This window comes from Aquarana catesbeiana, linkage group LG04 (genome assembly GCF_042186555.1).
Source record: "Aquarana catesbeiana isolate 2022-GZ linkage group LG04, ASM4218655v1, whole genome shotgun sequence".
Lineage (NCBI taxonomy): Eukaryota > Metazoa > Chordata > Amphibia > Anura > Ranidae > Aquarana > Aquarana catesbeiana.
This window is the reverse complement of record NC_133327.1, coordinates 151,016,724-151,160,902: the sequence shown is the minus strand read 5'-3', so window position 1 is coordinate 151,160,902 and position 144,179 is coordinate 151,016,724. Positions and strand designations below refer to the sequence as shown.

The window sequence follows — 144,179 nt, the reverse complement described above, 5'->3', positions numbered from 1 at the left end:
ATGCTTCAGCCAATTGAGGACCATATTCAGGTAACACAATGCCTGATAAGTATGGACATCTTGAAACACAAGCCTGCCACAGAGTTTTGGTAGTCAGAGGATTGAGTGAGGAAGTCTGAGAGAAAATAATCCAGGGTGAGCATCTAGTTCCTGGACAGAGATGCCGGCTCAGAGCTGATGCAGTTATGTAAAATGTAGTGCTTGTGCCGTTCTCAACTGTGATCATAAATTTCAGACAAGATCAGCCTGTGCTACAGTCTCTCATCTTGTGAGAGGAAGTAAACTCTGCAATATTTTTCGTGTTTTTTTTAAATAATGTCAATCTACAAAGTATTAACAATTATTGCACAGGTTAATGGTAGTAAAAATGATTATAACATACTATTTTAAATTTTTATAATTTAATCGTCTTCCTGGAATCGGCTGTGCCATCTTTAGCAACGATTTCCATCTTACCTCATTTCAGCAGCCGAAATCTCAGGCATGCACGGTCAAAGCCTCTTTCTCGATCTTGCCCATATGGAGGTCTATGAGAAGCCCTGGTTCACTGCCTCTGTGTGACATCTCACGGTCACAAAGGGAGAACTAGGAAGCAGGAGAGTGAAAGGACAGCATTGAGAATCTTCCTAGCTGTGCTGCTGTCAGAGGAACTAAAAGACGGCATGATATGGATGAGGAAACGGCACATAGCGTGCCGTGAATCAAATGACAGACAGCGCATGCGCCAGTGACATAATGAAACACAGGGGGACGGATTACAACAAGATTACACAAGTAAGGAGAGTGTCTCAGGCAGCAATGCATAGTGTTATTAATGTGGATTACAATGTGCAAAGGTTTTACTGGAGAGTTTACTTCCTCTTTAATGCATTGTCTGTATTAAAGTAATGGTTATTTAAAAAAATACATAAAAAAATACCGAAGGTTTACAAACATATCATACTTACCTCCACTGTGCAGTTCGTTTTGCACAGTGTGGCCCCGAACCTTGTCTTCTGGGGTCCCCCAGCGGCTCCTCCTTGCATCGTATAACCCCCTGGGAGAAGCACTCTCCCGGGAGGTTATCTTGTGGGCACACTCCCGAGTCCAGCATTTGCGTCCATAGACACAGAATAACGGACTCGGCCCCCACGTCATTTTGACTGACAGCAGCGGAAGCCAATGGCTGCGCTGCTATCAATCTATCCAATCAAGAGCCGAGAACCCCGGGCAGAGAGGAAGAGCGTGTCTCCACCGAGGGAATTACAAGGCTCAGGTGAGTAAAATGGGGGGGGCTAGGGGGACGGTAAGTTTTTTCACTTTAATGCATAGGGTGCATTTCCCATCCTGCTCCAGGAACAAAATCGAGAATGTGACATCTGCCCACCTCAGGAAAACAGAGGAAGCTTTGTATTCATTCATAGAATATCACCATGAATGGCTGAGCAGCGCTCAGCCCGACTCGATTTTGTTCCAGGAGTGGGATGGGAAGTTCACAACTGCTGCGTCTGTTAGTGAAGTAAATAGTTTGTTTAGTTTAGCTTGGTCCAAACTATTTAATGCTCACTAAAACCTGGAGTTCTGCTTTAGGAGTACTTAAAGCGAAACTTTACTCATTTGATAACTTTACAACAATTGATAAAAAAAAAGAATGCTCTTTAGCAAGGAACATGCATTCCACATTCGTAATTATGCTACCAAAATTACTGTGTGCTGTAAATTGCCTCCAGCATTGTTCTTGTTTTTTCATGCTGGAGGCTGACATTTTGTTGAAGCCCAGGGCCCTGAGCAAAAGTTGAAGCAGAATTAAACCCGCCTATTTTTTTAAGCCAAGGAAGCTGCCACCTTTTGATCTGCAGCTGCCATGGTGTTACACATACAATCAGTTATGACACTTGATGTCATTTGATAGTTTGACAGTTTGGTTGAGAACACAAGCAAATGTGACAGTTAGCATTCCTGGCATGCCAGGAATGCAACCGTTTTTTAAACTGTTAAATCGTTTGGTTTAGTTCCGCTTTAATCTTCAGACTGTCAGCAGAGCCCCCTCTACAAATTCGGCACAGTGCCTAAAAATAGGAAGCAATTGAGCATGAGCAAAGCAGGGCGAGACCATGTATTACTGGGTTATAAAAAGTATAGGCAATTATTTTTAACCACTTCAGCCCCGGAAGAATTGGCTGCTCAATGATCAGGCCATTTTTTTGCGATACGGCACTGCGTCAGTTTAACTGACAATTGTGCAGTCGTGCAACGCTGTACCCAAACAAAATTGACGTCCTTTTTTTCCCACAAATAGAGCTTCCTTTTGGTGGTATTTGATCATCTCTGCGGCTTTTATTTTTTGTGCTATAAACAAAAAAAAGAGCATCAATTTTGAAAAAAACCCACAATATTTTGTACTTTTTGCTGTAATAAATAGCCCCAATTTTTTTTTTTAAAAAAGCAAATTTTTTCCTCAGTTTAGGCCAATATGTATTCTACTACATATTCTTGGTAATAAAAATCACAAAAAGTGTATATTGATTGGTTTGTGCAAAAGTTGTAGCGTCTACAAAATAGGGGATAGATTTATGGCATTTTTATTATTATTTTTTTTTTTTTACTGGTAATGGCGGCAATCTGTGATTTTTATCGAGACTGCGACATTATGGTGGACACAGTTTTGGGACGATTGACAATTATACAGCGATCAGTGCTATAAAAATGCACTGATTACTGTATAAATATCACTGACAGGGAAGGAGTTAACACTAGGGGGCGATCAAGGGGTTAACTGTGTTCCCTATGTGTGTGTTCTAACTGTGGGGGATGGGACTGATGATAAGAGATGAGAGATCGTGGTTCCCAGCTTGTAGGAACTCATGATCTCTCTCCTCTCCTCACAGAACTGGGATGTGTGCGTTTACACACACGTCTCTGTTTCCCCTCTCGTGCCCACGACCGCTGATCATGAGAGGTGCCACACCTGCTGTCCCGCTTAAATGGGCCGACGTATAGCTACGGCGGTTCATGGGATTGTGCCGACCTGCCACAGTATAATGATGGCGGCTGGTCGGCGAATGGTTAATGTCTTACATAGGTATAACTGCAAAAAGGGCCAGCCTTAAGTGATCTAGCAAGACTTATTTTTCTGACTAAAGCTCCACTTTAAGGGCAACTTCTGGTCAAAAACTGATTGAACAAGGGCCAGAAGGAAAGGTACAAAAGTAGGAATCAGATTCAGAAACCCCTCTATCCTATAATAGCTGGGTTTTTACAGCCATGCCATTAAAGCCAGAGACTGAGAAGCAGGATGGACTAGAGGGCCTTGAGGCTTGCAGATGTGCTCTGTTGGGAAGAGGGCAGGGAACATCTGCAACAATAAGTCCGAGTATGCCTGGATACCAGGTTCACCTGTGCCAGTTTTGTGCATTTTACTCTCTTGCTCTATTTTCTTGAGCAGGATTTGCTGCACAAGGGTGTGGCAAGGGGCATGTACCCAGGGCCGCTGTTAGAAATCATGGGGGCCCCCATACAGCCTACCTGACGGGGCCCCCCTTGGCCCCACCGAGCTGAAACATGTAACATGTTCCAAAAGGTGAACCTTTAATAACCATTATTCTAAACGTTTTACACTATTATAAAAACAGCAGAAATGTCTTATTTTAGAACTTTTTGACAACTAATTAGCAGGGATGAGCTCAGGCATGTCCGGACCATAGTCTGAACCCACCTTATCTATACCACCAGGAAGCTTTACAGCATCCCACCAATCATAACTGGATCTGAATGGGAGAGATGTCATGCTGTGTACACACGGTCGGACTTGCTAACGGGATAACCTCCGTAGGCATTTTCGACGGAAAAATTTAGCAAATGTTCTATATCTAAGTCCGTCGGAAATTCCGACAGAAAAAGTCCGATGGGGCATACACATGGTCGGAATATCCGACCAAAAACTCCCATCGGACCTTTTCTGTCAGAAATTCCGACCGTGTGTAGGGGCATTAGTGTTTTGACATCTGTGCCTGTTCAGTTTTGTGTCCGCATACACCACAGACTTGTGTCCATTTACATCAGGCTACCCCTGATCTGTCACATTTTAGGTCTGGAAAAATAGAAAAGAATGTTCTTTTCCATTTTTTTTTTTTGACCTGAATAGACACGGAGGTAGGTGGATCTAAATGCACAAGTCAATTCATATCTGGACTCCTGTAGACCTACATGGAGCTTTCAATCAGGTCTGCATGAAAAACCTGATAGGCAGACCTAATTGCAAAGCTTGGATGAAAAATTCTCAAAGGGAAGTGGTTTTGGGCTGGTAAAAATGCAGCTTGGCAGTGTGTTTTTTACTGTCCCTTCCCCCAACAAAGGTGTAAAGTAGCATCTCACTATGTGCTCATGGTCATCATCATTATGATGATCAGAGCACAGCAGGTGCTGTATGGCTCTGTCAGTGTTTCATGGCTGTGTGGGTGCTGACTTTGTTATGGCTGTACTGTGTTATATGGCTGCAATGTGTGTTAGAGACTATATTAAGAAAGTCAGCACCCAACGTGTTACACTGACAGAGCCATACAGCACCTGCTGAGCTCTGATCATCATAATGATGCTGTCCATGAGCACACAATGGAGAGTCTAGGGACTGCACCTTAGCCTGGGTGATCATGTGTCAGTGTGTGTGCAGGGGACCGCTTGCCTGTGGACTGGCGGTGGGATTACTCTTGCTGCGCTGTCTCAGCCTCAGTGAACAGTCTCTCCCTCAGGCTGCAGCACGGCACTTACTGAGAGAAGGGAGCCACATTACAATTGAATCCATCCGTCGGGGAAAGCATACAGTGAGTGGCCGGAACTTTAGTTTGTTACAACGTGCACTGGTGGAGAGCAGGGATTGTCTGCCTGCGCCCAAATATGGAGAAAAAGTCCCTCTTATGCTCTCACCTACTGGGCCCCTTTGTTAACCTGATGGGGCCCAGGAAGGTAATATATACCTTGCTAATCAAGTAAGTGCAGGTTAATAAAGTTATTTAGCAAATACATTTTTTTTAGCTAGAAATAAACTACAAAGTTGCCCGCCCCCCTGCTGACCGGGCCCGGTACAACAGGGCTCCAGTGTTGCAGCTATACACACAGCTTTCTCCTCCACGTCCAAGCTGAACCTTTCTTGCCTTAATGTAAATGTGGATTATTTGTTGCAATAAATGTTATGTTTTCTTTCATTCCTGCAGTTTGGCTACTTTGTGTTTTCTGCATGTTGCTGAGGATCCTTCCCTGATCTGATGTGCCTGAGCTGTGGAATTTTTATTCTTCTTGTCATCGCCTTCATCAATCCACCTGTCCTCCGCTTGGTTCATCCATCTGCACCATCACACATCACCCTACATGACTGACTGCTACAGGAGCACATTGCTTTGATCGACTGACACACTAAGAGCTGCCATATGAGCACCACCCCTCGGAAAAAAGTACTGTGAACTATATATCATATCAGTACATTTTTCTTTATGCGGATCTTCCTAGTCCTTTTATCAACCATGTCCTTTTCGGCCTCTACATATCTAGACTGAAGCGCATTCCTATATACATATAACAATCCAGGTTAGTTTAATGCTTAATCTGGAGGCTAGGGTACCACGCCTGAGATATGGACCACAGAAATTGCTGTAAGATTCTGTCAAAGAGATGATCATGTTTGCTTCAAGGCAACCAGTCTCCTTGTGCCTTCTTCATGGTTGATGTCCATCTAAACCTACTCGTCCATGCAACTCTACCCTCTCCACAGGTTGGCTCCATTGCTCCTCCATCAATAGAGTGAGCCAGTATTTCTCAACTCCAGCCCTCAAGGCACCCTAACAGGTCATGTTTTCAGGATTTCCCTCAGATGAAACGGCTGTGGGAAATACCAAGGCAGTGAAACTGATCAAATCACCTGTGCAAAATAACGGAAAGCCTGCAAACATGACCTGTGGGGGCGCCTTGAGGACTGGAGTTGAGAAACACTGGAGTGAGCATTTCAGAAGGGGAGGCTTGGATGTAGTGATATCTTTCCAGCGTTGGGGAAGGGAGGACTTCCCCCAATTGTTGGAAAGGAGCAAATCGAGAGAAGGAACCTGCTTTTTCCAGGTCAATAAGTTTTGTCGGATAGTTCTTGAATGGAACTGGGTGAATTGTACTCTCATGGGGAATCTCAATTCTCAAGCACGTACACTTAGAAAAATAACTTTTTCTAGGAGATAGATCCCTGCTTGGAATGTGTCTGGAACCAGACCCACGTATTCCAGGCAAAGGGAAAACTAGAGAGCAGGTTTGTTGAACTTGATCACCCAGTCAAAGGCCTGGAGCATCTGCATTTTCCGATAGCTGGAAGGGAGAGAAGTCCATCAGAAAATGATCAGCCAGATAAGTACATACAGTAAGCAATAAGCAAAACGGCCCTTAGGAACACCTGATATAAAAAATCCTCCCAGGTGAGGATCTGGGGATAGGGATTTACATATACAGTGAGGGGGGAAAAAGGTATTTGATCTGCTGATTTTGTACATTTGCCCACTGACAAAGAAAACAATCAGTCTATAAATTTTAAAGGTAGGTTTATTTTTTAACAATGAGAGACAGAACAAAAAAAATCCAGAAAAACGCATTTCAAAAAAGTTATAAATTGATTTGCATTTTAATGAGTGGAATGAGTATTTGACCCCTTCGCAAAACTAGATTTAGTACTTGGTGACAAAACTCTTGTTGGCAATCAGAGAAGTCATATGTTTCTTGTAGTTGGCCACCAGGTTTGCACGCATCTCAGGAGGGAGATGTGACGTTGAGGCTGATGTTTGGCAACTCAAACCTTCAGCTCCCTCCACACATTTTCTATGGGATTAAGGTCTGGAGACCAGCTAGGCCACTCCAGGACCTTAATGTGCTTCTTCTTGAGCCACTCCTTTGTTGCCTTGGCCATGTGCTTTGCATCATTGTCATGCTGGCAAACCCATCCACGACCCATTTTCAATGCCCTGGCTGAGAGAAGGAGGTTCTCACCTATGATTTGATGGTACATGGCCCCACTCATCTTCCCTTTGATGCGGTGAAGTTGTCCTGTCCCCTTAGCAGAAAAACACCCCCAAAGCATGATGGTTCCACCTCCATGTTTGATGGTAGGGATGGTGTTCTTGGGGTCATAGGATGCATTCCTCCTCCTCTAAACACGACGAGTTGAGTTGATGCCAAAGAGCTCAATTTTGGTCTCATCTGCCAACAATACTTTCACCCAGTTCCCCTCTGAATCATTCGGATGTTAATTAGCAAACTTCAGACAAGCCTGTACATGTGCTTTCTTGAGTAGGGGGACCTTGCGGGCGCTCCAGGATTTCAGTTCTTCACGGTGTAGTGTGTTACCAATTGTTTTCTTGGTGACTATATTCCCAGCTGCCTTATTTGCAAATAATCACACCAACTGTTGTCACCCTCCCACCAAGCTGCTTGACAATGGTCTTGCAGCCCATTCCAGCCTTGTGTAGGTCTACAATCTTTTCTCTGACATCCTTGGACAGCTCTTTGGTCTTGGCCATGGTGGAAAAATTGTAATCTGAAATGATTGATTCTGTGGACAGGTGTCTTTTAGATGGGTAACAAGCTGAAATTAGGAGCTACTCCCTTTAAGAGAGTGCTCCTAATCTCAGCTCGTTACCTATATAGAGAAGACATCTGGGAGCCAAAAATCTTGCCTATTGATGTGGGAGCAAATACTTATTTCACTCATTAAAATGCAAATCAAATTTACAACTTTTTTGAAATGCGTTTTTCTGGATATTTTTGTTATAGTACTCTCACTAATAAAATAAACCTACCATTAAAATTATAGACTGATCATTTTTTTTGTCGGTGAGTAAACATACAAAATCAGCAGGGGATCAAAGACTTTTTTCCCTCTTCACTGTATTCAGAGTAGGCAACTCCAGTGTCAGGATTTTCTTATAGTGGCAAAGACCAGGATTTCGGGATCCCATTTGTTGAGAAACAAGAATAGGAAAAGAGGCGGTGTGTTTTTACTAAGGCTGTAATCTGTTCCAGGAAATGTGACACAGATGCAGAGAATTTTGCCTTAATCAAATAGGCTGCTTGTTGCATGCCTGAAATACAGCTAAAAATGGATGCAGAGACTGGGCTTAGATTTGGTTCTTGCAAAGGATTCATTGTCACTCTGATGCTGTGTGGGCTTACAGCAAAGCAAATGTTTGCCTGCAAATGCAGTGACTGTCTTTTGCCTAATCTCTGCCAAAGCTGCTGTTGAGGTTATTTCCCAGTGGGGCTCTCACGGAATAAGGTGCAGAGGATAGGGTTAGGAGAACGCAGTAACCCAGGTGTAGACAAACCATTTTGTAACAAATTCTTGTAGCAGGAAGAAGCGGCAGAGTACCTTATTAGGGCGATCAGTGGTATAACGTAACACCTTATCATCCACCCAAGACTGAAAGCTCTGAATGGTTGAATTGTATTGTTAAGTTTACAAAGTTTGCACGGTGAGGTGAACACAATCCCAATATATATCTGTTTTTACAGTAATAGCCAGAGATACAGGATAACCCTGTCTCAAATATCCATGACACTTCCACATTCACAGTGGGAATACTTTCAAAAGAGTCTTTAAGGAATGGGTTCCATAGTGATGAACCATGGACCTGCACCTGTATCACAACCTGTGGCTAATTCACTGCCATTATATCAAGTGCCAAGGTGATAGACCATGCAGGATCCAGTGCCTGAAGCAACATTAGAGACTGTCTCTACAGCGTGGGGTCTGGGTATGGTTCCCAAGGTTTTACAGAGGTTGCACCAATCCAGACACACTGCTTCTGTGCTGGCATTAGAAAACATTGAGGACTTTACTGAAGAATTGGAAAATAAAATAATTCGGAGAAATTATAAACGAGCTCCCAAGCAAAGGGTGGTTTTCTCCATGAAGCAGAAAATCTCCATCTCCTACAAACGCTAGCACAAAACTGAAGACTCATGGAGTTGATTAGGGTTATAGGGGAGGCCCCCAGAATGCGTGTCCTCTAAATCTTTGACAGCGTCCAATCACCCGAAGGTACACTGCCATTACCTATGGTGTATGCATGCTCTACCTGTGCCCTGTACTGTACAATTAAATGCGTGGTTCCTTTTTTGCAAAAAACAGTCCTTTTTTTCTCAGCCATACATGATTTTTCCAGCTCTACCAACCCTGCTGGTAAGGCAAAGAACACAAACTATAAGCTTAAAGTGATACTAAAGGTTTGTTTCTTCTAAATTCTTTTTTTTTTCTAAATATGTTCCTTTAAGGTAGTGTACTGTTGGTTCACTTACCTTTTCCTTTGTAAATGCTTTTTTCTGTGTGTGAATTTTCAACTTCCTGTTCCTCCTCTAGAAGCTTGCCCCCATCATCCAAGCTGTTCTGGCTGGGGATTAGTCCCCTCCCTTGGGACTACATCCCTGCGGGGATACGCTGCGTGCATTCACAGGCACGGGAAGCACAGGAACCTTCCTGTAAAGCCGTGACGTTGCTGCAGGGAGCACGCTCGAAAACCCGGAAGTTGAGGAGAACATACAGAGAGGAAAGGAGGAAGTGCTGATAAAGCCTATTTATCTAACAGGTAAATAAAACATTTCGGCAGAAATAACAGCTAGATTCATGATCTATATAGCATATAGATCAGATATTGCCAAAAATGTTTTTAGCTTTACAACCCCTTTAATGACTTACGTCCTTAGACTCTAAAATGATAAAAAAATTGTCCAGAATAGTTTAAACACAATTACTAACCAATGGTAGTAGAATAAAAAGAATATGCGAGCAGTACAGGACATTCTGATCTTACAACCATACCTATATTAAGGTTATGATCCTGTTAACAGACCACCTTTTCATAATCTTTTACATGACAGCAATCAGATCTCAGCTCAGTTTTGGTTTCATGCATGAAAATTTATTTGCCAAAGCTATAAACACCATAGAAATGTGCCCTTGCAGTGTTCATCCTATTCTCCTGTGGAAGTCAAATTAGTAATAAGGGTAACTTTGGTGTTAAATAATCTGAAGAGCTGAGCTTTAGCCACTTCAAGGTCAAACATATTTTCTAAAATTTTTTTGGAGGTTTATTTGGATTACTTATTCATGCTGAATGTCTCCAATCACTGTTAGAAATTTAGTCAAGTGTGAACAAGCCCTAACCCTTAACAAACGCTCCTATAACATTAGTATGGGCGTTAAATGAGCTATAGTATGGGCATTAGACTGGCATTTTACAAGCGTTAATGACGAGTTAAAAATGCTTCCCAAACACCCTATGAGCAGTTTTTAAGCATTTGATAAGTGTTAAAACTGCTCCACAAATGCCTATTTCATTACAGTAAATGAATTAATCTTAACGCCCCGCAACCACACCGCAGCTGCCTGCCAGAGCATTTGCGAAGTGTTACCATAGACTTGAATGGAAGTAGCTGAAAGGCTTCAAAAGCCTCCTGACTCGACATGAGCCTTCAATATTGACGATAACGCTTCATGTAATGCCTCTCAAATGTCTGCTTTTAATGCCAGTGTGAACTTAGCATTATTTGGACAATTGTTATTCTGTAATGGTACACTTAATCAAGTCATGTTAACTTTGAAGGCCATATTTATGCATTTGCGCTGAACATGCTTCAACTACTCATGGTATACTTGCTCTTGAAACAAATCACAAGCTCCTACCGAGTAAGTGATAGGTCAGTGTCTTATGCATTGGTTTTTCTGGACAAGTGACCAGTGCATCAAATGTCCTCTTATTAACAGGTAAAATGTTACTCAGTTGTGAATATACTGTGCATGCCTGACCCCCACAAATTGTGCGATTGCTTGCAACTCTTAAGTATCCAAGTGTGTTCCCTTATGGACCCCATGAATCAAATGAAAGGATCACCGTGCCCCTACCAGACATTGTATGTGTTTTGGGAAAGAGCTACAAATAACATTTACAACTATACACGTAAAAGGTCAAAAACCCTAAAAGAAAATCAATGCTAATGGAGGAAAAAGTTCATTTTATAACATCTATATCTAGTGGTAGCATTTAACAAACATAAAATATGCAGCACTGTAATGATAATAAACGCTAGTTACATAAACAAAAAAAAAAGTATTAAAAAGTTCTTCTGTGTTAAACAAAAAAAGTCCAATGTTCCCACTCAGTAAGTGTAAAAAAAGGTGTCCGACCACTATAAGGATTGAAGACTTACCAGAATTTGTGGCTACACAATTAAGTGCAGCAAACACGCTTTGATAATGCCACTCATGTGGAGTATGATGAATCCTCTCCTTTGCTCCTCATTTCAAACTCCAGATAGGCAGGAAAAAAACAAAAACGAATATGGTGTAATATTGTTACCACTCTGATAAATTACACCCAGGTGAGTAACACTCCATGCATAAATATAAGTGCAACTGATGATCACCATCCTCCACCAGCTTTCACCCCAATGCAGTGCGCACTCACCGAACAAGAGATCATAAGAAACATCAAAAGGTGAAAACGGGAATGTGCAAAGGTTTTAGTACAAGGATTTCCACACGGACCTCGGCTGTGGTGGTGTTATATGCGAGTCTAGCGGCATGATATATTGTTTTTATGCAATTTTACCTGTTCATTGTATGTCCTTTTAATAAATACTACACTATGAGGCATATCTTTTGTTTATGGCCTTTGGTATTTTGAGACGGATAAATAGAGCTGTGAAGTGTGAAGTGAGATAATATGAGAGGAAATCCTTGTAATGAAACCTGTGGACATTCCCGTTTTCACCTTTGATGCTTCTTACATTCTTTTGTTCGGTGAGTGTGCACTGCATTGGGGTGAAAGCTGGTGATCTGCAGTTGCACTTATATTTATGCATGGAGTGTTATTCACCTGGGTGTAATTTATCAGAGTGGTAAAAATATTATGCCATATTCGGATTTGCTGGAAAAAGAAAAAAAAAAAAACTGGGTTCCAGAGATAAGGATCAAAGGAGAGGATTCATCATATTCCACATGAGTGGCATTATTAAAGCATGTTTGCTGCACTTAATTGTGTAGCCACAAATTCTGGTAAGCCTTCAATCCTTATGGTGGTCGGACACAATTCTTTTGCACTTACCGAGTGGGAACATTGGACTTTTTTGTTTAACACAGAAGGACTTAATATTTTTTTTTTATGTTTATGTAACTAGTGTTTATAATCATTACAGCACTGCATATTTTATGTTTATTGCTTTAGAGGATTAGATATATTGCTTTTTTTGCTAGCAGGTGTTATTTAATTTTATTTATCTGGGGGGCGTGGCCAGCGCGGCATGTGAACAGACGTCTTGTCACAGAGCTCCCGTTGTCATCCTGAATCGATCCAGTTTCCGGCACTGTATACCGCCTGATTGCCGCTGGACTGCCCTGGGAAAGCATCTATACACCCCGCTGATGTCGCACAGAGGGTATGATGACCAGAGGACAGAGAGGAGACAGCTCACGGATGGATTCCCAAAATGGCGCCGCTCCACCGTCTGCACAGAAGCGCGGTGCAGATAAGGTAAAGGAGGGGGCGAATAAACAGCTGAAATGCCCCAGAGATGGCTCCGCTGATCACCCTAAGGATATGAGGTACTATGCCCACAAAATGACCGAGAAATCGGGCCTGACCGCAGCGCAGCCTCTGGATGATTACACTGCACCTAGTGATACGGAGGAGGAGGAGGGAGAAAAGGGAGCCTGAGGAACCCGATGAGGAGGGGGGTGAACAGCCCACACTGGCTGCTATTTTAAAGGCAGTGAATAAATGTACAGCCTCTGTAAATAACCTGCAAGCACACTTTGGAGGCTTGAAGGAAGAGGTCAGTCTGCTCAGGCAAGATATCCCAAAAATCCGAGAACGGACCACTGCAGCAGAAAGTAGAATAAGTGAAATTGAAGATAAACTTCCTATAATGATCATAGAATCCCAGTCCACCTCACGTTTAGCGAGAGCCACTGATACACGTGCTGAGGACTTCGAAAATCGTCTCAGACGAAATAACGTGCGCATAGTGGGGTTGCCTGAGAAGGTGGAGGGACGTGACCCCACGCAGTTCATAGAACAATGGATGATTGACATTTTTGGCAAGGAGGCTTTTACCCATTTATATGCTGTAGAACAGGCCCACAGAGTACCCACAAGGCCTCTCCCACCAGGAAGCCCCCCTCGCCCGATGCTGCCCGCCTCCTAAATTTTCAGGACAGAGAGATTATCTTGAGGCTAGCCAGAGAGAAGAGGAACATCCAGTACAATGGCACAAGGATCTAATTTTACCCCGATTTCTCAGCCGAAGTCCTGAAGAGTCGTTCACGGTTCTCTGAGATTAAAAAACGCCTACAGAAGATACAAGCCTCCTATGCGATGCTATATCCTGCAAAACTCAGAATTACTCTGAGGGGTCAAGCGCATTTTTTTGAACATCCTGCTGAGGCCTCAGACTGGCTGGATGCCAACAAAGATGCGCTCCGTCAAGCTCGGAGACCTGAAGCGGAGATAGATTGACACGGCTGACACCAGTTCAGTGCTCTCCCTTATCCCCCCCCTCGGCTGAGGGCAGTGCCAGAAACTTACACTGATTTTTTCCTTTTTTTTTTTTACAACACGAGTTCGGAAATGTGATGGATCCGGGTAATGTACTTATTACTATTTACCAGGAAATATGCTATAGATGTTTAGGACCCTACCGGGGTCGGAGGGACCTGTTGTCCCACAAAGTTTTAATGTATCCTGGATTACAAAGAATATATGCTCTTCTGTGTGTTGAGTCCATACGGGCAGACGGCCTACATCAGAAGAGGCATTTATACTTGGTTAATGCACCATTGTGCGTTTTAAGATACTCCTTTATGCAAGTTTGTTCCAGAGCAGTCAGAATATGTCACCGGACAAGTGGAGCTGCGGCTTCTTTTCTCTCTTTTTGGTTGATTCACCAATTGACAATACCTTTCAGATATGACTGGAGAGTCCCTTCCCCCTGGCTATATGGGAGTAAGAGGGGCAAGAATTGGCTTTCCCCTGTAGACATTTACTGGATACTCAATGATGACAGTGAATGTGCTGTCATGGAACATTAGGGGGTTGCAAGACCCTCTGAAACGGTGCATGGTATCGTCTCTGCTAAGGAAATGCCTGCCAGCTATCTGTGCCTTGTAAGAGAATCACCTTACGGTGGACTCTGTCATGTCTCAATTTTAGATGGGTGGGCAAGGCATATCACTCCACTCATACCTCGTACTCTAGAGGTGTGAGTGTGCTGATACATAGCTCCATAGATTATGAGGAATTAGGCTCCAAGATTGATGAGGATGGGAGATATGTCTTTCTTCTATGCAAATTGTTTACTTTTAAATGTATACTAGCCTTTGTCTATGTACCCCCCCGTAATAAATCAGATATTGAGGGCACTAGTTGTATACCAAGTGAAGCATCCGGAGGTACCATTGTATGCCTTTGGAGACTTCAATAATTATACGGATCAGTTATTGGACAAACATCCACCTGTAGTGGGCGGGAGGGGGGTGAACCAGACAGCCCTTCAGAAACTTATTGAGGAAGTGGGGTGGAAAGACCCGTGGAGGGCAAAAAATCCAGGAGTGAAGCAGTTCTCTTGCTTTTCCAAAAATTACTCAGCACTGTCCAGGATAGATTTATGTTTATGTTCATATGTAGCTGAAAGATACATTTCGGAGGTGACCTATGCTCTCAGGAGTGTATCGGATCATTCCCTGCTGATTGTGACCCTAGAGGTACGCCCTCCTTCCACGATGGCCAAGGCCCCGTGGAAAATGAATGCATTCTAGTTAAATCTCTTCCCTTCCCATGAGCAAATAGAATCTCATATTACAAACATTTGGCGCATTAACACTGCCGATGAAACGGTGGCCACGACCTGGGAAGCCTTTAAGGCGGTCCTACGGGGCCTCTTCATTACTGAAATTCAAGCTATTAAAAGAAAGACAAATGCTCAGAGGGAGGGAATAGAACGTATGGCGGAGGAATTGGAGGTTAAATTCATTGCAGATCCAACCCAAAATAATGAGGCGTGGCTCTTGGCGCAAGATGCGCTGTACCGGACCATGGCATCCGCAGCAGAAAGATTCTTTCATAAAGCGGCATTCTATGAGGAGGGTGAGCACACTGGACGCCTGTTAGCAACTATTGCCCACTCCCATCAAACTTCCCCCTCTATTGGGGCACTACGTACACAGCTGGGTGGACTAACCAACTCCCCAGACCAAATTTTGTCAGAGCTGGTGAGTTTTTACTCTTCTTTATATGAATCCAAGCAAACATACTTGTCAGATTCTTTAACTGAATATTTGGACACTGTCCAATTTCCCAGCTTAACAGTGGAAGCTAAGGCAGAGCTTGATGCCCCCCTAACTGTTGAAGAATTGCAGTTGGAGACCAGTTTGTTCCCCTATTCTAAAGCCCTGGGAGACGATGGACTCCCCATTGAGGTATATAAACAATATGACGAGCTTATACTTCCACACCTGTTGAAGGTGTTTAATGCAGCGAGAGAGAGACTGGTAACCTCCCTCAGTCAATGACCAGAGCGAGCATAGAGTCCCACCCAATAAGGACCCACTTGACCCGGGATCGTACCGACCTATCTCTCTTCTGCAAAATGATGTAAAAATTCTAGCCAAGGTACTAGTGGTCCGAATGAATAAAGTCAACTCTACCATAATACACTCGGATCAATCCAGGTTTATGCCCCAAAAGTCGACTGCGATAAATCTTCGCAGACTTTTTCTCAATATCCAATCCCGTGCAGACAATAGGGGAGATCGAGCACTGCTATCATTAGATGCCCACAAGGCGTTCGATAGCGTCAAGTAGGAACTGCTATCATTAGATGCCCACAAGGCGTTCGATAGCGTCAAGTAGTATCTATGGGCGGTGATGAGGAAGTTTGGAATTGGAGACAGGTTCATTGCATGGGTACAGCTCCTTTATTCGCCCCCAATAGCAGCTATTAGGGAGGGGGGGGGGGGGAGATCTCGTCACCCTTTAACTTACACAGAGGCACGAGACAAGGGTGCCCCTTGTCTCCCCTCCTATTCGCTATGGCTATTGAGCCCCTGGCTGCTTTAATACGTGCCACTTCCTCAATACAAGGGGTTTCGATATGGGGATCTTCAGGAGAAGATTATGTACGCCAATGACACCATGCTGCTACTTGGTGATACATCCACTTCACTGTCAGAAGCGATGAAGGTCATTGGCCAGTTTGGGAGGTACTCTGGTCTAGTTATTAATTGGACCAAGCCCTCCCTCCTGCTATTGGACCGTGTATCACCCCCCTCCCAACAGACCATGCAAGATATCCCGATCTTGACATCCCTTAGGTATCTAGACATACAAGTTACAGCCCGTCCATTGGACTACGTTAATCTAAACCTAACCCCTTTGATCAATCGATGTCGCGATCGAGTCAAAGTGTGGAGTAAGCTGAAACTATCCCAAGCTAGGGAGGATAAATCTAATAAAGATGATCCTTATGCCACAACTACTTTATGTGCTTCACAACTCCCCAATAGTCATTACTTTTAAAAAGTTCAGAATCATTAATTCGATTTTCCGGTCATTCATATGGCTCTCGAAACCCCCTAGAATTAAACTTGAGCAGCTACAGCATTCCAAAGACAATGGTGGTTTGGCGCTGCCTAATCCCTGGGTATACTACTTAGCCTCCCAATTGCAGCCCATTGCTAGGGTTATACGGCCCAGACAGGAACTAGAACTGAACCTGTTGGACTACTACTACTCAGTTTTACGACCAAGAGAGAGATTGTGGATGGTTTAGAGGCCCTACAGTATAATAAATCCAATAAACTCTTCCCAACTTATGCCCTTATGCAGAAGATCTGGAATAAAGTCAGGATGCTCCAGAGGGTGAATTGGTTCACTAAATAGTCCTATTTGGGAGAATAACCATTATCCGGAAATAGCGAAATTACCATATGGTCTGAAATGGAAACAATACGGGGTGTCACACATGGTACACATATTTAGAGATGGCAAATTGAGATCCTTCTTGGAGCTTAAAGAGGGCTTTCAATTGCCGGTTTTGATGTATTTTTACTATAGACAAATTAAACATGCCCAGAGGGGTGCAGACATTTGGACCCTGGAGTCTACATCAATTTTTAATTACTTGTTTGAAGTAACTACTTATAAAGGTTTTATATCAGACTGCTATACAATGCTCTTGAATCTCTTCCCAGGAGACACACCTTTGAAGGTTATGTCCCAATGGGAACAAGAGGTTGGGACGTTTGAAGAAGAGCAATGGGAGGATGCCTTGCAGGCGGTCTTCCTGTGCTCGTTAAATGTTGCCCAAAGACAATCCCAGCTCTTTATACTCTCTAGAGTACACTACACGCCTGCTAGATTAGCCCGTATGGGAGTATGCACAGACTTCACCTGCACCAGATGTTGCAGAGATCACGGAGATCTCATCCATCTCCTATGGCGATGTCCTAAACTGCACTTCTATTGGAACAATGTGATTGACACTGTTAATAGGGTTTTCCAGGTCCTGATACCTTTAGACCCTAAACCTTGCTTGCTGGGGATATTAGATGGCCTCTTGATGGGAGATATCCTTAAGCAAGCTATTGGACAAGCTTTGTTCCAGGCTCGTATGTTAATTCTCAGGCATTGGAAATCCAAGGACCCGCCCACAGTGCAGGAATGGATTACACAAATGGGGATCACTAGCGCCAGTAGATTTGGTGTATGACCGCTTATTTAAAAAGCTCATAGATGTCAAATTGTTTTCAATGGATATAAAGGGAGAGATGCCTGAATGTTGTGGATGAATGGTGGAGCTGGAGGAAGGTAATTTTGGTTAATCAAGTCTTGTAATGTTCTTGGAATTTGACGAGAGTAAGAGATGTAATGCACTGATCGTTTCTTTTATGTGTGCTATATTCTGTACTTTATGTGAACTGTCTATGCTCTGGAACTGGTTGATATAATGTCTTTTAACCACTTGCCGACGCCTCTCACAGATATACTGCAGCAGAATGGCACGGGGAGGCAAAGTAACATATGGGTACGTTACTTGCCTCCCACGGGCGGGGGGTCCGATCGGACCCCCCCCCCCCGGTGCCCGAGGCAGTCGGCTTCTGTCCCCGAGCGTTCAGAGGTGAGGGGGAGGCCATCCATTCGTGGCCACCCCCTCGCGATCGCTCCCAGCCAATGAGAAATCTTCCTCTGCTGCTGTATAGTAAACAGCGGCAGAGGAAGTAATGTCATCGCTCCTCGGCTCGATATTTTCCATTCCGGTGCCGAGGAGAGAAGACATCTGAGTGAGTGCACCAACACAACACACACAGTAAAACACACCAGGCACACTTTACACCCCCCATCACCCTACCCCCCTGACACTGGACACGAAGCAGTTTTTTTTTTTTTTTGATTACTGCATTGGTGTCAGTTTGTGACAGTTAGAAGTGGTAGGGCAGTTAGTATTAGCCCCCTTTAGGTCTAGGGTACCCCCCTAACCCAATAAAGTTTTAACCCTATGATCACCCCCCATCACCAGTGTCACTAAGCGATCGTTTTTCTGATCGCTGTATTAGTGTCACTGGTGACGCTAGGTAGGGAGGTAAATATATAGGTTCACCGTCAGCGTTTTATAGCGTCAGGGACCCCCATATACTACCTAATGAAGGTTTTAACCCCTTGATTGCCCCCTAGTTAACCCTTTCACCAGTGATCACTGTATAACTGTTACAGGTGACGCTGGTTAGTTTACTTTTTATAGTGTCAAGGCACCCGCCGTTTATTACCCAATAAAGGTTTAGCCCCCTGATCACCCGGCGGTGATATAACTTAGGTTTTAGGGTCAGATAGGGTCTGCGTCGCCCCAGGCAGCGTCAGGTTGGCGCCAGTACCGCTAACACCCACGCACACAGCATACACCTCCCTTACTGGTATAGTATCTGAACAGATCAATATCTGATCCGATCAGATCTATACTAGCGCCCCCAGCAGTTTAGGGTTCCCAAAAACGCAGTGTTAGCGGGATCAGCCCAGATACCCGCTAGCACCTGCGTTTTGCCCCTCCGCCCAGCCCAGTCCACCCAAGTGCAGTATCGATCACTGTCACTTACAAAACACTAAACACACATAACTGTAGCGTTCGCAGAGTCAGGCCTGATCCCTGCGATCGCTAACAGTTTTTTTGGTAGCATTTTGGTGAACTGGCAAGCACCAGCCCCAGGCAGGGTCAGGTTAGTGCCACTAGCGCTAACACCAACGCACCGTACACCTCCCTTAGTGGTATAGTATCTGAACGAATCAATATCTGATCCGATCAGAACAATACTAGCGTCCCCAGCAGTTTAGGGTTCCCAAAAATGCAGTGTTAGCGGGATCAGCCCTGATACCTGCTAGCACCTGCGTTTTGCCCCTCCGCCCAGCCCAGCCCAGCCCACCAAAGTGCAGTATCGATCAATCACTGTCACTTACAAAACACTAAACACAACTGCAGCGTTCGCAGAGTCAGGCCTGATCCCTGCGATCACTAACAGTTTTTTTGGTAGCGTTCTGGTGAACTGGCAAGCACCAGCGGCCTAGTACACCCCGGTCGTAGTCAAACCAGCACTGCAGTAACACTTGGTGATGTGGCGAGTCCCATAAGTGCAGTTCAAGCTGGTGAGGTGGCAAGCACAAGTAGTGTCCCGCTGTCACCAAGAAGAAGACAAACACAGACCCGCCGTGCCCATAATGCCCTTCCTGCTGCATTCGCCAATCCTAATTGGGAACCCACCACTTCTGCAGCACCCGTACTTCCCCCATTCACATCCCCAACCAAATGCAGTCGGCTGCATGAGAGGCATTTTCTTTATGTCCTCCCGAGTACCCCTACCCAACGACCCCCCCAAAAAAAAGATGTTGTGTCTGCAGCAAGCGCGGATATAGGCGTGACACCCGCTATTATTGTCCCTCCTGTCCTGACAATCCTGGTCTTTGCATTGGTGAATGTTTTGAACGCTACCATACACTAGTTGAGTATTAGCGTAGGGTACAGCACTGCACAGACTAGGCACACATTCACAGGGTCTCCCAAGATGCCATCGCATTTTGAGAGACCCAAACCTGGAAACGGTTACAGTTATAAAAGTTACAGTTACAAAAAAAAGTGTAAAAAAAAAATATATATATATAAAAAAAAAAAAAAAAATAGTTGTCGTTTTATTGTTCTGCTCTTTTTTACTGTATTCTATTCTGCAATGTTTTATTATTAGGTTTTATCATGTTTGCTTTTCAGGTATGCAATTTTTTATACTTTACTGTTTACTGTGTTTTATTGTTAACCATTTTTTTGTCTTCAGGTACGCCATTCAGCTGTAGCTCGAATTTATTTATCTTGGCAGCAACAGCGTTTGCTCCCACGATATATAAAGCCATGACTCCAGTGGAGGTGATATATGCCGAAGCATGGGGGCAGCAGGGGCGGAGGAGCAATTTGCTCCTAACTTTTGGGGCAGATGCCCCCATGCTTCGGCATATATAAATGGTGCATGTATGCCCATCATTAGAAGTGGGTGGATGAAGGGAGGTATTCTAATGGTGGGCATACCCACTGATCAATCTCTTTTTTTCGTTCAGCCCACAGGCTGCATGAAAAAAAAAAAAAGATTACAATATATTCCCAACAAGGACCAGCAACGTACTGGTATGTTGCTGGACTTTGAGTGGTTATACCAGAATGATGCCTGCAGGTTTAGGTATCCTCTTGGTATCATTCTTTTCAGCCATCGGTCGGCTTTCATGTAAAAGCAATCCTAGCCGAATATATGCCGAAGCATGGGGGCAGCAGGGGCAGAGGAGCAGTCTAGCCTCTAGACTGCTTTTACAAGCAGTGGGAGGGAATGCCCCCCCCCCCCCCCCCCACAGTCTTCCATGTTTTTCTCTGGCTCTCCTGTCCCAACAGGGAACCTGAGAATGCAGCCGGTGATTTAGCCATCTGACCATAGAGCTGATCAGAGACCAGAGTGGCTTCAAACATCTCTATGGCCTAAGAAACCGGAAGCTACGAGCATTTCATGACTTAGATTTCACCGGATGTAAACAGCGCCATTGGGAATTTGGCATTTTATCACACCGATCTTGGTGTGGTCAGATGCTTTGAGGGCAGAGGAGAGATCTAGGGTCTAATAGACCCCAATTTTTTCAAAAAAGAGTACCTGTCACTACCTATTGCTATCATAGGGGATATTTACATTCCCTGAGATAACAATAAAAATGATAAAAAAAAAAATGAAAGGAACAGTTTAAAAATAAGATAAAAAAGCAAACAAATAAGAAAAAAGCACCCGTCCCTCCCCGCTCTTTCGCAAAGGCGAACGCAAGCGTCGGTCTGGCGTCAAATGTAAACAGCAATTGCAGCATGCATATGAGGTATCACCGCAAAGGTCAGATCGAGTGCAGTAATTTTAGCAGTAGACTTCCTCTGTAAATCTAAAGTGGTAACCTGTAAAGGCTTTTAAAAATGTATTTAGTTTGTCGCCACTGCATATTTGTGCGCAATTTTAAAGCATGTCATGTTTGGTATCCATGTACTCGGCCTAAGATCATCTTTTTTATTTCATCAAACATTTGGGCACTATAGTGTGTTTTAGTGCATTAAAATTTAAAAAAGTGTGTTTTTTCCCCAAAAAATGCGTTTGAAAAATCGCTGCGCAAATACTGTGTGAAAAAAAAATGAAACACCCACCATTTTAATCTATAGGGCATTTGCTTTAAAAAATATATATAAATGTTCGGGGGTTCAAAGTAATTTTCTTGCAAAAGAAATAATTTATTCATGTAAACAAAAAGTGTCAAAGGGCTTTGTCTTCAAGTGGTTAGAAGAGTGGGTGATGTGTGACATAAGCTTCTAAATGTTGTGCATAAAATGCCAGGACAGTTCAAAACCCCCCCAAATGACCCCATTTTGGAAAGTAGACACCCCAAGCTATTTGATGAGAGGCATGTCGAGTCCATGGAATATTTTATATTGTGACAAGTTGCGGGAAAAAGACAATTTTTTTTTTTTTTTTTTGCACTAAATGATATATTGCTCAAACATGCCATGGGAATATGTGAAATTACACCCCAAAATACATTCTGTTGCTTCTCCTGAATACGGGGATACCACATGTGTGAAACTTTTTGGGAGCCTAGCCGCGTACGGGACCCCAAAAACCAAGCACCGCCTTAAGGCTTTCTAAGGGCGCAAATTTTTGATTTCACTCTTCACTGCCTATCACAGTTTCGGAGGCCATGGAATGCCCAGGTGGCACAAACCCCCCCCCCCAAATTACCCTATTTTGGAAAGTAGACACCCCAAGCTATTTGCTGAGAGGTATAGTGAGTATTTTGCAGACCTCACTTTTCGGGGCCCCGTACGCGGCAAGGCTCCCATAAAGTCCCACACATGTGGTATCCCCAAACTCAGGAGAAGCAGCTAAATTTATTTTGGGGTGCAATTCCACATATGCCCATGGCCTGTGTGAGCAATATATCATTTAGTGACAACTTTTTGTAATTTTTTTTTTTTTTTGTCATTATTCAATCACTTGGGACAAAAAAAAAATAATATTCAATGGGCTCAACATGCCTCTCAGCAATTTCCTTGGGGTGTCTACTTTCCAAAATGGGGGAATTTGGGGGGGGGGTTGTACTGCCCTGCCATTTTAGCACCTCAAGAAATTACATAGGCAGTCAAACTAAAAGCTGTGTAAATTCCAGAAAATGTACCCTAGTTTGTAGACGCTATAACTTTTGCGCAAACCAATAAATATACGCTTATTGACATTTTTTTTTACCAAAGACATGTGGCCGAATACATTTTGGCCTAAATGTATGACTAAAATTGAGTTTATTGGATTTTTTTTTATAACAAAAAGTAGAAAATATCATTTTTTTTTTCAAAATTTTTGGTCTTTTTCCATTTATAGCGCAAAAAATAAAAACCGCAGAGGTGATCAAATATCATCAAAAGAAAGCTCTATTTGTGGGAAGAAAAGGACGCAAATTTTGTTTGGGTACAGCATTGCATGACCACGCAATTAGCAGTTAAAGCGACGCAGTGCCAAATTGTAAAAAGTGCTCTGGTCAGGAAGGGGGTAAATCCTTCCGGGGCTGAAGTGGTTAAATAAAACCCTTTTGTTTGAGAAAAAAAAAAAAAAAAAGAAAAAATTTATTTTTCTGTTTAGCGCTCACTTTATTTTTGGAGTATCATTTAACATAATCTGTGTTGCAGATAACATAATCTGTGTTGCAAAACATCACTCTCTGCTTAGCCTTTACAGTATGCCATAAATCTGCTCACATTCTTAACACTTTTATATATTTATGCACAAATATCTGGATTTATGGCCAAAAAAAAAGAAAAAAAAAAAGAATCCAATATAATAGTGTAGGTACCTGCAATGAGCACTTAGCAATGAGCAAAACAATCCTCAGACGCTTATATGCAAGATTCCTCGTAGGTGGGGATTTGGGGAAAAGGAATTTACATATCACAATAAGGAGTAGGAAATGCTGGTGCCAGGACTTATGCTCTAGCATTAATTGAGACACAAAAAGTATATCTTCAGTGTTGAAGATCCAAGCACAAAAAAGTGAACAAGCAAACAAGGCATAAAGCTTACATAAGCACGTACTAGTATTAGGCAGACTTTAAGGTCTCCATGGCACTGTGTATTGTGGAAAGCTCCTAGAATTCTCATGAGGACAGTTTTGAAATGATTAGGTACTAGCAACTCATGGTGCCTGCATTTGACACCTTTTACGGTTTTCTTTTTCTGCATAAAAGGGTCTTCTACAAAAAAACAATTTATGAAAATGATGCACTCTGTATCCAGTGACCCATATTTTAAATCTATAAAATGTCAGCCCACACAAAACAGATTAATATCTGCTCTTTACAGTGAAACCGTCCAGGTACATTAATGTATTCAGAAAAAAACTTCCAAGTTACTGGCACCATGTTGTGCCTTGATAATTCTGTTGCAATTTTGCCCTACCTGGAAGCCAAGGGTCAGAGGAACATTCTGCCCAACCTGAAGCTAATGCCTAGTACACACGTTTTTTTTTTCTTCTTTCATTCAATCCAGTGATCTAAACAAATAATAAAATTAAAAAACAAAAAAAAAAAACAAAAAAAAAAACCTGAGGAGCTCGCTGTACCAACTATCCAATGTTAGTACAGTCTCCCTGCCAGAACACACCGGTCAGTGCTCACAGCCATTGGCTTCCAGCGCTGATTAGATGTTGATCGACTGCTGGTTTTCCAGCATGTTTGTTCGGCTGGCTTCTGTCAGACAGGCTGGTGTACATACAGGCTGAAATGCTGGCCGGTTTCTGTTGAACCGACTGATTTTACGCTAGTGTGTACCAGGCTTAACCTCTGCCATATACGAATACAATGTGGGAGAATCTAAATGTCACTAAGGATCTGGCATTGACCTGCTAACAGCAATGGGTTAGCTAGACATCAGACACAAGTCAACACTCTCTATATATTGTGTGTGCAGGGTTCAGAAGAACAGAAATAAGTTGGAGGGTTATCAGAATAACATGTAGGCACCACAAGGTGCCTCTATCTTGAAAGTATTTTAAGAAAATACAAATAGACCTGACAGATTCACCTTTAACTGAGAACTACAGTCACAGCATACACTTTCATTGTATAACATCAGCATTGTAATAGTAATACAAACAATAGTTATTATTTGACAACCCAATATAAGCTTACTTGAAAAAACTTTCCACAACTTCATGGATTTCCTCTGCATACTTTACTGCTTCTCTTCTGCTGTATACTTTTAAATTCAAAGGACAACATAAGCCATGGTACCTTGCTACATGCAAGCAGTGATTCCTGTACCGATTCCACCTCTGAAACTCTTTTTCCCAGCTCCTCTATACCTCAGAAGGCAGGCTCTGTGATATGTGTGACACAGCAGTGCCGACTTACAGGGCACAATGAGTATATGACACAGAATTCAAGGAAGTAAACATGTGAGGATCTTCACAAAGTAGGTTAACAAACTTAAAGATCATTCACATTAATAGGAGTAAAAATAATTGAAATACAATGTGGAAAAATAATTTGACTTTATGACCATTCTTTAAGCATACTGCCATGATATAGCTGAAAGCAGCCCAACAGCTGCATGTAAGTATATATTCAATGTGAAATCGGTCATTCATTTCCTGGACTTTGGAAAAATTAACAAATAATAGTATACAACATTAAAAATCACAATTTCTACACTCAGATCCAAATAGCTCATGCTGATTGCCAGCAGAAGCATCTTTTCTCTGAGCAAGGCCCAAGCAAGTTAATAATCATTTCAGATTTTATTTGAAACCTAACGCAAATTCTGTAAAGCTACAAAAATGAGGGCAAGGAAACAAGTTCACGTTTTAAAAACAAACAAGGATAGGGGAGGCAGAGAAAAAAAAATGATGTTTACTACCGCCAGCAGATCATATACAGACAGTGGTGGAGAAATTCCTAGCACGAACAGTTCATTTGGTGGAAATACATAGTCACGGTGGACAGGGCTTTCTTTGTACAATATAAAACAGTGACAAGTTCTACAGATGCAGTTACTTACATGCATTCACAGAAAATGTAGGAATGCTGCCTTATTGGGTTTTTGATACTTTTACTGTTTTTTTTTCCTGTTTTTTTTTTTTTCTCTCAAACGTCTCAGGCACAAAGAAAAAAAAAAAAAAAAAAGCAATTTAAATGACATCTTCATTAAAAAAAAAAAAAAAATAAAAATAAAAGGTGGTGGTAAGAAGTCCTGTCAGTGTTTACTTTTCTTTGACTTTTTGTGAGATCTGTGTGGGGATCGGGACTGGGATCTGGACTTTTTCATAGATTTTTTAGGTGACCTTGATCGTGACCGTCGAGATCTTTTAGGCGTTCGAGATCCAGATGGTGACCTGAAACACAGTGTTTGTGCTTGTATGAGACATTTGTGTGTAGAAACGTGCATATTGATAACATGGTTAAATTCTCAAAAGACAACAAAATATCTTCAATTTACCTTTAAAAAACAATCAATCAATCAGTCATGAAGAAAGGGTATGCAAGAACCCGAATACACATATGCTTGTTAAAGATGTATACTTCCCCCCCTTACTACCTTTTTCTTGCACTGGCAACTCAGTGTGTACAATCTTGGCATGCAGTGGGTGCAAAGATTAACTTTGATGTACGTACAATAGGAGTCAAGTTGTTTTGGCCCAGCCAATCAAGACGGCTGCAGACTCTGATCCCAAAACAAGACCAGAAGATGAAAGTATGGGCGATGAGGGGGAGCATAGGAATTGCATTGCTGGAGGAGGGAACTTCCAAGGGTAAAGTTAACATAATGTCTGAATATGCTGAGCATACTTGCACAATGTGGCGAAAGCTCCTAAAGGCCCCAAAAGCTTAATTTTTCATTCTTAAATTTAATTTAGTTCTGCTTTATATCTGACCTTAAAGTGGTTGTAAAGGCAGATGGTTTTTTTTTTATCTTAATGCATTCTGTGCGCATGTGTTCAGTCAGCACAGTACACAGGCACTGTACCAGAATGTAAATTGAGTGGCACATGTGCTGTTCAGTGTACATTTTAACCACTTGCCAACCAGCCGTTATTATACCGCGGCAAGGTGGCACGATCCCACAAATCGCTGTAGGTGCACGTTGGTTCGGGAACTCGCTTTTGTGAGCAAGCGGTCGCTCCCATTGGCCATCAGGGGAGCCAATCAGCGGTTCTGGGGGACTATGTCCACAGGCCACCCGCGATCGTTCCCTGCAGTGACAGAACAGGGATCTTTTTTTTTTGGAAATGTTTTATAGCAGAAAGTAAAACAATTTGGGTTTTTTTTTCCCAAAAAATTGTTGCTTTTTTTGGTTTATAGCGCAAAATAATTAGAAAAAAAAAAAAAAACGCAGAGGTGATCAAATACCACCAAAAGAAAGCTCTATTTGTGGGAAAAAAAAAAAAGAGGACATCATTTTTGTCAGTTAAAGCGACACAGCGCCATATCAAAAAAAAAAAAAAAAAAAAAAAAAAATGACGTGGCATGGGTAAATCCTTCCGAGGCTGAACTGCATGCAGGTTTATTTTATTGCTGAATACACACTGCTAAATAAAGGTGGCCTGTTTTTTAATTTTACACTTTAGTTCTGCTTTAACCACTTGAATACTAGGCTTTTTTTGACACTTTGTTTTCAAAAGTCTGTATTGTTTGCTAGGAAATTACTTTGAACCCTCAAATAATATATATATATTTTTTTAACGTCACACAGTATTTGCACAGCGTTTTTTTTAAACACAATTTTTTGGCAAAAATACACTAACCACTTCAGCCGCGGAAGATTTTAACCCCTTCCTGACCAGACCACTTTGCGCGGTCGTGAGCCGTTTCAAGCAAACAAAATTTATGTCCTTTTTTTTCCCCACAAATAGAGCTTTCTTTCGGTGGTATTTGATCACCTCTGCGTTTTTTTATTTATTTTTTGCGCTATAAACAAATAAAAGAGCGACAATTTTGAAGAAAAAAAAAAAACGTAATTTTTTTTACTTTTTGCTATAATAAATATCCCCCAAAAATATATATAAATTTTTTTTCCCTCAGTTTAGGCCGATATGTATTCTTCTATATATTTTTGGAAAAATAAAATTGCAAGCGTATATTGATTGGTTTGCGCAAAAGTTACAGTGTCTACAAAATAGGGGATAGATTTATGGCATTTTTATTATTCTTTTTTTTTTTTTAGTAATGGCGGCGACCTGTGATTTTTATCGTGACTACGACATTATGTCGGACACTTTTGACATTATTTTGGGACCATTGTTACTTATACAGCGATCAGTGCTATAAAAATGCACTGATTACTGTGTAAATGACACTGGCAGGGAAGGGGTTAACCACTAGGGAGCGAAGAAGGGGTTACGTGTGTCCTAGGGAGTGATTCTAACTGTGGTGGGGGGGTGGGCTACCACTGAAATGACAGCAATCACTGCTCCCGATGAGCAGTGATCTCTGTCATGTCACAAGACAGAACGGGGAAATGGCTTGTTTACATAGGCACTTCCCTGTTCTGCAGCTCCGTGACATGGTCGCGGGTAGACCGGCGGACATAGAGTCTGCCGGTCCTGCAGGCACGGTCACGCTGTATGTGGCAGGCGCGCGCCTGCTATCCCCGCGTCTTAAAGGGAACGTACAGGTACACCCATTTGCCCACCGCTGCCATTGTGCCGACGTATATCGGTGCGCAGCGGTCGGCTAGTGGTTAATTAGATTTAATGTAAAAACAAAAAAAAAAAACATATATAACCCGTTTGCTGAAATATATAAGATGATGTTATGCCGAGTAAACAGATACCCAACATGTCAAGCTTTAAAACTGCGCATGCTCATGGAAAAGCAACAAACTACGATACTTAAAAATCTCCATAGGCGAAAAATACAATATCACAATATGGGAAAGTTTTCCCCCAGTGGGTTTTTTCCGCAGCAAAATTACAATCGTTAGAAGATCGTTTAGAAAAGTTTTTTATTGAAAAAATAGCATTTTTTCAATAAAAAAAAACTTTTATAAACCATTTTCTAATGATTGCAATTTTGCTGCGGAAAAACCCCACTGGGGGAGACTTTGCCATATTGTGACCCATTTGGGTCGGCAGCAATTGTATCACTCATATTCATGTGTCTTTCCCATGCTACAAAATCATCACTTTTTATTTAATTCCCAAGAAAAGTAAACATCCCTTGTGATAGAAATAAAGCATGACAGGTCCTCTTTATGAAGACATCTGGGGTTTATGATCTCATGCTTACCAGTTAAAAAACAAAAAAAACAAAAGGAAGTATTTATATCTGCTCTAGCCGTGACGAAAATGCCTGTCGCTTCCAGTCTCCTAGACAATAGAGGTGATCGGAGACGATCCGGTCCTCAAAACCTCTATTGTAAGCCAATGAAACTGCTGGATTGGGTTCCTGACTCCCACGTCGGGGTGGGAGAGTCTGGGAGGCACCAGAGGGTGGCAGGACAGGGGGGACCCCTTTCCACAGTCAGTATAAGCAATCCAGTGGCTTATTAGCCGCTTATGTGAGCAGTTAACGAGGCAACTGCCAAACGTCACAATGACCTCTAGCTGCTGTCATTTTTTTTTTGGGGGGGGGTTGGAGGGGGAGCTTCCTCCCAGGGCGCCGGAAGCAAGTTCACCTCTCCCCCTCCCTCTCAGCAATCGTCTGGGACACGTCACAGGTCCCAGATGATTGCCCGGCCAGTAACAGTGCGCCACACAGGTCGTGCGTGCCCAGTTTGCAGCCACAGCCGGGCGCCCACAGTGACAATGCCGGTGCTGTAGAGAAGAGGGGGCGAGCGGGGCTTCGTTCCCCCCACATCGGTGGACAGGTAAGTGTCCGATTATTAAAAGTCAGCAGCTGCAGTATTTGTAGCTGCTGACTTAAATTTTTTTTTTTTTAAGCGGAACTCCGCTTTAAAGTACAAGTCCACCCTAAAACTAAAATCCCTGCATCTACAGACATCCAATCTAACACTAACCTATCAAAATCTGTATACATATGTTTTATGAAGCCGATCTGACCTGATCTCCAGCGGCGGAAGCTCTGCAGAGGACATAGCCGACAACGGCTGTGAGATGAATGGGGAGTGACGTCATCCACTTACTATGGGGCCTTCGTTGTCAGGTGTGTCCTCTGCAACGGCCTAAACAGCGAAGCCGCAGCTGACAGCCCAGCATGGGATCGGGTCAGATCGGCTTCAAAAAACTATATGTATATCGAATTTTTCTTTACAGGGCTAGATAGGTTAGCGTTAGATCGTGGAGGTCTGTAGATGCAGGGATTTTAGGGTTAGGGTGGACTTCTACTTTAAGCTAAATTCCTGCTTTTTGAAAAATGCTGCCTTCGCCTAACAAGCTGCATATTAGTTCTAAGGCTGAAATTTCAGATTCTGAACAGGTTCCTTACCACATTTTCAGTAGGAATGTGGCAGTCTTCATAAAAAAAAAAAAAAAAAAAAAAAAAGAAGGATTTAGCCTGGTAACAGACTGCTTTTTAAGAAGTATTCAGATTAGAATTAGAAGCCACACCACAAGCGAGGTGCCAGGCTCTTCACACAAATATATTTTTACACATTTTCCCTGCAACTGTGATTATGCCAGAATGTCATTGTTATAGTGCAAACTAACTGAACAAAATGTCACACCCTTAATGAAGATAGAAGAAATTGTCTTTCCTTTTTCGGTTTGCATTTGCAAAAATAAGTTGCAAAAAGAAATGTATGCGAAAATAATTTATTTAAAATTTTAAATGGCATGGATGAATTTACAGCTCACCTTTTAGACTTCTTAGCGGCATCTCTGGGAGAGTCTTTATGAGAGGATCGTGATCTGGAGGTGTCCTTGTGTGACCTCTCAGATCGTTCTGATTTTGGTGAAGGAGATTTGCCTCGCTTACTACTGCTACTGCGTGATGGACTGGGGGAACCACTGTGACGTTTTTTCCTGGAGGAATGTGAACAAATGAATGATAAATCTAGTATCAGGAACCACTTTATTTATAAAGACATTTTAGAAGCCTTAAAAACGACTCCCATCCAATTACTGCTTAAACATGTGCCAATTAACTCAAAACGTGCCTCTCATAGTAATAAACATAGCTGAACTAAAGTGCAAAAGGCAAGTTAAAAGTAAAGATTATAATTTTGCCGAAATCCTTAGGAGAAAGGCTAATAGTGGATTCACAGAAAAAACACAAATGTAATAAAGCAATCCAGTGTAATAAAGTGAAACATGCTGAGATAAAACATAACTGATGTGTATGGACAAATCTGTAAGCCCCTTGGCAGAAATCAGGTCAAGTTTTTTTTTTTTAATCAAAAGCCTCTCTCCTTCCCTATATTTTAGCTATTTGACAAGTGAGCTCTAATAAAATGACATAGCTTTTTGACAGGGAAGGTTGGGCCCCATACACGTTGCAGTAACTATGGGCCCGAAGTAGATATCCTGTATCCTTGGATTATACTATGCTGGCATTTCTCTCTGCTGCTGGCCACGTGAAAAGGATTCCCAGTTCAAGCCTGACCTTCGAGATTTCACAAGTGCAAATTTAAAAGCATTTTTATGCATACCATAAGTTACAACCTCAATTCCAAAAAAGTTAGGACACTGTGTAAAATTTACATAACAAAATATAACGATCTGCAAATCTCATAAACCTTATTGTATTCACAATAGAAAACATATCAAATGCTTAAACTGAGAAAATGCACCAAGAAGAAAATAGGAAAAATTTTAAATTGATGGCAGCAACAAGTCTCAAAAAAGTTGGGGCAGGGCCATGTTTACCACAGTGTATCGTCCCCTCTTCTTGAACAAAACTCTGTAAACATCTGGGAACTGAGGAGACCAGTTGCTGGAGTTTTGGGAGAGAAAGATTTTCCCATTTTTGCGCAATATATGATTCTAACTGCTCAACAGTCCTGGGTCGTCGTAGTTTTCATGTCAAGATGCGCCAAATATTTTCAATTAGTTAAAGGTCTGGACTGCAGGCAGGCCAATTAGAGTTCCGCCTAAAAAAATAAAAATAAATTAATAGTCAGCAGCTACAAATACTGCAGCTGCTGACTTTTAAAATAAGGACATATACCTGTCCAGGGCACCCGCGATGTCCTCTCCCGACCCTCAGCTCCAGGTGGAGGTGCTGGCATAGCTATTAAGGGAATCAGGAAGTGCACTACTGCACATACGCGAGTCGCGCTGAGCATTCTGAGTGGTCCTTGCTGTCTTCTGGGACCTGTGTCTCTCCCAGAAGACGGGGGGGGGGGGCGGGGGGCAGAGGATGGGCTGGACATGGCGTAGATTGCCGTGGATACTGTGGCGATCTTTCGCCGGAAGTGGGAGCAATTACCCTATTAGACAGGTATCTTCTCCTTCCCCCTGAGAGGTGCCAAATTTGACACCGGGGGGGGGGATCCGGACAGCGGAAGTTCAATTTTTGGGTGGAACTCCGCTTTAAGCACCCAGACCCTTCTACTATGAAGCCATGCCGATTTCATAGAAGCAGTATGTGGTTTAGCATTGTCCTGCTGAAATATTGCCTTCCCTTCCCTGAAAAAGACGCTGTCTGGACGCTGCTTTAAAACCTCAATATATCTTTCAGCATTGAGGGTGCCTTTCCAGATGTGCAACATGCCCATTCCATCGGCACTAATTCGCCCCATACCATCAGAGATGTAGGCTTTTGAACTGAGTGCTTATAACAAGCTGGAAGGTCTCTCTCCTCTTTAGTCTGGAGGATGCGGAGCCCATGGTTGCCAAAAAGAATGTCAAAATTTCAGTTTATCTGACCATTTAAAACGAGCTTTGGTTCAAAGAAGATGGTGGGCGTTTCTGGATCATGTTCAGATATGGCTTCTACTTTGCATGTTAGAGCTTTACCTTGCATCTTTGGAAGGCACGGTGAACTGTGTTCACAGGCAGTGATTTTTGGAAGTATTTCTGAGCTCATGCAGTGATGTCGATCACAGAATCATGCTCGGTTTTATTGTAATGCCGCCTGAGGCCTTGAAGATCAAAAGGCATCCAATATTGCGCTTTGGCCTTGTCCCTTGCACACAGGGAATTCTCCAGATTCTCTGAATATTTTGATGAAAGAATGTATTGTAGGTGATGACATATTTAAAGACTTTGCAAGTGCACGTTAAGGAATATTGCAACTTTTCACGGACTGGTGAACCTCTGGTCATCTGTACACCTGAGACACTCTGTCACTCCATGATGCTCTTTTTTTATCCCCAGTCCTGTTACGGACATGTTGCCAATTAACTTCATTAGTTGAAAAATGTCCTTCCAGCTCTTCCTTGCTAGTACCACTTACTTTGCCAGCTTTTTGTTGCTCTGTTCCAACTTTTCTGACACGTGTTGCGTCACCAATTTCAAAATTTACCTAATTTTTTTTTTAAATTGTACATTTCTCAGACTAGGTTTTCTAATTTCTACTGTGAACAAAATATAGGTTTATGAGATTTGCAAATCATTGCATTCTGTTTTTATGTAGATTTTACACACTGTCCCAACTTTTCTGGAATTGGGGGTTGTGCTACACTATGGAATGGTGTTTAGTTAACAGTTATATAATGCTGACTAGTCTTGCCAACCTCATTAAATCTGAAGTCCATAAGAGTTAATTATTTTTTACATTTTTGGACTTTGAGAAAGATTTTACAGGTAACTCAAAAATCCTAATTTCTTCACTGTACATCACAGGACAAAGGAATTCGTAATCATGACTACTTGGGGTGTGTTATAAAGTACTGAACATGAGGGTTGGACATAACAGGTACAGGGCCAACATGCCCAAAAGAGAACAGAGGGTAAATTCCACTACAAAGCCACCTGTAAGATCTTCCACCCAAAACTTGCATCTGAAAAAGGTATGACCATCTACTTGGTAAAACTTCAACAGAAGCTTGATGCTGAATAGCCCAGGGAGCTTTGAAACCCCTAGTGGAAAGGGCTTTTCCTAGGAAAGGAGGAGCCTTGTCCTTGTTACTACAGACCTAAAAAATGAGCTGACAAATCCATCTAGAAATAGATGCAGCCTGACCCTTACGAGGAACTTCAGACAGAACAAAGGGGAACCAGACTATCGAAATTAAGTTGTAGTCTTTGGATAAACTCGAAGATCTCCAACATCCAATCAGTGAAGCACCTTTTTTTTCGGATGGTGGATTTGTTAGCTGAAGGACCAGGAAAGGTTCCCTGCAGGGAAGAGCAGTCAACTCAGACTCTGTGGGGGCTGATCTACTAAAACCTGGGGAGTGCAAAATCTGGTGCAGCTGTGAATGCTAGCCAATCAGGTTCTAATTTCAGCTTGTTCAATTAAGCTTTGACAATAGAACCTGAAAGCCGATTGGCTTATATGCAGAGCTGCACCTGATTTTGTATTCTCCAGTTTTAGTAAATCAACTCCTCCTGTGAGTCAAGATAATGGCCAACAAAAAGACCATCTTGCATGTAAGAAACCACAAGGTAAGCAGTCTGCAAAAAAAAGACAACCAAGTTAAGGTCCCACGGAGACAAGGGGGGGGCCATGTAGGTGAAACAATCCTTGTGATAATCCGAGTGACACCCTGCACAAGGCTTTTAACAATGAAGGAGATAAGTTAGGTCTCTAAAAACAAAACAGCCAAGGCCAATATCAAGTGTCATCCCTTGATGGTGCTTAATGCCAAAGTACATCTCCACATCAGACTGGAGAAAGTTAACATGTGACTCACTACATACAGTTCAGGATGAAATGTGGGAGTCTTACACCAGGCAAAAAAGGCCATCCATGTAGGGTGGTACACCTTCCTGCAGGCTGACTGCCTCAACTTGAGGAGTGTAGGAAATACAGGATCAGAAACGTGCCTATCCCTATTCCAGAGGTGACCTGGAATCAGTTACACTAATTCAGTAACTACTGAGGTTTGTCCTATAAGAACAGGATCATAGGGGGGTGTGGCCAGACGTTGACCGAGATGGACGTGTGATCTCCTCGCTCCTCACGGACCCGCTCTGAAACCGCGATTTCTGGGGACACAGCTCCATTCTGATGGGCAGAAACAAGCCAGGCAAAACACCAAGGCAAGGGGGTACCTCCGGACGCTCTTATTCACGGGGTCCCCCGATCCAGTCTTACTTCCCTCCGCTCCCGGACTCCGCCATGCAGGAGGAAGACAACATGGTGCAGCAGCGCGCCTCACAGCCGCCTTCTCTCTCACACTCGGCGGCCTGGGGGGTGAATCAGGCAGCTGCGGAAGCTCTCACTACCACAACTCCCGGAGTCATGATGACCCGCAGCCGGCCTGCTACCAGAACCTGAGCTCCATCGACGCTGGGAGGCCCTCCTTCATCCCCGCATGGAGACATTCCGCCGCCATCTTGTGGCCTACATACCGAGCGGCAAGTGGCTCCACTGGTGAGTTCCCCTCTGATCCCCCCGCTCTCGGGCCACCCCAGTTGCGATCAAGACTCTTTATCCCTGCGGGGAACCCATCCTGCCTTTCAACACTGGGGATTACCTCCTATACCTCACCAGGGCCGCTCACAATCTCTGCTGCGGCGGCCGGCCTCCACCAACCACATTAACCCCATCCTTAGCCCCAGGCTCTCCAAAGCCACAGAGGCCTCTCCAATCCCGCAAAGGCAGCACCATGGGCCTCACTGGAGACCCCCCCGCCCCCATCTGAGCCCGGCTCCGCCATTGCAAATGGATGACCAAAGAGAGTGGTTTGAACCCTGGGCCCCCTCCTCACAACCTCAGATCCACCACCAACCCCTACCTAAGATACCCTCCATCCTTACAGCAGATGAACTAATCTCCTGGAGGGAACAACTCCACTCATTGCCCACGAAAGCAGACTTTAAATTGCTGATCTCTGAGGTCAAAGAAGCGTGCCGCAGTGAAATTAAAACCCTGCAGGCGGATTTTCGCCAGCTAGCTACACAGGTGGAAGACCTAGATGAAAACTTACAAGCTACTAAACTCACGGTCCATAGAATTCAGTCACATCAAACAGACGATCGATATATGCTCCGTGACATGCAGTGCCACCTAGAAGATCTAGACAATCGTAATTGTCGCAACAATATTAGGATCCGGGGGCTCCCAGAATCTTCTGGTCCAGAGGACCTTCATTCGATCCTCCAAACGATTTTCAACAACTTGCTGGGAGTCCCTACCTCCACCCACATTGAAATGGGCAGAGCTCACAGAGCCTTGCAGCCCAAAGATCAAGCGTCTAAACCCAGAGATATAATTTGCAGAGCGCACTCATTTGCGTTAAAAGATGATATCATGCGCAAGGCCCGGGCGATTAAACCTTGTAGACAGCACCCCCATTCAACTCTTTCCTGATCTTTCGTGGATCACCCTGCAGAAGCGCCAGCTTCTCCAACCACTCCTCCACTCTCTCCAAGAGAACATCATCACCTACCGATGGGGTTTTCCATTCAGCCTCACAGCCACGCATGCCGGGAAGACAGCGACGCTTCGAGTCCCTGAGGACCTTTGTTTCTTTTGTGAAACTCTCACTGTCTCTACCCCTGATCTCCCAGATTGGGACATCATTCCCCCCTCCATCAACTGGATGGCAAAAAGTGCCTGCGAAGCGAAGAAGACCACCCCCGGACACTCATCGGATGAGTCCCAAACACCGGCCGACTTGATCAGTACCATCAGCCCTCACTGACTTACCTATTTTTGTTCCTCCCTGAATAGGCAAACTCGTTTCTGAAGTGATGTAGTGGCTATACACAGGTTGCCATAGTTAGCTTTTGTTTGTATGTTAGCTGCAATCACCGGGATCTTGCCTCTGGATGGCCACGACCCTCCAATGGGAGCCGACTACTGTCCCTCCTGGACATTGAGTCCTCCGGAGTCTTGTCCGCCAAATTGAGGTACTGACCTCTCTGAAGTCGGGTCTCGACCTGGACGACCGTAAACATATGGCTTGTTGCCTGCCTGGTTTTGCCTACAAGTTCAGATAGTTTGTTTCTCTATAACAGCTAGTATTGTCCCCTAGCTACTGTTTAAACAATTAATTGATATGTTTCTTAGCGGTCCTGGATCATAGGTACTGATTGGACCTCTTTCCGACACTACCCCCCTAGCTCAATCAGTGATTTAACAGTCCCCCCTTGATTACTACTTACCGCCCTCGATCTGGATAGACGATGGGGGTAACATGGGACTTTAGGTTTGTAAGTAGATTTCTACTTGAAATATGTTTAGTTTATTTTATTTACGTGTCTTTTTTTTTCCCTCCTCCTCCCTCCATGCCTCGTCTCTCCTGGGCTCCCGAGTTGCTGTCTGGATGGAGGAACTCGTCTATGGTCTCGAAACACAACTTCCTGGAACTGCAGGCCAGATAAGTACACCACAGCTCGACACATGCTTCTTTACCGTTTGTCGCCAGTACTCCAAACCGCAAAATGATACAGATATATTCACATAATGTAAATGGCCTCAACTCCAACTTTAAGCGCCAATTAGCACTACGAAGCTTCAAAGACTCTGGCGCAGAGGTCATTTTTATACAAGAAACACACTTTAACAAAACGGGCACCCTAGCATTTACGTTGCGTTTATTCCCTGTGGGCTATTTGGCCTCTAATACTAAAAAGAGAGCAGGGGTGGCAATTTTAATTAAAAAAGGATCTCCATTTACCCCCACCTCCTCCTACTCTGACCCACAGGGTCATTTTCTGATCCTTAGTGGCAAGTGGCAACAATCGGACATAACCTTTTGCAACATCTATGCACCGAATGTTAATCAGATGGCCTTTGTAACTAAGGTATATAATCGCCTCTTCCGCACCAAGCACTCTTTCTTGGTCGTTGGTGGAGATTTTAATCTCCCATTCTCCCCTACTTCGGATAGAACATCTCTCATCAAACAAATCTCCCCAACACGCCTTTCCAAACAATCCACACAATTCCGACAGGTCACCCGCAAATTTGCTTTGTTCGACGCATGGAACACCCGACAGATCGTCAATATTCCCACTATTCCCATCCGTTTCACACCCATGCTCGTCTAGATTACTTTTTTGTCAACGCCCCCTCTCTACGTGCGCTTACTGCAGTAAGTATCCTGCCTATGTCATGGTCTGACCATGCGCCAATCACTATGACACTAAAGCTGCACCCCTCTAAAGTCAAACAGTGCCATTGGCGGCTGAACGACTTCCTCCTGAAAGATCTTGCATACAGGATGGACATGGAAAAGACTTTAAAGTTATATTTTGTAGAAAACAATACCCCAGAGGTCTCGGTGGGAACCCTTTGGGAAGCACATAAAGCGGTCATAAGGGGATAGAGTATTGCAATCTCCACGGCTTGGAAGAAAAACGCCAAGTTGTTGAGACAACAGACAACACAACGCTTACAGGAGCTAGAATCTAGGCTTCCAACTTCGTCCTCTATCCGCTTATTGAGAGAAATTACCGACTTAGAGCTATACTTAAAAGTATAGACATAGGCAGAGTAGAGAAGGCTCTACTGAGATTGCACCAACTATATTACGATAAAGGCAATAAGGCCCATACCCTATTGTCACGTAAACTTTGAGAAAGTACACATACATCAGCCCCTCAAGCTATCCGAGACACAACTGGCACCCTTCAATTCCATCCGGACGCCATTGCACAACTCCTTAAGAATTACTACTCAGATCTTTATAACAACCCGTCCATACCGCATCTACCTATCCAGGGCACATTTAAGGATCAGGTACAGTCCTACCTTGCCACCAGCAGGGTATCCACTCTACCAGTAGAAGCCCTACATTCCCTCAACTCCCCCATCACCGACGAAGAAATTTTGGACACTCTGAAACACCTCCCAAATAATAAGGCCCCGGGCCCTGATGGCCACCCATACGAGTATTACAAATCATTTTTACCTACCCTGCTACCGCGCATGGTTCGTTTGTTTAACGGATTTATGGGTACGGAAGAAATACCTAGAGACATGCAGGCATCACATCTTACACTTATACCCAAACCAGATAAGGACCACACGTTGTGTGGTAACTATAGGCCCATAGCCTTATTAAACTCAGACCTGAAAATATTTACGAAAATACTGTCCCTTCGATTAAATGAGATCCTTCCCTCCCTGATCCATAAAGATCAGGTTGGCTTTGTCCCGGGTCGTCAAGCAGGAGACAATACTAGGAGAGCCATCAACTTAATAGATATCATTAATAGACAAAAGAATGAAGCGCTTTTGCTTAGTTTAGATGCTGAGAAAGCCTTCGACAGGCTCAGCTGGTCTTTTATGTTCTCCACCCTTGAACACCTGGGCTTTCGGGGGCCGTTCCTCAAGGCGATTAAGCACCTATATGCAACCCCAACTGTCTCCATCAAAACGCCCTTTGCGGCCACCACTACTTTTCCTATTTCAAATGGAACAAGGCAGGGTTGCCCGCTCTCCCCACTGCTCTTCGCCTTGTGCATCAAACCCCTGGCAGCCCAGATCCGACAGGATCCTAATGTTAAGGGCGTACAGGTTAGAGGTCGGGAATTTAAAATCTCACTATTTGCGGACGATGTCCTCCTGACCCTGACACAGCCACACACTACTCTTCCTAACCTCCATAAACTACTACAGGACTATGGATCCCTGTCGGGCTACAAGGTTAACCCGACTAAGTCGGAGGCCCTCCCGCTTAATCTATCCCCAGCGAAGGTGCATCACCTATTGGAAAACTTTTCTTATGCATGGAAATTTCAGTCCATTAAATATCTAGATAAATACCTCGATATGAATCTCTATATAACGCAAACTTTGGGCCTTTGTTTGCATCCATTCGATCCCTCTTGACCAAATGGAGACATTATCCGATGTCTTGGTTTGGTCGTAGTGCGTCGATCAAAATTAACATATTGCCTAAACTCCTGTATTGTTTCATGACTCTCCCAGTACCCATCCCAGTGCCCCATTTCACAAAACTCCAAAATTACCTTTTAAATTTTACATGGAACTACAAGCAGCACCGAATTTCTCGGTCGGTGATGTTTGCTTCCAGAGGGGAGGGGGGATTGGCCTTTCCACACCTTCAACGCTATTACTATGCTGCACAACTGAGAGCTGTAGCTTCTTGGGTTACCCTGCCGGCCTATAATCTCTGGACTCAGCTGGAAAAGATATGGCTAGCGCCTATCCACCCGAATAATTTACTGTGGAATGCCAACGCCAATGTCTCCTCCTCGGACCTATTGCACACTATGCATCTCTTACGCAATGTCTGGAGGCGGCTAAACCAGAGCACCCCTCTACAATCTGAGGCCTCTCTAGTTACAGCCTTCCTCTATAACCCTAAACTACCTGACAGCCTAACCTCTCAGATGATCTTCCCATGGCTGCAAAAACAACTCTTCCATTATGGACACTTGGTGGACCCAGTGTCTCGAACACTGCTATCCTTTGATAAACTTAGGCATTACGCACTTACCATCTCCCCTACCCTCCAATTCTCTAAGCCATCCCCTTTTGAATGCTTAGTCCGGTCAGGCCCCACGCAGAAAGGTCTGACCTCGGACATATATAAAATCATAAACTCCTATGACATGCTCACTAGGGGGGAACATAAATACATGTGTAGATGGGAGGAGCAACTCGGGGAAGAATTGACGCCTGAACAATGGGCTATTGTATGGTTGATGGCCAGCTAAGAGCTCTATATGCACACTTTACAAAGAAAACTCTTACAAGGTACTTTTTCAATGGTATCTTACCCGCTCACGCCTGCAGGCCATATACCCGTCGGCCTCGGACCGTTGCTGGAGGTGCCGCCGAGATCGGGGCACATTGTACCACATATATTGGAGCTGTCCCTCCCTCCAACCTTACTGGCGAGCGGTTCGGGACCTCCTCCAGCGATTGATCGAGGTAGATATCCCCCTCTCTCCTAAATTTTTCATACTGGGCCTCCCCCGTCATACTCCCTAGACTAACCAAAAAGCTAGCAATGCAAATATTTACAGCAGCCAGATGCCTAATTTCCTTACACTGGAAAGGCAGGAACCCCCCGTCACTATCTGATTTGTATACCAGAATTAAGGACGTAGAGATCATGGAATCCATGACAGCCAGACTCACAGACAGGATAGGCACACAGCTACATGGGAACCATGGCACAGGAAGCTAGAACTTCCTCCGTAATCCCATGAGACCTTCCTCACCTTGGAAAATGGCACGCGCTTGGGGCCCCGGAGAGATGAGCCCTAAAAGTATGGACTTCTTCCTTTCTCTGTCTACCTCTATTTCCCCATTTTTCTTTTTTCCCCTTTCTCTTATACTTCTTCTTTGACAGAAATGGACCAAGCAATTTTCAATAGTCATTCCAGTTCTCTTTGGTCTACTTTCCCCTGTTTCTAGAGAAGTTTGTTACGAACGCTATGCTTTTAACATTTCTTTTTTCATGATTTTATTGTTATAAATTTGCTTTCTGTTGTCTTATTACATGCAATGTCACTTTCAATCATTGTATTGTATACTTGGAAGCTTAATAAAAATTGTCAATGGTAAAAAAAAAAAAAAAAAAAAAAAAAAAAAAAAAACAACAACAGGATTATAGCTGAAGAGCTCTGGAGTGACGTGGAGCATAGCAGACAAAATAAAAAGACGCCTATGTTCAACCCCAGCACCTTCACACAAGCTTGAACCAAGGAACTTTTTAAACAACCTCAGGGACTCTGGGCTTGAAGAAATGTGAATTTATTCTGCGGAAGCAGAAACTTCACCTGAGCTGTGTGAAGTAGTAAGCCTAAGTACTCAAGGCGTTAGAACCAAGGCCAGCTTCTAAAAGTTCAGCACTCAGCTGAACCTCATTAGGACCAGACATTTAACATCTGTTTCTAGCCAATTGTACCCGACAATAGGGTCCCCCAGAACAGGAAAACCCCAGGTTCTCAACCCCAGAACAGAAGCCAACAGCTTGGTAAACACACTGAGGGCTGTGGACTGGCTGGGAGACTATACCACAAATGGAAAGTGGTGCTTCTCCATTGCGAATTACAGAAGTTGCTGGTATGGCTCGAAAACCGGGGTGTATAGGTAAGCATCCTTGATCCACTAATACAAGAAAGTCATCCTGATGAAGCAAAGCAATTACTGATCACAATTACTGATCGGATGGACTCAAATTTTTGTACCTTCAAGAACTTGTTCAGGTTGGAATAAAATCAACGAGACCGTTCTTTTTCTGATAAAGGTGCAATGATCCCTTAAGAAATCATTATTTCTGGGGGCTCTAAGAAAACTGCTCTTTTTTGGAAATATGAAGATACCTTTGTGTGCATAAAGCCAGGAGGGGGCAACAAGCAGTGAAAAACCCGCTTGTAGCTACTGGATACCATGCTGCCGACCCAGTCTTCTGTGAATTCCTAAGTCCAGGTGTCCATGAAGGCCAATGGAGTGCCCCTTCACTCATTGGTCTTCAGAAGTGGAGAGCTTGGCGGTTCAGTTCTTACAGAACTAGTAGGTTGGGCTTTTGCTTAGGAACCAAGGCTTTTGCTAAGCAACCGAGGCTAGTTACTTACAAATAGGAACTCTTCTTGGATACAAAGGAGTGACCAGTCTCCTGACCTGTCACTTTCTCCTTCGTTAGGGGTAAGAGTGTGCTTTTTTTCCCCCACAGTCACCTTCTGGATGAAGGATGGAGGTTGGCCAAGACCGCCATAGTTTACGGGTTTGTGAATGTGAGAAACATATTGTTTATTGTGTATTTTTTCGATATTGCTGTGCACTGAGATCTCCATTTTTGTAAGGCAATTTGCAAAAGTGAACACTATAAAACTTGAGGGTTGGTTGTTTAGCAGTTTTTGCATTTTTTTTTGTTAAATCAAAGTGACAGGATGCAAGCTGGACATACAGTTGTGCTCATAAGTTTACATACCCTGGCAGAATTTATTATTTCTTGGTCATTTTTCAGAGAATATGAATGATAACACAATGATAACACAAAAAACATCTTTCACGCATGGTTAGTTATTATCAATAAACAGTTTTTACATTTTTTAAATCATAATGACAACAGAAACTACCCAAATGACCCTGATCAAAAGTTTACATACCCTGGTGATTTTGGCCTGATAACATGCACACAAGTTGACACAAAATGGTTTGAATGGCTATTAAAAAGGTAACCTTCCTCACCTGTGATTCGTGTGTGTGTGTGTGTGTGTGTGTGTGTAAAAAAGGTCAATGAGTTTCTGCACTTCTGACAGACCCTTGCATCTTTCATCCAGTGCTGCACTGATGTTTCTGAATTCTGAGTCATGGGGAAAGCAAAAGAATTGTCAAAGGATGTGCGGGAAAAGGTAGTTGAACTGTATAAAACAGGAAAGGGATATAAAAAGATATCCAAGGAATTGAGAATGCCAATCAGCAGTGTTCAAACTCTGATCAAGAAGTTGAAAACGAGGGGTTCTGTTGAAAACAAAACACAGTCAGGTAGACCAACTAAAATTTTGGCTACAACTGCCAGGAAAATTGTTCGGGATGCAAAGAAAAACCCACAAATAACTTCAGGTGAAATACAGGACTCTCTGAAAACATCTGGTGTGGCTGTTTCAAGATGCACAATAAGGAGGCACTTGAAGAAAGATGGGCGCATGGTCGAGTCGCCAGAAGAAAGCCATTACTAAGCAAAAATTGATGGCAAGATGAAAGCAGTATTTTATCAAAAAATACTGAAGGAACATTTGCATTCATCAGCCAGGAAGCTGCGCATGGGACGTACTTGGACATTTCAACATGACCATGATCCAAAACACAAGGCCAAGTCGACCTGTCATTGGCTACAGCAGAATAAAAGTGAAGGTTCTGGAGTGGCCATCTCAGTCTCCTGACCTCAAGATCATTGAGACACTTTGGGGAGATCTCAAACGTGCAGTTCATGCAAGACAGCCCAAGAATTTACAGGAACTGGAGGCTTTTTGCCAAGAGGATTGGGCAGCTTTACCATCTGAGAAGATAAAGAGCCTCATTCACAAATACCACAAAAGACTTCAAGCTGTCATTGATGTTAAATGGGGGCAACGCACGGTATGAAGAACTGGGGTATGTAAACTTTTGATCAGGGTCATTTGGGTAGTTTCTGTTGTCATTATGATTTAAAAAGAGTAAACACAGTTGACTGATAATAAATGGCTTCAGCCAAACCATGAGTGAAAAAAAAGTTTTTGTGTTATCATTCATAGTCTCTGAAAAATGGGCAATAAATAATAAATTCTGCCAGGGTATGTAAACTTATGAGCACAACTGTAAGTTGTAATAAATAAGTTGACCAGCCGCACGTAATTCATTGCTGTGTTCAACAACAGGGAACAGGCAAACCCAGAAACTGACTGAGTGTTTTGTTTCAAAAGTGTCTTGTATCATATTGCTCAGAGACAACAAACACTTCTGAAACAGAAAAGCTTTTGTAAAGTCAAGGTAGCAGTGTCGACATGCAAAAAGGATTAACAAGCAAATATAGGCAAATTATCATTAGACATGGCAATAAAATACAGCTTCACTTTTGTTTGTTCTACCAGGAAGACTAAATTTAAAGTTTTAATGCACAATAAATTGGTAACATGAGGGAACTGCACTGATAAGAGCTACTTAAAAAGTCTGATTTTTTTTTTTTTTTAAACATCCTTACTAAGATTATGCAGATGAGATTTTAGATATCTGAAAAAGGAGTGCTCAAGATAAACCAAAAGGCTCCATGTACTGACCTCTCTTTTCTTGTTGGTGTGGACTCGTCTTTGTCTTTTTTGTCTTTTGTTCGATATTCAAACTTTTCCTTATCTTTCTTATCTCTGTCTCTTTCCCTCTCCATCTCTTTTTCTCTTTCCTGAAAAAAAACGATACCGGTAATGACCATTACTGAAAACATACTACCACCTAGTGGTTTCAAAGGTAACATCTTTATCATTAACGCATATGCCAAGACAAAAAAAAAGGAAAAAAAAAAAAACATGCAGTAAATCTCTGCAATACATGAACGTTTCCCAAAGTTTTTTCCCTTTAAAGACCCTGCAAGTACAGAAAATGGATGAATGAACAAGGGAAGCTAAATGGGAGACACCCTGTATACAAGTCTTGGTGCATAGAGCCAGAGACTGTTGGCCTCGCACCTCAACTATCAAGAGCCAGGTTTCTGCCATTTATGTGTTGTTTAAAACACTGGTCTAGGCACACAGCTCCAGGAAGGAGAGGATAGACATTGCAAAAAGTAACGTTCCTAGCTGTTAGCATTGCCAGAACCACCGATTCAGAGATGCCTTGTCTCTTAAAACCTCAGCTTCAACAGCCATGCCACTGAAGCCAGAGACTGAAGTAGGATGGTAAATTACTCCTCAAGACAAAAAAAATCCAGACAATGTGCAAGAGCTCACGGAGCATCTACCAAGAGTCATACCAGGTTAGCATAATACAATGACTGTGCCAGTCTGGAGAAATGAGAATTACCAGAATGCCCTCAATCTTGATTCTGTCAAGCAGATGAGGAAGGCATTTCAGGAGATGAAAGAAACAGATCAAGGTGAAAGGATCCCACTGAGTTACCAGAGCATTCACTATATCTGCTATAGGATTTCTGTATCTAGAGATACACCTGTTCCGTTTGTTATTGAACCTTTGGGGCCAGGAGGCCGACATCCAGCATCCCCAACCATCACCTACGCTGTGATGCGACCGGAAGTGGGATATTTGTCAAAACTAGGTACACGCTTGCTACAACCCCCCCCCCCCCCCCCCCCTCTTAGAATCTGGTGCAACTGTGCATGGTAGCCAATCAGCTTCCAACTGCAGCTTGTTCAATTAAGCTTTGATAATAAAACCTGGAAGCTGATTGGTTTCTATGCAGAGCTGCATCAAAGTTTGCACTCTCCAGTTTTAGTAAATCCCCCCCCCCCCCCCTCCAATGAGTCTGTCAAACATACAGGTTAAATTTCCAACTGATAATTAAATGTATCACCAATAAAACAGTGAGAAACAACTGATAGTGAAGTTCTGCCGGCACAGCACTAACAAGGTTCACCGTGGCAAACATAGCTGTCCAGCCCACTCATAAAGGAGAACATTTAACTGATATAAAGCAGGTATTATCCCAGTTTGGCTGTAAATGTGGAATATTAAATCTTATCTACTCGGTTAAAGCCAAGGCAGCTTTATTTACTGACCTCTCGGACGAGATCACCAGACATCTCCGAACCCTCATCTTCTTTATTTTACTAGCAGCTACAATTGCCATAGCACGAGCATGGAAGAACCCCATAGTTAATCTTACACTTGTCAAAAATAAAATTTTGGATTATTAACCACTTATGGACTGGGCCTATTTTTCAAACTTGTTGTTTACAAGTTAAAATCAGTTTGTTTTTTTTTTTTGCTACAAAATTACTTAGAACCCCCAAACATTATTTTTTTCCTAACACCCTGGAGAATAAAATGGTGGTTGTTGAAATACTTTTTGTCACATTATATTTGCACAACGGTCTTACGAGCTCACGTTTTTTTGGAAAAAAATCACTTTTTTGAATTAAAAAATAAAACCGTAAAGTTAGCCCAATTTTTTTTAATATTGTGAAAGATGATGTTATGCTGAGTAAATTGATACCCAACATGTCACGATTTAAAGTTGCGCCCGCTCATGGAATGGCAACAAACTTTTACTGTTAAAAATCTCCAAATGCAACGTTTAAAAAATTCTACAGGTTGGCATGTTTTGAGTTACAGGTCTAGGGCTAGAATTATTGCTCTCGCTCTAATGATCACGGCGATACCTCACATGTTTGAACACAGTTTTCATATGCAGGCGCTACTCACGTAAGCGTTTGCTTCTGCACGCAAGCTTGGCGGGGCGTCTTTAAATTTTTTTTTTCTTATTTATTTAACCTTTTATTTTTACACTGTTCTTTTAAAAAAATTTGTGTCACTTTTATTCCTATTTCAAGGAATGTAAACATCCTTTGCAATAGAAAAAAGTATGACAGGACCTCTTAAATATGAGATCTGGGGTCAAAAAGACCTCAAATCTCATATTTACACTAAAATGCAAAAAATAAAATAAATAATTTAAATGTCATTTGAAAAAAAAAAAAAAAAAAAAAAAAAAAAAAAGTTGCTTTAAGAGCTATGGGCGGAAGTGAAATTTTGACGTCGCTTCCGCCCTGCAATGGTATGGAGACGGGTGGGGGCCATGCTCCCCTCACTCATTACCATACAAAGCAGGGAGAAGGACCCGATCGCCTCCGCCGGCGGCTCCGGTAAGCGGCAGAGGGCACCAGAGAGCGGTGGGAGGGGGGGGGCCCTCTCCTGATGCCGATAAAAGCAATCTTGCAGTGAATCCGCCGCAGAGACCACTTTTATCTGAAAGCGGACCGCCCGCTGAAGAGGATACCAGGGTTCTGGTAGCTAGCTGCTACCAGAACAACGATAACCCTCTTCAAACAGCTGACGTATAACGATGGCGGGCGGTCTGGAAGTGGTTAATGAAAAATGGAGGAGTATTCTAAGGGACAAACAAGCCAGATTTAAGAAAGTATTGAATTCCCTGAATTAGACCTTCAGACTCCTTAGTGGTGGGATCGGGGGTCTGGGATGACAGGACCCACTTTTGCCTTCCCTGCCACCACTTCTTTTTTTTCCTTCTCTGTCTTCAAGTCTCCCCTTCTCTTCTCTTATTTTTTGCTTTGTTTTTTAATATGGATGCTAATGAGGAGACCACGGTGTCACTTTCATACAAACCTATAATGGGATGTAAGGCATAGTACGTTGTGGTAAAGGAAACATTTACTACGGTGCCCTATTTTTCAGGAGAGCTGGGAAAATACCTGCGTTGTTCTTTAATAGCATGCATTTGTGTAGTTCTGGGCTTATTCTGTTTGATGAACTTGGGCATTTCTAAATACTGAGCTTTACACCATTAGAAAATGATTGTTTCATTTGAAAAAAAATCTGCCTGCCAGAAGTGGTTCTTCTACTGTTTTTATCTCCTTTCACTGAGACGGGTGGGCCCATCGTTTGGTTCGAGGGTGCACCCACCCTTTTATACTTGTATGCTACCGTTTGTATTTTTGCATTTCAAATTTCTTTGAATTAAAACTATTGAAAAGAAGCCATAAAAAAAATATTCCAACAGTACAATCATTAAAAAAGGCCATGGTATTGCAGCAACACTGAAATCATCCAGATTGTTATTTAATACTAGGTAATTCATTCTAGTGAGGAAAGTCCTAAGAAAGTGCTGACCTGACAGACATTTGCATAACACAGCTTTTCTATCTAGATGAATCAATTGGCCACTGTGGAAAAGGACTTCGGTTTCACACAGGTGATCAGAAAAATCATGACTTTTGTAAGTTGAAAGACACAAGAGACCCTAAAGCCAGGTGGTTATCTGATAAGGAAGAGACTACAGGCTAGCATTTGTTACTGACACACTACACCTCAATACTATTCCTTGAATATTTTACTTAACTACTAATCTGATGCACTTATCAATCTGAGGGCTTGACTTGAGTTCATTTGGGCATTCTCCCTGGGTAAAGTAATATGTGGCAGAGATTGGTGATGTTCAGGTATCTGTACTGACCATAAGCTTCTCTACTCAGGTTTCTGACTTAACGTTGCAGTAAAGAATAAATATCAAAGTGCAGATCAGTGTAACCAAAATGACCTTTACACCTCCCTAATTTGGTGAACAAATACCTAACGTGAGAACCAGTTACATTATTTACCAGGAACAAAAGTCACTTCCAAAACACAACACTTCTGTCTAAATGGTAGCGATCTTTAGAAAACTAAAAAAGAAAGATGGGTGGTGACTTCCCAATGTAGCCTGTAAGCAGAAATGGGCCCTAAGGCAAATAGGAGATGAAAAACTTAAATATGTAAAAACCGTACCCTTTGCAGAAGCTTGTCTCGATAGTGTTCAACTTGTTCCTGAATACTCTGTCCTGACTTCTTCGGCCTTTTTCCAGATTCAATTTCATCTTGAAACTTCATTACTTTCAGCTAAAGAGGAAAATGTAAGCAATGAACATAAAAAGTAGAACTATTAACAATTTTTCTATTCGTTAAAAGGTGTCATTGAAATGGTAAACTATCAAATCACATTGCCCCTCCCCTTGCCTTTGGCAGAGCATGTGAAAATAACCTCAGATTAGCTATTAGATACCTGGCATGTGCTTTGCCCCTGTTAAAATTACATTGTATTCCAGTAATGTGCAATCACCCAATTCATGCCCAATCTCTTGATCTATTATTCTATTCGTAAACAGAGATGGAGCAAAACACAAGGCAATAAAAAAAATAGAGTAATAGCAGATCTGAGGTCTAGTAATTAGCACTTGCTTTTGGTGGGGGAAAGGGAGGTGATGTGGCATATTAGTAAATGCCTTAAAACTGTCCTCTCTCCCACTTTCAACACCTATGCTAATCTAAGAAAGATGTATACACTTGCCTATATTCAGCCCACTCCAGTCTGGTCAAATAATCTCTGTAAGCCAGCATTGGTAGCAAGGGAGGAGAAAGCACTTAAAGTAGAACCATAGGCAAAACGTTTTTTTGTCATTTTTGGATAGAACAAGGGAGGGCTACAACCCCGGTCACATTTTTTTCCCACCATCTGTGTCTGATGGCGGAGATTTACCTTCACTTCCGGTCCCAAAGCCAAACAGGAAGTGAGAGGAAATCTCTGCAAAATTAAGGAAATTTCTTTTGGACCCCCAGGTCTCCACAACAAGTGTCTCCATTGGAATATTTCCCCTCTACTACTTTTCTGGGGACAACCCAAAATTTGGGGTTTTCTTTTACTTCCAATGATAATGGTAAACAGGACAAATTGAGAGGTTGAATCTCCACGGGCACAGACAGCAATAAAAACTGACAGGGGTTCTAATCTCCTTCCATTCTATCCAAAACTAGAAAAAAAGTTTTGTCTATAGTTATTCTTTAACCATTTAAGAACCGAGCCTCTTTGTTGTTTACAAATTAAAAAGAAGAAGTTTTTTGCTAGAAAATTACTTAGAACCCCCAAACATTATACTTTTTTTTTCTAACACCCTAGAGAATAAAATGGCCGTCGTTGCAATACTTTCTGTCAGACCGTATTTGAGCAGCGGTCTTAAAAGCGCACTTTTTTGGAAAAAATACACTTTTCTGAATTAAAATATAAGAAAACAGTATTTTTTTTATATTGTGAAAGAATGTTAGACCGAGTAATTTGATACCCAACATGTCACGCTTCAAAATTGCGCCCGCTCGTGGAATAGCGACTAGCTTTTACCCTTACAAATCTCCATAGGCAACATTTTAAAAAATTCTACAGGTTGCATGTTTTGAGTTACAGAGGAGGTCTACGGCTAGAATTATTGCTCTCGCTCTACCGATCGCGGCGATGCCTCACGCATGTGGTTTGAACACCGTTTTCATATGTGGGCGATACTCAGGTCTAGGGCTAGAATTATTGCTCACGCGTGTGGTTTGAACACCGTTTTCATATGTGGGCGCTACTCAGGTATGCGTTTGTTTCTGCACACGAGCTCGGTGGGACGAGGCATGTTTAAAAAATTTTTTTTTTCCTATTTTACCTTTTATTTATTATTTTTACACTGTTCTTTAAAAAAAAAAAAAAAAAAAAAAATTGTGTCACTTTTATTCCTATTACAAGGAATGTAAACATCCCTTGTAATAGAAAAAAAAGCATGACAGGGCCTCTTAAAAATTACATCTGGGGTCAAAAAGACCTCAGATCTCATTTACACTAAAATGCAATTAAAAAAAAAAAAATTGTCATTTGAAAAAACAAAAAAAGGCCCTTTAAAAGCTATGGGCGAAAGTGATGTTTTGACGTCGCTTCCGCCCTGTAATGTTATGGAGATGGGTGGGGGCCATCTTCCCCTCACTTGTCTCCATACCACACACGGAAGAGGACCCAATCGCCTCCGGTAAGCGGCAGAGGGCACCGGAGAGCGATGGGAGGGGGCCCTCTGTCGGAAACCGGACTGCCCGCTGAAGAAGAGATTACCGGGGTTATGGCAGGCAGATACCCCTCTTCAAACACCCGACTTATATAGGCGTGCGGCGGTCCGGAAGTGGTTAACAACTGGTAAAGCCTTGAGCGGTGATGTCACCCATAGGCTTCGATGGCCCATCTGTTGTCTGCGATCCCGTGTCTCTGCAGCAGGGACACTGGGTGACAGAGGGGAGCCAGATGGACTAGAGTGACCTGAAAGTATACACAGCTCTCTACAAAAGTTACTTAGTATAGGTGTTAGGAGGGGCGGGACAGTTTAAGATTAGTTAGGAAAATAGCAGGAATTCCATTTTAACTGTTCGTTCTTACACCTGCTTTTTTACAGCATGCTGTAACATTTAAAACAAACATTTTGTTTTACAAATAATCATTTAGTGCACATCACACCCCAAGGATTTCTAAAGCAGTTTGAGCTGCTTGTAGCTCTAAAATGTTTTCTGCTCACATAGCAGCCCTCCACACCTAATTTCCTCTCCCCCTCCTCCACCTAGTGCTTTCTACTGGCTAAAGAAAAATGCCTGAAGCTGTAAAACGCTTTAAAAAAAATGACCAAAAACGCCAGTAAAATCGCTACGCTCAGGAGTGGATGGAGCCTAAAAGAAGCACAACAGCCTGTTTTTCTCTCTGCCTTGACTCATTCCCTTGTGGGTTCATTTCAGCTTGAGCTACCAATTTCTGTAAACAACCTGCTTCCTTCAGCGAACCTGAGGAGAATATTCGGATGATGGGGAAACCGCCCCGCTGCTGTAGACCCTCTCCTCAGGGCCCACTAACAGGCCAGGTTTTATGTATTACCTTGGGGAGATGCAGACTGCAATCGCTGAGCAGCAAATGATATTACCTGTGATGTATTTCAGTTATCTTGAAAACCTGGCCTGTTAGTGGGCCCTGAGGACAGGGTTGATGACCACTGCTTTAGACCATGGGTTATATGTAGGAGGTGCATCAAAATTTCGTCCCCCAAAACATAGCAGTGTTTAAAGTGACAAAATATATAAATACAGCGCTCACAAACAGAGACCCATAATAGGTGACAAAAACATATAGTCCATATAAAAAAAGTGTTTCACAACTAAATACAGTCCATAAAAAAAAAGGTGCTTCACAACTAATGTGCGAAATCGCGGGGAATCGCAGGGAATCGCAGGGAATGCGCTCACAAACAGAGACCCATAGTAGGTGACAAAAACATTGCTTGCCCATTAAACATAGTAGGCGTAAAACTGATGTAGAAAGGGGACTCAAATCTTTAGAAAGAAATAAACAGATTGTGATCAGAAGTGGTGACAAAGGAGGGGGTTTGGTCATTCTTAACAAATCTGATTATTTAGCTGATCTCAATAAACTTGTCTATGATGCCGAAACCTATGAAAAATTGCGGGGTAACCCCACTAACAAATTTAAAGCCAAACTCAAACACTTGGTAAAAAATGCCCAGGACGAGGGTACTGTTACTAAGAAAGAGGCTAGGTACTTAGTATCTGATGCTCCGAGAGTACCAGTAATTTACCAATTGCCCAAAATGTATAAGAATCTGTCTAAACCACCCAGGAGACCCACTGTGAGTGGGGTGGATTGTTTGCCAGAATTGGTGAATACCTTGACAGTTTTCTACAGCCGTTGGCACAGAGCTGTCCAGCCTATATGAAGGAAAGCAAGGATCTTATGCAATTATTGCAGGGGATTGAGGTCAGTGATGAGCATCTTCTGGCCAGTATTGATGTCAACTCCCTATACACCAACATCCAACAGAAACATGCCATTGAGGCGGTAGTATGGGCTTTGAATAACACCAAAATGAAAAATAAACAAAAAGATTTCTTGGTACATTTCTTGGTACATGCCTTAGATCTAGTCATGAGTCACAATTTCTTCTGGCATGACAAACAGTTTTTCAAACAAAAAAGTGGCCATGGGGGCCAAGCAAGCCCCCTCAGCGGCAAATATTTTTATGGGTCACTGGGAAAAAGATGCCATTTTTGGTGGCAATTTACCCCAGCTCAAGTTTTAAAAGTGTTATATCAATGACATTTTCACTGTTTGGGCAGGATCAAGAGAGTCGTTCTTACAATTTTTGTCAAAAATTGGTGAGAACAGATTTGGCATTTCTTTCGCAGCAGTTTCTGACAATCTGAATATTAACTTCCTTGACCTTATTTTCAAGGATAATCATCAATTGTCCACCAAGACCTGTCACCATCCTCGATGGCTAAGTTCCATTCCCAAGAGCCAATTCATGAGAGTTAGGTGCAATTGCGCCAGGACTGAAGATTTTGATTCACAGTCGAGGGTCCTTTTTGATAGATTCATGGAAAAGGGTTATACCCAACGAGAGCTGAATAAAACCTTGCTCTCAGTAAGGAATATGAACAGAGATGATCTTTTTCAAGAAAACAGAGATAAATGATAGAGATTTTGGAATCGCTTTCATGACAGGTTTTACCGGCAATATAGACAAGTAGAAAAAATTATTCGCAAACATTGGCATTTATTGTTGAAGGACAATGATCTTGCTAAATCCCTACCTGATAAACCATTGTTTATCTACACGAAACCTACGGTTGAAGTTGGCATCTAATGTGGTTGATCCCCCCAAGACGACGGTCACCTTTTTGGACAAAGCTGTTTTTTCAGCTGTGGGAAGTGTGTAATGTGTAGAACATCTAAACAGAGTAAGGAAGACATTTGAGCTCAAATCCCACTCCTCTGGTGAGTCCTTTAAGATCAATAAGTGCATCACATGTGGGACCACCCATGTCACGTACCTCCTGTCCTTTCGGACTACAGTACGTGGGTAGGACCACCAGAGCTTTGGGGGTTCGTTTACGTGAACATGTCAACTGGATAAAAAAAAGGGTTTCAAACACCACAGCTTGTCTAACCACTTATTTATTTATTTCAGGTACTTATATAGCGCCGTCAATTTACGCAGCACTTTACATATATATTGTACATTCACATCAGTCCCTACCCTCAAGGAGCTTACAATCTAAGGTCCCTAACTCACATTCATACATACTAGGGACAATTTACACAGGATCCAATGAACCTACCAGCATGTCTTTGGAGTGTTGGAGGAAACCGGAGTATCCGGAGGAAACCCACGCAGGCACAGGGAGAACATGCAAATTCCAGGCAGGTAGTGTCGTTCAGGTTATTCCATGGTAGGGATCCCAGTAGTCTCACTTTTTGTGGCATTGATCGAGTTGAAGCCCATTGGAGAGGGGGCAATCTCAAGAGAGTCATATCTCGCAATGAAACTCAGTGGATTCATCGTTTGAGGACGATGAACCCTATGGGGTTGAACATTGAACTAGATCTTAATTGTTTCCTGTCCAGTTTTTAATTATATTTATTGGTCCGGTCAGGCTTTTATTCTATTTTTCATTTTTTTCTTCTTTTCTCATTTCCATTTTTTCTTTTTATTTTCATTTATTTTTTCTCTCATTTTTATTTCCATATTTATATTTATTTTTATGTTTAATTTTTATTTTATTATTTTCATTTGTATTTTATTTTCATTCTTTATTCTTCTGTGGTTTTTATTAGCATATTAAAGCATTGGAATGTTTATATGTTTTTTATTTGTTCCCACGACACCGCAACTGATATCTAATTATGTTGAGGTTTATCCAACCAATGTCATGGCGGTTTAGTCCCTCTTATGGAGTGTTCTCTATCCATGGGGGCGACATGTTTTCCTAACCAACAAATTGGCTACTGTATCTATCTGACTGGTGGAGGAAGGGGTGTGTACTTCTCTCTCTTTTGTGATTTAAGGAAGTCAGTTCCAATCTGAAGTTAGGTCCTTTGATGACGCTCTGTGGGAGGGCGAAATGCATTGACGTGACTCACTTCCGGCACTGACATCGCTTCCGATCCCGTAAGAACGCCCCCAATGGTGTTTGCTGCATCTTCTTACAATTTCAATGCCTTTTTTTAACTTACTTTTGTTAGTATACCTTTTTAGCGCAATAAATTTGCTTTCTTAGCATACTTCACTATTGGTCCCCCTTTTTTTCTTCCTTTTTGGGTACCTGTTTTGTATGGCTGAGCATTTACGTTGAAGGATCGTTTATCTCATTAGTGAACCTGCCATCCTGTGTCGTTCTCTGGATTCCTAAACACTTGGTCCCCATGTGACAAAAGAAAAGAAAAGGAAAAAAAAAGTGGAGGGGGCTACCAAGAATACAATAGCCAAGGCAGACCTGTGACTGCCAGGGGATCAAAGAGAAGGTGGTTCCTTTATTACAGAGGACCTTTTTGGGGAGTAACCACCTTGAACACAAGTGGAGGGCTCTGCATGGGCAAGAGCACCTGAAAAAGGCCCCTGAAGGACACAGGTGTTCACAGCAGGTGACAAAGAGCAACTTCTCATAAAGAGTGCACAGGTAATGCAAGTAAAGTGTTAGGAAAATGATGTACAAGGCAGAACTAGGACCTGCCAGGTATGAATGACAAGGTACTTGGCAATTTCAAAGAACCTGCAGGGTGAGGAACAGGAACAAGTTCTGGAATGGGGTTCCTTATCATACTAGATATGAACTACCAAACAGATTGCAGAGTATGGAGCAATCTGCATGCCACCAGGAAAGATGGGCACTCCACTTAGAGATTGGAATGTGCCTTACTGGTGAATATGAGGAAATGAAAGATGCTGGGATATCTAGATCAAACTTCTTGCAGAGCAGTCATACAGCTAGAAGAGGATAATTCAAAAGGGGGGTTGATTGCAGATAGTAGGGTAGAAACCCACCTCCGTAACTGCCTCAATGTATTCATTAAGGGATTTTAAAGAGGAACTCCCCTTTAAAGGGCGTAGGCAAAAGGCACCTTTCTCGGAGCAGAGTCAGCAAAAAAAGTTTTAAGCCATAAAAGTCTGCTCAGATGCACAGGACTTAAGGGCATTCTGGATATTTGATAAATCACTTTCTTCATGGTGGCTACGTAGAATATTAGGCCTGAGGGCAAAAGATGTCATCTTGCAGAAAAGGTAAAAATTGGAGTCTCCAAAGCCTATCAGCTAAATTCTTAAAGAAGGGAATGCCTTCAACAGAAACAGTAGATTGCTTATTTAGTACAAGAATGGACAGGTCCACAATGGGAACAGCCCATTTCTATCCAAACTCCTCTTCTATTTGTTATAAGCCAGCAAAGGAAAGAACAACCTTTTTGGACCAGTCATTATATAAATTCTACTTTGCTTAAACTCATAAATAGGAAAAAGCTGACTAGGAATTGCCTTCTTTTATGTCCTTATTGTTTTTTTGTGGAGGCTGTGCAGAACTGGGTGTGTCTAGCCAGAGACTAGTATGCCCTACCTCAATCAATGAGTCCACCAAAACCAGTACAGTGCATTCAGAAAGTATTCACGGGGCTTCACTTTTTTTCACATTTTGCTATGTTACAGCCTTATTCCAAAATGGATTAAATGAATAATTTCCTTTAAATTCTACAAACAATACCCCATAATGTCAACGTGAAAGAAGTTTGTTTGAAATCTATGCAAATTTATTAAAAAAAAAAAAAAAAAAAAAAAAAAAAAAAACATTTATATATGTACAGCCTTTGTCATGACACTCAAAATTCAGTTTAGGTGCATCCTGTTTCCACTGATCATCCTTGAGATGTTTCTACAACAACTTGATTGGAGTAAATTTAGTTGATTAGACATGATTTGGAACACACCTGTCTATATAAGGTCCCACAGTTAACAGTGCATGTCAGAGCAAGCCATGAAGTCCAAGGAATTGTCTGTAGACCTCAGACAGGATTGTATCGAGGCACAGATCTGGGAAAGGGTACAGAAAAATTTCTGCAGCATTGAAGGTCCCAGTAAGCACAGTGGCCTTCATCATCCATAAATGGAAGAAGTTTGGAACCACCAGGACGACTCAGAGTGGGCCGCTCAGCCAAACTGAGCAATCAGGGGAGAGGGGCCTTAGTCAGGGAGGTGACCATAACCCAATTGGTCACTCTGACAGATCTCTAGCATTTCACTGTGGAGAGAGGAGAACCTTCCAGAAGAACCACCATCCTTGCAGCACTCCCCCAATTGGGCCTTTATGGTAGAAAGGCCAGATGGAAGCCACTCCTCAGTAAAAGGCACATGACAGCCCCACCTGGAGTTTGCCAGAAGGCACCTGAAGGACTCTCAGACCATGAGAAACAAAATTCTCTAGTCTGATGAAACAAAGGTTGAACGCTTTGGCCTGAATATCTGGTGGATACCAGGCACCGCTCATTACCTGGCCAATATCATCCGTACAATGAAGCATGGTGGTGGCAGCATCATGCCAGTGGCAGGAACTGTGAGACTAGTCAGAATCGAGGGAAAGATGAATGCAGCAATGTACAGAGACATCCTTGCTAAAAACCTGCTCCAGAGCGCTCTGGACCTCAGACTGGGGGCGAAGGTTCATCTTCCAACAGGACAACAAACCTAAGCACACAGCCAAGATAACAAAGGAGTGGCTACGGGACAACTCTGTGAATGTCCTTGAGTGGCCCAGCCAGAGCCCAGACTTGAACCAGATTGAACATCTCTGGAGAGATCTGAAAATGGCTGTGCACCGACTCTCCCCATCCAACCTGATGGAGCTTGAGAGGTCCTGCAAAGAAGAATGAGAGAAACTGTCCAAAAATAGGTGTGCCAAACTTGTAGCATCATACTCAAAAAGACTTGAGGCTGTACTTGCTGCCAAACGTGCTTCAACAAAGTATTGAGCACAGGCTGAGAATACTTATGTACATGTGATTTTTTGCATTTTTTTTCTTAATACATTTGTAAAGATTTCAAACAAACTTCTTTCAAGTCGTCATTATGGGGTATTGTTTATAGAATTGAGGGAAATAATGAATTGAATCCATTTTGGAATAAGGCTGTAACATAACAAAAAGTGGAAAAAGTGAAGCGCTGTGAATACTTTCTGGATGCACTGTATATGGAAACACCGTCATTGCGAGTTCTGTTCAGGGTCCCCTGAAGGGGTCTTCAATGTCTGGATGCCATAGAAATGGACTCTAGCCCCGGACTTCTATTGCACCTCGCAACTAATTCGATCATTGCACCATGTGCCAAGGTTACATTGCATAGTGTGAGACCATCCAAGCAAATAACTTTCCACTTCTAAGTCTTCATTTGCGTAAGCAATAATTGGGCCCACACAGGGTGCCCAAGCATGTGTGGGATGATCCTTAAAAAGAAGTTGAAAAAAATCTATTGGTGCTGGGAGTAATGGTGTCTGCAGTAGAAATCTACTTACGGCTTATGCCATCAACTATATTTTAAAGCTGTTATCTAATTTTTTTTAAATGACTACACAGGTCTACGAAAAGCCAGCTAAATATCACACAATGGTCAGACATGGTGACACGTTCCAATTGCACACTCATGTTGTTTGAGCACTTTCCAAATATCAACAAAGTGTGCACATATCATTGCTTGGGAAAACATTCTACCGTCTAAAGAATGTCCCCACTACTAGGTTATCCTGAAACAGAAAAGCTTTCGTACAGTCAACAGTGCCTATACATGCAAATAGAATTTACATGGCAAATACAGGGGAATGCTTAGTACAGAGTGCAATAAAATGCAAACTTGTCAGAGAGGCAAGAAAAATAAATATTGCGTGACTTGAGTTTGGAATACCAAGCAAGCAACAAATGAGCATTTATAGAAAAGAGAGAGAAACACATAGGCTGCGGCTTATGTTAACCCCTTGCTACCGACTGTAAACATATATGCAGCCTCACGGAATTGGGTCTTTTTCTGCGAGGCCGCATACATGTGCTTGTGCTGAGAGCACGCTGCACAGTGCACTCCCAGGACAGAGACTGGGCCTCTCACCGAGAGGCTCTGAAAAAGAAGGCCAGTCCTTCAAAACGCTTCAGCCTAAGGGGTCTCATCCAGGACCCCCCAACTCCCAGGTTCTGTGACTCGAGCAACCAATGAGAGATGGCCACACATGTGGCCCAACAAACGTGTTTTTAACTTACGTTTGTGAGTAGACATCTTTATTTTATTCACATCTTTTAATAAACCTGTTGGATAATGCACTAGGCCAGTGCACCCTCTTATCTTTTTCTCTTACTGAGAGATCTGGGTCTAGTACTAACAATATGCAACAGGAAGGCCCAGTTCTTGAGCACCTGATCACTGTGATAGCCTCTAATTGGCTATCACAGTGATCAGTCACTGTACAGCCCCCCCCCCCCCTGTATGTTCTTCCTTGCTAGAGAAGAAAAATGAAAACAAAGGTGTATATTAAAGAAAAAACTAAAAATGCACACCACTGTTTCTAGGTCCTACTACAGGTACAAACATACCCATATTGTCAGGAGCAGGACCATTTGTTTTGGGTCGTACTTCGGTAGTAAAATATGGTAATAGCAAGAAAAATACATCTAAATGAAAAGAAAATATTTTATTTTTTCATTTTGGGCCTAAAAAGAACAGGCGATATACCGATTACTATTTATCAAAGCATATGAAAGCCAAATTGGTCCTGAAAAAAAACAAAACAAAACAAAAAAAAAAGGGATAATCCACCAGGATACACTAGGTAGTTGCGATGATATGTACACTTTTACTAACGCATGTCAAAGTTGCAAAATTGTGTTCCAGCATTAGAATTTGTTTTACCCTCCGTCATGAAAGGGCTCAAGTATTTCAGAAAATTACATGCGTCTCACAGCACAGGTTTCCTTAACTGTGTGATAAAGTCAGTGCTAAGATGGATTTTCACTAAAAGAAGCGCATTACTAATGCTGGCCTTATTACATAATCTGTAGCAAGCCACTTATTAACAATGACAATAAAAAGGCGGATTATGAATTACCTGTAATAGAGAAAGCTCGGAAGCGAGGATACTTGTGGCTACACACTTATATAGCAGGAGTATGCTAGCTCCATCTATAAGACTCCTTTCACACTGGGGCAGTTTTCAGGCTCTTTAGCGCTAGAAAAAGCTTCTGCAAAGCACCTGAAAACCACCTCCCATTCATTCCAGTGTGTCTTTTTCACACTGGGGCAGTGCGCTTGCGAAATGTTCTGAAAGGTCCTGCAAGCAGCATCTTTGGGGCGGGTTGGGAGCACTGTATTTAGCGCTCCCAAAACGCCCTTCCCATTGGAATGAATGGGCAAGCGCTTTGAAAGCAGCGAAAAACGGGAGTTTTTAACCCTTTTTTGGGTTAAAAGCTCCCCGCTAGCGGCCGAAAAGCTGCTAAAACGAGCAGCGCTTTAGCGCTAACGGCCGATGCTTTCAATGTAAAAGGGGTCTAAAAGGTAATTTATAATCAATTCATATTGTCAATATTGGCATCCTAAACTCTTTTTTTACACACATTTGACAAGCATTTTTCATTATTCATCCCAACACAGATTGGTCTTTTAATCTGTTCCATCCCATTAACAGTGATTTTAAAGCCCTCCTTTTTTCTTTAATTAAAATAATAAATGTCATACTTTCCTGCTCTGTGCAATGGCTTTGCACAAAGCAGCCCCTAACCTCCTCTTCTTGGGTCACCCACCGGAGTTCCTGGCTTCTCCTGCCTGCTCCCATAGAAAGACGCTTTCTATGGGGGTACTTGTGTAGGCTCGCTTCCAAGCCTCGCTGTCTGCATCTATTGACAAATACAGCGGGGCTTGGCCCCACCCTCCCCTGCTCCCTCGTCATAGGATTTGATTGACAGGAGTGGAAGCCAATGGCCAATGCTGCTATCAATCTGCCCAATGAGGAGGGACAGAATCAGGAGAGCCGTTGCCCTCGTACACTTTGCTGGATTGAGATCGGGAGTCAGGTAAATAAGGGGGGGGGGTCCTCTCTACCAGAAGGATTTTTACCTTAATGCATGGAATGCATTAAGGTAAAAAAGAAAACGTAAACATTTAGAACCACTTTAAGCCTTGATAATTTCTAAGATATGCTTAATTTTGAGGTTGTCTTACCTTCTACCAAAAATCAAGGCCTATACAAACTTATCTGCTGGCTTAAGAATGTTTTGCTACAAAGTTTTAAACAAATATGTATGCAATGCAGCTTAAAAGAGGAGCTCCAGAGTCCCACAAAAAAATTAAAGGTCAGCAGCTATAAATACTGTAGCTGCTGACTTAATATAAGAACACTTACCTGTCCAGGGATCCAGCGATGTTGGCACCCAAGCCGATTCTTCCATCGGCTTTGGGTGCAGGCGCCGAACATGTTCATATATTGCTGTGATGATCTGAGCCGGAAGTGGGAGCAGGTACTTGTCAAAACCAGGTAGCCGCCGCCCCAAAAAAGTGCTAAATGTGACAGTGCAAATAAGTGGAGCTCCACTTTAAAGCTTAGCCGCTTTCATTAGTCTTATGCCAATTATTTTTACTCCATGTGATTTGCTTCAGTTCAAAGCACTTTTTTATGCCTAATATACTTTGATTTTAGTGTTTAAAGTTAAGATATTTTTTAAATGTATCTGAGTGTGTGTGATATATACACATATACAGACAACTTTTTTTTTATTTGGTAGTATTAATGAAGTGGGAAGTGTGTTAACCCCTGTAACATGTTGGCAGTTATATGTGATCATTAAAGTGATTTGACTCATTCACCTCTATTACTTTTTATGTTTAGGATCTTTAGGAAATAGTGTTGTAGGAAAAGCTGGTCCATGACAGATTAGTGTCAATATGAGTAAAAGAGCAAAACTGAAGTAGAAGCTGCCATTTTTACCAACCTCAATTTCTCTAAGTTTGGCACGTTTTTCTTCACTCATTTCAGAATATTTAAATGATTTAGAATCCGACATATCATCTCTAATTGGGTTGGAGTAGTAATGTTGATCCTCTGATTTAGAACTCTGTGTATCCTCTTCATCATCACTCTCCTCCTCTTGACTATAATGAAACAAACATATGCGTGATTATAAAGGTTTAGAAAGACTTGTCATGATACAAAATATTGATGCTGACAAGTTTAGGTAGGAACAAGGTCCTGAGCTGGCACACCTATTCCTAGTTTACCACGTTTTTAATCTGTAACCTTGAACAAGCATGTGCACCACTTAATTCTTGCTCAGGCTAAAGCCCTGTACACACGGGCTGAATGACAGGAAACAACTGCTGGTTAAAAATTCTGGTTAAAAATATAAAAAAATAATGGCCAACATTCAGCCCATGTGTATGTCGGACATGCATGCTGGAAAACCTGCAGCCGGCCAACTCCCGATCAGTGCCAATGGCCGAGGGGGGGGGGGGGTGGGGGCACCGGAACACAACATCTCAGCGGGGGAGATTGCTGAACTAACCTTGCATACAGTACAGCTGCTCCAAACCGGAACTGTCAGCCCACTGGATTGCACAGAAAGAACTGTAGTGTGTACCTGGCTTTAGTAATTCACCAAGTACAAAAGCAATAATGAGGATTTAACATAGGAAAAGCCATAGGGCGTACACCGTTAAAAACCACAATGACAGCTTCCATAACATGTTTAGGGGTTTAAGCACGGTCCCCAAGGCCTGTTGGAGCTTTGACCACACATGCCGCAGTATTAGAAGAAAGCTGCACGGCGTCAATTGTTTTTTCAAGCAGGTCTCCCCATATGGTGACCTAAGGCCAGTTACATTACACTAGCTACTGTGCCTGCAATCCCGCCATTTTAGTGTGCTTGGGCTGGGCACTCCACCTTTGCTTCAAGAGAGCACAAACACTGGGATTGCACGCACAGTAGCTAGATTCCCTGTGTGCAAAGGACCTAAGAGTGAAGTTTTTCTCACCAGTGGTGATGTTTTATGACATGACACAACAGACTTATTTACAGGCTGTACAAACAGTTTTGCCAACACTTTTCTGTACAAAAGATTAAAAAAATATTTATGCAACGGTGCCAGATAAATCAAATCGACGCCCTTAATAATTAGAATCATGCATGTGTATAACAATTATTCTACTATCAGAAGATGAATTGCGAGGTAATTTATTTATTTTTTTAAAATAAATCTACAGCTACAGCTAAATCAACAGATTGACTTTTCTGGCAGTTTCTTTACATACAGTCGTGCTCGCAAGTTTACATACCCTGGCAGAATTTATGATTTCTTGGCCATTTTTCAGAGAATATGAATGATAACACAAAAACATTTCTTTCACTCATGGTTAGTGTTTGGCTGAAGCCATTATCAACTGTGTTTACTCTTTTTAAATCATAATCACAGAAACTACCCAAATTAGCCTGATCAAAAGTGTACATACCCTGGTGATTTTGGCCTGATAACATGCACACAAGTTGACACAAAGGGGTTTGAATGGCTATTAAAAGTAACCATCCTCACCTGTGATCTGTTTGCTTGTAATTAGTGTGTGTGTATAAAAGGTTGATGAGTTTCTGGACTCCCGACAGACCCTTGCATCTTTCATCCAGTGTTGCACTGACGTTTCTGGATTCTGAGTCATGGGGAAAGCAAAAGGATTGTCAAAGGATCTGCGGGAAAAGGTAGTTGAACTGTATAAAACAGGAAAGGGATATAAAAAGATATCCAAGGAATTGAGAATGCCAATCAGCAGTGTTCAAACCCTAATCAAGAAGTGGAAAATTAGGGTTTCTGTTGAAACCAAACCACGGTCAGGTAGACCAACTAAGATTTCAGCCACAACTGCCAGGAAAATTGCTCAGGATGCAAAGAAAAACTCACAAATAACATTAGGTGAAGTACAGGACTCTCTGAAAACGTGGTGTGGCTGTTTCAAGATGCACAATAAGGAGGCACTTAAAGAAAGATGAGCTGTATGATCGAGTCGCCAGAAGAAAGTCATTACTATGCAAATGCCAAAGTATCCCACTTACAATACGCCAAACAGCACAGAGACAAGCCTCAAACCTTCTGGAACAAAGACATTTGGAGTGATGAGACCAAAATTTAGCTTTTTGGCCACAAGCATAAACGCTATATTTGAAGAGGAGTCAACAAGGCCTATGATGAAAGGTACACCATTCCTACTGTGAAACACGGAGGTGGATCGCTGATGTTTTGGGGATGTGTGAGCTACAAAGGCACAGGAAATTTGGTAAAAAATGATGGCAAGATGAATGCAATATTTTATCAAAAAATACTGGAGGAACATTTGCATTCATCAGCCAGGAAGCTGCGCATGGGACGTACTTGGACATTCCAACATGACAATGATCCAAAACACAAGGCCAAGTCGACCCGTCATTGGCTACAGCAGAATAAAGTGAAGGTTCTGGAGTGGCCATCTCAGTCTCCTGACCTCAATATCACGGAGACACTCCTTGGGAGATCTCAAACATACAGTTCATGCAACACGGTCCAAGAATTTACAGGAACTGGAGGCTTTTTGCCAAGAGGAATGGGCAGCTTTACCATCTGGGAAGAAAAAGAGCCTCGTCCACAAATACCACAAAAGACTTTAAGCTCTCATTGATGTTAAAAGGGGCAATAAACGGCATTAAGAACTGGGGTATGTAAACTTTTGAACAGGGTCGTTTGGGTAGTTTCTGTTGCCATTATGATTTAAAAAGAGTAAACACAGTTGATTGATAATAAATGGCTTCAGTCAAACACTAACCACGAGTGAAAGAAACGTTTGTGTTATCATTCATATTCTCTGAAAAATGGCCAAGAAATCATAAATTCTGCCAAGGTATGTAAACTTATGAGCACAACTGTACATTCTTTGGCAAGTTCTTAATCACACAAATGGTACTAGCAACAAATCAAACAGATTTCCACTGATGCTTAGCAAGACCAAATCTATGGAACTTTTGTTGGTGTACAGTTAAGTAACTACAATAAGCCCTCTTTACATACTTTTGATTTTCTTCCTCATCAGACTCTTCATGCTGGTCAAACAATTCCCACTTGGATGTGGTGACCGCTAAAATAAAGCAAAAATAAATTTTATTTGGCAACATAACTTGCATTCCCACATTTTTTTTTTTTTAGTCATTAAGTTATCCCATACTTCCGATACATTGAGAATCATTCAATGCTCATATGTAAAAGTGTTGGTTACTCCCCTTCATGGCAGTGTAGAGGATTTCCTTAGCAGTAATTACCTTGCGACTCCAGCTCTGCTTCATCTACAGCCTCCCATTTAGATGGTGCTACTTTAAAAATGGGCTCATTCTTTTTAGAATCTTCAGAAATGTCCACTTTCAATAAAAAAGAAAAAAAAAAAAGATAGGTTTTATGCAGCAATCAGACTCCTGACATACAATAAGTTTGATTTTGAAGTAGTATTATAAAAATTCTCTCTTACGTGGAACTCCATCCAGATCATCATCAAGAGCTTTTATAGGCACGCCATCCAAGTCATCAAGTGGAGCTATATCAAGTGGAATTCCATCCACATCTTCCAGTGGAGCCCCATCTAACTCTTCTTCAATTGGAGCACCATCCAAATCATCTATTACCTCCTATGAGCACAAGAGAATTGTCTGCTATTGTCTTGCATTATGGACAAAGCAAAGACTTGTGTAGAATTTTGATATTTAGCTTATATTTTACTATTGTGATGCTTACAAGGACCTGCAAGCATATACACACACACATTAAAACAGGGTACTTTTTATGGGAATAGAAGCAGTATTTGAGCCAATCTTTAGCCTTCCACCAGGATTTGTTTACAATTTCAAACTGGTGTGGGCAAACCCATGATCACCCAGTCTAAACTAAGAAAGTCCAGTGAATTTTTATACAAAAATCTAAATTTATCTGCAAGCGATCATTATTAATATGCACTTACCTCAGTATCCTTCTCATCAATATTTACAAGACCAAGGAAAATATTTTGCAGTTTGATTAAAAAGGGTTCAGGATAAATAGTCCAGTCTTCCCAGGCCCGGAAGCAGGCCATAACACGTTGCTGCATAAAAAGAATATAGTATATTTCTTTATTCAGTCTCCAACATTTCCTGCAATGAGCCAGGAATCATATAATAATACCAACAATGTTCACATTAAGACTTAGGAGAATATGTAAATGCTAAAGTTTTAGTTCCACCTGAACTGGAACATTAAGGGTAGATTAACATCTATGTGGGTGCAGGAGTGCATGTAAATCGCTCAACTAAAATGTGATGTCCATATACCCAGTAAAGTGACTGGCCTCAGGTGATACAATGATGAAACAAATTCTCCTATATAAGTCGTACCTGTCTATCTGCAGCCCTTTCTTCTATACAGCCATTCAAAGCCCATAATTTTAAAGGCTGTCTGAGAGTTCAGAAAAAAAGGAGGCTGAGAGCTGAAGTTACACTGCAGAGCTCAGGGAGGAGAGCTCTGAGAGCTGAGGGGTGGGAAGGGAAGGGAAGGGACACCCCCCCCACCCCCGGAAACACCCCCCCCAATGACACAAACAGAGCTGAGGCTGACAATGATCCCTCCCCTGCCATCATTTTTCTCTTGTTGTCAGGAATACCTGTCAAAAGTGATTCATGGTGATAGAGGAACGAGGCAGCAGACAGAACTGACACTTGGTGCTCTTAATTGAGACACTATAGAGGGATATGCTTTGCTCATATTTAATTTCTGAGGTTTACAACCACTTTAAGACACACTAGGGTGCCAATATTTGTTAATGGACCACCAACGCATTGCAAACTGCAACGTGTTTTCCTGTGTTGGGAAACGCATAGCACTATGCAGTTGTCCTGTTGCTGTGATTTTGGAAAAAAGGTACAGGGTCCTTTTGTCCAGATTTTCCCGCAGGTACAGTAGACCAGTCAAATGACTGGGCTGCTGTGCCAGCGCAAACACAGCTGCAGGAAAATCGACATAGTGTGAATCTAGCCTAAGTACTAGAACAGTACTCCAAACTTCCATCTTTAAAGAGACCCTGTCACCAACATAAAATTGTAGGTAAAAAGCACAGAAAATCATGTATTATAAAATGCTTATTTGCAGGGTTTTGCTTACCCAATCATTTATTCACTGAAACATGCCTTTGATCTTTATATGGAATTTGAGCACCCCAGGTGGTGTCAATTCCCTAGCACCACCCTCCCCCCTACTACCACGCCATAGCCCTCTCTATGTCTGGAACTAATGACTGTCTGTAATGGATGGGCTCCTCTGCCAGGTGAGAGATTCTATGTGTGTTCTGCTTTTAACCCACTTATTTGAAAATACTGAATTTTCATGCTGACCGTAAAAAAACGTACATATACGTCGGCAAAATGGCACTACTGCGCAGGATCATGTACCTAGTACAGGATCTAGTGGATCCCGCACTTCTGGGTAGGGTGAATGCAGGTGCGCCGCCAGCAGCCCACACCTGCTGTGTATAATCCCCGCTGATCGGCGAGTTCTGCGGACTCTGTGTCTGCCGGCACCCACTGATCCTTTGGTACTGAGAGAGAACAGCAGTCTGCCTATATAAACAACAAAGATCGCCGTTCTGTCAGTAGGGAAGGCATGCAAAGCAGGAACACTGATCTTTGCCTTCTTCCATTAAAAGCACCTCCCACACTACACATAATCACTAGCTAGGCACACAGTTAACCCTTTGATCGCCCCTGTTAACCCCTTCCCAGCCAGTGTCATTACTACAGTGACAGTGCATATTTTTTAACACTGATCACTGTATAAGTGTCACTGGTCCCCAAAAAGTGTCAAAAGTGTCAGGATGTCCAATGCATTATCGCAGTCCCGCTATAAGTCGCTGATCACCGCCATTACTAGTTTAAAAAAAAAAAAAAAAGAAAGAAATATCCCATAGCTTGTAGACACTACAACTTTTGAACAAACCAACCAAAAATATGTAGCAGAACACATATTGGCCTAAATTGATGAAGAAATTTGTTTTTATTTATTTCAATGTATTGTTTTTGGTATAAGTATTTGGTACAGATCCAACAGTCTGTACAGAGTAAGCCAAATACATGGATCAACAATAAGGCAAACTGGTATCCAATAGAAATTATAAAACAATCAGTGAAGATGTGACATTGTGTACTGATTTCTTATTCTTCTTATTGTACCGAGATACGCTCCAGCAACAAAGTGTTGATAACAAAAGTCACATCATACATATGGGACGAGACATCCAAGATGGAGACGAAAAAGAGGAGGAAAAGGGAGTGGGGGAATGTAGAAAGAGAAAGAAGTAGTAAAAAAGGACACACCAGGTTATTAAGAAAGGTGACAAAGTCACATCACGGAAGGAAATTTGATGTTTTCAATTTTTTAATATGTTTTATAGCAGAAAGTAAATAATAGTTTTTTTGTTCAAAATTGTCTTTTTTTTATGTTTATAGCGCAAAAAGAAAAAAAAAAAATAAAAGAAAAAACGCAGAGGTGATCAAATACCACCAAAAGAAAGCTCTATTTGTGGGAAAAAAAAGGACATCAATTTTAGCAGCATTTTTTTTTTTTTTTTTAAAACAAAACAAAACTCCAAGTACAAAGCTAAACACACATACATTATGTCACCAAAAGTATTGGGACGCCTGCCTTTACACGCACATGAAATATAATGCCATTGTGCACTGGTCCAAATCATTTGGTGGAGGGGGGATTATGATGTGGGGTTGTTTTTCAGGGGTTGGCTTGGCCCCTTAGTTCCAGTGAAGGGAACACTTAAGGTGTCAGCATACAAAGACATTTTGGACAATTTCATGGTCCCAACTTTGTGAGAACAGTTTGGGGATGGCCCCTTCCTGTTCCAACATGACTGCACACCAATGCACAAAGCAAGGTCCATAAAGACATGAATAAGCGGGTTTGGGGTGGAGGAATTTAACTGGCCTGCACAGAGTCCTGATGTCAACTCCATAGAACACCTTTGGGAAGAATTTGAGCGGAGACTACGAGCCAGGCCTTCTTGCCCAACATCAGTACCTGACCTCACAAATGCGCTTCTGGAAGAATGGTCAAACATTCCCATAGACACACTCCTAAACCTTGTGGACGGCCTTTCCAGAAGAGTTGAAGCTGTTATAGCTGCAAAGGGTGGGGCAACTTAATATTGAACCCTACGGACTAAGACGCCATTAAAGTTCATGTGCGTGTAAAGGCAGGCGTCCCAATACTTTTGGTAATATAGTGCATCTATGAAGTTCCTAAACTGCCAATGAATTTGTAATTCTGGTAAACCAGTCTTATGATCTAGAAACCACTGCCAGACAGCACAACCAGGTCAAACTTCCCTGTCCTCTATGAAGTCTGCATTACAGCTGAAAGTACACCCTGGCCTGGGCCCCCCCCCCTTGCCCCCTTTTGAACAGTGATAAGTGGTACAATGATGAGTTATAATAATCATATTCAGAGAAAACGCAGTGCTGCTCCTCTATTTCTCAGTCCGAGTGCTGATGTAAAGATAAATTCTGGTGTTTTTGCCAACTTACTGTATATTCAAAAAACACACAGTATGACTTTAATGAAACTAAAAATAGATTAAAATGTTTTTAGTTTCCGTGTAAAATTTAATAACCAACTTGATGAGCTTTTGGAATATGACGAATGTTTGTAAATAATATTTAAAAACAAATCTGCATTTCCGTGACAAGAAATGATCATGTTACACAAGTGAACACACAAAGTTCTTACAAGAGTTAACACAGATAAAGTTCACAACTGACCTTAAAATTTTCTGACTGCAAATGTCCTTGTATGGCTCTGTAGGCAGCATTCAGATCAGCAAAGACTTGGCCTAATTTAGTTTCAAAGCTAATGAGGTAAACAGAGATGTTAATTTATTTCACATGTCTAGGACAGATACACCACATCAAAAATGGTTAAGGATACGGATTACACATTTATTTGATAAATCAATACGGTTTTAAAGTAGAATACTTCCATCTTTTGCTTTTACCTATAGGCAAGCCTGTAATAAGGCTTACCTATATAGTGTAAATATCTCCTAAACATGCGCTGTTTAGGAGATATTTACATTACATGCAGCCAGTGACATAACTAGTGCATGCACTCTGAAGAAACGGCCACCCGTACCATTCCTTTAGAGCCCTGTGCCGTGAACGGCTGCACGTGACACCATTGTGGCTCCCGCCAGTCAGACAGCCTGCAAACCCGGAAGCAAGACGGGTGAAGATGGGAGCCCCAGCAACACTGACTTCTCGGCACGGGAGGGCTTTGTTTTAAGGTAAGTTCACCATAATGTGCTAATATGCGATGCATACTAGCACATTATGGCTTTACCTTGCAGGTTCTGAAAAAAAAAAACAATTAAATTAAGCTGATCTCTTAAATTATAACCAAAGGCAATTTTTTTGTGTGTTTTTTTTGTTTTAGTTTAACAGTGGAAAGGGATTAGAACACATAAGTTTTTCTATTGCTGTCTTTGTCCCTTTTAGGGAGATTCACCCTCTCTATCTGTCCTGTCCCAAATTTTGGGTTGTCTCCAGAACAGAAATAGGAGGGGAAATCTTCCAATTGGGACACTAGTTCTGGTGACAACCAGGAATTCCTTAACTTGAGGGTATTTCTCCTCACTTACTGTTTTGGCTATTTGCCTTTAGTTGTACTTTAAGGCCCCTTTCATACTAGTGCGACTTGTCCTGCAACTTGGGAATGCAAAGTCACATGACAAGTCACCCCCTATGATTTCCAATGATAACCATTCATATATGTGCGACTTCAAGTCGTGCCGACTTCAAAGCAGTCCCTGTACTACTTTGGACCTACTTTATTTCAGGTACTTATATAGCGCTGTCAATTTATGCAGTGCTTTACATATACATTGTACATTCACATCAGTCCCTACCCTCAAGGAGCTTACAATCTAAGGTCCCTAACACACATTTATACATACTAGGGACAATTTAGGATCCGATTAACCTACCAGCAAGTCTTTCATGCGAGTTGAGGTTTATAGACCTCAGGTTTACACAGGCATTCCCTGAAATCACGGTAAAATCGTGGCAGTGTTAAAAAGAGCCTAAAGTGGTAACCCAAAAAAAAAAAAAAAAACACTAAGCCCCTCTCTTTTATGCAGGCATCCTACGCTGTGTAAGTGTTTGTGGAAAACGAAGCCTCTAAATACCTCTTTCAGGTCTGTTCTGGCCGGTGACGTGATCTCCGGCCACTCTCCTCCCCAAGGGTAGCCTAAGGGCTACAGTGGGAGGGGCTGAGGGGACAAGCACAGCGGTCATGTGACGTCAGAGGGGATCTCGGCACCGTTCCTGCTGTAGCACTTATATGGGAGTAGGAGAGCGACCGGAGGTCACATGACCAGCCAGAACAGATCTGAAAAAGGGTATTTAGAGGCACTGTTTTCTACAAACACTTACACAGTGTAGGAAGCCTGCATAAGAGATATGGCAGTGATATTTTTTCTTAGTTTACAACAACTTTAAGGCAAAAAGCAAAGCACAGTGTTGCACAGCAGTCAATTAGAATACATCTTAGATAGATCTGATTTAAAGGACAACAGAACCCCCAGCACCTGACTGAAGGCCACCAGCTCAAAATACTTATATATTTTTTGATCCAGTGATTTTTTGCTGTGTAGCTCTGACCACAGCTGCACAGCTTTTCCAGTGAAAATGCTCCGATGAATACTTACAGGTAAGCCATACTCTGCAGGACTGCCAGCGACAAACATGGGTAGGACTTACCCCTAAGAACGAAAGGGGCTGAGGTATTCCACGTGTGTTAGGAGGAAGACCTGGCGGGGACATTTTCACTGGAAAAGTTGTGATTTGCTGGACAGGGCCACACAGCAAAGATTGCTGGATTATGGAGGACAGTAAGTATTTGAAAAGGTAGGTTTCACTTCGATGCGTGGGTAAATTGATTAAAAGACAACTAAAGAGAAAGGTGCAGTTGTTTTTTGGTTAAAATCTTATTACCATAAACTACTGTGTACATAAGTACCTCTCTCTGCACTGCTGTATTTAACAGCATGTTGCAGTAGGGCAGGCTATAACTATTCACTAAATTAGTTGGCATGAGTGTGCTGTGGTTGTGACTCAGACACTGAACATCCTGGTGTGGCCAACTCATCAGTAGACAGATCAGCACAATAACCGATTAACACAAGATCTCTCTACTGTTTAGAAGCACCTTCAATGCCACAATGTGCAATGGCATCATTATGCACCTACAACCAATTAAATACCTGTAAACCACGTTACAAATACGTTTATTGCTAAACACAAACATTCTCATGTGAATAAACACACATTACATTTTTAAAACCACTCTTTAAAAAGGATAAGTTCACGTTTACAAAAAAAATAAAAAAAATAAATGTATATTTTTTGCAGGTAAAAAAAATATGCATTTATTATGTGTTTGTTAGGGACATGTAAAGCATTGCACCCACGAACAGTAAATTGTGGGTGTAATGCCATGGTCCTGCAGGCAGTCTGTCTGCCCACACCTTAGACACGAGCAGGCAGTTACACTCTAACAGGAAGCTCAAAGAACTACCTAAAGCACTCAACAGCTTCCTGGTAGTTCATTAAGAACTACAACCCGACAGCCGTAAAGGCTATGAATGAATGATGCGGCCGTCCCCTACAACACCACCAACCCTCTACTTGCTGTCAAAACAGGGGATCAGGGGAGTGTGGGGGCCGGTTCATTTGAATATGGGTGTAACATGTTACAAAAGGTGAACTTGTTCTTTAAAGCAACACATAACAATGAGACTCACAATTTTCTGTAGTATGATGCATTGGCAACTTTAGCAGATGAGTTATACAAGACATCAGACACCAGGTAAAGTCTGGCAATCTATAGGAAAAAAAGAAACAATCATGAAACTAATAATTTGGTAAATAACACATAAAATTCCAGTAAAATGGCAGACAACAAAAATTTGAGACGAGCTTGGACGAACTCCAAACTCTTCTCTATCTGAACTATTGCTTTCTTTCTTTTTTTATTATTTTTGAAAATTATCTGTGGGCCAAGCCATTCCCTACCCACAGCTCATGTAAACAAAGAAGCAGGCTGGAATGACCCAGCCTGCAGCACACTACAATAAAAACAAAAAAACAAACTTGGAGTTTAGCTAGAGTAGAGTTATGAAGGACACCCAAGCTCATCTCTAATATCAAATAGCAACATTTTCTCAACTGACTATGGATAATTCAAAAGCTTACACAAGCAAAAAGTGGAAAAAAAGGCCATAATAATAAATAATTTCACTACCCTGTCTGACAAAAAAAGTTTGAATAGTGGGGTTGGGTTTTAAGGCAGTCAATAGATAAACATGCATAAGCAATAAACATGGCAATACCTTTTTAGGGAGGGGGGTTTTCAAGATAGACAAAGACTCTGCTATGCAGTCTACAATCTCTTCTGCTGCTTCGGCATGGTTAAGACAGAACATCATGGCATCACCAATGTCATTTTTCCGTGGAGTTAATCCTCGTAACACCTCCTCTAATTTGTCTCTTTGTCTAAAACAGAAACTGATGTCAAAAGTACTAGACAAAATGTAAAAGTGATGGATAAAACAAAAAAATAACTCTAATAAAAGTAAAATGTGTACTAGGGTTGTCCCGATACCACTTTTTTAGGACCGAGTACAAGTACCGATACTTTTTTTCAAGTACTCGCCGATGCCGATTACCGATACTTTTTTTTTAATGTCACGTGACAGTTTTTTTTTTGCTATTTTTTTTTTTTTGGGGGGGGGGGGGGGTGAACGTTGTATGTGTGTGTGGTTTTTTTTTTGTTTTCTTTTACAATTTTTATTTTTTACAATAATATTTTTTTATTATTTATTGTTTTTTTTTTTTTTTTTAAATCAGCCCTGTTGGGGGGCTTTGGTGAGATATCAGGGGTCTTAACAGACCTCTGATATCTCCCCCTTGAAACAGAGAAAGAGACAGAGGATAGAGATTCCCCAGTCCCTTTCTCTGCAGCATCAGCTGCACTGAGAATGAATGGAGAGATGACAGCGGCTTCTCTCCATTCATAAACTGACACATCGTAATCACAGGAGATTACAATGTTTCAGTTATGTGAATGGACAGAGTCAGCTGACTCTATCCATACACAAAGGAAGGAGGGGGAGGACGGAGGAACTGAGGGGGAGAACGGAGGGAACAGATGAGAGAGGAATGCAGGGGACAGATAAGGATAGAGGAACGGAGGGGGAGAGATAAGGAGAGAGGAACGGAGGGGGAGTACGGAGGGGACAGATAAGGATAGAGGAATGCAGGGGACAGCGGAGAGGCACAGAGGAACGGAGGGGGCACGGAGGAGGATGCAGTGACAGTCAGCTGTGAGCGATCACCGCTGTATGTCACTAAAGCTGGTGAAAGCCGCTGGGGGAGAATCCTGTAACTCCCCCACGCGCCGATCACAGCTGTCCTCCAGGTATCGGGGGAAGCATCGGGAGCATTTGCCCGAGTACAAGTACTTGGGCAAATGCTCGGTATCGGTGCCGATACCGATACTAGTATCGGTATCGGGACAACCCTAATGTGTACCATCCAACAATATGCACTTAAAGTGGAACTTTACCCATAACAAAAATAATGTTCTTTAACAAGAATTATGCCATCAATATTAGTGTGTGCTGTAAACTGCCCCCAGCATTGTTACTGTTTCTTTTTGACGAAGGCTGCCATTTTGCTCCCCCTGAACAACAGTAAATCATTTTAAGGCTGTCAGCAGATCGGCCTCTACAAATTTGGCAGTGCCTAAAAATAGCAAGTAACTGAGCATGTGCAGAGTAGTGTATTACTAGATTTTAAACAGTATAGGCACTTGTTTTTAATGTTTTACATAGCTCTACCTGCAAAAGGGGCCAGCCTGAAGTGATCTAGCAGGGCTTAATTGTCTGATTAAAGTTCCACTTTAACAGGATTAGTCACTGGAGTTCTGACTGGCTGGGATGGCAACAAACGATAAGCTGAATATGATCATTTACTTTAGAGTGCAACTACAATACATCTAATAATCATATCTGATGATTGCTTATAAGTTTCTTTACAAAGACAAGCTATTGAGAATGAGCAGTTACAGACTTAAAGCGGTATTTGTTTTTTTGGCATACAGCATTAAACACATTAGTTATGAGTAATGGTGTGTATCCCGATAACTGCAGGCAGTGACTTCTGGTAGAGATATTCTGTTCAGTGCCTTTTTAGCGGTTGTTGGATAGTGCCCTGAGCGGTTATTTTCTAGCACTGTGTGAGTAAACAGCAGCCACTGCTACTGAGAGAAGTTGCACTGCTTAAAAGCCCCCATCTGTCTTTTCCGCCATTCACAAAACTCATATTACTATTCTTATATAATGAATCACCTTCTGGGGGTGAAGAAGCAGCTGAATGACAGGATCTTCACTGCTCATTCACAGAACACATTTTGGAAGATTAGCGATATTAACAACATGAATGACAGAGAACTTCTCAATAGCAAATGCTACTAACTTTCACAGAAGTAGGAAGACTGCCACTCAGGGCAATAATCTGGTGGCTTCAAAGCAGGCAATGAAAAGGTTACCCAAAGTAGCCTGATGCATGTAATGGGATGCACACCATTACACATAACTAATTTGTTTGATGCTTTATTCCAAAAATAAAATAAATACATAAAGAATTGCAATATCAACTTATTGTGAAATTTAGTATTTACACCTGATAATAAAGATTTTATAGTAAGAACAACTGTGTAACTGGCCAAACTTCAGACCTTCATATGACTGGAGCAATCAGAAAAAAAAAAGAAATAGTACAGTAGTGAACATAAGCTTTTTAAAAACATTAAAACTGGGTTATATGCAGCTACCTTCAGGTGACTGGACACTGGCAAAAAGAAAGGCTGTAGTAGGCCCCCCTATATAATCCCTCCCACTACCACGCTAGAATCAGTTTTGTAGCAAACAATAGGGAGATCATAACAGAGGGGTGGGTTCTGGTCTAGAACTGTATGCCAGGAAACAGATTTCACTGGTGAGTCAATCCTATTTTCCTAAAAGTACAGCACACAAGCTTCTTTAAATCAGTACGACTGGGATGTCCAAAAGCAGTCAAAATGAGGGGTGGGGGAACAGAGTAAACAATGCCAACAGGCCCACATAAAAAAAACAACAGGTCATGGAGGGCTTGACAGACTCAGGAGGGCAGCTTGTAGCACCTTGTGCCCAAAACTGGCATCAGAGAAGGTGTGAATATTCACCCGGTGGAACTCAAACATATTAACATAACAGAAGGTGGCAGTTTAATTACGAGAACAGATGCCGGATGCTGAAAAGCTCATAAAGCAGATCTGGTAGAATGTACTTTAACAGGGAAGGTAGGAACCTTATCCTTCAGACAATGGTCCTTAACGATAACTTGTCTGAACCACCTAGCAATGGTGGAGTGAGAACCCTCAGGAAGCACAAAAAATAGGAAATGTGATTTCCTACAATTGGCAGCAGCTGACAGGCAACCCCCTACTGCACGCACAATTAGTAGGCCTATTAGATAACACTACTCCAAGCATCCATATCCTCTGAGTTGTCCCAGGAGAGCATCCTTGCTCAATGCACCCTTTATCAGAGGCATGACTAGCTGCACACCGATGATGTCAAGAATTAAAAATCAACTTTGTTGTGATCAAACATGCCAAGCATCCACCCTTGAAGCCATTACAATGCGGCCCATCATTACTCTCACTATGTGCACCACTTCCAGACAGAGGGATTCCCATAGCTGCTTCAAGGTAGGAAATAAGGAGGGAAGGACAATATCCTGATTAAAGTGGATGTAAATACTCACATATGCCCAGTGAAGTGTACAGCCTCAGATGATAGACAAGGATAAAACAAATCTTCCTACATAAGTTTTACATGTATATCTGCTGTCTTCAGCTTTATATACCATTTATAAAGTGCACACCCTATTAGAATTTTTTTTCTTCCCGATTCACCTGTGGGTGTGGATTTTTGCCATACACTGAGACAGCTTATTGAAGGAAAGGCACACACCCCCTCTCCATCCACATAGGCAGAAAAAGGAACAAACAATGCAGAGCTGTGCTGTGAATAGACCAGCAGAATAGACAGAAGAACAGAGCAGCAGAAAGCCATGGGATTTAGGGCTTTGAAGAGAGATAAGTAAACACTACTGATATATGTGCCCAGGTCAAATTTCATGAATGGGTAAAACACCAAGAAAGGCTCCTTACAAGGTAAAGGGATACTAAACACACACTGTTTAAAAGAGAAGTATGGGTTTTGTTTTTTATAATCATACTTACCTAGGTGGATGGAGCATCAGACCAATGCTGCAGCTGTCCCCCGGGGTGTCTGCACTGTGTACCGAGCCACCGAATACCGCCAATGGCTCAGTTACCTCACCTCCCCGTGTGGAGAGATGCTGCCTGTCAGTCAGCATCTCTCCTGCTCTGATCCTCCACACTCATTGGAGCGCTGAGCTGTGGAGGGGAGGAGAGTGGCCATCTCAGCGGCTCGCTGAGACAGCCATTAATCAAGGCAGCTGGCAGATCCAGACTTGGGAAGTAGGGATGACGCGCTGCCTTGACTGATGGCAGTGATGTCAGCAGAGAGTGGACTACAGAAGGCTCTTAGCTCAAACTGGGCCACAGGAGTGCAAAACTAATTGCACTCCTGTGACCTAGAGGAGAAGCCCAGCCTAAAAAGCTCAGGCTGGACTTCTCCTTTAATTTACATTATCACTTCTATTTCTGTATACTGATGATGGCACTGTAATTATTTTCATTAAAAAAAAAAAAAATCTAAATACCTTTTTCCTAATCGATATACAGCTGTCAGATGACCCAGCTCTTTCCCAGCCTGTCTGCAGGGAAACATAAGCAGGAGGAGCTTCTAGTCCTCTGCTGCTGGTCACATGTTAAAAAACAAACACAAAAATAAAACTAAAAAAAAAAAAAAAACACACAGCCTCTTCTAGGTCTACCCTGTGTGAACAAAAAATGTCCCATGGCGGTAACTCCTGACCTGCAGTGAAGGAGGAGGGGGAATGCTTTGGTGCAGATTCTTCCATCAGTTTGGATACAGTATCCCAAGGCTCTGCCACTGATCGTGAGAGTGGAGTACCAATTACCTGAATGCAGGTAACTTCAGAATACTTTCAAGACAACTGTGTCCGGCATTGTACAATCAGGAAAACAGATTTCTAGGAAATTAGCTTTTAAATATCTTAAGCAGAATTTAGAGATTAATCCGACATTTGAAGCAATATATTAGATACCTACTCTTCTTTAAGGGATCCCTTCTTGATGGGCTCTTCAATAAAAGGCTCGGGTTCCTGTTCTTCAGCCATTCCGTGCAGATAAGGATTTAATGGTGGTGGTCTCCAGAAAGAACCATTTTTAAACATTCGGAAATCTTCTGTCCTCCATTTTGTAGGAGAATCTCCCTAAGTGACAAGGTACAAAGGATAACGTTTAATTTGTATAAAACTACAAAACACACACACACAGTGTGAGAAAGTATATACTGAGGTATTATTCACCTGTAGTATTGAGTAAAGCTTCCATCTGTAATACACGTGGGCAGGGGTCTGGTTTTCAAACAAGAATCTAGAAAAGTGAAAGGAAAAAACTTGCACAATTAACTTACAGCATTGGAAAAAGTATGCACCAGTGTTAACAGATACACAGAAATCTGCAACAGTGCATCCCTAGCCATAAAGCTCTGGAAGCGCTATACTGCAATTACCAACCAAGCTTCATCAAAAATATATGGTAGCCCAATGTATCATTCAAAAAAAGCATAGACCAGCAAAATCTTGCTTTTAGTTGTCCACACACTATACAGATGTATTGTTTGAGTAACATTTATATGCACATGGCATAAATGCATCCTACTGGCTATGGCACCGATTACACACTATTGAGGTTTAAATGCTGGCCCTGTGAATTACTAATTTAAGTGCTGGAGGCTAGATCAATAACATATGTTCTAAGGTTGGCAGGCGGTTATGGACAGAGGTGGGGCTTGTATATTTCAGACATCAAGCAGCAGGCAGGTTGGGGATTAGGCTGTTTGTAGTCCCTAAAACAATGTGGTGGGCTCATGGGCTGGCTTAAGTCATAGGAGATAGCAAAAGGAGAACAGCAGTGATGACAGCAGCAATGGCATTGTTCATATCTACACTTCAGCTGGAATTCAGCCATCAGGCTGCATGAACACTGTACACTTTTATGTATGTTGAGGTTCCACAAATGTGCAGTTAACACTGAAATTTACCACCCTGGATGCAATTGTTCTCTATATTTTTTTTAGGTTACTGAATACAGCGCAACATCATGGCTCCACAATCAGTTGTTTGAATGAGCCCATATGTATATTGCCGAGTACATAACTAGACGTGGTATGCATCTCTACACAGCTTTTTTTTCATGCTAGTGTAGATGATCCCTATATGATAGGGAGGGCACACCAGTATCGTGCAATAGTTCATTGGAAATTAAAGAATTGGTATGACAAATGCTTGACACCTTAGAAATAAACTGGAAATTGTGTGGCAAATAACGTGTCTTTTTCATTATGTGTAATTGGGTACTACATTTACCAGGAAACTTAATGCACCATCATTTTTACCTGAACATAGGATTGTTGATTTCTCGGTTCATGATCATAGCTTCAAACATTGGCCCTTCACGCACCACAAATTCGATCATGCGATGAATCAGAGCGAGTAAATTCCTACAACGACAGTAGAGTTAAAGGAAAATGTATTCAGACCCTACATACTAATTGCATCCCATCTACCAACTATAGTATAGAGGCTGCTGCTACATAACAGCTCTATTAGAAGATGCATTGTAGCTGCCCAACTGTTTTGTGTATTAGTAATACATAGCAGCCCTTTACCTGATAAGGGCTAAAACCTCTGAAATGCAGAAAAAGGACTATTTGGCTATCAGGTAAGAAAAGAAAGAGTGGCATAAAAAGCCAAGTGTCATGTTACATTAAGCTAGTAGGGCAGCAGCATGTAATAAATGTTATACTACAATAATTAAAAAAAAACATATATATAAAAAAGAATAAAACAGTCTGAAGAATTCTCTCAGGTTTATAAGAATATTGGGATTCCAAACGAAAGATAGTAAAAGGTAAGGCACAAAGAAAACCCTTTTGTCATCATTCAGGAAAGGCTATTAGGGCAGCAAAGAACACTGTCCGCATAGCATAAGACCCCTTTCACACTGGGGCGTTTTTCAGGTGCTTTTGGGCTAAAAACAGCGCCTGTAAAATGCCTCCCCTGCAGCCCCTGTGTGAGAGCCCGAGTGCTTTCACACAGGGGTGGTGCGCTTGCAGAACATTTGAAAAAGTCTTGCAAGCAGCATCCTTGGGGCGGTGGAGGAGCGGCGTATACACTGCTCCCCCACCGCCCCTGTCCATTGAAATGAATGGGCACCACTGCTGAAGCACCTGAAAAGCGATTCGGGCGCTATTAACCCTTTCCTCGGAGGTTAAAAGTGCCTCGCTAGCGGCCGAATAGTGCTGCTAAAACTAGCGGCACTTTACCGCTAATGCGCGACCCCCCCCAAGCATGAAAGGGGTCTTACCGCTATTCACGTAACTCATTTTGCAAAACTTACAAATAAGTGTGATTTCAAAAGAAACATGACAATAAGGGCTGTTTGATGACAAAAAGGACACTGGCTCAAATCACAACCATTGTGCTTTAAAAAAAGGGCACATCCAACAAGCTTGAAAACATTTAAAAAATAAAGAAACAGAGAAAAGAATTAAACTATGACTCCTACCTAAACACATACATATACACACACAGTTGTGCTCATAAGTTTACATACTCTTTCAGAATTTATGATGATTTCTTGGCCATTTTTCAGAGAATATGAATGAGAACACAAAAACTTTTCTTTCACTCATGGTTAGTGTTGGCTGAAGCCATTTATTATCAGCTAACTGTGTTTACTCTTTTTAAATCATAATGGCAATAGAAGCTACCCAAATTACCCTGATCAAAAGTTTACATACCCCAGTTCTTAATACCGTGTATTGCCCCCTTTAACATCAATGACAGCTTGAAGTCTCTTGTGGTATTTGTGGATGAGATTCTATCTTTTCAGATGGTAAAGCTGCCCATTCCTCTTAGCAAAAAGCCTTCAGTTCCTGTAAATTCTTGGGCTGTCTTGCACGAACTGCACGTTTAACCACTTCCCGCCCAAGGTACCTCATATGACGTCCTTGAATTTGTGCGGGTATATCTGAATGATGCCTGCAGCTACAGCATCATTCAGATATCGTCTTTTTCAGCCGGCGATTCCCTACACCATAGGAAGAATGGTAGCCGCTTGATTGTTCTTACGGGCGGTGAGAGGGGACGCCCACCCCCCGGTGCTTCTGACTCACCGCTTGCATCGATGAGTCTGAGAACGTATCCTCCCGCCCAGACTCACCATCTGGTCGCCGGAGTCTCTATGATCGTTCAGAGGCCGGGCGTGATGTTCTGATGTCACACCCGGCCTCTGCATTCAAACAAATGGCGCCGCCTCTGGCTGGGAAGCCGAGGTCGTTTTTTTTTTTTTTTTATTTCAGGCTTCTCAGCCTAGAGGTGAGATGTGGGGTCCTTATTGACCCCACATCTCACTATAAAGAGGACCGATCATGCCATATTCCTATTACAAGGGATGTTTACATTACTTGTAAAAGGAATAAAAGTAAAGTAAAAAAAAAAAAAACAAAAAAAAAAAAAAACATTTTGATCAGTGTCAAAAAGGTAAAGCGCCCCTGTCCCATGAGCTCGCACGCAGAAGCGAACGCATGCATAAGTCCGCCCACATATGTAAACGGTGTTCAAACCATACATGAGCTATTGCCGCAAACGTTAGAGCGAGAGCAATAATTCTAGCCCTACACCTCCTCTGTAACTCAAAACATGTAACCAGTAAAAGAATGTAAAACGTCGCCTATGGGGATTTTAAGTACCGAAATTTGGCGCCATTTCATGAGCATGTGCAATTTTTGAAGCATAACATGTTGGGTATCTATTTACGCGGCGTAACTTCATCTTTCACATTGTATAAAAAAATTAGGCTAACTTTTTTATTTTTAAAGCATAAAAACTTTTTTTCCCAAAAAAAACATGTTGAAAAATTGCTGCACAAATACCGTGCGAGATAAAAAGTTGCAACGACCGCCATTGTATTCTCTAGGGTCTTTACTAAAAAAAAAAAAATATATATATATTGTTTGGGGGTTCTATGTAATTTTCTAGCAAAAAAAAAAAAAAAATTATGAATTTTTACATGTAGGAGTGAAATGTCATAACTGGCCTGGATGGCAAGTGGTTAAGATCTCCCCAGAGTGGCTCAAAGATATTGAGGTCAGGAACTGAGATGGCCACTCCAGAACCTTCATTTTATTCTGCTGTAGCCAATGGCAGGTCGACTTGGCCTTGTGTTTTGGATCATTGTCATGCTGGAATGTTTAAGTAAGTCCCAATGCGCAGCTTCCTGGCTGACGAATGCAAATGTTCCTCCAGTATTTTTTGATAACACAGTAGGATGCTGTACCTTTCATCATAGAGCCTTGTTGACTCCTCTCCAAATGTAGCGTTTATGGTTGTGGACAAAAAGCTCAATTTTGGTCACATCACTCCAAATGACTTTGTGCCAAAAGGTTTGAGGCTTGTCTCTGTGCTGTTTGACATATTGTAAGCCATATACTTTGTGGCATTTGCGTAGTAATGGATTTCTTCTGTCGACTCGACCATGCAGCCCCGTCTTTCTTCAAGTGTCTCCTTATTGTGCATCTTGAAACAGCCACACCACGTTTTCAGAGAGTCCTGTATTTCACCTGAAGTTATTTGTGGTTTTTTCTTTGCATTCCGAACAATTTTCATGGAAGTTGTGGCTGAAATTTTAGTTGGTCTACCTGACCGTGGTTTGGTTTCAACAGAATCCCTCATTTTTCACTTCTTGATTAGTTTGAACACTGTTGATTGGCATTCCTTGGATATCTTTTTATATCCCTTTAGTGTTTTATACAGTTCAACTACCTTTTCCCGCAGTTCTTTTGACAATTTTTTTTTAACTCAGAATCCAGAAAAGTCAGTACAGCACTGGATGAAAGATGCAAGGGTCTGTCAGGAGTCCAGAGACTCATTGACCGTTTATACACACACACGAATTACAAGCAAACAGATCACAGGTGAGGATGGTTACCTTTAATAGCCATTCAAACCCACTTTGTGTCAACTTGTGTGCTTGTTTATCAGGCCAAAATCACCAGGGTGTGTAAACTTTTTATCAGGGTCATTTGGGTAGTTTCTGTTGTCATTATGATTTAAAAAGAGTAAACACAGTTGATTGATAATAAATGGCTTCAGCCAAACACTATGAGTGAAAGAAATGTTTTTGTGTTTATCATTCATATTCTCTGAAAAATGGCCAAGAAATCAAATTGTGCCAGGGTATGTAAACTTTTGAGCACAACTGTATATAAAAACAAAACAGTGTAACCAAATTAGGGCAGGTAATGCCAATTATATTACATATAAAACTAAGTTAAGAATAAGAAAGGAACAAAGAAAAAAAAAACTAATCCCAACTATGAAAAGCATGAGACCTATGGTGTGTTGGTGCACAATTAAATCTGGGTAATTTCCAGTGGAGCACCAATACAACAAAAATAGCCATTTTTGGTATATTAACAGCATATACTACCCTGCAACCGCAGTAATATCTTTGATGAAATTACTCTATTAATGGGCAACTACCTTTGTAAAGTGAAAAACCTCCTAGGGCAAAATAGTGTAGTACTTGAAGATTAATTGTGGAACTACAGTTTGACCTATAATCATGTTACGTTCTTTAATTATAACACAACCACATTTATTGGAGTCGATCGTACCAATGTCTGGTCAAAATACTTTCCCAATCCATCCCTTGATGTTTTCCTGGTCCCCCGCTGCCGCAGACTGTTCAGCTGTGGTGTTGCTCACCAAGGCCAATGTCAAAGGTCAATGGGAATTTGAAATTTGATTCTTCTTGGGTTGTATTTTCTTGTCTTGAAAGTAAGACTGTGCTTTCCTGAGCAAGAGTTTATAGGACACCCTCCCTAGCCAGAAGACAACTAAAGGGTTAATCCAAGCCAAAACTACTACTTCAATTTCTAGCTCTGTGCCCCCACACAGTGGTAAGGCAGCTCCTGCCGAATGCAAAACTTCACCTTTTCTCCTTTTTTTTTTTAAATTATTAAAATAAATTGAAAGGAAAAAAAAAAAAAAAAAAAACAGGCAGCAAGACACTGCAACACACTTAAAGCTGGGAAGACCTGGAAACTTCACTTATAATATTAAAGGGCTGGTGTGTGGTTGAGCCAGCATCAATCTAGAGCTGAAATATGAGTGCTGTTCACATTCAAATCACTCAATTATAGATGTAATAAAAGCTCAAGTGGAATAAAAGTAAATGCTGCTTTATGCTCTTTTCATGCGACCCTTTAAAAAAAAAAAAACAACAAAAAAAAAATCCAAAGACCTTATCTAACTGGATCAGCAACAATATTGTGTCTATAGGAACACCCCAAGACATCCAGCCACTGTAAGGGGTAAGGAAGATAAGGAACATTACCTAACCTACTAGCCCGTACACATGAGAATATCAGACGGGGAAAAAAACGCATTCGGAACAATCGTCTGATAATCTGATCATTCGTTACACAGCTTATCGAGAGCTGATCACGACAGTTCATGTGAAAACATCCGAAAGAGACAAGCATAAAAATTGTACAAGAACAGAACGAATGATTTTCATGTAATTGGTACAGTATTTGTACTAAAAAAAAAATCGTGTAACCAAGACCACGCATGCTCCGACACAAAAGAATACATTACATAATTTCTATTCAAAGTTGTATTCTGTTGTTCAAGAATTTTCATAACTTTAGTAGCCTGCTGGTTTTTGATATGAGACTTGCAAAGAAAAAAAAAAAAAAAAAGGACAATCATTTGCTGGATATTCTCATTGTATGTATTAGGCTTAACATGATTGCTGTTGATCCCCTGCTGATCAGCTGATGCCAACAAAATGTTCACTCTTCTTTCGCACCTTCTCCTGTCCACAGAAGACACTCGACTGGTTGATTTGTATGTGCATGCTCAACTGGACTCTGGTGTCTGAAAGCAGCTTTATAAAACCATTCAGACAGGAGCCCTTCCAGTCTTTTCTATTAGTTTCCTAAATGTATATTAATGTATAATCCTGCTAACAGATTTTTGACAGGTCAGATGCTAGCTTAACCATGTATTGTGCATTTAAATGAACAGGAAAAAAAAAAGAAAAAAAAACAAACAAAAAAAAAACTGTTGCTCAGTGAAGCTCCAATCACCTCCCTCAAGACCATCAACCAATCATTTGTATTTCTGAAGGGGATATTTTCTAAAATCACATGAGTAATAATAAAGAAAAAAAAATGTACCTTTCTGTTGGGATAACCACTTTGACTATGGCTTGCGACAGAGTCTGTATATGAAGTCACATCAGATAATAAACATAGAATATGTGAGTATTGTTAACAAGTAACAAGCAAAAGAAATTATACATATCATTAAACACTAGACATCTAGTACATGTTTATGCAGGCACTTCTTGAAAAGCATAAACAACTAACAAGATACAATGAATGTGCCCACAGAGTGGGTGATAATTGAAATGTCCTGATATATATTGCACATTAAAAACATCAAAAATAGGTACTACACTGGAAATTGTAAAGGCAAATACAGCTATCGGGGGCCACTAACTGTACACTCCTGTATTTCTGAACATAAACAATACTCTTAGCTGAACTACGCTTTCAATAACATATCAGAAACAACGGCTATTACAATATATACATACAGGGCTTTGTTAAAATAGAGGCACTTTGGAAAAATAGTTTAATATAAAACAAAAAGGCCAGGCTCTAGTTTAAAAGTAAATGTTGATATTTGCAGAACAGACCCGGAGGGTCTAAATTGAACTTACATTTTTTGTACAAAAATTGTACAATTTATCCCCCCCCCCCCCCCCCCCCCCCCCCCCCAATTTCATGATACGCTTTTATTCAGTCCGATCAATGCAAAACAGAAGCCATGCTATAGGAGAGGTATTATGTACTCTGTCATGCAGGATGTAGAAGTTTCTAGAATAATGAGAAGTTCTACCAGCTGGATACCTGTGGCTGGAATACCAAGTCTGTGCAAAGAGCTGTGGCCTCTCAGCAATGAGTTACCTGTGTCCCTTATGGCCTTTCCTATAAATAAGGCTGCATTCACAACTGAGTTCACAGGCAATTTGGAGCATTTTTTAATTTTATTTTATGTAAAGGGTTTGTGTTTTTATTAGGCACATTCACACTCGAGTGTTTTTTTTCAGCTAATGGAAAGCTACTGGGTTACTAGGAGGAGATGTTTGTTCAAATATCAAAATGCTTGACTTATGGTGTTTTTCAGGTGTATCCATTGAAGTTTATGGGGTCCAAAACACCCCATCCTGCTTTGAAATAGCTCATACACATTTCCAAGCTTCAGGTGTGACATGTGATCAGGCACAAGGTGTTTTGGATGTTGAGCATTTTGGAGCTTTGACCCTCAAACTACAAAATGCTCAGATGTGAATCAGGCAAAACCAAATGACTGCGTAAAATTCAGCCCCCCACAACATTGAAGATATAGGGGGTTTCCCCTTCGCATGTCACAATATGGGGGGACCTCTGTTGTCATGATGTGGTAAGAGCAGCTCTACATATATGTATGTAATGTGAGATGTCAATGAGACAGAGCAAGTAGGTATAACATACAATGTTCAGGGTGTCAGGCCAAAGACTGCATAATTAAGTGTTACTAAACCCAGAACCCTGCATTCACTATATCTGGTCTCCCACGGTACATGGAGATGCAATTATTTTAGTAAATATAAACTGAAAAATACCCTCTCTCATCAGCAGTATATAGCAGCCTTGTGACTTCTATCAGTTACTAGAAAAGTTTGTAGGAGTTTTCATTCTCCCTGACCCTCCGTCTGGACAGTGCCAATTGGCCCTGTGCTGATCACATGCACTCTTCCTAAGAAAAAAAACTCTAGCAATAAACATCAAACTGAGCATGTGCAGCCCATCTCCTGGCTCTGTAAATTTTAGGTTATTTTTTGGAGACAGTGGAGGAAGCAGAGGATATGTGCACACAAGATCAAACAACCTTTTTACACAATGCAGAGGTTTAACCCCTTAGGTTCCAAAGTGAGTATAACAAGTATGTTTTACTGCATATACAGACTGATTTTACTGTTGTGGCTTGCACTGTTCTCCCGCTGCAAAGACAGGAGGTAAAAGCCTTTAAGGTTAATGCAATCCATCGTGTTTTACTCCTGACATGCATCGTGACAATATTAAGACCACAAGAAATGATTTGCATTTATTGTTGCTTTTCCCATGCACTCTGTGGAGTTTTAGTCCTCAAAACACATATATTTGAAGCCTTAATAAACACATCTCAAACATGTCCCAAATGCAAGCTATTGTTCCCTTAGAATAAATGTACAGCCAAAGCTTTTTTATTTAGTTATGGATAGTGTGGGGAAAGCTTAAAGTGGATGTAAACCCGATTCATGAAATTTGAGCTGGGCACATATATCTGCAGTGTTTTATCTCTCTTCAAAGCACTATATCCTGTAGCTGTCTCCTGCTCCGTTCTCCTGTTATCAGCTTGAGAACTTCTGACAAGTTCTCGGTCACATATGATAAAATCACCCAGAGTTTTCTGTTGCGGAGGATGCTATAAATAGATTAGCAGCGTGTGGAATGATTCAAGGACCAGCTCTGAAAGTCTCTACCTCTGGGGAAAAGGGGTGTGTGCACCTTTCCTCCAATCAGCTGTCTTGGCTGTTTGCCCAGGCTTCACTACAGTGCTAACCAGGAAGAGAAAATCTAACAGTATATAAAGATGAAGACAGCAGATATACATGTAAAACTTATGTAAGGAGATGTGTTTCACCTCTATGCATTATCTGAGGCTGTTCACTTCACTGGGTATATGTGAGAGTTTACATCCACTTTAAGGCTAGGTTCACACGGTTGCAGGTGTGGGAATCACAGCTGTTCCTGCACCCGCAACCAAAACGCACTGCCATTCATTCTTAATGGCACCCCCATGCATTTAAACCCACAGACTGTTTGCGGGTACCACAGGGAAATTGCATGGTGCAAAAGCAGCATTTTCTGCGGGAAAACGCAGGTGCAGCATATTCAAATGAATGGGTTGCCGTGTAAACACAGGGCACAAACCTGTAACAGTGTGAACCTAGCCCAAAACGCCAAATCAGTTTAATTTTTGCTGCCCTTTTCACACTGGAGAGATTTCTCCTCACTTCCTCCTCTAGAGGGGCAAAATGAAGTGAGAGAAAATCTCTACAAAGTGGGGGGTATTACCCTCAGACAGTTGGCATTAGAACACCTTTTTGTTCTGGTGACAACTGCAAAATTTCAGATTTCCCATCACTTTTTAAGGACAAATAGAGGGTGTGAATCTATTTAGCAGGAACAGACGGCAATAAAAATTTGGCAGGGTTTCTACCTATCCATAGCGAAAAAAAAAAAAAACACTACTGACGTATGTTTTTTTCATTCATTTCAATGGCCAGAATAAAGAATATTCCAATTACTCTTTAAAAAAAAAAAAAAAAACTAATATCCGGACAATGAAATAAACGTCTTGATGTGCCGAAATGCATTTGCAAAAACATGCTTGGGTGCATTTTTAAAGCTGCTTTCTCCTGCCAGGGGAAAAGCATTTATAAAAGCTCCAGTGTGCATGAGGTCTAAGCGCCCAAAAGCATGTTACAACTGGCTTCCTTCTAAGCCCAACATTTGTATAAAATTGATTTTAACAGCTCCATTGTCTAAAACAATATTCTGCTTTTTCATTAATAAGATAGACTTGTGCAAACAAAAAGTGTACCAAAATAATCAAGGATGGATTTTGCATAATGTTATATTATTTTAAAGACGAAGTTTTATATAGTTTTATTTTCTGAAGAAATTCTATAACAAAAAGTTAGAACTCAAGTTTAACCAAGCCCTGTATATACAAGTTCTATACGCAAACCATGAACTTCCTAGAATCACATACCTGTAACCCAGTCGGCTAAACAATAACTAAATCACATGACTTGTCCAATGCAATAAATGTCACACCTTTATTTTTATATTACTAATCCTGGAATGAACATCAAACTAACCTTTATGGGTTATGTGATCCATGTAGTAATGTTTAGAACTGTGTGTATAAATATATATATATACGGGGCAGAGAAAATCCTTTATTATCTGTATGTAGAATGTATCCAGCACCACTGGCTATGAGGAGAAAACATTGTTATGTTTCATTAATTACCTTCTCAAACTCCTCCTTATTTTTGGGTGGTGGTAACATGGGAGAATTGGGGTTCTTGAGGCGCTCTCTCGGCTGGGCGTTAAAAGGCAGACCAGATGGTGGAGGTGGTAGAGTGTGCTCCATCATAGATGGGGGAATATATATAGGGTGTGGAGGGATAGGCACAGCTTTTCCCCAACCCAGCTTCATTTCAAAAGACATAACCATTTTTCCTGAAATCAGATTAGCGAAATTATAAATAAATAACTAGCATTCCATAACCTCCCTCCCCCCCACCGATTAATAAAAATACATTAACAGAACAGTATGGCAAGAGGTACCAAGATAGAGTATTGCTCAAGGGGTCTGCAAGGGGTTTGCCTACTGCCTATCTCAGACATGGGTCCTCATGAGGAAGATAATGCTGTCCCAGCTCAGAACTTATAATGCACAGGTTCTTCGGGCCCACTGTCTGACAGCTTTAGGTTCTTCCCTTTTGATCTGGAGCCAATCAACATGGTCTCCAATCATGCAATTACCATAACAGCAAAATTATGCAGACCACATACAGGTTTAATAAAACTTCTCCAGTCAAGATGCCATTGCAGCATAAAGAGGGCAGTGTCTATTTAATACTGTAACTGCTAGCTATAATTACAGTAATGAAAAAAAGTAACGCTGTACAAAAGACAAAAAACACTGTATTTATTAAAGTGGTAGCAAACCTCTTTTTTAAAACCTGTACCTACAGGTAAGCCTACTATAATAAGGCTTACCTGTAGATACAGTAAATATATCCTAAACTTGCAGGAAATATTCACACTGCATGCAGCCAGTGATATCACCGGCGAATGCGCTCCGAAAGGACAGCATGTGCTGGAGTGACGTCATTGTGGATGAGCCAGACGGCCGGAGCACGCAAACCCAGAAGGAAGACCGGGTGAAGATAGAAGCCCTGTCAGCGGTGACAGGGAATTGCTGGAGGGCTTCGTTCTAAGGTAAGCGTTTCATAATGTGTTACTATGCGATTAGTACTTTATTCATTGACTTATATTTATTTTATACACCATAAGCGTGGGAATATGTGTGAATGTGTGCAAAGCATGGGAATATGTGTGAATGTGTGCAAAGCATGGGAATATGTGTGAATGTGTGCAATACGCGCGTGTGTGTGTGTGTGTGTGTGTGTGTGTGTGTGTATATATATATATATATGTATATATATATATATATATATATATATATATATATATATATATATATATATATATATATATATATATATATAAACACATACACACACAGTGGGGACGGAAAGTATTCAGACCCCCTTAAATTTTTCACTCTTTATATTATATTGCAGCCATTTGCTAAAATCATTTAAGTTCATTTTTTTCCTCATTAATGTACACACAGCACCCCGTATTGACAGAAAAATACAGAATTGTTGACATTTTTGCAGATTTATTAAAAAAAGAAAAACTGAAATATCACATGGTCCTATGTATTCAGACCCTTTGCTGTGACACTCATATTAAATCCAGGTGCTGTGCATTTCTTCTGATCAGCCTTGAGATGGTTCTACACCTGCATTTGAGTCCAGCTGTGTTTGATTATACTGATTGGACTTGATTAGGAAAGTCACACACCTGTCTATATAAGACCTTACAGCTCACAGTGCATGTCAGCAAATGAGAATCATGAGGTCAAAAGGAACTGCCTGAAGAGCTCAGAGACAGAATTTTGGCAAGGCACAGATCTGGCCAAGGTTACAAAAAAAATTCTCCTGCACTTAAGGTTCCTAAGAGCACAGTGGCCTCCATAATCCTTAAATGGAAGACGTTTGGGATGACCAGAACCCTTCCTAGAGCTGGCCGTCTGGCCAAACTGAGCTATCGGGGGAGAAGAGCCTTGGTGAGAGAGGTAAAGAAGAACCCAAAGATCACCGTCGCTGAGCTCCAGAGATGCAGTCGGGAGATGGGAGAAAGTTGTAGAAAGTCAACCATCCCTGCAGCCCTCCACCAGTCAGGGCTTTATGGCAGAGTGGCCCAACGGAAGCCTCTCCTCAGTGCAAGACACATGAAAGCCCACATGGAGTTTGCTAAAACACACCTGAAGGACTCAAAGATGGTGAGAAATAAGATTCTTTGGTCTGATGAGACCAAGATAGAACTTTTTGGCCTTAATTCTAAGCGGTATGTGTGGAGAAAACCAGGCACTGCTCATCACCTGTCCAATACAGTCCCAACAGTGAAGCATAGTGGTGGCATCATCATGTTGTGGGGGTGTTTTTCAGCTGCAGGGACAGGACGACTGGTTGCAATCGAGGGAAAGATGAACGCGGCCAAGTACAGGGATATCCTGGATGAAAACCTTCTCCAGAGTGCTCAGGACCCCAGACTGGGCTGAATGTTTACCTTCCAACAAGACAATGACTCTAAGCACACAGCTAAAATAACGAAGGAGTGGTTTCACAACAACTCCATTAATGTTCTTGAATGGCCCAGCCAGAGCCCTGACTTAAACCCAATTGAGCATCTCTGGAGAGACCTAAAAATGGCTGTCCACAACGTTTACCATCCAACCTGACAGAACTGGAGAGGATCTGCAAGGAGGAATGGCAGACGAATCCCCAAATCCAGGTGTGAAAAACTTGTTGCATCTTTCCCAAAAAGACTCATGGCTGTATTAGATCAAAAGGGTGCTTCTACTAAATACTGAGCAAAGGGTCTGAATACTTAGGACCATGTGATATTTCAATTTTTCTTTTTTAATAAATCTGCAAAAATTTCAACAATTCTGTGTTTTTCTGGTGCTGTGTGTACATTAATGAGGAAAAAAAAATGAACTTAAATGATTTTAGCAAATGGCAAGCTGCAAAGCCTTACTGGTGCCTAGTGCTGTTCCTTCCTCTTCCAGTCTAAGTGATGCCATATAGGAGATTATAGGTGATTTATTTATGTTAGGAGATATATATATACACACACGCACAGAGTAGGCATTTACACGGGTTGTATTTGTTTTTATTCTGCCTGGAGTTTGACTCACCATACTGTAAGAGCAAGGATAGGCTGCAATAGCAATAAATGTGCAACTTATATTATAAAATAATATCACTGTGACAACAAATTCTGTCATAGACTAATTTCTGTAAAGCAACTATTTCTGGAGCTTACCAACAGAGGTCAGGTCTGTCTTGGTCTGTAGCTCAGGGCATGCTTCAAGGAGAGACATTCTCCATGCCCAGGCACAGTACCCCATAACTCCAGAAGATGTAAACCATGCCCAATAATCAAGGGAAGTTTCCTTGGTCCACATCTGAAGTCTGTTAAAGAAAACAGCGGGAAAATCCTCTTCACAAAAAAGTAATCTTACCATTCAAGTTTTTCAATGCTCTCTCTGCATCACGCCTATTCATAAAGGCAACAAAGCCACAGTTCCTCTCCCGTGCTCTCTCCTCATCTGTCCGTGGCCACATGATTTTAACACTAGCCAATGGCCCAAACTTTCCAAATTCATGACACAACATCTCCTCGTTCATCTATAAATTTAAGAAACATTTTAAAATCAAAACATTAAACATACATCTTTGATTCTTTAGCAATTATCATAATGAAGACTGAGAAAATGTAGTTCTGGTCAGGATGATAAAAATTATATATATATACATATATATATTTTTTTATAAAGTCCTCATGGTTGAGGCTACAACCATGGTCCCGGTATTGTTTCCAGCCAGCGATTCCCTACACCGTAAAAGTGATTGGAGCCATGATTGAGCCGCTGGATCTCTTTTACAGGCAGTAGATGGGGCCCAATGCAATGCTTTATGGGTAAGGATCAAGACATTTAGAGCACCCTTGGAGCAATAAAGGGACCTTCCTAGTTTAGAAGTGCTGAATATGTACAAACATAGATTACCCAATTTTTGTTTGACAGAGATGGGTCTTCTGCCTTCTTATTGCAATAAGGAATAGATTGTGCTGCTGTATTCAAGAAAAATAGCAAAAGTAACAGTAGGGACCAGCACTACAGGTAGCAGGTGAGCAGATTTCCCTGCATTTGCCGTAGTTGGGAAAAAAACATCTGTCGGACTTTGACAAATCACAGCTCAACATAATTAATCAGAAAGCATAAAGCCCAGGAGTCACAAGCATTCCCTAAACTTTAAAAATAGAAACACTTTAAATATTTTAGAATTTTAATACCCTTTTAAGTGAACATGTCACAGTTGAAAGTAATTACATGGCTTAAATACAAACACATAACCGTGTATTCAAGAACCTGCATTAATCTGGCTGCACACTTAGCGAATTTCTGTCTCGTAAAAATAAACCTGCTAAAATTTGTTCAATGAGTAGCCCTGTTGATGCCATTTCACCCAACAACCTTGGACTGCAAAAAAAATCAAAGGAGCTACGGCAGAAACCATTCAGCACACAGTTTCTGCATCCAAACAGATGCATGCACTGTTTGGGTATTCTGGCAGCCAGCGGTGATGGCCGTCAAAACACAATAGCCATAGCAGGATGTTCACCACCAGTGCTGTTTAATGTGAATGAATCTGTAAAGTAAGGCCAACTTTAGTCGTCAAACTAATTCCTGAAACCCTGCAGAGAAATCTGGATCCAAGGCTATGCACTAAGCCCCGCCACCTCCCTGGACTGGTCAAATCCCTGCCATTTATTTATCAAATGTTAGTTAGAGATTCTATTTGCCACTAAGATTCTGGCATTACAGATAAAGCTCAGCACATGGATGGGTGGCTCAGTGCCTCCATGGACAGAAGTCAAGACTCTAGATACTATCTGACCAAACAAAACAAATTCCACCAAAAGTAATTTGTGTATTAAGTCCACTTGACGAATCAATTGTGAATATGATAAATAGCAGTCCAAACCACATATAAGTGACTTCCTCCACCACAGTTCCAAAACTTGCACCAAAATCTGTGAGATTCCTCCCATAGAGCGAGACTGCACACCCATCACACAGCCATGCTGCCAGAGGGAGGAGCAGCAGAATGAGCTTAATTCAATATCCCTGGTCTGGTCCACTTTCACTCTCAGCAGGTCCCATATAACAGAAATCCTCTTCACTCCACTGGGGGCCTCTAATACACCTACATCATTCGCCGCCTCTAACCCAATAGGCGTGGCGACAACACGCCCTATGCGCCGCCCTCAACATGTTTCACACAATTGCGCTTCCTCAGGGACCTCAAAATGCATTAAGAGGAGCATAGAGGCCTCTGAGGAAGATTGTGAAAAATGCGCTGGGCAGGGCATAGAGCATGACGTCATGCCACCACACCAATATGAGGATGTGGATGTCTTATTAATGTTTTAGCACACTGGGGTTGATTTACTAAAACTAGAGAGTGCAAAATCTGGTGCGGGTGTGCAAGGTAGCCAATCAGCTTCTAACTTCAGCTTGTTCAATTAAGCTTTGACAATAAAACCAGAAAGCTAGTTTCTATGCAGAGCTGCACCAGACTTTGCACTCTCCAGTTTAAGTAAATCAACCCCTCTGTACCATGAGATTTTACCAATAAATACTTCACTATGATGCCTTCATATCTTGTGGCTGTCTGTGTCTTATGAGTACATGAGTGCAGAGATTGCCCCCAGTGGAGTGAAGAGGATTTCTATTACACGGGGACCTGCTGAGAGTGAAAGTGGACCAGACCAGGGATATTGAATTAAGCTCATACTGCTGCGCCTCCCTCTGGCAGCATGGCTGTGCGATGGGTGTGCAGTCTCTATTCTATGGAAGGAATCTCACAGGTTTTGGAACTATGGTGGAGGAAGTCACATATGTGAAAGAGACGAATATTTATCATATTCACAATTATTAAAATGGACTTACTGCACAAATTACTTTTGGTGGAATTTACATATTTATGTTTGGTCACGTGATATTTTATTTTATCTATAAGTGCTGCAATTTATAAATTCTTATTCTGTATTTGGTGTCTGTATATCAGCCTATACTACACACGGATTTGGTGTTTAAGCATTGACTATAGTTTTATAATTGAAGATCCTAGATACTGCCTGAGCCTGAAATCCAGAGACTCTCCAATGACACAGAATTGATGACTAACTGGCATTTGCAGACACTACAAGCTGCCTACATGTTATCGGTTATATTCAATGCATTTTTAGGGTGTAAGAGATTTACAAGCTAGGTACCTGAGGGTTGATGTTCCCAAGATAAAGATTAGTTGTACTTGGATCACCCACATCATGTGACCCAGGAGCATAGTCATCAAGAGCTTCATGCAAAGAAAAACAAAAAAAATTACCATTAAACGAAAATTTAAAAAGAGAAAAAAAAAAAAAAAGTTTTTAAAAAAAGCAAAATTTTAAATATATGAAATAGAATACCACCAGAGGATCGGTTTCTTCTTGACTGTTGATCCGCTAATAAAAGAAAGAAAAATATTATTACTACTACAGTAACTTATATAGCACCGTCAATTTACACAGCACTTTTCACATACATACTGTATTGTACAGTCACATCAGTACACAAATATCAAAGCAGGCAGAACTAGTCAAGGATTAATTGAAAATGTACGGCTTTCATAACAGAAGCAGTTTCTGCTCTCTTCTCCTGAAGATGCTAGCTATCTGGCTGTCATGCCGGTCACCATTGTAACAATATTTGAATATTTGAGTCACTTGTCTAGAACAAGCATGCAGATAAACACTCTGCAAAGGTTTTCCTGGTCAGTGATATAGACAACCTTTTTCCGAAGGATGTCAACAATAAAAAGTATAATGTCTCTTCGGAGAGGTTTACTTTAAATTCAAAATAAAGACTTGTTTTATCAACATTTAATTGTAGCTTTAGCCCCGGTTGACACAGGGGCGACTTGTCAGGCGACTTAGCTGCCTGACAAGTCGCGTTCCTTTCTGTACTATGGAACCGTTCTAACAGGAACGACTCAAGTCACTCTGACTTAGAAAAAGGTTCCTGTACTACTTTGGGACGACTTCAGAGCGACTTGCATTGACTTCTATTGCCTTACAGAGTCGCGCTGCAAGTCAGAGCGACTTGAGTGGTTCCTATTAGAACGGTTCCATAGTACAGAAAGGAACGCGACTTGTCAGGCAGCTAAGTCGTCTGACAAGTCGCCCATGTGAACCGGGGCTAAAGCTGTGAACCCTGTGTAAACCGACTCTTACTGCTGCATTCTCACTTTTTTTTTTGTTGGTCAGTGTAAACAAAGTAATTTGTAAAACAAAGAAAATTTACAGAACACCACCTTCAAAATAGTGGCTGCTTAAATAAATGCAATACCAACAAAACCAGCAAAAAAACATAGCTTTTCTTACCTGGCCTTCGCTGTCCATCAGCATCTACTTGTGGAGGTTCAAATCTGCTTGTTCTGCCTTTTGTTTTATGTCGCTCATCTCTCTCTTCTTGAATCCTGCAAAAGGATTTTACATTATAAGGGGAAAACAAGAATAAAATGTGTCCTTCAGACCTTATGCTAGTACGGTTGGAAGCTTCAGGTTTTCTGCTCCATAGCACAAAATCTTTTTTCCTGGAAATACATTTCTTAAATTAAAGTACAAATTGGTTGTAGAAAAACAAATATCCGAGACAAAAATATTAGTGATGTGTATATTTGGGAACATGTCTTTCTATGCAACACTTTTACAAACTGCCTTTGCAGTGGGGCTGTGTCCTCACTGCAAGCGTTACCTGCACCTTAAAGTGATTGTAAGGGTAATTTTTTTTTTTTTTTTTTTTTAAATGACAAAACATATCATACTTGCCTCCACTGTGCAGCTCAGTTTGGCGGCTCCAATACTCGACTTCTGGGGTCCACTGGCAGCTCTCTCCTCACATCAGATAACCCCCTGGGAGAAGCGCTCTCCCGGGGGATTACCTTGCGGGCGCGCTCCCGAGTCCAGCATTCGGCGTCCATAGAGGTGTCATTGGATTTGATTGACAGCAGCAGGAGCCAATGGCTACGCTGCTATCAAGCTATCCAATCAAGAGCCGGGAGCCCGTTGAGAGAGAGAGAGAGAGAGAGAGAGAGAGAGAGAGAGAGAGAGACAGTGCGTCCCCACTGACTGAATGAAGGGGTTCAGGTAAGTAAAATGGGGATGGGGGTGGCTAGGGGGCCGGTTACTGCCAGGTGTTTTTTCACCTTAATGCATAGTGAAAAAACACGAACCTTTACAACCCCTTTAAGCTCTGGGGAATTTGGGAAAAAAGTTTTTACTTATTGGAACCTCCATTCCTGTAGGCTCTTCCACACTGCTAGACCAATCCCAGCAGACTCTTCTCCTATGCAATCTAAGATCCTGTAATGTCATCAAGGCCAATGTAGGATACATAAGCCCTGCACTGGAAATGAGGACACTGAGGGATAGTCCACTGCTAAATCATGAGAGAGTCTGCCAGGGAAGCAGAGAATTAGGCAAGTAGAACTGCTTTTACTGTCCCCTAGACAGGAAAAGCAGTTTGCTGCAAGGGAAAAGGTTTAGTATTACTGGATTTGGGCTTTAAGTCAATTTTATGCATGACCCCCTCCCTCTATTCAGCACCCTTTTCTGGCCTAATTGACAATTTATCAAACAGACCATATTATATATTTCATTACTGGGAACATGTTTTCAGAGAACAAAGGTAAGACCAGTGCATGCCCGTGTCTCCCGGTAAATGACATCCCAGGCTAGAAGATAATGTGTAAGAAAATTTCAGTATATATTCATACACACACACACACACACACACACACACACACACACACACACACACACACACACACACACACACACACACACACACACACACACACACACACACACACCAATACTTACTGCTTGAGTTCTTCTTTGAAAAGCTCCAAATTACTTTTCTTCTTTTCTTTCTCCCCTTTCTTTAAGGGCTACAAAGAAACAAAGCAACTAAATACACATACCAATAAAATGTCTTTTATTTAGCCACCCTTCCTAGCAGACATAAACATAACCCCCATAATGTAAAGAGCACATGTAATTTTTTTGCAGACAAAATCTTGCAAAGGATGATGGGCATTGCCACATTTTCCTTTCCCAATTTTTAAGGCAAAACACCTTTTTGTATGCGACAGCAGAGATAGCTTCAGCATTGAAAATGCGATAGGCCACCAAACATATTCTGGTGATTACAGCTACAGGCAACTTTTCCTGCAGTTTCATAAACATTTTGCTTTTAAACAAGGCTCACCTGAAAGCCAAGCGTAGTTCAAGTGCTGTATCACAAAATACAATGAATAAAAGAACGGTGTACATGTGGGTTTGCATATGTCACACTGGCAGCAATTCATAACAGTCAAAAAGAAGTAGGTAGACAACAAAGCATGTTATTGAGGAGAGCAGCTGCATGCTTTCTATGCAAGTTGCTAAGTAGCAAGATTAAAAGTCTAAAATGTTACACGTTTCATCATTTTTACAGAAATGCACTAGGAGATGCAGAAGGCCATTTTTGAGTTAATTATAGCATTTCCCTGTGGAGGTGCAAAAAGATATCGTTTTTGTGTCAAATTCTAAACATACTGCCTAAAACAGACATCTCCTGTAGGAACATACTGTGTTTAATGTATTCTGACCCACCACCCCACTCAATGTACAGAAAATATATTTAATTTTTAAAAATGTGAGGCCAATTCCTCCCAAAATAATTAACCACTTTAATACCAGGCACTTTTGCCCCTTCCTGCCCAGGACAATTTTCAGCTTTCAGCACCATCACAATTGCGCGGTCATGCTACACTGTACCCAAACAAAATTTTTATAATTTTCTTGCCACAAATAGAGCTTTCTTTTGGTGGTATTTGATCACCTCTGGGGTTTTTATTTTTTGCTAAACTAAAAAGACCAACATTTTTTAAAAAAAAAAAAGAAAAAAGTTTTTCTTAGTTTGTCATAAAATTTTGTTTTCCCCTTCACTGACAGGCACTGATGAAAAGGCCCTGATGGGCAACAATAGGTGGCACTGATATGCAGTACTGATGGGCACTGACAGGCGGCAATGATGGGCACTGACTGGCAATGATATTGCTTTTGATGAAGGCCTAAAAGCGTCAGCATTTTTTGGATGATGTTACTGCTGTAATGCTTAATAAATATTTTCTATGGAAAAGCTGTCGAGTTGCCGGCCTGTACTTTCTATGGATCTTTTGTGAGCTTAATTAGCCAGAACACTGACTACTCTACACACCAACTATACTATATAGCGGTAGAGCTTGGGTGAGTTTCTCTCCTGATTGGCAATGATAGGCGGAACTGATGGGCAGCACTGATGAGGTACTGACAAGTGTTACTGCTGGGCACTGATTGGCACTGGCAGACTTTATTATTGGGGCACTGCTGGGCACTGAATGGCAGCTGACTGGCACATCGGATGGGGGCTGTGCTGATGATCAAAACAGCACAGACCCCCCCCCCCAATCTCTGACAGGGAGAGCCGCCGATCAGTGCCCCGTCAGCGTGAAACGAGGAATGCTGTTTACCGGCACTTCCTGGTTCACGCGTTGATCAGCTGTGACTGGTCACAGCTGATCATGAGGTAAGAAGCCTCTGACAGAGGCTCCTTATCATGATCGGAGATGCGGCGTGTCAGACGTGGGCGCGCGCCAGCATGTTATCCTGCTGGACATCATATGACGCCCAGTCAGGATAATAGAACCACTTCCTGGCTGTTGATCTGTTATAGGCCAGGCAGGAAGTGGTTAAGAGAAAAAAAGGTTGGGTGGAAATGGTCATACTAAACTATATGCAGAGTACACAGAGTTTGGGGCATTTCTTTTTTGGGGAAGCATGTTGAAAAATTAAGCAGTTAAATTGGAACTACACTACATCTGAGCACTACAAACAAAAAACTATTTACTTCATTTTTAATATTCAAAGCAAACTTCCCCATCCATCCATGGCCCCATTCTTTAATTTGTTAAGAAATTACTTTGAAAAACACCCTCTAGCATTTCTGGCTGTTACCATCTTGAGTAAGGGCAGATAATTCATATAGCAGTTACTTGTTGGAATCCATCTGCCCTTGGCTGAGGCAGGAGGGTGTGCTTAGCGAAGAAAACCCCTTCTCCCCTCCTGAAGACTATGACATAATTTTGTAACTAAGTAAATTCAATATACTTTGTCATCTCTTTAATAATGCTAGCAGCATAAGGAATAAAATAGTCAATGCTGGATGAGAAAGTGAAGTTCTGCTTCAAATATACCAACCCATTTTTCACTGCAAAAATTGATGAGAATTTGATTGCTTTTCACAAACTGTTTTGATACCCCATTATTTTATACATCAGCTACTAAAAGGATGCTTACACCAGGGGTTGCACATCAGTGTTGAGGCATTCCAGTACAGACACAACCCTATGCTCAGCCAGCTTAAAGCAGAGTTTCACCCACAAGTGGAACTTCCAATCATTTGTCTCCACAGCCCCCCCCCCCCCCCGGGTGCCACATTTTGCACTTTTCAGGGAGGAGCGGATAGTGGGGTGCCCTGTCCCCACTTCCAGGAGTCCGGGCCGTGGCAAATTACGTCAGCAGCTCGGCTCCCTCTCACATTACGTTATTCATTAAGGTATCAAAAACAGGAATTTTGTTATTTAGATTTAGAAGGCCCTAAAGCATCCCTTCTATAATCATATATACAAACATTTTAGAAAGCGATATTAAGAGGAGTTTGAAATAATGCAGAGAAAAAAAAAAAGATGGGCTATTCACTGTACCGAAATGAAGAGAACATCATCATTTGTTCTTACAGGTTTCTTCGGTTCCATGGGTATTACTGGAGGAGGTGGTCGCTCAACAGGAGGCAGCTGTGGTTTTGCTTCAGAGAATCGTGAAGATGGTTTATACAGCTTGCCTTTCTTTTCATCTGTCTCATGCTCATCTGCAACAACAAAAAATTTGCAATACTTTACAAAACAATATATATTCCGAATATTTCATGTTAGTCATAATTTATACAGATTGGATGCAAAAGTACTTGGTGGAGTTTACATACAAGTCTGTAAAACTGCTTCGCACCTGCAAGCTTTAGATAATAGGTGTCCTTTCACACGGGCGTTCTGTTTGTCCGGTTGAAAACGGACACCCATGTATTCCTAATGGCAAGCAGATGATCATCCCTTGACATCAGCTGACATCAGCCTTCGTTAAGATCAGTTTTTTGAAACGGAAGAAAGCACTAATTTTCTTCATTTTAAAAAACGGAAGCAGACCTAAAACAGCTGTCAACGGACAAACGGTTCATCTTTGGAGCCCGTTGGTATCCTAGCAACTGATGACTCATCAGCTGTCGGCAGGGTTCCCCGCTGACAGCTGAATGCAAGAATAGCTGGTTGGTAAGGAAGCTGGCCGCCCCGTCCTTAACAACCGATGAGTCATCTACTGTCTGCGTTTTTATTTATTTTTGACACGTTTTTGGTGAATGAGTAGGGGTACTATGTATCCCATACCTATTCACATAAAGAGGGGGGCCAGGATCTGTTAAACCCCTTGTTAAAGGGGGCTTCCAGATTCCGATAAGACTAAATAAGATAATTTGAAACATAGCAGTGTACCAAATAAAATGTTACCAATAGGTTTTATTTTTAGAGCCATAGTCAAGTTAAAGCTACCTGAACTCGAGAACAAAAATGTAATATATAGTGGCTTACCAGTTCTTAGATATGGTGGCTGAATTGGTTTTCCTTTAATTAGGCTTTTTCCTTTATTTTAACCTGGTGATCCTGCCAGTAACAAACTCTGTCCTAGTGCGACAACACTCACTATACCAAATAAGGGGCACATGTTCCCCTTAGTCCATAAAGAGAACTAGGAACAATGCTAACTGAAGCAGAGCACAAACATTTTTTTTTTTTTTTTTTACAAATAACGTTATTGTTTATTTGAGAAGAGTACACATTCACAGAGCATACATTACACTGACATATATAGAAGAATAGTGTGATTAACAGAGTAAACAATACATTCAGCTCGACCTTCACATTCATTTTGTACATGGCATATGTAAACAACTTCTTGTAAGCTTTACCATATATTTATACATAGCATCTAATAGGCGTTTTGTCAATATATTATCCTATAAATTAAGTGGTTAATCTTCTGGGGTGTTTTCAGTTATTGAGTTGCATGTGGCTGCATTACCCAGCCAGGAGTCCCATATTTTCCCATATTTGGATGGGCAGACCCTGTGGGCATGGGTTTCCTTTTTGTAGGGCAAGACATTATTGACGGCAACTATCCATTCTTGGAGTGTTGGTGGATCTATCCTTAGCCATTTCCTTGCTATAAGCAGCCTAGCTATAAACAGTGATTCCTTGAGAAATGTGACATGGAATTTGTCTGGGTCTGGGAAGATTCCTAGTATACATTGTTTGGGGCAGAGCCTAAGGGGGGATCCCATTTCATCATGTATGAATTGCACTATGTGGGACCAGTAGTCATGTATGACCGGATATATCCATAAAAAAGTGAAAAAAGGTACCAGAGGGACTGTCACATCTGGGGCAGAGAGGGTTATGGTCGGGTTTGAATCTAGCCAGTCGGATGGGAGTCAAGTATGATCTATGTAAAATATATAACTGAGTGAGGCGATCTGAGAGTCTGGTAGATACAGTTTTACAATTGTCCAATGCGTCCTCCCACTCATCATCCTCCAACTCCCCCACGTCGTCAGCCCATCGATTTTTTAACCCATAAGCAAGTATCGTGGCTGTAGGTCAAAGAAGAGAGTTATAAAAAATTGAAATGAGTTTGGAGGAGTCTTGCCCCCTGATAATATTAAGGATATCCAATTGTTCTAGGTGGATTATCGTGAAATTGGGTCTGCAGAGCATGACGGAGCTGGAGATATCTAAAATGCATGGAATTAGGGAGGGTAAATTCATCTTTAAGTTGTTGAAAGGATTTCAGGATATTGTCCCGATAAACATCTGAAAGAATCCTCACCCCACAAGCTACGGTCTGGTAGGGATAATAATTCCTTTAAACCAGGGTTGTCCCAAAGTGGTGTATGCGAGTGTGTGGGCAGCACATCCAGTCTGCGTCTCACCACCGCCCATATTTTGCAATATATAATAAGCCTTTACGACTTCCCAATATCCAGGGATCTACGGGGTCTCTGAAAATAATTTGAAATGGGTGGGTGTATAAACGGGTTTATTGGGAGCAAAGCAAAGTCATATATCGGTCTTTATCGCATTTGTCTAGGTAATAAAAGTGCGATAGCTGCGCTGCCAAATAATAGAGATTGAAGTCAGGTAATGCCGTGCCACCCAAATCTGTGGGGTTTTTCAGCACTTGCCAAGATAGTTTATGACGGGCCTTCCCCCACACAAATGAGTTAAGAATTGTTTCAATTGATTTGAAAATTCTGAGAGGTAAATATAGCGGGGCGTGCCAGAAGACATACAGGAACTTGGGAAGTAGAACCATTTTTATAAGGTTCACACGACCCAAGACTCCCAGGGGAAGTTTAGCCCAAATCTGGGTCTTGTTTTTCAGGGTTATGATCAGGGGTTCTATATTGAGTTTGGTATATTCTTCTGGGCTCCGGGTAATGGTAATGCCTAGGTATTTCATAGATTTATTTATTACACCATTGATGATACTTGTGCATTTTTTGGGTATTTTTGTGCGCTTTTCCTGCAAATTTGTTAACCAACACCAATATCACGCACATTTATATATTGGTTATGTGTTATTTTTTGAGTGCAAGTATATATATTTTTTTATGAGCATTTACACCTTATTTTGCACTTTGTTTTTTTTTATACTATGTGATGTTTTATATTTGTGGCACATGCACATAACATTCTGTTCGTTTAATATTTATACATTTGCTCACAGTACTTCTCACATATTGCCACCACACATTCTTTAGGGTATCATTTTAATTATATACACCTTTGAACAGCGTCATATTCCCCCATAGAGTTTATTATATTTTTTTGGATTGCACCTCGGTGTTTTTCCATTTTCTGGGGGGGCTGCAGTTTTCTTTTAAACATTGTCCTAAGCGCGGAATATCTTAGTTTGTATTTCATAGAGCTAACAATTGTAAGGGGGGAGGAGGCTTGGCTCTGTAAGGGTACACCTACATCTATAGGAAGGATTTGGGACTTGTCCCAATTTATTTTTAAACCTGAGTTAATTTCCCGAAAGTTTGTATTGTTTCTAATGCTGCTTTCAGAGAGGGGCCGGAGTTAGATAAATACAGCAGCATGTCGTCTGCGTATAGACTGATTGTCTCCACCAGACTCCCGCTCCTCAAACCTGTAATTCCCGGATGTGACCTCAGTGAGGCTGAAAGGGGTTCTACCGCCAGGGCATAGAGTAGGGGGGATAGGGGGCACCCCTGACGCGTGCCCCTTGAAAGGGGAAAGGCGTCAGAAACTCTCCCATTGACCAAGATCCTGGCGCAAGGGTTCTGGTACATTAATTGGATCCATCTGATAAATTTGGGTCAGAATCCGAATTTTGCTAGGCAATGCCAGAGGTAGTCCCACTCAACAGAGTCGAACGCCTTTGCGGCATCCACGGACACCACGACTCTGGATCCCATCTGGTCATGTTCAGCTTGTAGGTTCATATGTAATCTACAGAGGTTATATGCCGTATTTTTAGCAGGCATAAATCCGGTTTAATCCGGATGAATCAGGGTGAGAATTACTTTATTCAGGCGTATCGCCAGGACCTTGGCTTATCCAATTGAAGAAGGAATATTGGGCGATATGATTCAGGGAGTTCTAAATTTTTACCAGGTTTGGGTATGAGTACTATATAGGCTTCGTTCATAGATTGAAGTAGAGATCCAGATTTGAATATATAGGAGAATAACTTGTGTATCCTAGGGACTATGTTTTCGATGTATGTTCTATAAAATTCGAGGGGGAGACCATCCGATCCGGGTGCTTTTGAAGCTTTAAGTTGGGACATCGCTTCAACGATATCGTCCGTGGTAATAGGGGCCTCCAGCATTTCAATATGAGGCTGGGAAAGTGTGGGTAGATCTACGCTAGCTAGGAGTGCTTTTGTTTCCTCACTAGTGTCGTTAACCATGGAGGAGTACAAGGATGGAAAAAAAGAGCGAAATTCTCCTGCCACCTTATCGGGTTCAGTGATCATCTCCCCGCTGGTGCCTTTGAGGGATACCACTGTAGGTGGTCTAAGATCCATATGAGCTAGGTAGGCCAGGAGGCGTCCCGTCAGCTCCCCACACTCATACAGCCTCTGTTTATTATAGCATATTTTCCTCTCCGCTCTTTCGAAGTGTAAGCTCTTTCGGGTTTGTTGTTTTAGTTGATCAGCTGTGGAAGGTGAGGGGTTGGAAGAAAATTCCCTCTATGTCCGTCAAGGCTTGTTCTGCCTGTTTGACCACTTGAGAGGAGGTTTTCTTATATCTAGCTATATATTGGGCGAGTGTTATGCGGGCATGAGACTTAAAGGAGTCCCACAGTACATCAAAGGGCGCTGAATTCCTGTTAGTTTGAAAGAATATATCCCACTCAACCCCAATTTCATCTATTCCCGGGACTACCGATAGCCAAAAGGGGTTAAGTTTCCATGTATATGTGGTAGGTGGAGAGTCAAGTTTGAGTTCAGCCCAATATGGGGCATGGTCTGACAGTATGCGAGGGCAAAACCCTACATCTCCTAACATAGGGAGGAGGGAGCGGGATATTAAAATAAGGTCTATCCTGGACATTGAATTATGTGCCGCTGAAAAACAAGAGAATGCCTTATCCTGCGGATGGCAATATCGCCAGGTGTCCATCAGGTCTAATTCTTTAAGGAATCTACCAAATCTTGTGCACTGCTGCTGGGTGTTGCCAGAGGGCTGCATTGTCAGTCTATCAAGTTCCCTATCTATTACGTTGTTAAAATCCCCCAGTCAAATTGCAGGAACAGTGGGAAATTGGGACATGAAAGAAAGAGAGACCCTCATTCAAAACATTGAAGTGGAACGGGGGAGGTATATAGATTACCAGCAAAAGGAGTTCAAGCCCATTTATTCTAGCGTGCAGGAATGGGAATCTGCCCTGGGGATCCGTTTTGGCCACCAGAACCGCGACTCCTCTGGAGTTGGCGGTATGAGGGGCTTGATATAACCAACCCACCCAGGGTTTTTTGAGTGATAACATTAATTGCCCTGTAAGATGGGTCTCAACTAGGACCATTATCTCTGCGCGAATGTTTTTAAGAAAGGATAAAGCTGCATTTCTCTTTGGCCTGGCTCTGATACCTCGCACATTCCACGTGACACATTTCAGCTTAGACATAACAGTCTAGCGTGTCAATCGTTGATATCGCCAACCCGGCCAAAGAGCGGGCGCCGCGCCCCACCCCACAGCGTGGGATGGCCCGCAATCACGCTCCGGTATGGCCCGGGTAGCAAGACCAGGATATACAGTCTCCAGCTCCAGAGATCGAAGCTGCGGGTTCCCATCAGAGGTCATAGAATAGCATACAAATAATAGTATATCAAACAAATGCCTGTAAATATATCTCCTCTCATCTTTGGTGAATTGTGGTATAACATAAGAACAGTATAACTTTTGTAGTTTGCATCCAGGCAGACATCCCCCCCCCCCCCCCACATCTTGGGGGTGAGTTGCTGCATCCGGACATTCCAGGGAAACAAAACTTGCGCCAATTGGCGAGCGTTACATGAACAACCTGTAAAAACAGGACCCGTTGTGGATCCCGTAACTAAGGGGACAATAATTCGCTGCAGAGCGAGCATTAGCACGAGGAGTGTGACTCCCAGATTGTGTCCTCCAGGATGACATATTTGTGGGAAACAAACGGAGGCAGAAACTTGAGGTTGTTTTCCGGGAGTCATGGCGGGTAGCAACTAGCCGTTATCATTGACTATTCAGGGGGGGCTGCATATCCGTAGGGGCAGGATCAGGTAATAGAAGGGGGGTTACAGATGTATCCAAATGGGGGGGGGGGGGTACGGTAGGGCCTTTGTGGTATAAAGTCAGTCTTCTGTCATCATAAAGGCTGTCATCGGATGGAATTGTGGAGTACAGTACCTTAGTGAAGCAAGGTCCATTATAGCCTGTCGCGTGTCTTGTTGGATAAGTTCTTCGACGAGGTAAAGGATATCCCAGGGTAGTTACAATAATCAATGAACTTAGGAGGGTTCTCGGTTGGGTGCTACTCTGTCCTCCAGCCACGCAAAGACAGCTTCAGGCATGTCGAAGAAGTGGGCTCTACCCTCACCGACCACACGGAGTCTGGCGGGGAAAAGCATTGCGTAGGAGTAATGGCGGATCCCCAGTTGCCGCTTGGCTTCTGTAAATTGCGTGCGCTTCTTTTGGACTTCCGCTGAGAAGTCTGGGAAGACTTTGATTTCTCCATTCTTGCAAGGAATATTACCTTTTAGCCTGGTGAGGCGGAGGACAGCATCTTGATCATGATAATTGAGCATTTTGGCAATAAAGGTTCTGGGAGGTGCACCTTGAGTGGGGGGTCTGGATGCCAATCTGTGAGCTCTCCCCACCACGAATGAGGTGGAGAACTCGGCCCGCCCGAAGGTGGATGTAAGCAAGTTCTCCAAAAATGAGGGGGGTCGGATCCCTCCACACCCTCAGGTATCCCCACAAACCGCAGGTTACACCTCCGTAATCTATTTTCCATGTCGTCTTGCTTCGAAAGCACCGCATTCAGCTGGTGTTGTAGCCTTTCAGTTGAGGCTTGCAGTGGCGGTATGCCGTCTTCCACCTGACTTATACGGGTCTCTGTCTCGGTAACCCGTTCCCTCAATTTCTGTAAGTCTTGACGGATCAAAGACACGTCTACTTTCACCTCCTCTATCTTGCAGGTAAGAGTACTTTTGCAGTCTGAAATCGCCTCCAGTACTTGAGCGGTGTCGTCCGCAGCTGAATCCAGCAGAGCAGGCTGGTCGGCGCCATTTTCCTCCATGGCTCCCTTGTCTTGTAGGTGATATTTTGTCAGTTTAGAGGCCGCCTCTGTGGCTTTTTTCGGCGGAGACATTCTCGCTGTGTCTTCCCACTGTTGGCAGGCCCAGTAGATGGTTTTTGTAGCGGTATTAGCGCCAGGATTAATGAAAACGGATGTTCGGCAAGCGGAGCTCCCGATCAATGCTCCTCACACCATGCCGGTCCAGGCCACGCCCCCCGAGCACAAACATTATTAGCTTACTTGTTTTTCAGGATAATAGGTAATCATTTGGCATTTGCATATATCAATGCTTTCACTTGAATATTAAACAGCCCGAAAAAGAGAAGTTCATTGTTCGAGTTTACATACACTTTATCCAATGCTGGCAAATTTGGCCTGGGTATCTAGACTTCAATGAGGCAAGGTCACAAAAAGCGAGTAGGTTCGCTGTACAGCCTCCAGTTTGCTTCATTAGAAAGCCAACAGTGAGTTAGTGAAGTGTGCGCATAACCCAATGCTGTCACCATTTATAGCAGTGGCAGTAAAGAGGTTAAGTTAAGCTCCGAAGGTGCAGAAGAACTGGGGTTGAGTTACTGGCATCGGAGAGCGGAAATGTAAATGAACAAGAGGTTTGGAGCTGGAACAGACAGGCTACAGCTGCTCCTCATAAACAATTACTACTCTAGTAGCAAATCAAGTGTGCTTAAAATATCTAAATGCCTGTATTAAAGAAACAGTTTGATGTATTTTCTTCCTAGGTTTATATGTGATAATGTGTTACGCTAACTTTCTTATGAAGCCATTACTTCCACTTTATCATCCTAGTTCGCCTACTTTCATCTTTGCAATGCTTGCAGCTGGTAAAATGTAAAGAATAAGGTAAAGCTTTCTCATTTACATATATGAATGAGTATGCAGAGTATGAGGTATGTTTGCTGGCAGTACTGCCAATTGAACACTACAAGAGTATCATTTTTGCCATGGCAAGTGTACAACCCCCTCTGGCCACTGTGTTAGCTTTTTTGCTCAATGTAGGAGCCAGAATTCATTATTGCTCTTACTGTAACATGCATTGCAGCTTGCTGTGATGCACGGCATTGCGTTTAAATGCAGAATGCTCAATTATTACAAATCGCAAAGAGCTAGTATGAACTAAGCCTCTTGGAAACAATGGATTTTTTTTCGTTGGGCCTGTGTTAAAGTGGTGTTCCGGCCAAAATTATACTTTTTAAATAAAAATACCCCTATAATACACAAGCTTAATGTATTCTAGTAAAGTTAGTCTGTAAACTAAGGTCTGTTTTGTTGGCTTATAGCAGTAGTTTGTTATTTTATAAACTTACAACAGGCCGTGGCCATCTTAAGTGTGGGCATCTGAAGCCAGACTGTATTTCTTCCTGGATCTCATCCTTGCAGATCTCGCACATGCTCAGTGCAGCACAAGCAGTGTATTAGGTTTCAGGTCAGGTTTCCATAGCAACGGCAGCTTTAGAGGAAGTTGCCGCCCCACGTGCTCAGTGCAGCACAAGCAGTGTAATAGGTTTCAGGTCAGGTTTCCATAGCAACGGCAGTTTCAGAGGAAGTTGCTGCCCCTTCCCAGAAGGCATTGCAAACAGGAAATGATGCGATGGGCCGCGGCCAGGGAGGAGGAAGTGAAAAATGAATACAGCAGATATACAGTAGGTGCTGAGAAAAAAAATAAAAAATTATCCAATTTGTTTACAGTGCACAGTTTAGTGAGGGATGCTGAAGAGTTGTAAAAGTGGGTGGAACTCCACTTTAAGCAACGCAGCCCAATGCACATGGTGTGAATGGGCCCTTACAATAAACAGTTTAAAGTGGTTGTAAAGGCAAAGGAATTATCATCTTAATACATTATATGCATTAAGATAATAAACATGTGTGCAGCAACCCCCTAATACTTACCTGCGCCCGATCTTTCTCCAGCGATGTGCACAAGTGTCTTGGCCGTCCTGGACTATCCCTTCTCATTGGCTGAAACACAGTCAAAGATAAAGGGGACCCCATCTTACCTGTCCACACAGGCCTTGATTCCAAAAGTCCTGTATGGAACCCTGTGGCTGACTACACGCAGTGTACAAAGCGCCGAGGTGAGCACCTGTGCAAGATTCAGTGGCCGAAGCAACATTACAGACTTTACCCACAGTAACAGTTTCCAAGGTTTTACAGAGGTTGCACATCTTCTCTTGTGGTATCAGAAGACAGTGTAGAGTTGATTAAAGAGTTGATTGAAGAATACAGTTAAATTAAGAGCCCTTTCACTCTGGCTGTCAGCCGCATTAGCGGTAAAGCGCCGCTAGTTATAGCGGCGCTTTGCCGTCGTTATTTTTTGGGGCGGCTAGCGGGGCACTCTTAACCCCCGCTAGCGGCCGAAGGATTAATAGTGCCCGAAAAGCGCCAAAGCGCTTTGGCAGTGCTGCCCATTCATTTCAAGGACATAACGTCCTGCAAGCGCACCGCCCCAGTGTGAAAGCACTCAGGCTCTCACACTGGGGCTGCAGGGGAGGCGTTTTTTACAGGCACTACTTTTAGCCCAAAAGCACCTGAAAAACACCCCAGTGTGAAAGGGGTCAAAGAGTTATTTCCCCATAAGAGTGAAGAGATCCATCAGCTTAGCACACTAGCAAAAACATTAGGACTCACAGACTGGAGTAGCGTTGTAGGGAAGGTGCCCAGGTGGCATTTCCTCAAAAGCTTTGCAATGTCCAATTACCTGAAAATACAAGCCTATAACCCAAGATCTATGTATACTCAGCCTGTGTCCTGTACTGTACAATAAGATATGCATTGTAACTACAGCTGGTGTAAGCACCTGAAGATGTCCTAATATCAGCCTTGTGTTATGCTGTACAGCAGCAATCAGAATGGGAGAGGCAGCACTACACCAACTACACCAACTCAAGTGTGCTACATGCACAGGTGCTGACAAGGAACATGCTGAGAATCATGCTGAGAAGAGAGCAAAGCACTGGCTATTCAAACTGGAAGCAGGGAGATGCCCAGGATGAATTTCTTAACTACAGAAAAGAGAAGTAAGGTCACCAATCTTGCTATGCTATTTAGCAGTGCTGTTTAGGTCTTTGCACTGGAGAAACAATATTAAAAATCCTACAGCAGGTAAAAAAGCTAATTTTTTCCTCTATGTATTTAGCCATTTCCTAAATACAATTCTCCTTTAACTAGGACCAGGAGAAGCCATCAGCTTGTGCCCATTTAACTAAGCAATAAAGTAAAAAAATAAAATAAATAACCTTACCCCTGTTGCCCGGCACACACATCTTTTTATTCTATTGGGGCTTTTTTTTTTTTCCCGAAAGCAAACTTTCTGGGGGTTTTATGTAATTTTAGTGCAAAAATGCAGATTTTTACATGTGAGAAAGAAAATGCAAAACTTGCTCTAGTGCCGAAGTGGTTAATGAAACTTTGATCTACGCAACACCTATATGGACTTGCAACCTTTCTTTGCCTCCTTTGATAAGAATTGCCTTCATGGACTTGAAGCATCAAAACTTGAAGATGACCGGCTGTATAATTCTGACACGTGAGGGCACAATGTTTTTAGTGGAATGTATCAAATTTGCTACAGTACAGTTTAAGATTTTCAAAACCAGCAAAAACAAGTATAAGAATTTGTTTGCAAAACACATTTATAAAGAAAATAAAATTCTTGAGTAATACAAACAATGATGGAGTTCTAGATGAAGACCTTACCTTTTGTGGCATTGACAATTCCTCCCCTCACAAATGTTTTAACTTTGCTGGCATCACTTCCTTCAAAAGCAGCTAAAAACTCTTCATAGATCTCTGCAGCAGCCTTTTCATCTTCCTGTAAAGAAAAAGACAGATCTGTTTCCATGTTCCAGCATCAGACTGAATTCAGCACGTAACAGCTCCTGATATAATATCATGTATTCTTGTGTTGTCATGGGATCAGGACAAGTTACAGTAGTTCTACAATTTGATCTTGACACTGCTTGTGAACCCGGTAAACTTCTCTCTTCAGAATAAGAACGCGTTCAAAGTATGCAAGTGGCATACTAGAATAGACCAAGAAGAAACCTGATGCACTGGTACTATTGATGTGACACAGGAAAGTCTTTTTTTTAATACTTATGTATATTATGGCCTGCAGTAAGACAGTGTGCAGGAGAGTAATCAGAATTCTTGCAGTTTGCGGTTTAGAACCCATCCTACAGGAAAGGACTCTAGCTTTGGAAATAAAATAGAAGTTGGCAATGCAACCTGAAATAAATATTTTGATATGAAGTTACAAATGAGCCCTGCTAACAGCCAATTCATAAGCTACCTACTGGGGATAGGCATCTGTCGATGCATGGTCAACACTGAATGGGCTTTTGGGTAAAAGATCATACTAGAAGCAGTACATTCTCATCAGGGGAATGTGCATTCCTCACCTATGCATAAGGGACGGGGAGCACCTTGGCACCAGCTTATTTTTTTCCCCAAGTCTCCTAGTCAACACTTCAGACTTGGGAATGTTCAATTAGGGATATTTGCCAGGGTGGGAGAGAACAACAAAGCTCATGGTCATAATTAGCCATCTCATGCTTGAAGGTACTTTTAGAACTACTTTCTTTTGTAACAATACTAGGCAATATGCTATATATCTGAAGATGTAGCTAAACATGTTTTTCACTATAAAGTAATAAACAATAGCAAAATGGAAAACCTTCTGTGGACAAGCAGCATCTTCTGTATCATGAACTACGAAGTACTATGCATGCAATAGATTGAGTAACTGCAAAGCAAGCCTACACACCCCTGACACACTATGAAACATGGCAGTAACAGGACAGTCACATTTCGCCAAACATGCCTGTTGACCTGGAATATCAATCCAAAACAAAAACATGCATACAAGTTCAGCAAAAGTGCCCCTTCTAGCAGTGGAGATCAGTGATCCCATGCTGCTGTCTGTGCCTGTCAAAAACCTATCCCCTCAATGTGATCTCATCATGCCACTGCAGTCTAGAGGACTTGAGTGGACCACACAAGTGGATATGTAACAGGAAGTGTCCATGACACCCAAGAAGCTTTTGGGGCACCTGAAGGAGGACCCTCCCGCTCTGCTGTGGAAAAGAGAAGAGACTTGGTACCTGGCACATCAAGTGACCATACATTTAGGCAAGTGACAGGTTTTAATATAGATTTAAAAAATGTCTACCAGCCAGCCTAATTCATGAATAACAGGTTTTTTTTTTTTCTTAAGAGGTTAGTGTAAGATTTAGCAGATAGGAGATGCCATATGCTAATGTCTTTTGAGACTTTGTGATTCTTCTTTTGGAGAGTGTTAAAAAAAATCCCTTTTACTTATCAGTATAAAGACACCAAGTTATGTTTGAGCAACAAAACACCACAAGTCACTCTATCTTCAATAAAATGTCTCAATAAGCTTAAATGTAAGGGCTCATTCACAACAGAAGCTGCAAGTAACTGCATGTGTTTTTTCATTGTACCTATGCATGCACGTGATGCTTGTTTTTCTATCTGCATTTGTCCTGTGAGGTCACTTCCTTCTTTCTTTCCATGGGCTTTTAGGTGTACTGTGATGCGTTGCAGTACCTTTGCATGTGTTTTTGCACGTTTGCGGTATGAAAAAATGCAGCATTCTGTACTATCCTGAATTTGTGCTGCACTGCACTGGTGTGAACTATGACCGCGAAGGAGAGAGGGAAGGACGTGCCAACTAAGTGTAGTATCCCAGTTTGTTGATTACATAAAAAGAGATTAAGCAGACACACAAGATGTAAATAAAATATAGGCTCATCTGTATGTTGATCTCTTAGGAGGGATTGTCCTTGTATGTCCTGTGAGGTCATGGGTGATACGATTCCAGCTGCTTGGTAAGGATAAGGACAATTCCTGGAGCCTCGAGAAATTCAGAAAGTCACGCTGTACCAGCGAGGAACACACCGTGGATATGACGTCACCTGGATGATCGGAGGTCGGAGTTCTGGAGGCCCCACCCCCCTGTGACGCCACCACCCGGGACATGATGGGGCGGTGATGTCACAAGGGGTGGGGCCTCTGGATGATGTCATTGGTGGCCACGCCCCATGGCTATATAAGTAATGGCGCACGGCGGCCCTAGCATTACAGCGGAAGAGAGTGCCCGGCGAAGATCGGAGGAAGAACAGAGGGAGAAGACACCGGAGAGAGCAGAACAGGCAGAGGGAGAAGACACCGGAGAGAGCAGAACAGGCAGAGGGAGAAGACACCGGAGAGAGCAGAACAGGCAGAGGGAGAAGACACCGGAGAGAGCAGAACAGGCAGAGGGAGAAGACACCGGAGAGAGCAGAACAGGCAGAGGGAGAAGACACCGGAGAGAGCAGAACAGGCAGAGGGAGAAGACACCGGAGAGAGCAGAACAGGCAGAGGGAGAAGACACCGGAGAGAGCAGAACAGGCAGAGGGAGATGACACCGGAGAGAGCAGAACAGGCAGAGGGAGAAGACACCGGAGGGAGCAGAACAGGCAGAGGGAGAAGACACCGGAGGGAGCAGAACAGGCAGAGGGAGAAGACACCGGAGGGAGCAGAACAGGCAGAGGGAGAAGACACCGGAGGGAGCAGAACAGGCAGAGGGAGAAGACACCGGAGAGAGCAGAACAGGCAGAGGGAGAAGACACCGGAGAGAGCAGAACAGGCAGAGGGAGAAGACACCGGAGAGAGCAGAACAGGCAGAGGGAGAAGACACCGGAGAGAGCAGAACAGGCAGAGGGAGAAGACACCGGAGAGAGCAGAACAGGCAGAGGGAGAAGACACCGGAGAGAGCAGAACAGGCAGAGGGAGAAGACACCGGAGAGAGCAGAACAGGCAGAGGGAGAACACAGTGGAGGAAACAGAACCAGCAGCAGAAGAAGACATCAGCAGAGGGAGAAGAACTGGGAGTATGAAGACATCGCCTGAGGGAGAAGAAATCGGAAGAAGAGACGTTGGAGTTGCTTTACCTGTGTACGGTTTTTATTTTTGACACTTTTTTTTTTTGGTGAATGGGTATGGGTATAATGTGGGCCCCCTTGTTAAAAGGAGCTTCCATATTCCGATAGGCCCCCAGCCCGCAGACCCCGATAACCACCGGCCAGGGTTGTCAGCAAGAGGCCCCTGTCCCTATCAACATGGGGACAAAGTGCTTTGGGGTGGGGGGTGGGGGGGGAGCAGGGTCACTTGCTCGTCTCCACCACCTTTCCTGGCCTGCCGGGCTGCGTGGTCGGATAAGGGTCTGGAATGGATTTTGGGGGCTTTTTTTGGCATGGGGGGGTTCCCCTTAAAATCCATTCCAGATCAGTCTGGTATGGTCTTGGAGGAGGGACCCTATGCTGTGTATTTTTTGGTGTGGAGTTTCCCCTAAAGATTCATACCAGACATGTGTCCGTTTACAACCGCCTGCATGTGATCCAGTCCGCTAAAAACAGACGGATGGGAATTCCATTCCCCATCCATCTAGCAGATCGGATAGCATCCGATGGAACTGGACAAGCGGTCCGTTTACATCTGACCGTCCCGTAGAGAATAGCGAGCTGTGTCCGCTCTGCATCAGCGAAACGGAAATGGACCTGTCATTCGCCAGCTCAGCAGGGATAAGCAGAGTGGGCCGTCACCGCGAAAGGGGTGAGTGCAAGGCGAGCTGGGGGGGGGTCATACTATGGCTGTGTTTTTTTTGTTGTTTTTTTTTTATTTACTTTTTAGAATTTTTTATTTTTACAGCAATTTAATTTTTTTTTTTTGGTGGAGGGGGCCCATCACCGTAGAGGGGGGGGGAGTGAGTGCGGGCGGACCGGGGGGGGGGGGGGTTCTTTTAACAATTTTTTTTTTTTAAAGTTTCTTTTTAGTTTTTTTTTGGTGAGATATCAGAGGTCTAAACAACAGACCCCTATATCTCTTTTTTTGAGACCGGGAAAGGGACTGAAGAGAAAAGTCCCTTTTCTCTGTATCACTTTACTTGAATGAATGAGAATCTGTATAGAGATTCCATTCATTCAGAAAATGACAGCCTGATACATTGTAACACTTGCGGTTACAATATATCAGCTGTCAGTGTCATTGGGCACATAGCATTGATCAGTAGTGATCGCTGCATGCGCCCTCTCTTCTATAGGGGGGAGTTTAGGAAACACATGTTTATTAAGCCCCTCAAGCCCAACCTCACCTCCCCCCCTCCGCGATCCCCAGGAGATCTGTGCAGGGAGAAACTGCAGGGTGAGGGAAGGGATGGAGAGAGATGCCGCTCGGAGCAGCCATGGATCGGGGGTGCTGGGGCAATCTGACTAGCAGGGAGAGACATCTGAAACCTCCCCCCCCCCCCAAAACCCATGCAGCACCTGAAGCCGGAGGGAGTGGAAGAAGATGGATGCCAGCTAATGATGGTGAGTGCGTGGAGCGGGTTTGCATATGGGGGGGGGTATAGGAGTCGGATCGGGTGGAGGGGGGTAATCAATGCTGGGGGGTGAAGGGGCAGTTTTCGATGGAAGGGTGCGGCGGGGGTGGAAAGGCAGGGGACAGGGAGGCGGCGGTCACATTAGGGGTTAATAACTTTGATCAGCGGGTTGTAATCCGCTGATCAGTTATAGAATTGTTCAACAGAGTCTGCTGAACAATTCTGATATAAGCTTACGGTCATTGAAGTGACCATAAGCTTAAAGGGGAGGGAGAAATGAGGTCCGTACAGCGTACTGACCTGGCCACCTACAGGGACTTCTGTACAACCATACGGACCTGGCAGTGAAAGGGTTAGGGCCAGTTCACTACACCATTTATCACACAGGAACATGTGTGTTTGTGTGCGATTCACATGTGATCTGAGTGCAGTGCGATTTCAGCTCATATATATTTGAATGGGCTAAAATCATGTCGGACCACGCCAAAAGTAATACATGCACTTCTTTAAAAAACGCACAGCAACCAGACTGCATGGTATTACTGTACCATGTGATCAAGTGCAAGCAAATGCACTTCATTTGCAACCCGTGTCTGGGCTGTCGTTACGTTTACACCAACACCTGCCGCAGGTGCTAGTGCAGTGCGTTTTGAACTAAGTGCAGGAAATGCGCACGGAACATAGGTTTCCCACACCGCTCTCTGCTGTGAACTCACCTTTTTCTTAAGCTCCTCCTGTTCTTTCTTGCTTAATGTCCTCTTTGCAGGAGCCATCTTGCCAATGCTGAAAGCTTTCAGTTTACTTTCCATGAGAGGTTGCTGCATGACAAACAAACAAAAAAACAAAACAAAAGCATTACATTTATGTTGCTGTAAATATAATCACAAAAGGTCAAAGTTATTAAAACCCAACCTTGGGCAAAGAAGAATGAGGGTATATATATATATATATCCAATGGTGTCTCAATGCACATTTGATAATTCTTCCTTCATTTTTTTGCAATATACGTTATTTTTTTTTTTTTTTTTTTAACCCCTTCATGCCAAACATACGCAAATATGCGGCCCCACTGGACTGGGCTTTTTTCTGTGGGGGGTGCCATTTTGCATATCTCTTTGTGCTGTGTAGCGTACTGCATGGCGTGCTCCCAGCACAGAGACCAGGATCTTACCGAGAGCTCCGAGCCCCGTTCTAACAATCGGGGCCTGGAACGTTTGATTCTGGGTCACCTGATCACGGTGATAGCCTCTGGCTATGACAGTGGTCAGTCACTATGAAGCCTGCCCCTGTGCTTTCTGTCTCTCTGAATGGATGAGAGAGATACATTGCATCACTCTGTCCTTGAGTAGAAAAGAAAAAAAAAGTGTGTAAAAATAATACCTAGATCAGTGTTTGATCTAGGTCAGTTCCAGGGTTAGTGTCAGGGTCAAGGTCAAGGTCAGGGTCAGTATTTTTAGCACAGGATTTTTTTTTTTTAATTTGCGTCAGTACGTTTTAAGTATAACTATAAATAAAAAACAAAATGCGCACTATTGTTTCTGGGCTGTACTACGTGTACAAACAACTAACATACACATATGTAGTATCGCTGCGATCGTCAGGAGAAGGAGAATTTATGATAGTAGCAAAAATATACATTTAAATAAAACAAATTGAAAAAAAAAAAAAAAAATCAGGAGATAACCATTACCATTTAACCATCAAATGAAAGCCTAATTTGTTCCGAACAAAAAACAAGGTATAAGACACCTGGATGCACAAAGTAGTAGTAATGATATGTACGGTTGTCAAAATTTTTAAATTGGGCTTCGGCATTTAAATTTGTGATACCCTTAGGCATGACCAGGTTAAATATATATTTACTATGCACCCCAAGAGATATAGACATTCTGATAATGCAGCAAATGCAAACAGGCTCTGTTACGAGGCGATAGCTAATGCCGATATTCTAGATTTTGAAGTACAGTAGGTTATGTTAGTACTGCATCATTTATACCACCACCCCCTTTTTTCTAGGTTCTGTATCTCTGACTAGTCCTAAGAAAGCCTTCAATAAAACGCAGATTGAAAAGAAGTCACCCCTGGCACCTCCATAGAAATAAAAAAAGCAGCTCTGTCTCTTAGACTCAATCTCTGGAGGTTTCTCAATGCTCCAACGTCAGCTCCTCTTAGAGGTTGAATGACACCCAGCTTTATTCAACCCACTTCCTGTGAGCCCAGGGTGTCAGGGCTCCACCCTGGCCTCACTGGAGGAGAACACTGCAGATAGAGGTGCTATGTTATTACAAACTTTAATGAAGAGAGACTAGGAAATGTGTGGGCAGGACAAGAAGCCAGTCTGTAGTACTGCAGCGCTCATGTGCTAACATGGTAGCAAGAAAAGGTCCTCAGCTTTGCCAGACAGTGCTGTATATGTTAGAGCTGTGTTAAATAGAAGAACTGGATGGACAGAAATACAATACAATGCAGGTAATCAGAAAAGGGGTCAGGCTCCCAGAGATGAAAGGATGTGCTATGTGTGGGGTGCACTACACACTTGCCCCCCCTGTGGACAGTAAAAATAACCCTTTCCACCTTACTGTACCCTCCCTATCACTGCACAAGCAGCACGGACCACAGCCATTACCTGCTAGCTGTAAACGTACCACTCAGCAGCCAGTTGCAGAAGTGACAAGCTGTCCACGCAAACACAGTCACTGTCAGTTAGGTTTCCAGGTCTGCTAGTAAGGGTATGTCACCTTAGGAGAAATGTGGATCAGTGAGGGCAGGCTACTAAAAGCAGTGGCTGCAGCCAGGACCTGTGACTGCTACTGCCCCCCTCTGCTTCACATGCCTAGGGGGATCAAAGTAATGAGCACTGGCAGGCACACTGCGCCACAACCAAATGCTTGCCTTGCATATCAGTTCTATTCACTTTAATGGGTCGTGTATGGCGGTGGTACTGCTTGGCGAAGGGAACTGTCAATTTGCAGCTGGGCGGTAAAAAAAAAAAACACACTGATCACCTATTTGTAAACACCACCCCCCCACCCCACCCATGTCCACAAGGCATAAGGCACCTCCTTTTGCTTCCCTGCACTGAAAATGTATGATTTTGCCCAGTTTAGAATGGTATAAAGTAATTATCACCTAACTTCTTGCAACCACAAAAAAATAAAAAACACTTCTATATAAACTGTCAATTTGATCCATAAAACAGATTTCCCTTGGTTGTTTTACTTCAAATGAGTGCAACTAGACAATACAGCCTGAATAAATAAAATGGAAACAACTGTCCCACGCAATATTTCCAATTTAGGGCCAGAGCAATTTAATGCCCATAAAAACGTGTGTCAACGCACATAAAGATGCACACTAATGGCAATGCACATCCATTTTCAAGCACTTTCATTCATTTTAATGCACATTTATGTGTGAACAGGCCCTTAAAAGAAAATTGCAACTTTGACAGGTTGTACAAAATTGTGTATGTGTACATGTGTTTACTTTGTAACATTCAGATGTGAGTAATAAAACCAGGAAAGCCAGAAGGAATACGATATCCCGGAAAACTGCTCTGTCACAAGCAGAAATAGTTTTTGCACGTCTTCTTCTTACCCTAATCAACTACATTCAAATGACACATGGGGGAGAATTAAAAGTGTCTAATACGAGTTTCATCTCAAATGGACCCAAAGACTGTACAATTTTAATTATGTTAACTATTTGACCCCTTCATGACCAGGCCACTAGTTGCGATACGGCACTGCGTTACTTTAACTGACAATTGCGTGGTCATGCAATTCTGTACACAAATAAAATGTATGTCCTTTTTTTCCCCACAAATAGAGCTTTCCTTTGGTGGTATTTCATCACCACTGAGTTTTTATTTTTTGCGCTATAAACAAAACAAAAAAATTGTATATGTAAGTTACATACGGTTTCAAATCTAAATGAAAAGGCAAAACATTTGTCTATACATATTTAAAAAAACATACTTTTTTTGTTATAAATGATTATCTTCTGTTCTCAGCTGCATAAGTGGTTTGGAGAGGTGGAGAAACAGCAAAACTCTCCGCTCCCCCTCACAATTTTTATACGAGTCTATAGCATACTGCACTGTTGTCTCGAATTTAGTATGTCCAAGTTTGCACCCGCCAGCTATGGGGATCTTTCCTGGACCTCCCCTACTTCATGTCCATCACAGTTGATTATGGATGTTATTTATTCCTGCTTTTCCGCTGGCACCATGTAGGCCTGACTATACATATGTTGCCAGGTCTAGCCCTTATGTGAGCGGATTAGGCGCTTTTCCTTGTTACTCTGGTTTAAATGAATAAAAATTATTGAACCAGAAACAGCAACACACTGATCTTTCCAGTGAATGACGTTGCAGGGGAGTGTGTCAGCACTAGTCTGACCATCAGAGGACAGGCAGGCTGTTCTCCCAGTACAGCCAGAAAACTGATACGCTGGGAAGATGTGCTTTCATGTCTGGTGGCTAGTTTGATAAAGCAAGGCAGGGGGACTGGCAGGAAAACCAGGTATGTAATCTACAGGAGCCTGACATTGCACCCGTGATCTACTGATCATGGATGCAATGCTTTGCAGGTTCCATGGTAAAAAAAACAAATAATTGCACATTTTTATACATGCAAAATCACGTGCAATTAATATTTTACAAAAGGTGATCTTTGCCTTTAAAACCTTCCTTATGCCGCGTACACACGGTCGGACTTTTCGTCTACAAAAGTCCAACGGACGCTGACGGACTAAAGCTGGCTGGTAATCCGATCGTGTGTGGGCTTCTCCGGACTTTCAACGGACTTTTTTAGCCTAAAATCCGACGGACTTTAGATTTGAAGCATGCTTCAAATCTTTACGTCGTAAGTACGACGGACCCCGAAGTCCGCTCGTCTGTATGCTAGTCCGACGGACAAAAACCCATGCTAGGGCAGCTATTGGCTACCGGCTATGAACTTCCTTATTTTAGTCCGGTGTACGTCATCACGTACGAATCCGTCGGACTTTTGTGTGGTCGTGTGTAGGCAAGTCCGTTCGTTAGAAAGTCTGCTGCAAGTCCGCTGAAAGTCCGCCGGAAGTCTGTCGGACAGGCTGTCGGACTTTTGTAGACGAAAAGTCCGACCGTGTGTACGCGGCATTAGAGTCTTAGGGTATCCATGTCACACATCCCACAGGGTTGCAGGCTATCAGTGCCTAATAAGGAGAAAGAATGGGCACCACCAAAAAAATAAATGCATATATTTTTGCAGGAAAATGTGCATTTATTTTTCACAGGTGCCTGCACGCAGCTGCGATCAATGGATTGTGGGTGTAGGGTCAGGTTTCTTGAGTGTCAATGGACTAGGGGTGCATTTGTATTCCACTGATAACGACAAGTCTATGGTTCTTTAGGAATAAGTTATACCCCTAAAGTGGTTGTAAACCCAGATGAAACCGAAACTGAACATTTTACCTAAATCAGCAATGCAGTACAACTCATTTTTGCAGTCTAACAGGGATACAAGCAGCCTGTCAGCTGTAATCCTCCCGGCTTTGCTACTGGAAAAGAATCCGACATATGCAGTAAATGTGTCGCAAGACCCCTCTCCTTTGACTGACTGGCATGCAGAGGAGACCCATGTATGAGCATGAGTGAAGGGTGTGCGTCTCCTGCTGCACCAGCCTGAGTAAAAGACTGTTTTACTTTAGGTGGTTGCAAACCTCTTCTGTATTATTTCCCCAATACATGCACCATCGTATAGTTTGACATGTAAAAATCCAAACCGCTGTATTATTACTTCTGTATTCTAATCTCTAAGCATATCACAGCTCTCTGGAAATCACCAGTCCATGGGCGGTGCAGTGGTGACATCACAGGCCCCACCTCCCAGCACTGAGTGACGTGCGTGCACACTTCTAGCATTGTTTGCGCTGTTAAGCTGGCGCTAGTGTGTAAGTATACAGCGGGAATGTGGAGCCAGTGATGTCATGACTCCACCTCCCCGAGCTCCAGTCCATAGACACGCCTATGGACCGGAGATTTTTAGAGAGCTGTTACAAGCTTACAGATGAGAATACAAAAAGGTAATAATACAACGTTTTGGATTTTTACATAACTATCAAATGGTGCATGTATTAGAGAAATTATGTATAGGAGGTTTACAACCACAATTTGGGTGTAACATGTTGCCTGAAGGTGGAGTTAGCTGTAAATTTCATATATGGTGGGCAATTTGGTGCAGCCAGTATTGTGATCCAGGTATCTGTGCCAGAAAGCGCAACTTGATTTTAATTGCAGCATTGCTTGTTCAAGTGACCCGGTCAACAACACACCCCAGCCTGCATGTGTCTGAGAAAAGTACATAATCGTGCCGAGAGAGCTATAGTACAGAGGCTGCCACTGCTGTGAAAATGCTGGAAATGCTATGTGCTAGGCTCTGGATTCTGAGTCATGGGGAAAGCAAAAGAATTGTCAAAGGATCTGTGGGAAAAGGTAGTTGAACTGTATAAAACAGGAAAGGGATATAAAAAGTAATCCAAGGGATTGAGAATGCCAATCAGCAGTGTTCAAACTCTAATCAAGACGTGGAAAATGAGGGGTTCTGTTTAAACCAAACCACGGTCAGGTAGACCAAATAAAATTTCAGCCACAATTGCCAGGAAAATTGTTCGGGATGCAAAAAAAAAAAAAAAACCCACAAATAACTTCAGGTGAAATATAGGACTCTCTGTAATTATGTGATGTGGCTGTTTCAAGATGCACAATAAAGAGGCACTTGAAGAAAGATGGGCTGCATGGTCGAGTCACCAGAAGAAAACCTTTACAGTACTATGCAAATGCCATAAAAGTATCCCGCTTACAATATGCCAAACAGCAGAGACAAGCCTCAAACCTTCTGGCACAAATTCATTTGGAGTGATGAGACCAAAAATTCGCTTTTTGGCCACAACCATAAACGCTACATTTGGAGAGGAGTCAACAAGGCCTACGATGAAAGGTACACCATTCCTACTGTGAAACATTGAGGTGGATCGCTGGCGTTTTGGGGATGTGTGAGCTACAAAAGGTACAGGAAATTTGGTCAAAATTGATGGCAAGATGAATGCAGTATGTTATTTAAAAAATACTGGAGGAACATTTGCATTCATCAGCCAGGAAGCCACGCATGGGACGTACTTGGACATTCCAACATGACAATGATCCAAAACACAAGGCCAAGTTAATCCGTCATTGGCTACAGCAGAATAAAAGTGAAGGTTCTGGAGTAGCCATCTCAGTCTCCTGACCCCAATATCATTGAGCCACTCTGGGGAGATCTCAAAACGTGCAGGTCATGTAAGACAGCCCAAGAATTTACAGAAACTGGAGGTTTTTTGCCAAGAGGAATAGACAGCTTTACCATCTGAGAAGATAAAGAGCCTCATCCACAAATACCACAAAAGACTTCAAGCTGTCATTGATGTTAAAGAGGGCAATGCACGGTATTAAGAACTGGGGTATGTAAACTTTTGATCAGGGTCGTTTTGGGTAGTTTGTTGTCATTATGATTTAAAAAGAGCCAACACAGTTGATTGATAATAAATGGCTTCAGCCAAACACTAATCATGAGTGAAAAAAAGGTTTTGTGTTATCATTCATATTCTCTGAAAAATGGCCAAGAAATCAATTTCTGCCAGGGTATGTAAACTTATGAGCACAAGTGTGTGTGTGTGTATATGTATATATATATATATATATATATATATATATATATATAACACACACACATATACACACACACACTTATATTCAGAGGGAGGGCAGCAATAAAGAGTAACATTTTAGAAATTTCATTTTAATGCATAGTTTTGTCATTTGATTTGTACATGGGAGCAGTCATGTTTGCTTGTTACCTACTAAGATTCCGATTCCTGCTTTGTATCGCTACACAGTAGTTTTACTGTGCTGCTCCTTCTCCAAATGCAAGTCTACAAGTTTGCTAATTTATTAAAAACAACACTCTCCTTTTTGTTAAAGTGCACTTTACCTGGCCTAAAACATTTCATTGTAACAGTGCCTTACAGTCAAGACATCTTTGGTGCTGCCTGCACATACTGTCTACCTTACGTGATCTCACAGTAAGAATACTTGCTTCTAGAAAGATAGATCATATCAAATAGCACCATGAGAATGGGTGCAAGATAAAATTCTAGAGAAGCAATTTTAAATCTATTAGAAAAATGTAAAGAATATTACAAAAACATCACGTAGTAGCAAGGGCAACCCTTAAAAACGTAGCGAACAGGTAAAGGAGGGAATCAGTGAGAATGGCAACAGAAGAGGCAAATGGTAACTCTAAGAGCCCTTTCACACTGAGGCGGTTTGCAGGCGCTATGCAAACCGCCCTGAAAGTGCCGCTGCTTTGTCTCCAGTATGAAAGCATATATAAATAAAAAAAAAAAAATTTCAGTGACCAGTGTATACTGCCCACTGGAACATGGAAAAGGCAAAAAACCAAGATGTATACGAATAAGGTTTAATAACTCATGAGTGTTATCAACTGAGACAAGAGTGTAGATAAGTGAAACAATGAAGTCCTGTAGTGAAGTGAATGTGAAATCCAATATAAGTGAAAGATCTTCTAGTATACGATTCATCAGCATAGAAATCTTGAGATGGAAATAGATGAAATACTCTTACCAGAACAGGTGGATTCGGATGTCAGTGACAACGAATCAAACAGGCTCAGAGCTCCAAAGGGGTGGTTATCCTGAAGGGAGATGGAAGTCCCGGATCTTAAGCCCGGGTTCACACCACAACGGGCTGCGGATCGCACAGGAGCGCTGTGCGTCCCTGTTCACCATTTCAGGGACGAATCAGGGCCGATTCTATGCCTGAATTCGGCCCTGAAACGCAGCCAAAGACGCACAGCGTTTTGTGCAGTGCGCACCGCAGCCGCCCCGGAGATATGTGAACTGGCTCCATAGGGAGCCAGTCACATTCTCCTGCTATGCGAATTAGAGGTGCGGAAACGCACCTCTAATTCGCATAGGTGTGAACCCGGGCTAAGGGACATCTCCTTTTCGCTCCACCAGCCGTGATGATGACCATCGATCAAAGGGAACCGTATGGAAAAGATGGCGGTATCCAAATCTCGTATCTGGGAAACATGAGTATTTTTAGCCTGTTTTTTTCTATCGTCTTCCTTTCAAGTGGTAATTTCTTGCTTGATGAATTAGATGAGGTCTGCTTTCTCCAGAATATGCCTGTACCACAGCAGGTTTTTGAAGTTCTCGCAGGTTTACAGGGTCCAGAAAGGTCTCAAGAGCTCAGCAAAGTCTCAGTAACAAACAGCACACAGCTCTTTCTCACAAGTGTGTCCCTTGAGATCCGGGACTTCCATCCCCTTCAGGATAAACACCCCTTTGGATCTCTGAGGCGCTTTGCGGTGGTTTTTAACCCTTTCTCGGCCGCTAGCGGGGGGTAAAACCGCCCCGCTAGTGGCCGAATACTGACGGTAAAGCGCCGCTAACAAAAAACATCAGTACAGCCAACAGCATAGGGAAAGAATGATATTTCTTCCAGAAAAATACATATCCCAGTAAGTGCGTAAATACTTATTAAAAATACTGTACCTGTAGACATGGGATTCTAGAACCTTTAGAAGCATACACTTCTGCCTGGAGAGCAGCTTCAGCATTGGTTCCACCACCTCATCTAAGTTCATGATGATGTTTGGGTAAGGTCCTTATGCCCCGGCTGTGGTGCATTCTGTAGCAGCAGGTGAAGTAAATCATCCACCGCACCAGACATGATACATTTCCACATACCACACAATCCCTTCTCTGCAATCCAGGAAAGATGAAGAAGCCGGCCTCAGTCACTCTAAACTGCATATATAGCGTCCAGTGGGGGAATACAGAACCTCTCTGCACACAACAGAAAGACCATTTCCAGTACAGCCCTGTCCTGCCACAATGGCACCTGCCTGATGAGGGGATAAGCATAGCAGCATAAGGTGCACAAGTGTCCTCCCTGTTCCCATAGGGCAACAACCACCTGGCTCTAAAACGAGACCCTTTGGAGAAAGAAAGGGAAAAAAGTCCACGAGGACCGGCGCCACCATGGTGGTCACTAATCATTACAACAAACGCTGTGTTGAGTTCCTGGTGGTAGGAAACACAAAGTGGAGTCTGAGGTGGTTGGGAGGGGTATTTTAAAGATGAGTTCCACCCAAATGTGGAAGCTCCGCTATCTGCCCCATCCCCCCCCACCTCCCCCCGGTGCCACATTTGGGAGGGACGGGGGGGTATCCGCTCCCAATTCCCTGCAAGGGTGCCGTGGTGACCTATATCATTTATGGCCCCTCCTCATTCCCCCTCTGCCTTCTGGGAAACACACACAGGTCCCAGAAGATAGTAGAACCATTCAGAAAGTGCAGAGCGACTCACGCATGCTCAGTATGAAACAGGCTGTGAAGACGCAAGGCTTCGCTTCCTGTTTCAATTGGTATGGATGCCAGTGCCTGCACCTGGAGCCGATGGATGGGTCGGCTTTGGGTACCGACATCGCAGGCTCCCTGGACAAGTAAGTGTCCTTATACAGTGCCTTGCAAAAGTATTAACCCCCTTGGCTTTTTACTTATTTTGTTATATTGCAGCCTTTAGTTCAATGTTTTTTTTAATCTGAACTATATGTGATGGATCAGAACACAATAGTCTAAGTTGGTGAAGTAAAATTAGAAAAATATATACATAAAACTATTTTTCAGGAATAAAAAACTGATAATTGGCATGTGCGTATGTATTCACCCCCTTTGTTATGAAGCCCATAAAAAGCTCTGGTGCAACCAATTATCTTCAGAAGTCACATAATTAGTGAAATGATGTCCACCTGTGTGCAATATAAGTGTCACATGATCTGTCATTACATATACACACCTTTTTGAAAGGCCCCAGAGGCTGCCAAACCTTAGCAAGAGGCACCACTAACCAAACACTGCCATGAAGACCAAGGAACTCTCCAAACAAGTAAGGGACAATGTTGTTGAGAAGTACAAGTCAGGGTTAGGTTATAAAAAAAAATTATACAAATCTTTGATGATCCCTAGGAGCACCATCAAATCTATCATAACCTAAATAACATAAATGGAAAGAACATGGCACAACAGCAAACCTGCCAAGAGACGGCCTCACACCAAAACTCACGGACTGGGCAAGGAGAGCATTAATCAGAGAGGACAGAGACCTAAGGTAACCCTGGAGGAGCTGCAGAGTTCCACAGCAGAGACTGGAGTATCTGTACATAGGACGACAATAAGCCGTACGCTCCATAGAGTTGGGCTTTATGGCAGAGTGGCCAGAAGAAAGCCATTACTTTCAGCAAAAAACAAAATGGCACAATTTGAGTTTGCGAAAAGGCATGTGGGAGACTCCCAAAATGTATGGAGGAAGGTGCTCTGGTTTGATGAGACTAAAATTGAACTTTTTGGCCATCAAAGAAAACGATATGCTTGGCGCAAACCCGACACATCACCCAAAGAACACCATCCCCACAGTGAAACATGGTGGTGGCAGCATCATGCTGTGGGGATGTTTTTCAGCAGTCGGGACTGGGAAACTAGTCAGAGTTGAAGGAAAGATGGATGGTGCTAAATACAGGGATATTCTTGAGCAAAACCTGTACCACTCTGTGTGTGATTTGAGGCTAGGACGGAGGTTCGCCTTCCAGCAGGACAATGACCTCAAACAGACTGCTAAATCCAACACTTGAGTGGTTTAAGGGGAAACATGTAAATGTGTTGGAGTGGCCTAGTCAAAGCCCAGACCTCAATCCAATAGAAAATCTGTGGTCAGACTTAAAGATTGCTATTCACAAGCGCAAACCATCCAACTTAAAGGAGCTGGAACAGTTTTGCAAGGAGGAATGGGCAAAAATCCCAGTGGTAAGATGTAGCAAGCTCATAGAGACTTATCCAAAGCGACTTGGAGCTGTGATAGCCGCAAAATGTGGCTCTACAAAGTATTGACTTTGGGGGGGGGGGTGAATAGTTATGCCAATAGACTTTATCTGTTATTTTGTCCTATTTGTTGTTTGCATCACAATAAAAAATATTTTAAAAAAAACAAAAACACCTTTTTCAAAGTTGTGGGCATGTTCTGTAAATTAAATGATGCAAATCCTCAAACAATCCATGTTAATTCCAGGTTGTGAGGCAACAAAACACGAAAAATGCCAAGGGGGGTGAATACTTTTATGAGGCACTGTATTAAAAGTAAGCAGCTACAGTATTTAATTTTTTTCTCCTCCAGGCTGGAACTCCGCTTTAAAGTATCTGCTTCCTATAGTAGAATGAACTAATCGTCTGACATGTAGCTGTCCTGAAAGAGGAATAGGGAAAGTGAATGCAGTTAGACACAGCTGGCATTTAGCAGGTTTAGAAGGATGCCTGCAATGGCAACCCCCCCATACTTCTGATGACAGGGTAATCCAAGACTAATTAGTGACATGGACAACACAGTCATTCACTCAGGACAGTTTGAAACATAGAAAAGTACGTATCTCAGTAACAGGGTGGATGAATACTTATTCAAAACATCGTACCTCTAGATCAGTGATGGCGAACCTTGGCACCCCAGATGTTTTGGAACTACATTTCCCATGATGCTCATGCACTCTGCAGTGTAGTTGAGCATCATGGGAAATGTAGTTCCAAAACATCTGGGGTGCAAAGGTTCACCATCACTGCTCTAGATATCCGATTCTAGAACCCCAGGGTAGGGCATGTGTGCACAAGCACTTGGCAAGGTACATACACATGTGAACCAAACGACAGCCAAATACTTCTACAGGAATGCATGGCATGTCACCAGCTCACACAGCCATGTACCCAAGGAAAGCAAGTGAAAGATACAAACAAGCATGTGTACATACCAGGCACCCGTCCCACTGCATCACACTGTATATGCAGACCAGGGCGCTCATCACACCACGTACACAGGACAAAACACTCATCCTTTACAGAGGACAGGGCAATCTTCACAATGTATATGCAGACCAAGACACTCATCCCATATGCAGCACACTAATCCTGCCTCGAACGCAGACCAGAACCGTCAGCAGCCTGTATATGGAGACCCGGGCCGTCAGCAGCCTGTATATGGAGACCCGGGCCGTCAGCAGCCTGTATATGGAGACCCGGGCCGTCAGCAGCCTGTATATGGAGACTGGGACAGTCGGCAAACTGTATACGGGGTCAGCACACTGAATATGGAGACTGGGACAGTCGGCAAACTGTATACGGGGTCAGCACACTGTATATGGAGACTGGGACACTCGGCAAACTGTATACGGGGTCAGCACACTGAATATGGAGACTGGGACAGTCGGCAAACTGTATACGGGGTCAGCACACTGTATATGGAGACTGGGACAGTCAGCACACTGTACATGGGGGTCGGCACATTGTAAAAAGGAGACAAGGACACTGTATATGGAGACTGGGACAGTCGGCACACTGTATATGGAGACAAGGACACTGTATATGGAGACTGGGACAGTCAGCACACTGTATATGGGGGTCGTCACGTTGTATATGGAGACTGGGACAGTCAGCACACTGTATATGGGGGTTGGCACACTGTATATGGAGACTGGGACAGCCAGCACACTGAGGACAGCACACTGTATACGGGATCTGCACACTGTATACAGAGACTGAGACAGCCGGCACACTGTATATGGAGACAAGGACACTGTATATGGAGACAGGGACACTGTATATGGAGACTGGGACAGTCGGCAAACTGTATACGGGGTCAGCACACTGTATATGGAGACTGGGACAGTCGGCACACTGTATATGGAGACAAGGACACTGTATATGGAGACTGGGACAGTCAGCACACTGTATATGGGGGTCGTCACGTTGTATATGGAGACTGGGACAGTCAGCACACTGTATATGGGGGTTGGCACACTGTATATGGAGACTGGGACAGCCGGCACACTGAGGACAGCACACTGTATACGGGATCTGCACACTGTATACAGAGACTGAGACAGCCGGCACACTGTATATGGAGACAAGGACACTGTATATGGAGACAGGGACACTGTATATGGAGACTGGGACAGTCGGCAAACTGTATACGGGGTCAGCACACTGTATATGGAGACTGGGACAGTCGGCACACTGTATATGGAGACAAGGACACTGTATATGGAGACTGGGACAGTCAGCACACTGTATATGGGGGTCGTCACGTTGTATATGGAGACTGGGACAGTCAGCACACTGTATATGGGGGTTGGCACACTGTATATGGAGACTGGGACAGCCGGCACACTGAGGACAGCACACTGTATACGGGATCTGCACACTGTATACAGAGACTGAGACAGCCGGCACACTGTATATGGAGACAAGGACACTGTATATGGAGACAGGGACACTGTATATGGAGACTGGGACAGTCGGCAAACTGTATACGGGGTCAGCACACTGTATATGGAGACTGGGACAGTTAGCCCACTGTATATGGGGGGGGTCAGCACACTGTATATGGGGGGGGGTCAGCACACTGTATATGGGGGGGGGTCAGCACACTGTATATGGGGGGGGGTCAGCACACTGTATATGGGGGGGGGGTCAGCACACTGTATATGGGGGGGGGGGTCAGCACACTGTATATGGGGGGGGGGTCAGCACACTGTATATGGGGGGGGGGGCAGCACACTGTATATGGGGGGGGGGCAGCACACTGTATATGGGGGGGGGGCAGCACACTGTATATGGGGGGGGGCAGCACACTGTATATGGGGGGGGCAGCACACTGTATATCGGGGGGGTTCAGCACACTGTATATGGGGGGGGTTCAGCACACTGTATATGGGGGGGGTTCAGCACACTGTATATGGGGGGGGTTCAGCACACTGTATATGGGGGGGGTTCAGCACACTGTATATGGGGGGGGTTCAGCACACTGTATATGGGGGGGGGGGGGGGGGTCAGCACACTGTATATGGGGGGGGTCAGCACACTGTATATGGGGGGGGGGCAGCACACTGTATATGGGGGGGGCAGCACACTGTATATGGGGGGGGCAGCACACTGTATATGGGGGGGGGCAGCACACTGTATATGGGGGGGGGCAGCACACTGTATATGGGGGGGGCAGCACACTGTATATGGGGGGGGGCAGCACACTGTATATGGGGGGGGGGAGCACACTGTATATGGGGGGGGGAGCACACTGTATATGGGGGGGGGGCAGCACACTGTATATGGGGGGGGGCAGCACACTGTATATGGGGGGGGGCAGCACACTGTATATGGGGGGGGGGTCAGCACACTGTATATGGGGGGGTCAGCACACTGTATATGGGGGGGGGGTCAGCACACTGTATATGGGGGGGGTCAGCACACTGTATATGGGGTGGGGGGGTCAGCACACTGTATATGGGGTGGGGGGGTCAGCACACTGTATATGGGGTGGGGGGGTCAGCACACTGTATATGGGGTGGGGGGGTCAGCACACTGTATATGGGGTGGGGGGGTCAGCACACTGTATATGGGGTGGGGGGTCAGCACACTGTATATGGGGTGGGGGGGTCAGCACACTGTATATGGGGTGGGGGGGTCAGCACACTGTATATGGGGTGGGGGGGTCAGCACACTGTATATGGGGTGGGGGGGTCAGCACACTGTATATGGGGTGGGGGGGTCAGCACACTGTATATGGGGTGGGGGGGTCAGCACACTGTATATGGGGTGGGGGGTCAGCACACTGTATATGGGGGGGGGGGTCAGCACACTGTATATGGGGTGGGGGGGTCAGCACACTGTATATGGGGTGGGGGGGTCAGCACACTGTATATGGGGTGGGGGGGTCAGCACACTGTATATGGGGTGGGGGGGTCAGCACACTGTATATGGGGTGGGGGGGTCAGCACACTGTATATGGGGTGGGGGGTCAGCACACTGTATATGGGGTGGGGGGGTCAGCACACTGTATATGGGGTGGGGGGGTCAGCACACTGTATATGGGGTGGGGGGGTCAGCACACTGTATATGGGGTGGGGGGGTCAGCACACTGTATATGGGGTGGGGGGGTCAGCACACTGTATATGGGGTGGGGGGGTCAGCACACTGTATATGGGGTGGGGGGTCAGCACACTGTATATGGGGGGGGGGGTCAGCACACTGTATATGGGGTGGGGGGGTCAGCACACTGTATATGGGGTGGGGGGGTCAGCACACTGTATATGGGGTGGGGGGGTCAGCACACTGTATATGGGGTGGGGGGGTCAGCACACTGTATATGGGGTGGGGGGGTCAGCACACTGTATATGGGGTGGGGGGGTCAGCACACTGTATATTGGGAATAATACGTCATGTAGAGAGAGTAAAGCCTGTGTATATTGAATGAAGAGTAAGGCGGGCTTTGCGGCTCCAATGTCCTGTCTCCTCCAGAGAGTGTGTCTCTATAGAGCAGGCCTCGGCTCCTGCGCACCTCGCACACCGGCAGCACATCGCTCTCTCCCATCCCCTGACCCGGCCTATTCCTCTCTGTACCCACCCAACCATCAGCAGTGTCCTCCACCGAGCACAGCCCGGCCCCCGCCTGCACCCCGGCCTCACCTTCGATCCCGCTCTGTGCGAGCCGCCAGACATTTTCTCCGCCATGTTGCGTCTCTCCCCCTTGCAGGCTAACCAATCGAGAGCTGAGTCTAAGCAGCGAAAGAAGGCGTGCTTGAAGAGGTCAGGTGGGCAGTCGATCCCTGCGCTATCGATCTAGCACAATAGGTAACTAACTGTGCCGTGCTAGGAGAGTGAGATGACGTCACGGCCGCAGATCATCTGTTACCAACTGACGATCGTCACATGAGCCCATTTCTAGAAATCATTGCTTACCCAGTACCCACCAAATAATGCCTTATGTCCTCTATCCCCTTTGTTGTGTACATGTTCATTCATTAACCACTTCAGCTCCCGAACATTTTACCCCCTTCATGAGCAGGTCATTTTTGGCTATTCAGCACTGTGTTACCTTAAAGTGGTTGTAAACCTGGGGAAATGAAAACCTGTAAGACAAGGGCATAATGAGCTAATATGCATGGCATACTAGCCATAGGTGTGCGCAGCCTATTGCATTAGGGTGTGCACCCTTAAGCTCAAACACACATGTGTGTGCGGGTGTCTACATATATATGACCCCGTCACATTGATCTCCCTGCTGGCACAGTAAAAGAGAAGAGCATAAACACTTCTCTTATGGCAGAGCTGGTAAGAGGGAGATCTTTCCCCTGTTACTTCTGCTACACAGAGCGATAACACTAATGTGCATGGGGTGATTAGGGTGTGCCTGGGCACACCCGGCACACCCTGTGCGCATGCCTATGATACTAGCTCATTATCAAATACCTTAGAACAAAGCCCTGCAGTGCCACCCGTACACCGCTGACACGGCCGACATCTTCCCCAGTGTTTCTTCCGGGTTCGGCACTGTGATTAGCCGGAGCCGCAATGACGTCACTTCCATGCATGCGCGCGGGTGCCGCTGGACACGGCACAGGGCTCTGAAGAAAGGACACAGGGACACGGCACAGGGCTCTGAAGAAAGGACACGGCACAGGGCTCTGAAGAAAGGGCACAGGGACACGGCACAGGGTTCTGAAGAAAGGGCACAGGGACACGGCACAGGGTTCTGAAGAAAGGGCACAGGGACACGGCACAGGGCTCTGAAGAAAGGGCACAGGGACACGGCACAGGGCTCTGAAGAAAGGACACAGGGACACGGCACAGGGCTCTGAAGAAAGGGCACAGGGACACAGCACAGGGTTCTGAAGAAAGGGCACAGGGTTCTGAAGAAAGGGCACAGGGACACGGCACAGGGCTCTGAAGAAAGGACACAGGGACACGGCACAGGGCTCTGAAGATAGGGCACAGGGACACGGCACAGGGTTCTGAAGAAAGGACACAGGGACACGGCACAGGGCTCTGAAGAAAGGGCACAGGGACACGGCACAGGGTTCTGAAGAAAGGGCACAGGGCTCTGAAGAAAATGCACAGGGACACGGCACAGGGTTCTGAAGAAAGGGCACAGGGATACGGCACAGGGCTCTGAAGAAAGGGCACAGGGACACGGCACAGGGTTCTGAAGAAAGGGCACAGGGCTCTGAAGAAAATGCACAGGGACACGGCACAGGGTTCTGAAGAAAGGGCACAGGGACAAGGCACAGGGTTCTGAAGAAAGGGCACAGGGACACGGCACAGGGTTCTGAAGAAAGGGCACAGGGACACGGCACAGGGCTCTGTAGAAAGGGCATAGGGACACGGCACAGGGCTCTGAAGAAAGGGCACAGGGACACGGCACAGGGCTCTGAAGAAAGGGCACAGGGACACGGCACAGGGCTCTGAAGAAAGGGCACAGGGACACGGCACAGGGCTCTGAAGAAAGGGCACAGGGACACGGCACAGGGTTCTGAAGAAAGGGCACAGGGACAGGGCACAGGGCTCTGAAGAAAGGGCACAGGGCTCTGAAGAAAATGCACAGGGACACGGCACAGGGTTCTGAAAAAAGGGCACAGGGACACGGCACAGGGCTCTGAAGAAAGGGCACAGGGACACGGCACAGGGCTCTGAAGAAAGGGCACAGGGACATGGCACAGGGTTCTGAAGAAAGGGCACAGGGCTCTGAAGAAAATGCACAGGGACACGGCACAGGGTTCTGAAGAAAGGGCACAGGGACACGGCACAGGGCTCTGAAGAAAGGGCACAGGGACATGGCACAGGGTTCTGAAGAAAGGGCACAGGGCTCTGAAGAAAATGCACAGGGACACGGCACAGGGTTCTGAAGAAAGGGCACAGGGACACGGCACAGGGTTCTGAAGAAAGGGCACAGGGACACAGCACAGGGTTCTGAAGAAAGGGCACAGGGACACGGCACAGGGTTCTGAAGAAAGGGCACAGGGACACAGCACAGGGTTCTGAAGAAAGGGCACAGGGACACGGCACAGGGTTCTGAAGAAAGGGCACAGGGACACGGCACAGGGTTCTGAAGGGTTCTGAAGAAAGGGCACAGGGACACAGCACAGGGTTCTGAAGAAAGGGCACAGGGACACAGAACAGGGCTCTGAAGAAAGGGCACAGGGACACAGCACAGGGCTCTGAAGAAAGGGCACAGGCGGCCGTTCCTTCAGAGCGCATGCGCCGATGACGTCATCAGCAGCGTATACAGTAAATATCTCCTAAACGGTGCAAGTGTAGGAGATATTTACAGTACCTATAGGTAGATCTTGTTATAGGCTTGCCTGTAGGTACATACAATCAAGGGAAGTTTTTTTCCGCTTTAACTGACAATTGTGTAGTCATGCAACGCTGTACAGAAATTACATTTACGTATTTTTTTTTCATACAAATAGAGCTTTTTTTTGCTATATAAACAAAAAAAAAGATTTGAAAAAAAAACAAGTTTTTCATGTTTTTTGTTATAAAATTTGGCAAACTATGGTATATATATTTAAAAAGTGATAATTCCTGATGTACCAACAGCCTTTCTCAATTCTTAAAGGGTAAGTTCACATTTACAGAAAAATCTGTAAGGCCGCGTACACACGGGCGGACTTTTCGACTGGACTGGTCCGACGGACTTTCCGATGGACTTTTGACGGACTTGCCTACACACGATCACACCAAAGTCCGATGGATTCGTACGTGATGACATACACCAGACTAAAATAAGGAAGTTGATAGCCAGTAGCCAATAGCTGCCCTAGCGTGGGTTTTCGTCCGTCGGACTAGCATACAGACGAGCGGATTTTTCGACCGGACTTGCGTCCGTCGGAAAGATTTGAAGCATGTTTTAAATCTAAAGTCTGTCAGATTTTCGACTGGAAAAGTCTGCTGAAGGTCTGATGAAGCTCACACATGATCGGATTGTCCGCCGGACCAGTCCGGTCAAAAAGTCCGCTCGCGTGTACTCTGCATAAGGTGAACTTACACAGGACCCCTCCCCCCAGTCCCGCTGACCTGGATCACAGCAATCTCCTGTTCTGAGCCCCAGTAAATCCGTGTCAGGAGTCCAGGGCTTAGAAGTCCACTCGACATCCACGCATCTTCTTCCCAGCTGACAGGATGGGCTACGCGGCTTCTGATTGGCCGGCGCCATCCATGTGATGGTGCCGACCAATTAGAATGCTCTGAAACGTCCTTCCTGACAGGGTACGTTTTGGAGATTCAGCTGCGGGAATTTCTAAGCCCCGAACTCCTGACGTGGATATACCGGGGCTCAGAACAGGAGACTGCTGCGATCCAGGTCAGCGGTACGGGGGGTGGGGGTGGTGAGGAGGGGGTTCTGTGTAAGGTCAGCTTACAGATTTTTCTGTAAAGGTGAACTTACCCTTTAAGGCTCTGAAATGTCAGGACAGTAGAAATACACTGTGATTGCTTGTTACAGTGATGATCACTGTAGCTGCAATCACTTGAAATGTCATAAATGGTTTTCGTTCATGACTCATTGTTTACTATTATGATGCTGTGATTGGCCCACAGCTATCACATGGTACAGGGTGTTACATAGTTAGTCTGGGTGCTGTGATTGGCCCAGGCACCATGTGATTACTGGTGACCAATCACACACAGTAGTAAACAATGATGTCATGAATGGATTCCATTCAGGACTATTATTTTCTATGTGACATGTGATCATATGGTATCTGGGCCGCTTGAATATCAAATTACTCAATCCACATATTCAAGGTCTTCCCTGCCATCAGAATACACAGATCACACTCTTCCCTGTGACACTGATTGAGCAAAAAAATACAGACAGGTTGATCGAACACAATTCAGTCAGTAGATTGGCTTCTGTTCAACTACAGTGGGACTACATGGATCAAAATTTAGCTGGTCCCTGCTGAACCAGTTGACTTTCAATCATGTATTGGCAGCTTTAGTCAGAGTACAGCTGCAGCTGCTTGTCAATAAAAAATTCCAAACATGTCGCTTCAACAGAACTTGATCAGTCAACTTCTGTCAAGTTGACTATGTATGTCCCCACATACTGATGAAAATTCTTCTGGTCCCTTCTGAACCGGACAAATTTCAATCAGTTTATGGCCAGCTTAAAGCGGAACTCAACCCATCAATTTAGTGGTTTCCCAAAATAGTTACATTCAAGGCATACTGTAAATGATACCTGTCATAGTTGTACAACCGAACTGTCATGTCATCGAATGGTTGGTGCCATAACTGATCATATGTGCAGCACCATGGCAACTGCAGATCAAACAGAGGCTTAAAGCAGAGCTACACTCACCTTGGCTCCAGCCATACCGCATCCTGGAGCTCCCCACAGGCCGCTGACATCTTCGAGCGGTCAAATTCTGGTTACCAGCTGCCTGCCACTTTCATTGACCGTTCCAATATGACATCACTCCTGTGCATGCTTGGCAGTTTAGTCGGTTTTGGCATTGATACATTTTTACAGTGAGCTGCGCATGCACAGCTCACTGTACAGGAGCAGATAGGCAGGTAGGTAACTTTAATGCAGAAGAGACATGTCTCTTCTACATTAAAGGTTGGCTGTAAAGCCTTAAAGTTTTTTCACCTTAATGCATTTAAGCAGCTGCAGCTGCCCCCCAGACTACCTTTTTTTTTACCTGAGCCTGATCCGATCCAGCAATGTGCACAAGTGCAGTGGCTCCAACTGCTGTCTCTCTCATCATTGGACAGATTGATAGCAGCAGGAGCCATTTGCTCCCGCTGCTGTCAATCAAATCCTATCACGAAGGAGTGGAAGGAGGGGCGAGTCCTGCTGTCTGTGTCAATGGATGCAGCAGCGGGACTCAGGAGTGGGCACCTGATAAACTGGAGGAGCGCTGGCGGGGCACCCCAGAAGAAAAGGATCAGGGCTGTTCTGTGCAAAAGCATTACACAGGGCAGGTAAGTATAGACACAGCAGAGATATGTGAACCAACTCCATAGAGAGCCGGTCAAAATCTCCTGCTATTGCGAATTGGATGCAGGGAACCCGCATCTAATTCGCAATGGTTTGAACCCAGCCTAAGATGGCAGCTTCCTTGGCTGTAAAGGATAGTAGGGTTTAGTTTCACTTTAGCACATTGCATTGTTCACGTCAAACAATGCTCCTCAAAAGCAATTTGTGCTTTTGTGCACTGATGAGCACTGATAAGCTGCACTGGGGAGGAGGCACTGATGAGGTGGCACTGATGGTTAATGAAAGGTGGCACTGATGGGGCTGCACTGGTAATCAAGGCACTGATGATCAGTGCCCTGATTATTAGTGTAAACAATGTACTGACAGAATTGCCAGTTATTGGCACTCCTTTTCTCACACAGACACACCGCATGAGGAAAGGACTGCCGATAACCAGCAAGTCTCTTTACCGTACATGTCATCAGCTGTGATCAGACACAGCTGATCACATGGTAAAAGGCCGCTGTGATTGGCTCTTTACACCGATCAGTGATCAGCGGTGTCCAAAGTACAAAGTGGTCACATGGCACTCCTGATGCGTGCCCCAGGGGGCACGCAGGGGGGCGGCATTCTGGAAGTACATCCATGGACACCCTCCCAGAACTAGAGAGCCACGCTGTAGCCATCTTTTGACTATAGTGTGATCTGCAAGTGGTTTAAGACAATCTGATGGATTCCTGCATCGTTCTCTCTGTGATGTTCAGTTTAATCTTGGCAAAGCTGATGTTGGATCAAATGGCGATAGCTATAAAATGAAAGAAATAAATAAGAAATAAAGAAAGAAATAAAATGAGATCAATTTACTAAGGAAAAAAAAAACACATTTGTTATTTATCTCATGGTACAGGCAATTCATATTTTAGTACAAAAAGCAGCAAGGGATACTCTGCACTGGCCAGTAAGTTAAAAGTATACAATGTATCAGTGTAAAGATGTTCTGCCCTGATCTCAGGAATGTATATAAATTGTAACATTTTGCCAGAGGGAGATCATTCTGTGAATGGAGCATACTAAAGAGGAGCTCCAGTCTCCTATGTAAAAATGAAAAGTCAGCAGCTACAAAAACTGTAGCTGCTGCCTTTTAAAAAGAAGCCACTCACCTCGATTTAGCTCTATGCTTGGCCCAGCCATTTTCACCCTGTTCCCTCTCTCCCCAGCAGGGTGCATCTTTACTATGGGCACCTGGCTGTGACATATTGCAGCTTCACGTCCGGGTGCCCACTGTGCATGCATGAGCGGCGCTGCATACTGTGAATGGTCCCGCAGTCTTCTGGGACCTGTCATGTATCCCAGAAGACTGTGGCAGGGAGGAAAAGGAGAACTTCTGCTTAAGATCCCCTAGGCGGTCGGAGTGGAGGTTGGAGTGGGTATCTGTCAAAATCTGCTACCCGCTCCCCCCCCCCCCAAAAGCATACTTTCACACACAGGAGTGGGGATGGAGGCCTTAAAGTGGAACTTCCCCTTTTGAGTGGAGCTCAGCTTAATGTTTTAACCACTTGACGACCGCCTCACGCCGATGTACGTCGGCAAGGTGGCACGGACAGGCAAAATCACGTACATATACGTGATTTGCCTTCCGCGGGTGGGGGGTCCGATCGGACCCCCCCCGGTGCCCGAGGCGGTCGTCTTTTGTCCCACGGCGATCCGAGGTGAGGGGGAGGCCATCCGTTCGTGGCCCCCCCTCGCGATCGCCGCCGGCCAATCGAATCATTCCTTTGCTGCTGTATGCTAAACAGCAGCAAAGGAAATGATGTCATCTCTCCTCGGCTCGGTAATTTCCGTTCCGGCCCTAGGAGAGAAGACAGGTATGTGAGTGCACCAACACTACACAACACAGTAGAACATGCCAGGCACACAAAACACCCCGATCCCCCCCCCCCCCGATCGCCCCCCGATCCCCCCCCAATCACCCCCCCCCTCCCTGTCACAAACTGACACCAGCAGTTTTTTTTTCTGATTACTGCATTGGTGTCAATTTGTGACAGTTACAGTGTTGGGACAGTGAGTATTAGCCCCCTGTAGGTCTAGGATACCCCCCTAACCCCCCTAATAAAGTTTTAACCCCTTGATCACCCCCTGTCACCAGTGTCGCTAAGCGATCATTTTTCTGATCGCTGTATTAGTGTCGCTGGTGACACTAGTTAGGGACCTAAATATTTAGGTTCGCCGTCAGCGTTTTATAGCGTCAGGGACCCCCATATACTACCGAATAAATGTTTTAACCCCTTGATGGCCCCCTAGTTAACCCTTTCACCACTGATCACCGTATAACCGTTACGGGTGACACTGGTTAGTTTGTTTATTTTTTATAGTGTCAGGGCACCCGTCGTTTATTACCGAATAAAGGTTTAGCCCCCTGATCGCCCGGCGGTGATATGCGTCGCCCCAGGCAGCGTCAGATTAGCGCCAGTAGCGCTAACACCCACACACGCAGCATACACCTCCCTTAGTGGTATAGTATCTGAACGGATCAATATCTGATCCGATCAGATCTATACTAGCGACCCCAGCAGTTTAGGGTTCCCAAAAACGCAGTGTTAGCGGGATCAGCCCAGATACCTGCTAGCACCTGCGTTTTGCCCCTCCGCCCAGCCCACCCAAGTGCAGTATCGATCGATCACTGTCACTTACAAAACACTAAACACATAACTGCAGCGTTCGCAGAGTCAGGCCTGATCCCTGCGATCGCTAACAGTTTTTTTGGTAGCATTTTGGTGAACTGACAAGCACCAGCCCCAGGCAGCGTCAGGTTAGCGCCAGTAGCGCTAACACCCACGCACGCACCGTACACCTCCCTTAGTGGTATAGTATCTGAACGGATCAATATCTGGTCCGATCAGATCTATACCAGCGTCCCCAGCAGTTTAGGGTTCCCAAAAACGCAGTGTTAGCGGGATCAGCCCAGATACCTGCTAGCAGGGGCGTTGCTAGGTGGCAAAAAGACCAGGGGCTTCAGCCCGAAGTCAGAGCCCGGCACCGGGGGGGGATGATGGGGTGGTGGGCGGTGGGGTTGTATGGAGGGGGGGTGTTACCTACCTGACACGCACTGACCTACCTGACCCACACTGACCTACCTGGCTGACATACACTGACCTACCTGACACGCACTGACTGCAGATCTAATGGGTCACCAGCAGTCAGCACCCCTCTACATTAGCTCAGAGTCCCCTTACATCAGCACCCCCCTTAGAGATCTCTATTAGATCAGTGACCCCTCCCCCCATCAGTGTCCCCTGCCCCTTAAGACCCCCATTAGACTGCTTTACCGAGAGCCATTTAGAGTCAGGAAGTGTGGAAGCCGGAGTTTGGAGGTGGAGCGAAGCTGCTCTTCTGTAGTGCCATTTTCCTTCCATTGTCGGCAAGACACATTTGAACTGGTACACTCACTCACAGGGCCGCTGTTGGGAATCATGGGGCCTCCACCCCCTGAGGGGGGGGAAAGAGGTGGGGGAAGGGAGGTGAGAAAGGGGAGGTGAGAGAGAAGGAGGTAAGGGGGGTGAGTGAAAGGGGGGAGGAGGCAGGAGAGAGAGGGGGTGGCTGACACAGAGGCGGGGGGGGTGCTGACAGAAAGGGGGGTGCTGACAGAGGGGGGTGTTGACAGAGGGGGGGTGCACTGCTGACAGAGAGGGGGTGCTGACAGAGGGGGTGGGCTGACAGAGGGGGGTGCACTGCTGACAGAGAGGGGGGGTGCTGAGAGAGAGGGTGTGGGCTGACAGGGGGGGGGTGCTGAGAGAGAGGGGGGATGCTGAGAGAGAGGGGGGACGCTGAGAGAGAGGGGGGACGCTGAGAGAGAGGGGGGACGCTGAGAGAGAGGGTGTGGGCTGACAGAGAGGGGGGTGCTGACAGAGAGAGGGTGGTGCTGACAGAGAGGGGGTGGTGCTGACAGAGAGGGGGGATGCTGAGAGAGAGGGGGGATGCTGAGAGAGAGGGTGTGGGCTGATGGAGGGGGGGTGCTGAGAGAGAGGGGGGACGCTGAGAGAGAGGGGGGACGCTGATAGAGAGGGTGTGGGCTGACAGAGAGGGGGGTGCTGACAGAGAGGGGGATGCTGACAGAGAGGGGGTGGTAAAAAAGAAAAAGAAAAAAAGGTCAAAGGTAAAAGCTGCACACAAAATACACCAATATCTGTCTATACCATGAAAAATAAAAAATAAATAAAGTGCGCTAATTATATGAAAATACACACATAGATGTGAATACATGTGGGTGGTAGTAAAAACCACAATCTACTGAGAGCAAGTAAATGACTCCATGAGTGGTAGAAATATATAAGTGCAAAACATAAAAACTCAAATAAAAAGAAGAAACAAAAAATGTGTACATGTGAAGTACAATGATGTTAATAGCGTGAAAATCTGAAAATCAAGCAAACTCAGTCCATGGGTTCAAACATAAAAAGTTCATCAGAGAAAAAAAAAAAAAGCTTCCATCCACTATACAGCTCAGCAGCAACTAATCCCCCTATGAGTGGATTGACAAAGGAGAGAGATGTGCAGGATGGTGCAAATCCACTGACGGTGACTCCAATAAGTGAGAAAGTGATAAAGGTGGACTCTTATCCTCCGTGTTGGACCCCCTCCTTGGCAGGGTCTATCAGGCATGCAGATTTTTGCCCTCTGCAGGGACCGTGTAATGAGAAGATCTCTTCCTGACAGCTGCTGGGGAGATCTTCTCATTACACGGTCCCTGCAGAGGGCAAAAATCTGCATGTCTGATAGACCCTGCCAAGGAGGGGGTCCAACACGGAGGGTAAGAGTCCACCTTTATCACTTTCTCACTTATTGGAGTCACCGTCAGTGGATTTGCACCATCCTGCACATCTCTCTCCTTTGTCAATCCATTCATAGGGGTATTAGTTGCTACTGAGCTGTATAGTGGATGGAAGCTTTTTTTTTTTTCTCTGATGAACTTTTTATGTTTGAACCCATGGACTGAGTTTGTTTGATTTTCAGATTTTCATGCTATTAACATCATTGTACTTCACATGTACACATTTTTTGTTTCTTCTTTTTATTTGAGTTTTTATGATTGGCACTTATATATTTCTACCACTTATGGAGTCATTTACTTGCTCTCAGTAGATTGTGGTTTTTACTACCACCCACATGTATTCACATCTATGTGTGTATTTTCATATAATTAGCGCACTTTATTTATTTTTTATTTTTTATTTAGAGAGGGGGTGGTGCTGACAGAGAGGGGGTGGTGCTGACAGAGAGGGGGAGTGCTGACAGAGAGGGGGAGTACTGACAGAGAGGGGGGGTGCTGACAGAGAGGGGGGTGCTGACAGAGAGGGGGGGTGCTGACAGGGTGTGGGCTCACGGGGGGGTGCTGAGAGAGGGGGGACGCTGAGAGAGAGGGGAGCGCTGATAGGTAGGGTGTGGGCTGACAGAGAGGGGGGTGCACTGCTGACAGAGAGGGGGTGCTGACAGAGGGGGTGCTGACAGAGGGAGGGTGCTGACAGAGAGGGTGTGGGCTGACAGAGAGGGTGTGGGCTGACGGGGGGGGTGCTGAGAGAGAGGGGGGACGCTGAGAGAGAGGGTGTGGGCTGACAGAGGGGGGATGCTGACAGAGAGGGGGTGGTGCTGACAGGGAGGGGGGATGCTGAGAGAGAGGGGGGATGCTGAGAGGGGGGATGCTGAGAGAGAGGGGGGATGCTGAGAGAGAGGGGGGACGCTGAGAGAGAGGGGGGACGCTGACAGAGAGAGGGAGTGCTGACAGAGAGGGGGAGTGCTGACAGAGAGGGGGGGTGCTGACAGAGAGGGGGGTGCTGACAGAGAGGGGGGGTGCTGACAGAGAGGGGGGGTGCTGACAGGGTGTGGGCTCACGGGGGGGTGCTGAGAGAGGGGGGACGCTGAGAGAGAGGGGAGCGCTGATAGGTAGGGTGTGGGCTGACAGAGAGGGGGGTGCACTGCTGACAGAGAGGGGGTGCTGACAGAG

The 144,179-nt window shown here is 43.3% G+C and overlaps 1 protein-coding gene across 7 annotated transcripts; it reads right to left on the bottom strand.

Moving 5' to 3' along the window:
- Positions 1-25,366: 25,366 nt before the first annotated feature.
- U2SURP (U2 snRNP associated SURP domain containing) lies at positions 25,367-133,026 on the bottom strand. Of its 7 annotated transcripts, none has more exons than XM_073625882.1 (26): positions 132,883-133,026; positions 116,995-117,096; positions 111,595-111,709; positions 100,674-100,837; positions 97,768-97,835; positions 96,268-96,362; positions 95,314-95,349; positions 95,119-95,201; positions 92,300-92,465; positions 88,946-89,157; positions 84,994-85,037; positions 79,141-79,245; positions 78,050-78,116; positions 77,790-77,953; positions 72,853-73,027; positions 72,265-72,344; positions 69,227-69,314; positions 65,392-65,511; positions 64,906-65,062; positions 64,703-64,798; positions 64,455-64,521; positions 61,364-61,523; positions 48,514-48,624; positions 44,340-44,458; positions 30,399-30,566; positions 25,367-25,979 (listed from the first exon to the last, which is right to left on the bottom strand). In XM_073625882.1, the coding sequence occupies exons 1-26, from the start codon at positions 132,925-132,927 to the stop codon at positions 25,841-25,843; spliced, it is 2,946 nt and encodes a 981-aa protein (XP_073481983.1). In that variant the 5' UTR covers positions 132,928-133,026; the 3' UTR covers positions 25,367-25,840. The 7 variants fall into 7 exon arrangements, with proteins under 7 accessions (XP_073481983.1, XP_073481986.1, XP_073481984.1 ...); XM_073625885.1 differs by having other exon boundaries at positions 72,853-73,015; XM_073625883.1 differs by having other exon boundaries at positions 95,317-95,349.
- Between the last annotated feature and the right edge of the window lie 11,153 nt (positions 133,027-144,179).

Coding starts and splice junctions, on each gene's coding strand:
- U2SURP (XM_073625882.1), bottom strand. CDS start 132,927: ATGGCGGAGAAAATGTCTGGCGGCTCGCACAGAGCGGGATCGAAG. Junction 79,246..84,993: donor GTGGTTATCCCAACAGAAAG/GTACATTTTTTT, acceptor CTGTCGTTGTAG/GAATTTACTCGCTCTGATTC. Junction 65,063..65,391: donor TTGATGAGAAGGATACTGAG/GTAAGTGCATAT, acceptor TTGTGCTCATAG/GAGGTAATAGATGATTTGGA.